The sequence below is a fragment of the Citrus sinensis genome, chromosome 4, assembly GCF_022201045.2.
Source record: "Citrus sinensis cultivar Valencia sweet orange chromosome 4, DVS_A1.0, whole genome shotgun sequence".
In the NCBI taxonomy this organism is placed as follows: domain Eukaryota; kingdom Viridiplantae; phylum Streptophyta; class Magnoliopsida; order Sapindales; family Rutaceae; genus Citrus; species Citrus sinensis.
Genome location: NC_068559.1, coordinates 23,086,049 through 23,222,148, shown reverse-complemented (window position 1 = coordinate 23,222,148; position 136,100 = coordinate 23,086,049). Strand labels below are relative to the sequence as shown.

Genomic DNA, 136,100 nt, shown 5'->3' with positions numbered 1-136,100 from the left:
GAAATGGGCGGCTGAGATTCGAGACCCTTTCAAGAAGGGTCGTATTTGGTTGGGTACGTATGACACTAAAGAAGCTGCAGCGAGAGCTTATGAGATTAAAAGGCTTGAGTTCGAAGCCAGAGCTGCCTCCGAGAAGAGCAACGCCTCTTCTTCAGTAGCAGTCTCGGCTTCTAATTCTCACAACATCAGCAACGACAACATCAACAATGGCAACAACAATCATCCTGTCTCCTCATCGGATGATTCCGATAGTGTCGTGTCTCATAATTCACCGGCTTCAGTTCTGGATCTGGACGCCGCATCCGTTGCGACTTCAAAGGAAAATGACATTAACATTGCCAATGTTAATGTCAACGAGAAGGGTGATTTGTTCGAAGAAGGGTTTGACACTAATTTTGCCGAGCTTGAATTACCCTTCTTTGGTTTCATGGACCAGACATTTGTGGGTGGTAGTTCAATTGAGGAAGAGTTGAACAATTTCTTCAGCGAAGGCATTGACTGTGGGATGCCTGCGGGAGATTTCTGCAGCCTGGATGACCTTAAGGTTACTGGTGTCGATGGTGACGAGCCTAGTGAGCTGCCTGATTGTGATTTTGAGTTTGAGTTTGGAACTTTGGATTTTGGTTCTCTGGAAGAACAAGCTGCTCCCCTCAACATTGCTTGCGTTTAAGTTTTGAGTTTTGCAGCCAGTAGTTAGTATTTAGGTTTATTTAAGAGGTGAGAAAATATCTCAGGGACTGTAAAATTGGTTCTTGAGAAGTGGTTTTTTGAGTGAGTTTTAAATTTGATTAATTTCTCGATGAGAAACCACAGAGAGATGCTGAGGAATGATATCTCAATTTTGTGAGTTTAAAGGTTAGAGGAATCCTCTGGGTTTTCCTGTGCTATTAGAGCCGTCCATTGGGTTCTCTATTTCTTTCATTTGAGTTTCTTCAATGTTCAAGAGAGTTTTGATCATTGCCTTGCATCTCTCATTTTGTGTTTTTAAGTTATTATTATCATTACTAATATTATTGAACTTATTATGAACTTATGTTCCCCTTTATTTGTAACATCTTGCTCTCTCATCTAGTAAATGTTTTAAACATTGTCATTGGGGGTGATTGGGAGTGTGCTTTGCTGTTGTTGCATACAATTCGATGGCACATGAAACTTGTGCAACATTTTTTCTTTTTTGAAGAGAAAAAAGAAAAAGATAGTTGTGCGATAAATTGTAATGTCAATTCATAAGGATCTTGTAGTTGGGGGTAATCAGAACGACGACCAAATGCTTTTGAGATGATTCTGTTTGGCTAAGTACAATCTAGTGAAGTTGCAAGGAAGTTGAAATTTCTTTGGAGCAAATAGAATAAAGAACTATATAACCACAGTAGGAGTGGGGGCCAAAGGTGAATGTCCATTTTCCTTTTAATTCTTCTTTTGCTTTTGTTTCCAGTACAGGCTGAAGAAGAAGAAGATGCTTAGTTAGTTTTAGTAGACGCCTAGCGCAGTGAGTGTCCTTCTTTGATAGGGTAGCTGGACTCCAATTGCATTCGATCTTTCCAAGATCCATGATAGTTAAAAAATACTTAAATGAGGTTGTGACTTTTGCTTCTTGTGTTTGGTGAATGGTGATACTGCTTCACTGTGTGTGGTGGCTCGTGCCATTCTTTGGGACATGGCCACGTGATGTTATTAATTTCAACATCAGGCTAGGAAAAGTCTAAATTGTTTTCCTTATACTGCTTTTTTTTATTTTAAATAAATAAATATCGTGACTAGGACAATTCAGGAGTGAACCGAAACTGGAAGGTTGTATTCTGATTTTTTTTAAAATTAATAATAAATAATAAAGACGCAATTGGTGTAAGCGCTCTAGGGTTGGCAATTTAAGGGCCTGGGCCGGGCTTTGCCAAGCCCAGGACCAGGCCCATACCTTATTTAAAAAATCCAGGCCCTCTTAAAGTCCATCCAAAATGAGCGGGCTTTGGGCGGGCCGGGCTTTGACGGGCCTGGGCCGGGCCTTAACGGGCCTGGGCCGGGCTTTTACGAATTTTCAAAAAAAAATTAATAAAACTATAAATTTTCAAAACATAATTATCCAATACATAATACTACACAATAGACTAAAAACTTAAACATAATTCTCTAATACATGATTAACCAACACAAAATATAAAAATACTAACATCACAAGTACCATACACAACGTACAAATCAAGTAATCAACCACTAATATAAAAAAAAAAAAAAACTAATCCAAAAACTGGTGGGTGGGAGGAATCGCGCGGCTGTGCTGGTGGGTGGGAGACTGGGAGGCGCTGCTGGACACGCGAGAGATGCTGTTGCTGCCTTGCTGGGTGGCTGGACGGTGGCTGATGCTGCTGCTGCTGGAATTTGTTGCTGCTGCTGCTGCTGCTGCTGGAATCTGTTGCTGCTGCTGCTGGACGGTGGGTCGCTGAGGGTTGATGGCGCTGCTGGACACGCGAGAGATGCTGTTGCTGCCTTGCTGGGTGGCTGGACGGTGGCTGATGCTGCTGCTGCTGCTGCTGCTGGAATCTGTTGCTGCTGCTGCTGGACGGTGGGTCGCTGATGGTTGATGGCGCTGCTGGACACGCGAGAGATGCTGTTGCTGCCTTGCTGGGTGGCTGGACGGTGGCTGATGCTGCTGCTGCTGGAATTTGTTGCTGCTGCTGCTGCTGGAATCTGTTGCTGCTGCTGCTGGACGATGGGTCGCTGATGGTTGATGCTGGCTGGACGCGGCTGGAATCTGAAGATGCTCGCTGCTGTTGGCTTCCGGCGGCGAGAACAGTGACTGAGAACTGAGATGTGAGTGAGAAGTGACGGATTTATATTTTAGGGGTTTTGTGTTACAGATTAATATTATAAATTGTTTTGCTAAATTGCTATGTTACACTTACTCACGGTCACGGGAATGAGGGATTTTTAATTGTTTTGTTTTAGTTTTTTGTATTTTAATTTTATGATATATTAATATATTATATAATTTTTAAAATATATATATATTATTTATTATAAAGCCCGGGCTTAAGCCCGGGCTTTTTATTGAGGTCTTTGACTGAGCCCATATACTATGGGCTTTGTTAATCATAAGCCCTTATCCACAATTTTGAGCCGCGGGCCGGGCTTGAAGCCCGCGGGCCTGGGCCGGGCCGATGCGGGCCTGGGCCGGCCCGGGCTTTTCTGCCAACCCTAAAGCGCTCTTACATAGATCGAGTTAAGCTGCTCAAAAATGCCGAAAGCATCACAAGACTCGCATAAAATTTTTACTAAAACAAGAAGAAATTCATAACACTTTTGTTTTTTTTATTTTCTCAACTTTTTTAGATACGGTGTTGGGTTATATTTTAATATTATTTTTTTTTCTGAAAATGGAAAAGAAAAAAAAGGAATAAACGAAAGGAACAAGAGGATCAAGATCAAATGGCTCCAATATTCCGAGCTGATTGTTATTCTTTTTACTTTTATACCGGACAGAATTATATGAAAAAAGGTGAAAGGGACCCCAAAAAGAAAAAGATAAAGAGAACAAGAAAAAAAAAGGATCTTCATTTCCTATGCGTGTATGAATTTAATGTATTTTTATATTAACAGAGCGTCCTGCACGTACAATAATCTGCTTACAATTAGTATTTTACTCGCTGGATTTATCGGTTGAACGGTCTTTTCTGAACAAGCTTTTCTTAAAGTGTTTCTGAGTATGTCTATTACTTTGTTTATTTATTTATTTATTTATTTTAGGGATATTATTATTTTTACACTAAAGTTATTCTGACACATCACGTCAGTATTACGATTTGCTAAACCTATCATTTTACCATCAAACGTTTAATTTGTTAGTATTTTCTCACTATTTCGTTAAAACTCAGTTAATATTTAACGGAAAATACATAAAAAATCAATTTTACCCCTGGAGCATAAAAGACGATTTTAACCTTTGAAAGGAAAGAACAACAACAGATGGTTTAATTATAAAATTACTCCCAAAAGACGACGAGACGATTTTAACTTTTAAAAAAGAAGAACAACAAAAAATAATTTAATTACAAAATTACCCTCAAAAGATGACACTGCTGCGAGAGTGAGAGAGATATAGGTCAGTGACAGTTAGCAAGAGAGGGCGGAGATGGAACAAGAAACGAGAGAGAGGGGGGTTGATTTCAATTTCTATGGCTTCCATGTCCAAATTGCTTGTTTTTTTTACAATTGCAAAACACAACGTTTTGACTTCGCGTGAGATATCCAAAATGCCCTTATGATGTCAGCATAATTTTTATTTAGTTAACATAATTGTGGAAAAATACTAACAGTTTAAACGTTTGGTGGTAAAATTATAATTTTACCAAACCGTGGTACTAACATGATGTGTCAGAATAACTTTGGTGGAAAAATGATAATATTCCTTTATTTTATAATAAGTATATTACCTAACATAATTTTTTTAAAATTTATATTCTGGTGTTTCCATTATCATTTACTACTTCCATTTGTATTCAAAAAACAATAAACAAAAAAAAAATGATAAGGACATATATTTGAAATTTCTCTTTTGGGTATTCACAATTTACACGAACATCATGGTGCGTGACTCTTGCATATTATTTGGATTGTAAGGTTCGTTTCGAATTACTTGTAGGAGATTTAAAAGTAATTTTAAAAAGTTAAAAATTAATTTATTTTTTGATAAAATTTTTAAAACTCAATTTTGATAAAAATTATCCTATCCAATAATAGATTTTGAAAAGTATGGAAGAAGTAATTTTTCAAAATCAAGTTTTGAGAATTTATTATATACCTAATACAATTTCATAAATATCCTCACATTTATTATAAAAATTCAAAATTATCATTATTCAATTAGGAAATAAAATCATTAAATTTAAAGTGATTATTTTCATTATTAATTGTACTTAAGATAACAAAAAAAATTAACTAAATAAACATATTCATTTTAGTTATTAATTATTATATATACAAAATAAAAAAATCATATATACATATTTACAAACACATAGATGAATTTTATTCAATATTATATTTATTTTAGTCATTTGCATTCTTACAACAATTTTACAATAACTAGGAAATAGAACCGCACTTCGTGCGGCTTTAAAAAAAATAGTATTATTTTTTTATTACTTTGCAATTGATGAAACTAATAAAAAATATGAATTATTTTTTTTAAAGATGACGCAGTCTTATAAAACTAATGTTATTTATGAAAGTTAATTATTTTTTTGTTAACATTAAAAATATATATTAATGTATATAGTTAAGTGTACACAACCTTTTCATCAATAAAAATTATGTTCACACTAATCAACTCTCCATTTTTCTTAGTATTAACAGACTCTCACATCTTACAAAGTCTAGCCCTTATTATCCAACTATCTTTATGATTGTTTAACTCATAAAGAAAATAGTACTTCATGAAGCATACAATACTAAAAATTTAAATAAGTCAAAAAATAAAAACACAAAAACATTTCTAAAGAGGATGTTGGTTAAATAATAATAAAAACTCAAACATAACAAATCTTAAATGCTTAATATTTATAGAGCTTGAAGAAGCCAAAATATACTAAATAAAATGTTCCATAATTAAATATAGGATTATAACATTAAAATTAGGTCATAGGGCGTTGGTGAGGGAAGAGGAAGGAACATTCCTTCCTATATTAATTAGTTTATGTATTTTAAACCACTAAAGTTTATTTGTTGGCTTAAAAAAATAAATGAATGTCTTAAAACTTATAATTAATTTATTATTAATGGTTATATATTGTGGAATTTAAATAGAAAGAGGAAGAGACATGTAATCTTTTGTAATCTATTAATTATTTTATATTTTTAATATTTTATAATGTAATTATTTTTTAATCTCAACCAATATATTAAATAATAGAGAATATAAAAAGATGAGAAACAATAATGCCACAAATCTTAACTACTTAATATTTATAGAGTTTGAAGAAGTCAAAAGGTACTAAACAAAAGATTGCATAATTAAATATGAGATTATGGCATTAAAATTAGACCCTAATGGCATTATTGAGGAAAGATGAATGAACATTCCTTCCTATATTAATTAACTAAAATTTAATTGTTGGCATAATAAAATAAATAAATGTTTCAAGATTTATAATTAATTATTATTAATGGTTACATATTATTGAATTTAAATAGAAAGAGGAAGAGACATATAATCTTTTATAATCTAATAATTATTTTTATTTTTAATATTTTATAATGTAATTATTTTTTTAATATCAACCAATTTATTAGATAATAGAGAATACAAGAAGACGAGAAATAGTGATGTCACATCACCTCCTCTAGTCCCAACTTTATATATATATATATAGATTTTTAATATTTTTTAATGTAATTATTTTTTAATCTCAACCAATATATTAGATAATAGAGAATAAAAAAAGATGAGAAATAATGATGCCACAAATCTTAAATATTTAATGTTTATGGAGTTTGAAGAAGCCAAAATGCACTAAACAAAAGATTGAATAATTAAATATGAGATTATGACATTAAAATTAAGCTCTAATGGCATTGTTGAGGGAAGATGAAGGAACCTTCCTTCCTATATTAATTAATTAATGTATTTTAAGCCACTAAAATTTAATTGTTGGCATAATAAAATAAAATAATGTTTCAACACTTATAATTAATTATTATTAATGGTTACATATTGTTGAATTTAAATAGAAAGAGGAAAAGACATGTAATCATTTATAATATAATAATTATTTTCTATTTTAATATTTTGTAATGTAATTATTTTTTAATTTCAACCAATTTATTAGATAATAGAGAATATGAAATGATGAGAAATGGTGATGCCACATCACCTCTTGTAGTCCCAACTTTATATATATAGATAGATATTAACCAAATATAAACGATTGCTTTTAAAGTTTATAGTACTTTTAAAAATAAATTTTACTAAATACTTAATTAATTCTCTTCACAACTAATTATTTTAATGCAATAATTATGTTAAAAGTTACCACATTACCAAAGTAACCCGTAATCTTATGAATGCATTGTGTTAATTTTCTTTTAAAATAAAATAAAGAACAAATCTAAGTAGAAAATGAATCTAACAATTCAAATAAATTTGAATTTGCTTATTTTGTTTATTTTTCTTAAATGGTAGTACAAGTGGTTTGAGTTTGAGTCTTCGCTGAAACAAAACAATCCGACAGGGAATTTTATTTAGATATAGATAATTGTTTATTTATTTAGTTTTTTAAGCATGAATCTCGAGAGGGGACTTCCAATTTAAAGCGACATCGAATAATTAGGTAATAATGGAGAATCTAGGTCAAAGTTTTAATGGACGTATCCAAAACGAACATTTGGGCATAAGATGCTTTGGCCAACTAATGCAAATGAGGTAATTGTGATAGCTGCCTTTAGATTTTATTGGTTTAATTCTTTGTCATCTCATTCGATATTACTAATGCATTAAAAGAATTTTGAGGAAACACCATTTATCCCTTAACTTTTGGTACTTTTGTCACTTTCGTCCCTTATTTTTGAAAAAGTACCTTAAGACTTCTCGACAGTTAGAAAATTAACGTTCAAATATATTTATATAAAGAAAGAACATTATGGATTAGTGAGTTGACTTTAGATTCAATTAGGAATTTCAATGAAACAAATTCCGATACTATATTATTGTAATGGTATTTTGCAACTAAATTATAGATTAAATAAATGTCTTTTTTAAAAAATATATAAATATGATGATATATACGACTTGCAAAGCGTTTCTTGTTGACCACTCCTCTGAAAAATCTGTGTCTTGTTGACTATTTCTTTTAGCTTTCATTTAAAGGAATTTGAAGAAAAACATTGAGTCAACATAACTTTACATAAAACAATTAAATAAACCCTGAATTTTTGATTCATCAACTTTTAATCTCCCCCCCCACACCACCCCCCCCCAAAAAAAATTACCATTCTTTTCTTGTTTGGGCTATTGAGTATTGAAGCAAGGTTACATATGATTTAGAATTGACCTATAAAGTTTTTTTTTTTTTACTTTTAATTGTATACATAAATTAAAATGTCGCAATTTGACAAAAAAAAAATGATTGTTGAGATTTGGTGGATAATTGATTATGATATGGGAGAAGTTTCCATGTAATAAAGATGCCATACGCAGTTGTCACCCAATAAAAAAGAAATAAATGTAGAAAAATTGAATTACACTCATTGCTCTGCAAAGACTTTTTGGTTTTGTTTTCAATCTTAATCGCTCTTTTGTGACATTTTATAATGTCGTCTTCAGAATAAAGTATCAATGATCACTCTTCATTGTTCATAGAGGGGCCCGTAAATTAATCTAGTAAAAATTATATGGCGGCACCCATGACCATCGAATTACACACATATATATAGCTAGTTGCTTATAGAATAAACGATCACACTATAAATCATTAACTTTGTTTGGAAATGGTAACAAATTACAATTGGGAGATACCTTCATGGTGAGTTTTGATTAAGTGGTTTTTTTTTTTGGGTTGTTTTGGGGGGGGGGGGGGGGGGGGCTTGGTGGGTGATTCATGCGAATTGCTTCCATTATAGACACATGCATAGGAAAGTTTTTGGTAAAATTGAAAAAAGTTTAAATGGATAGTGGATTTAGCAATCGCAAAGTTTATTATCCCGGATCGAAAGTAAGCATGAACTTGAAAGAAGGTTCCTCGATTACAAAGGACATTAGTTCAATAATTAACCCATAATGTGATGAGAATCTAGAGTGTTGTTTTAGAATGTGGATGTATCCGAAAATAACATTTTGGCATCAGATGCTCCGCCCACCGTAAAGTATGAATTGTTAAACTTAATTAAATAGGATGATAATTCATAATTGTTAGACGACTATGGTTTTCTTGGTCTAAATATCTTTGTAATTTAGGTCCCTAGTTCGAATAACGTGTTCCATTTAGACCCATACAATAATTTTTATCACTTCATTGTGATGATATGTATGCATGCCTGATGCGGTGGCAGCCTTTCATTAATAAAAACAAAAAGTAGGCCTCATTCCACCTTTTTTTTTTTTTTTGAGACTCTATAAAAAAAAAAAATTGGCTTCAATCCAACGTGACAATTCTATCAAGGTGTATCTCAAGGGTGTAAGTGTTAGGGCATCAACGTAATATGTAGGCTTAGGTTTATTTTAATACTACTAATATATATGATTTGTCCCGAATCAAGTGTTTGCTATCGACCAAATTAAAGACTATTCTATATATCAAATGATTTTGCATACCCATTTTTGTCAATCTAAGATTCACTTGTTGTTTTTGTAATACAAACGGGGATCTTGAAAATGGTCTATCTTGCTTTTATCTCATCTCGTCTTATTTCCCATAATAACGTCTCAGTATGCTCGTGTAGAGCTTGAAGAATAGAAGAAGAGCCTTGGGATACATTTTGGAAAGAATATACTACTATTTTTCTTTCATAGCCAAGGCATATATGCGAGCACGATAAACAAGTGAGCACTACTGGCTTAATTGATTGGATTGTCGCATTGTGTTGTGGGGATGATGCCGTCATGAATTTCTTTTGTAAAAGTGAAAACAAAATTTAAAAAAAAAATTCAAGAAAAAGAATAGTTTTAGAAGACATAATACGTTGTATGACTTGCAATGCACGTCATTGACTAGGTTGAACTTTTTATTTATAAGGAATGTGAATAGTGCAAGAAGAAGCCAACGAAATCACAATCAACCGTCCCACAATTTTGATCAATATCAAATTATTTGGCTTAAAGACTTATTGTTTATAGGTCCTTGACATTATAAACTGTTGTCTCCAGTGGAAATGAAAGCATCCGTGGCCATTCGTTATTGTTTCTAGTCGCTTAAAGATTAGGTTTTAATAGAAAGTTTGGCATCAATGACTTCGACCACTAGGAAGCTATTAGCCAATGGAATAATAATTTTCCTTTGACATTATTGGAATAAGTTGATACGGTTTTGCAAAATCTCGCCACTAACAAATTAGAAAGTGAGTTATTGGAGTCAATAATATACGACAAAGACTTATACCCATCTATTCTACAAGGTCGGTTTTTCTCCCTACACGGTTGCATTGTATGCGATGAATCTTCAAATCAAGTTGTCTTCAAATTTTCTTCGATTTATTTTTTGATAAAGGAAATGGGCATCCCAACTTTTTAATCTATAGAGGTCAGGGGAAATCTTGTCCGCCGGCCATGGGGCAATAATATTGACTTTAATCCATTTTGTTGATTTGTCAAAGATACTTTTAGGTGTTTCTCATTCTAGCTAAAACATTTTATTGATAGCATATTCATATTGTAAAAATGGTACACGTGATTTAGGTATAGATGACTTTGATATGTCTTCAAGGGTGAGATATTTTCTTATAAGTTATGTTCAAACTGGCATTTCAAGTTGCAAAGTTAAAAATTAAGCATAAAGTATGGGGGACAGGTTTAGGGCACTCGAAATCACACATACAAATTTTGATTTTAAAAAATTACTTAAATTTTCATCCGTTAAATCTACTGAATTCAATGGTTAAGATTTTAGAAGTTAAAAAAAAAATATTTTATGTCTCCATCCATTTTGCGATTGAATGAATTTAATTGATTAAAAAATTAAGTCACTTCCTTATTTTTTTTTTTTTTTAAAGTTAAGGAACCCCTTCCCTATATATTTTAAGAATCATGAAAATAAAAAATTAAATAAATAAAAAGAAATATCACAATGTACTTTTTTATGAAATGATGATAATTTACTAATTAATGCTGGTCATTGAATAAGCATGAACTAACTACATCTCAAGAAAAACAATTAATATGTGACTCACCAACTAGTCAACAAGTATTTTGTTAAAGTAAGTGTTTTGATAAACAAGTATTATGTTGTTGAAACTAATGCAGTGAGTTGGTGATGATACAAGGCGTGTAGTTTCATGATTTCATGCAATTGTGTTTTTAAAATGAGTTCACACATAACAAAAGATTTAAGTACTGAATTGTTGAACCTCTCTCTTACGTAAAAAATAAAAAATAAAAAGATTTTATTTATTGTACTATATCATAATACAAGAAGTGTTCATAAAACTTGACTTTTTTGCTACGATCACATAAATTGACAAAAAAAAAAAAAGTGTGGTGCAAGGAAAATTGACACAAATTAAAGACTCTTAAAGAAAAGGTAGAGATGCGAGATTAACAAATTGAGAGAGTGAGTAGCCTCAAGTGTGCCTTGATTTCAGGTTGCCAATTACTTTGCCTGATCAAATATTTCGTTCTCTTAGTGAAATTTAATAAATAAATAAATAAGTAGAATGAATTTATGCTGGTAACTTAATCGTCTTTACAATTATTCATAGAGCAAAGTTTGAATATCAAATTTTCTTAGTACTATCATTAAAAAAAAAAAAAAACTAACACTAAAACTAATTGAACCAACTAACATTAATAAAGGAAATTATGGTTGGAACATATGTAAAATGGTGATTTCATAAATTTTTTTTTTAAAAAAGAAGATAAAATAAAAGAGAAGAAATTATAATTGATATGATTTAATCGGTTTGATGAGGCTACTTTATAGGATGGAGTTGTCATCTATCTGATTTTTTTATTTTGACTTTCCTTATTTGTTGCAATAATGGTGCGGAGCTAATTTCTATTTGAGTAATCATGAAGAAAGTAAAAGAATGATTAAAGGTGGCTAGATTGCTTGCTAATGAAACTTCTTATGCTGTTTGCAGCTCTCCTACGTGGACTCCACTATATACACATATATATATATCCAGTAGATCCGCCATGTGTTATCGTTTGATTGATTGCATTTATAGATGTTGATAGAAATATGGAAGTCATATCATTAGTGTAGCTGGGGCTTTAAGCCACAAGTGTCACACTATGCCATGACAAAAACCCAAATGTGTCACGTAAGCTCAGTCCATTTAGCTATCATATTATTGAAAAACTTTGAAGCCTAAGGCTCTTGTTTGAAGACAAAATATGATGAATTTTCTGGTGGAGTGCTTCAGAGAAATCCCTTGTCTTGGAAGCTCTTAATGCAGTCATCAAACATCTGAGGAACTGATTTGAAACCAACAAAACCCAATTCAAATAATTTACTTGTGTCCATGCTATGTGGACTGTTGTCTCCTTCTTGCTTGCTACACCTAGAATCACAAAATTAAAATCACATTAGAATTGATCCCCACGGAACTGATAGCAAATTAATTTAATTTACCCACTTGCTTTCATAGGGATAGGAGGGATAGGTGGCCTTGAGCATTTCGATTATCGGAGACCAATGAGCCACAGAGCTTGAACATATAAGTCTCCCAGATGCTCTGGTTTCCTCCATAGCCAAAATGTGAGCACCCACCACATCATCTATGTGTACAAAACCCACCGTTGTGTTTGGATATTCACCTCTCAAACCTGGTAACATGACCTGATACTATGTTAATTTATCACTCGACTTTTTTAAAGCTGAAGCTTGAGGGCATGACCGTAAACAACAGTACTATTTAAGCTTTAACGTAGAGTATAGGCAATGAAGATCTAACCTTTAACCATGGCCAGTATCAGGAGAAGTGTACTGGTTGGTTGGGGTGCAAGCAATGGACCAACGACGAAAGATGGGTTCACCACTACCATATCAATGCCGCAATCTTTAGCTATTCGCCATGCCTCTTTCTCAGCTATAGTCTTTGCATACGCATACCATAGCTGTAAGACAAAATGATGTTGATAAAAGTGAATGTGATGCATTCAAAATTAACACATTGCTTGTAGAAGTTTTTACATTGTAGTGTTTGCAGTAGTCAGGATCGCTCCAATGTGACTCATTGAGAGGAGAAACTTGTTGGGCATCATGGCGGTATCTTATTGAAGAGCAGGAAGAGGTGAGCACAACTCTTTTCACACTCTTTGCCTTCTTGCAGGAGCTCAGAACATTCAATGTGCCCTTTATACATGGGTCAATCAATGTCGCCTGCAATGTGAATTATCATTTCTTGTGTTTTAAGCAATGAATGTGACTAAACCCCATTTTGTTACATAATGGGGACAAAGCTCCCCAGGGCATGAGACTAATTAAATGCCTTGAAACTATACTAAATTTGCTGAGCAAGATGCCTGCCTGAATGTTATTATCGTACGGCACAAGAACGGGTGAAGCAGTGTGAAAGACACCATCAACTCCTTGAATGGCCTCATCAAAGCTTCCTTCCATCAACAAATCAGCTTTCATAATCTTTAGTCTCTCCTCGGCTCCATTTAACTCCCATAGGAAACCAACCTTGCTCAGATCCTCTGTTCAAAATTAACCCAATAAACATAAACTAGAATGGTACGAGTACATTCTTTATGTAACTAAAAATAGTGTCAAGCTAGCTACCTGGATCTCGAACAGTCGTTCGTACCATGTGTCCCTTGTCAAGTAATGCCTTCACCAAGTGTGCGGCTATGAAGCCTGTTCCTCCTGTTACACAATACTCTGGCATTTCTCCCGTTGAGGATTCGTTGGCATGGTGTCTTGATTGATTATATAATGTGTGATTTAATGAAAAAAATTGGGTCATCTCTTCTACATTCTACATCTGTTTTCTTATTATCATAACTTTAGGAGGAAGAAACGTAGAGGCAGATGAGTCACTCGATCCATGATGTGAGCTTGCTTTGTTTTGTATGGTAAACATGCTCTTTATAAAGAATCCACAAAAATATATACTTTATTATCAAAATTGCATTACAATCAAAGGTATGAATGGAATAAATTGAAATGAAAATTAAATTGAGATCTCTCCAGTCTCCTCCGGCACCTAAAGAACAATACATATATATACAGGAACAAGTTAAAAGTAATCAGATACCAAGGAGCCAAATACTCATTCCCATTTGGTTCTAATCTGATGACTGTGTTTGAAATCATAAGTTAATACCAAACTCCCATCCATTCTCTTCAATACAAACCTCTCAACCAACACATAGCAACCAAATTTCCTCCAGTCGCCAACACCTCGAAATTCCTCCACTCTCTTGACACTCACTGGCCCTTCATTCTCTCCAATAAACCCAAATCTTTCTTGCTCCCACTTCATTCTCTCTGTAATTTTTGTACTCAGCCCCAAACTTATTTCTTCTCCCACATTGTTAGAAGTTCTAAACCAAATCACCCCATCAACCACATTGATATTATCATGTGGCACAGCCTCCATGTCCCCAGCTAGCGAAACCAATTCGGTTTGAACAGTAACATCCACAACAGCACAATTGTCTTCATTATAACTATTTCCACATGAAAGTATTTGTTCCCATCTTTGCTCGAGTGTCATCTCATAATACATTGACACATTCATTTGCTCTTTCAGGGATATTGAACTTTCTTTGATAAAGAAGAAAGGACAGTACCATTTTCCCACAACGACAGGTCTAGAAGTCTTGGATGATAATGGCAAGCTGTCGAAATCTGGAAGGCGAGCGCGGAGAGCGGCATCAAGACCTGGTGCTTCACCAAGATTGAAATTGCGGGGTGTTTTTATTTCCAGGTTCCATCCTTTTCTGCTCAAGAATTTTGGAGGCAATCCATCTGGTGCTACTGATTTGGCAGAAAAGCCCCGGCGTTTGTAATTGCAGACCTCAATTTGCTGATAAATGTTGTTGGGATCAAAAGGCTGTGGCTTTCTATCGTTAACAAAATAGCAGAAACAGCAGGTGGTCATGTCCTCTTCCGTTGAACTAGTAAATGCTTCCCTGAAAGCCAATTTGAGCACTGGCATAAGCATGCATATCCATACAAATATAATACCTACACATCATGCAATAGTACAAGAGTACATATACAAACTAAATATACATGTTTGTGTGTGCGCGCGTGCATGCGTGTGTAGATAATAAATACATGTTTGATCAATAGATATGGTAATGGCATTAGCGATATCATAAAAAAAGGTCGATTAGTTCGTATTTCATAGTTGCTTCACAACCAAGTTACCCGATTTGCAATATAGAATAAATAAACCTTGTGATACTTGATATAAAGCTTGTAATGTTGAGATGTATTATTGTAACATATAAAGTTATATTTGCGTTAACAAGTAAGTTCTGTACATACCCTTTATGCCTCCCACGCGGTTGTATAGCGTAGTACTGATTGGAAGATAAAGGCTGATCAAGAACAGGGATGAATACAACTCGGGTGTAATGATACTGTGTTTGGCTCTGCTGTCCAGCTCCTGAGTTGGTCGTATAATAAGTTCTCAGGTCCTTGTTTTGAGGGAAAGGCAGCTCCCTTAGCTCATTACTCTTGCACAATCCAAAGCAACATGTAGGCTCAGTCTCTTCATCAAGGATCACCAAAATGCCAGAATTTGGACCCTCCGGCGGTGGCAACGATAGGGCCGAAGGGAACTTTTTGTACAGAGAAAGAGGCCTCGTGACATACATATTTCTTTCTTCAGGTTGCAATTTGGTTTCGTATCATCTCTTGCTTTGACGTACGTATTTATAACGAAGATTATGTTAGATATAATCTGGTTTAATTAATAGCGTAGACAACTTGGGCAAGTCACGTACTTTGTTTGTCGATTAGCAGTCAAATTGTTGATTATTATTAACCATGTGCAGAATTTGAAGACATTTTCAAACTTGACCTGTAACGTTCTTAAGAATTAATCACGTCAAAAATCTTACAGATTTGTATCAGATGGCATCAATTGCTTCAAGGTCAGGATTTGCTATGATTCTTTATTCAAAAAAGTCAATGACGACCTTAGTCAACACGGTAAGGATACCCAAATGTTGAAGAAATTCTTTGCCAAAGTTTGTTTGATTCAATATTATTGTCTGTTTCATGACAAAGCACAATGCGCGGTTTGGCCACTTCGAACAGCTTATTATTTTAACAAGTTGACCTGATTGAAAGTCAATCTGAACACCCCGACATCCGAGTAAAGAAAGAATCAGTACGAGTAAGAATAAAAAATTCTCATTCAAAAATAAGAATTACAAATACTTTGTTTCAACCTCACTGCTTATTCGAATACTCTTCTTATATTGTTCTTAATTTCTTGTCTATTTAATAATGAAGATGGAATTAATGTTTTTTTGATATGACTTATTTAATAGTCATAAGTGCTTACTTAATTTCATAAATTTTTATTAAAATTTTTGTTATTATTTGATTTTTTATTTTTAGTAGAACTTCGAAAGATTAAATAAATTATTCTACCTCTATTAGTAAAAACTCAAATCTTGAGTTTTTAAGAGTAGAGATTGAATTTTTTTTTAAATATTAAAATATCTAAAATACTCTTTATTTATTTAACGATTTTATATCATTTTTTATAACATAATTGTAAAAAAAACTTACCTATTAAACTAATTTTATAATTTTTAATATAAGTTTTCATTGACAACCAAATAATTTTTTTTTTTGAAGTAGAAAGTAATTCTTTCATTGCTTAACAATTAACAAGCTACAAAATTTCAAATTGCTTTATTCTCTTGAAAGAAATTTCAAATTGCTTTATTCTCTTGAAAGACTCAACAACAGAATTAGCTCTAACCATGAAACTAACTGAATCTTTTCTTTTCGCTTCGAATAGTTGTTGTTGTCCAGATTACCCAACACAGAGCTACCATTACTTCCCTATTTGACTTGCATTGCTAAAGAGAGAAATATTAAAGCATACGACATACGAGCAAGGTCATGTTCTAGCCCAACTTGAAGATCTGCTGCCAACTAAGATTTTTTTTCCAAACTTTCCTAGCCATCTTGCAATTCAACAACGCATGAGAAATGATTTCTAAACTATCCCCATAAATCTGACATCTAGGTTCTTGGAGCACTTTTTTCTTCCATAACTTTTCAACAGTTGGTTGAAGTTCTTGGGCAGCTCTCCATAGGAAAATTTTAACCTTTGCTGGTAAGGCAACATTCCAAATAGCTTGCTAAAGTGTTGAACTATGGCCTGAGCAGCTGGAGAATCAGGGAATTTTAGTCTCAAAGCTATTTGATATTCACTTTTCACTGAGTGTCGGCCCCTCCTATCATAATCCCACGTCACCTGATCTTCATTTGCAATTCTAGGCAAAGGAATTTTAATAATTTCATCAGCATCTTCCCTTTTAAAAACCTGATATATCAAATCCATGTTCCATTGATTCTGCGAGTCAATAAGGTCAGCAACTATAGCTTCATCAGGCATTCATATATTAAAGACTGGCTTAAACGTTGTAGGTCTTGGGATCCAATTACTCTTTGTCACCCGAATCTTCTTCCTATTGCTTATTCTCCATTTATAGCCCTGTTGAGTCACTTGCCTATCCCATAAAATGCTTCTCCATATGAAAGAAGGTTTGGAGCCTATCTTTGCATCCAAGAATTCTGTCTATCTGAAATACCTGGCCTTTAAAACTTTTGTCACAAGTGAATCCGGAAATTAAATGATTCTCCATCTTTGTTTTTTCTATAAGGGCTTGGTTGAAACTTGATAAATCTCTAAACCCTAGTCCACTTCTCATGAATTTCATCTTTGCCTGACTCATTCTATCACATCTAGCCCAATGTACATTCCTCTTCTCTTCGTCTTTTGATCCCCACCATAACCTAGCAACAACTTTTTGAATACCATCACACAACCCCAGAGGAAGTCGGAAAAGGCTCATTGCATAGGCTAGATAGCTGGCACTATTGCTTTAATTAGCACTTCTTTTCCCTCACTTGAGAAGAATTTGTGCTTCCAATAAACACAATTTTTTTTTAATAGAAGCTCTACCAACAAAAGTTCTATTTAAAAAATTATACCAAGCATTTGGGGTTTAAATTCATATATGAAAAAAATCTTGTTAAATAAGATAGTGATGTGAAAAAAAAGCACACGATCAAATATATGTGGGATTTTAACTCTCATACGTAATTTTATCATCATCACTTAAACTGCAAGCACTCGAATTTATTAAAATAGACAAACCAATATTATTTTAACATAACAAAATTCTACTTAAATATGAAAAAAAAAATTCTACTTAAATATGAAAAAAAAAACTTTAAATCGAGTTAAAAAAATTGGAGAGAAATTTTTCAAATTAAAAAAAAAAAAGAGAAAAACTTTGAACAGCCTTTTGAGTGACTAAACAATGGAATTGTGACAAAAATTGACGGAACACACAATATATTAACGCTGTTGTCTCGTCGTTAAAGAAAGTTTCGAAACCACGTGTTACGCGCCCAAATCCAAGGTCCCTCAATTTTTGGCCAAATACGGACACGACAGTCGATTCGAATCCACCCGCCTCTCTAATAAGATCAGATATTGTCGACGGATCCTCTAACAAACTCATTATTACTGTATATTCTAATGTGTCTTAAAATGTCGGTCTCGTTTGTCCTTTTCATGCCCATAATTAGTCATTGATTTTCCGGCTTAGAGTCTTGCCCTTTCTACAACAACCGAACTCAGATTCTATAAGACTACTACAACATAACTATCTCCCTCCCTCTTCATCCTATCAAAGTTTATTGGGCTCCCTAAATTATGGTTTTATACAAATTGGGCTGAAGTCAGGGCTGGGCTCGTCAAGGAGTTAGTTGGCACAAATTTACTCCCAACTTGGGACAACCAAGCAGTTCTTTTTATTATTTATTTATTTACTTATTTATTTCTAACCCCAACAAATTTCTTGATTAGATTAATCAATTGGCCATGAAATTAACATACCATTATACACGTATGGCCTAAATTCATTCCTATATTCTATTATTCTATGTATCTGGCAACTTATACAAATTAACACTTGTATAAAAAAATAATTAAACCCTCATCAGGGCAAACGCAACTTGTTGATAAACCATAATTCTCCCCATCAAAAGGGGAAGGGTTCAAGTCTACATACGGATATTTATTTTCTTCATTATAAATAAATAAATGCCAGTAGATTTTACAGTTATTTGGTCTAAAAGTACCAACTCATACTCTTAGTGGTAGACCGTTAATCGTAATATTAATAGATTATAATATAACTTAAGGGAGTGAAAAAAAAAAAAGGACCAACTACGTACGCATATTATTAAATATTCAACTTCAATTTCTAAGGTATGTATACACATTTAGCATCTAGTATATGCCCTCTCTAAAACACTAAACATATGGGTAGATTTTACGATTATTTAGTGTAAAAGTATCTACTTATACTCTTGGTACACCCCAAATCATAAAATCAATAGATTATAATATAATTGAAAAAAAAAAGACCACGTAAGCATCCATGTTAAAAACCATTAATTCAACTTCAATTTCTGAGATGTATTTACTTATTTAACATCTAGTATGTACTCTCTCTGAAAGCATTCACACGACCTGCTAAATAATGCATGCGAAGGTTCATCCAAACCCACTGATTGCAAAAATTTTATATTATTGTTGTTAGTATCATTATTTTGGGATTTTCATCCTTTCAATTCAATTGTCAAACAAGTTTCTTAGGATTCGATAGGAACCCATATCATTTATAAAATCAAGTGGTTCACTTAGTAGCAGAATCGCCCACTTAACAACATCGACAGTGCATGGCAAGTATCGCATGCAACGCTTTCTATATTTTCAATATTTCACAAAATGAACACAACACTCCTTCTTGTAGCGAATTAGGGCTCGTGTCTTCTTAAACCCAGCTATAGCTAGTGCTAAAACTTGCTGTACAGGTAGAAAAGACATCTCCTTTTTATTTATGTTTTATTTTCGGAATAGGAAGAGTGGAAGAAACCACAATCACATGATTTTAAACTTTACACACCTAGAAATAGAAAAAGTACGTAAACATATTAAAAACTAATCCGATATTGAATGTGCAAGTGGAAACAGGGCAAGTTCAGTTGGAACTAATATATTGTAGTAATGAGGCTTGGGGGCAGTCAGCATCGGTGGTTGGAGGCTGGTCGGCTCAACCCCTCAATATTAATTAAAATCGTCATTTAATTTCAAGTAAAGTAAGTGAGCGACGGCATTGTTTCTCTATTAGGAAATTGCAACCTTGTTTGGGATTGCCCCTTTGTTCAATCTTGGAAGAAACATTAATTCGTGCATGATGGATGGATGAATCACTTTTTTCAGATTTGACGAACTTCGGCCACGTGTCCTACTTTCAGTGGGTGGAATTGGAACCATCAGAAACAAATCACAGCAAATTGACATTTTTCAATTTCCTTTTTTTTCAAAAAAATTTGAGATTGTACTTTTTTCATTTCAATAAAAGGAGAAATAGAGAAAGCATACTTGTGTGTAGGGATGGCAATGGGGAGGGGAGGGGAGGGGACCAATCTCTCCGTATTCATTTCCGATATTTTGTGTATGTCCTCGTCCCCTCCTCGTCCCCGTCAGAATTACTTGAGAGAATCTCCATCCCCTCCCTGAATAATAACAGGGGATCCCCGAGGGTCCTCGATCCCCGAATAACTAATACATTTTTTTTTTCGATTTTGAGTTAATCATATTAAAATAAAAAATTCAAATAAAAGTAAAGTTCGAAATATATCTTACATTAACATCTATTACAAAAGTCACATACATTAAATTAGTAAGTAACGCAACATGCAAGGGATACAAACTTCTTTTACAAACTATCGTGAACAAATTAATAGTCTAATACAAAATTGTTACAAATAAAATCGAATTTAAATTCAAAATTAACTTTTTCAATGGTGGCTTGAGCACTTTATAAATGTGGACTATTCCCTTTACAACACAATAGTTAAATCGGAGCAAATCAAAAGCAAATATTAGATTAGATTAGATTAGATATTAAAATTGTGATTCGTTGTGAGTAATTATAACATCTAAATATAAATAAAAAATATATTTAAGTTTAAAATATTTAAATAATATTAAAATTAAAAAAAAAGTTTGGCTATTAGAATCTACTCGGTCTTTTTAATGTCCTAAATAAAAATTTAGAACTTTAATTAGTTAATTAGGCCTAAAAGTTTAATAATATAAATATTTTGATATTTTTTATTTTTACCAATATTTATAATTTTATAATTTAAATTTTATTATTTATTTACTAGTAATTTTAAAAAATTAAAATGGGGAAATGGGTAGGGGATGGGGATTCCACCTCATCCCCGTCCCCTCCCCAAATAAGAAATTGGGTAAAAAAATTTCTTCGTCTCCTCCCCGAATAAGAAATTGGGTATGAAATTATCCTCATACCTTTCCCGAATGGAAAAAATTCCCGAGGATACCCGCCCCCGTGGGTATTTTTACCATCCCTACTTGTGTGTGTATAAGTACAAGTTTTGAGAACAAAAAAAAAAAAAACCCTTCTATTATATATCTCCTGTTTCAAATAACATTTTGTCGCCGATCAATTGGTAACTGGAAGTTGTTAATTTTAATTGAATCTCAATTTTTTTAAAAAAATTTTTATAAAGACACGACTTGATTGCTTTCAGTACGAGTGATGTGGATGGTACGTCGGTTTCGCTTCAATTTCTTTTTCGTTTAAACAGTAAAACGAATTGACTGCTACCTACCTAATGATAACATATATGCATGAAATATTTTTTCTTGTACCATTCGAGGTGGCGGCGGCTTGTGTGGCACGAAGGAATCATGCGAAAAGTAAAAGCAGTTAAAAATAATAATTAGACAAAACTTACGATATAATTTTATTATTTTTATTTTAGTCTTAATGCTAACCATAAAATTTAAATATTTTCAGAATAATTTTTAAAGTAAAATGACTTATATACCCTTAATGATTAAACTAATTTAAAAATGAATTGGGAAGTATAAAGAAAAATTACAAGTAGGGAAAATGCCATGAATACCTCTAGTAATTGTATAAAGTATTCATTTAAATAAATATTAACAAATTTAATATATTTTATTTACTTTTTAATTTAACACACAATCACTGGTTGTGTTGGATAAGCATAGGCTAGGCCATATCATACACTTTTTCTTTTTCTTTTTTTGGTTTACCTCCGTTGTTATTTTTGCTTGCTCACTCGCCTTAAGTTAGTTTAGCAACCTTAATTAATATTTGCCATCAAACAATAGCAAGTATGTGTGATTTGTTATTTTGTTACTAGATGCCTATACATCTCTTTCATATAGTGATTGCTTTTCATGCTCTTTTTTATTATATATTATTCATTTGCAGGCCATTGTGGATGACTTTTCTATGTTTAGGCCAATTATTTATTTGGGCTTTATTTGCATGTTTTAGTATACTACTCCAGTTTATACAACTATTAGGAGTATTATGGCATTTTTCAAACTTGTAATTTTTTCCATAATTTGTAATTCATTATTAAGTTAATTTAATCATTAAGGACATGTAAATCATTTTGCTTAAAAAGATTTCTCAAAGTGTTTATATATTTTTTAGTTTACATCAAGATTAGGGTATAATAGTAAAATAATATATAAAATTAATATTGTTATAACTACAGGGATATTTAAATCTATTTTAAAACATGAGTCCAAATAACATGGGGATAGTCCTCATTTTCCCCCGTTGATTAATTGTTAAGTCATACCCCCCTCTCTCTCTCTCTCTATATATATATGTGTGTGTGTGTGTTCAAGAGACACAATATTAAACACACATATTTAACCATTAGATTATAACTCATTCAAGGGTTGAAATTAAAGCTGACATAGAATATGTTAATTCTAAAAATTAATTAATTAGTATGGGTCCACTGTAATAATAAAATTTTTCTTAGTGCGTTTCCCTATTTGTTATCTCTCTCTTTCTTACTCCGTAGATAGTTCGTGGAGATGTAATTTCCACTTTTATTAATCTTGCAAGATTAAGAAAGGACATTTTGCAGATTAATTGAATTGAGTTTCTTCAAAGTATAGATTATGAGATGAATCAGTACAGAGAAGAAGGAATAAAGCCGTGTCTCCCACTGCGCTTTAGTCTCATTGAAGAGAATGATGATTTAGGATCCAAACTCCCAAAATTGGAAGGGCTGATCCATTTTTGTTATCTCTGGCAAAATCGGTTTTTTAATCTTACATACGTTGTTAATTCATTTTGCAAGTTGATTCAATATTAGAATCATTTGAAATTCATTCAGTGGCAATACAGCATGGTTTTAATTCTTGAAATTTTAGAAAGATTTGTTCAAGATAATAAAAAAAAAAGTTAGATTTAATTAAATTACAGAGGTCTTTCTATTCTCTTAAATTACAGAGGAAAGAGAAAAAAGTGGATGAACACCTTAATTAAAAAATAATAATAAAAGAGTAGGTACATAGTTTATTACCATAGTGGACCCATATTAATTAATAAATTTTTAGAATTAATATATTCCATGTCAGCTTTATTTTCAATCCTTGAATGGGTTATAATCACATGGTTAAAAATGTGTGTTTAAATTTCATTTAAATTGGGTGTAACATAGAGTTTGGTACCTCAACTTTTGTCTTTCCATCTATGTTACCCATGGAGTTTGGTACCCCAATTTTTGTCTTTTTCATCCATGTTAGATTTAACCCAAGAATAGTATAATGGCTTAGATGTGTTTATTGGGTTATTAACATTAAAAGTCACTATTGTTTATGTAAAATGAGAAAGATCAAAAGTTTTAAAATTTTGACATATAAGTCCATAATATTTTAATTAAATGTTTTTACACTATTGAACTAAGTTTCCAATTAAATGAGTAGATGGAATGTACAAATCTCATGCCCATAATATTTACTAACCATAATTGATGATAAATATAAATATGAGAAAAGTTCAAATCTCATGCCCTTGTTTTAAACACAAGAGATTTTACTATTTCAAGTAGATGGAATGTACAAAATATGAAAATGAATTTAATTTCATATTCTTTGTGTTTAATATTTTATTATTTATTTAACATAATATAATTATTTGATTATGTAGTAAAAATTTATTGATTTGCTAATAATAATAAAGTGTTAGTTAATAAATTTGTAAAATCATTTTTGTTTGTTTGAATAAGGACTTTTGTATTTTTAGTTGAGTTTTTGTCTTTAAATAAAAAGAATAAATTTAATTGCACATTTAAATAAATTGACATTTGTTGCTTCACCCCAACATTTTAAATAGTCACAAGCACACATTCATATGGTTAAGATCTTTCATTAACTTAACTGAGAGAAGGATTAAAAAAAAATCTAAACAATTACTCTAATTGAAATACTTTAAATATTTTTTATTAAAAATAAACTAAAAATAAATATTTTCTACTTTTTCTTCTCTCTTGCTAAGATCGCATATGGACAACAGTAGAGGTGCCAATATGGGTTAGTGGATGTGTTTATATCGTGCCATCAAATTTGAGCTAACCCAACCATAACTCATTTGTTAATTATGTGAAGAATTTCAACCCTATTGATGCATTTATTATCGTGTCATAATTGTATTACTTGTTTAACAAAATTTAATTTTCAATTGAAAAATACATTATTTTTAATATGTTTTTATATTTTCTATAAATTTTGGAGTGTTATCTTCTTAAACTAATTGTGAATTTTAAAAATGTAAAAATTCAACACATATCTATCAATTAAAATACAAGTCAATTAATTAAATTAATTAAATAATTAATCATGTTATAAATGGATTATCATATTAGGAATTCTAAAACCGAACCCAATATAGTTATCAATCAAATTCACAACCAGGGGAGCAAGCAAATCTATTGAAGTTGGATATCCAAGTATCAGATCTAAATAGATTGGATAATATCCATCCAAAATATTTTGGATTCTATGAACTTGAATATTATTAATATTTAAGTTTGTGAGACTAAAATTAATATTTAAGTTCTATAAATTAAATGAAAAATCAAAACAACATTGCCAAAATTTATTGCACCGTCAATGACACCAATGACGGCACTATTATCGAAATATAGAAGTGAGTGAACAGAAACACTATTACTATAAACAAATTCAAAATTCTCCGATTTATGTAATGGTGGCAATGTTGTCGGAAAAATGGATGTACTAGTGATGCATGCGCCTTTCAATGCAAACAACCATAGCAAAACCACCATGATTAGGCGGCATTTTAAGGTTCACCACTTCTAACAACCAAATTAGTGGTCCCTAAATTGAAAAAATGGGTGGCAATGTAATGTAACTTATTGTGGTTTTGTAGTGCAGTTATGGTGGGAGTCATTTTCAGAAGGCGAGTGCAACTCTACATATTACCATTTTCTGGAATTAAGACTGTCATTGTGTAGATCGTTCAATTTTAAGTTTAATGGTACCCTTCATGACCATTTTCAATCAATAATGTCATTACTGGTGATGGAGTAGTACCGCTAGCTATTATCTATATTTTTTAATGTAATTTTTATATAATTAATAAAAAATAAGAGTAATAATTTTGTTTTTACTATTTTGTTTCTATGTTGAAAATAATTTTAATTACCTTTTAATATTAATCACTTCAAGAAATTAAATAAAAATAAATAAGAGTTTTTTTTTATGAAAACACATTAATTAGTTTTCCATATTATAAAATGCATAGTAATTTATAATAAAAATTAAATATCCATGTTTACCCATGGGTATCCATATTCATATTAGATAATTACATATTTACACATGAATGAATAATAACTATATCCAACTGTATTTTGCAATCCCTAGTTGACATGTATATAACCAATTAAATAATTGTGTCAAATTGACCACTCAAATATATATTTTTTTGTGTTAAATTCTTGTTGGATTAATGAGTTAGTGCTGGACAACAGTATCATGGCCATGACCAATTTTTTTTTTTTTTTGGTTAATTTGGTAGCGAAATGGATTTTTTTTTTTTTCAATTCTAACAAATTATGCCTTAGCTTCTCTACATACACTGTAATACACAAAGAAAATTTATATATCCAAATTGATAAGTCTGTGATGTCGGAGTATTGTGTTCATGTCAGGGTCTTGGAAAGGATAGCGGCTTCCAGAAGTATCACTACAATTGAAAATTTGTAGTTACAAGACTAATGTGTGGAAATTTAAAAGCCTTTTTAACTTTTTTGTTCTTATAACAAATAACATAACTCCATTATACTTGACATAGAAAAAGACAATAGAAAAAGGGATACCAAACCCATGCGGCAACATAATTTTACCTATAGGGAGACGGACTAAAAAATAAGTAATATATAAATATATAGCATGAGATTTTGTTTTTTGAATTGGATCTAGACAGTATATGCATATGTTATGCTTCACATAATCTGATATCTAAGCCTTTAATTGATTGAAACCGACTATTGTCAAACAAATAACTCGATTGTAAATGCTACTTTTCCATATGCACGTTTATGGGCGACATTGAGACATGCATGTATAGGCAAATGAGAACGCTCCACATTCCACTCAAAATGCTAAATTCGTGCAAGCATTTTAAGAGAGTGACACGTTCACACTAAAATTGAATTGCAATGTTTGTAAAAATTTCTGTAACCTACCCAACTAACTAATCGCTATCTTATCATCTCATAACAGTCAACTGCGACATCATGACCCACACTTCCATTAATCAATCAATTATTAATTTTTTCTTATAATAAATATTTTATAATATTTTAAAATTAAATGTAAGAAAGTATAAGAAAATTTTTTTTATTTATTTATTGTATAATAATTTTTTTATTTATCATCAAGTTTTTTATAATAATTTTTTATTATTTCATAATAATTTTCTTATATATTTATTATAAGAAAATGTTTATAAAATATAAAAAACAAGAAAAAAAATATTTTATTATTAATTTTTTTCATATAAAAACATATATATTTTTTTATTTTTAATACTTATTTTTTATTTTAATTTCCATTCATGTGATTTATTTAATTTTTATTAAATATAAATAAAAGTGTATTCGAAAATGAGGGTAATATTGTAAACGTATGTTGTTAGAAGAGTTATTAGCTATTATAAAAACAATAGGGGATAAATGTATATATTAATTACAGTAGAGGAGAAATGGCAATCTTCCTCTATACACACGCACAAAATTTTGCGTTTCTATCACCGTGAGCTTAGATGATAAAATATTATAAGTGAAAAGAGATTCTTTTCATACTTATTTTAGGGATCTCTTCATTTATAAAGACCAAAAGACTCTTTCCATTATGAGACACGAATAATATGCAATAAGATCATATTTGTTCAAAATTATACTGTTAGATATGAGAGAACCAAATTGGTCATAAGCAAATTGATGTATCATAAACAAAATGAGTCTACCAAAAGTACTCTTAAATTATAACAGTCATCATCCTAATTCGATGTGATCTTTTATGAACAATTTAGAAAAAAAATTAAGCTTTTCAAATAAAATTTAACAAAAAAATCCATTAACTAATTAAACAAAAGTTCTTAAAAAATTACAATATGCAACTTAAAAGGAAATTTTCAATACATTCGTCAATGTTTTCTGAGATTTGTTTAAAGATATAATTTATATCACAAAAATATACGTTTTGAAGTACTATTGCCTCTGTGTGTGTGTGTGTGTGTGTTATAAGTCAAACATGACTAAATTCTTCATCCAACAACAATCAGTCTTGATTTCTCCAAATTAAAACTAATTTGAAAAATGTTGAAGCTGCTGTCTGTTTAATTTGCCCACTCTGAAAATTAAATGCTACATTCAATAGTGGATGGAGCAAATACAGTGCTCTGACTAACATTTAGTCTAGCCGTCTATGCAGTTGAATCCGGAAAATTGAGTAGTCATTATTGCTCATCATGCTAATATTGCAAGTTTAATGGAAGTTTAACAACATAATTGCATAGAGATCTCGAACTAATGAATTGCCTTATTAATTTGGCTTTATTGGTAACGCCTTTCACGTATTCATGAAAGTCTAATGTTTCAGTTTACAGAATTATTTTATGTAAAATGTTAAAAGCAAAATAATTAGTTACAATTATCAGTTTCAGTTTCTCTCTTTTATGAAGTCATTTTCTTTGTCAATACTGTACTGATGGAGGGTCAAAAATCCATTATCTTGATCAGTCAAAAATTAATTCAATAAAGCCTATCAGTTAGTGTTTTTTTGTAAGGCGATTATCCATGGCAATAATTCAATATGGAAAATTCATTGATATATATATATATATATATATAGATAGTAGATCATGCTAATTTAGTATTAATTACACTTACTTTAACGTCATCAATTTCTTCTTCGCGTGCAATGTCCATTCAACTACGACCGAATTTAATTCGGTTGTTTTATAAGCATGCTATGATACTATAATAAGTTACCACTAATAGCAAAAATATATTAAACCCATAATACAATTTTTCGCCTAACTCGATTTTTTGGATCCATCTTTTTGCTAACGTTGGTGATGATCTATGCCCAAAGAGAATGTCCCAAATAGAAAAAAAATTCGTTCAGAAATCTCTCCGGGAGATTCGTAACAACACCATTGATGATTTTATCTATTCACATTTTCAGGCAAGCATGCACTTTGTAAAGGATTAAGTGTTAAGAGTGATCATCATTATTAATGCTTTGCCCAAAGCAAATTAATTACACTTATCTTATCCTTTCCAATTTCCATATAATGAGACTTTAGAGAGCCGATAATTAGGTTTCTGACTGCTTTGAAAAGGACAATGTTAAGCATACGTGTCTTTATTCTGTAGATAGATTCTTGCTTAAAACCTCTTAAAAGTCCATTTTTGGGTAAGAAATTAAACCAATATTTTTCTTTACGAATTAATTAATTGTATGTTTTAAACTGTAGTAGAGTGTAAAGAACGAATAGTACCTAACCTGCTACTCCATTTGGAAACTCGATCGAAACCGAGAAAATTAACTCTATATAAGTCGGCCCCACAATCTTTTTAATCCCATGTTACCGTGCATAGCCAGTTGTTTAGTTTGGTGATCAACAACAATTAATTAATAAACCTTAATTTGTGATACGAATATTTGAGAGGTGTACGTACTACATAGCACTATTGGAAGATGAAGTTGGTGCTGTGTTTCTGGGCATGAAAAGGAGAAAAATAATTTAAAGTTGCCGCAGTAAATAGCTCGCTCCGTGCATTTTATGACAAATTTTTAATGTTATGCTCGGGGAATTAATCATCCATATATATATATATATATATATATATATTGTGAAGTTACGTTGCATTGACTTTTCTCTGCCTTTCTGGTTCATTTATGAAATCCTCTATTTTGTCCGGTTGCAATTGTTCAAGTCAAATACTATAAAGCTCTCTTTGTTTATTTCTTTATTTATTTTGGATGCATCAGGGTAAAGTGTGTGGCATCTCTCCGGTGAAATATTACAGTCGAGTCTGGTCCAGTGATCTCTCCATTAATTTCACGGGAAGATTTTGATTCGCTGCCACTTGCCACGTGGTAAATTAGTACTTGTTGTCATGTGGATTAAGAAAATCCCAAAATACAATTCAGATTTGAACCGTCTCTAAGAAAAATTTAGTCAATAAGTCAGACAAGACAAATGAGAGAAAATGATGAAATATGAGAGAAATTAAGTTCACCAAACAGTGGAGAAAATTATAAACACAAGTATCAAATTTTATTAAAATTTCAGAAATTGTTTGAAGTGTAATAAGAACATGGAACTGATGGAAGATTATGAATTTAAAAGCATAATTTGACTCAGCTGATGTTCCCACTTTCGATGCTATCTAAACTATGTCACGAGTAAAATTTTAAAATACATCAAAAGAACTATATCAACTATACAATAAACAGATAATAATATTATATATATGTTTATTGTGAAAAACCACCGTATAAGTAGTAGTTATATTAAATTCAATTACACATATAAGATATATATTAGTTAATTATATTATTTTCTATGTATTTTAAAATTATTCCAGTCGCTTGTGTAAATTAAGAAGTAAACAATATCTTGTTTTGGAACAATTATTCAATTAATACTCTCAACAGAATATTTCCCAAGTGTTTTAACATAATAATAATAATAATAATAATAATAATAATAATAATATTTTATTGTATCTTCATCATTAGGTCATTGTTATATAGTGTGAAACCAACGATAACAATCACATCATTGGTCAAATTAATAAATTACACACAGAAAAAGAAAAAAACCAGCACAAACATAAAAGCACGGATATTCAAAAAATCCCAACAGGTTGTATTGATTGGTATTGTTACAACTGGAAATAAAAAAAATACAAAAAAAAAAAGAAATGAAAAAAAAGGATAGACGGAGAGTTATGAAAATTAATACTAAGTTAAGTGAGCGTTGAGTGACGTGAAACCCTTCATTAAATCTTCTCATCTGCCACCTTCATTGCCCCGGTCCCGTTTGCCTTTAAATCCCCACCATCCCCCTCTTTTTCCCTCAAATCTCTTCTTCTCTTTCGCAACAGATTTTCTCTCTTGCACGCAATTCAGTTTCACGAACGAAATAAAATCAAGAGCCCAAAAAAAAAAAAAAAAAATGCCTCAAATCTTGCCTGATTTCTCCAACTCGGTGAAGCTCAAGTATGTTAAACTGGGCTACCAATATCTGGTCAATCACATTCTTTATCTCTTGCTCGTACCTATTATGGTTGCAATTCTCATCGAGGTCCTCCGCTTGGGCCCCTATGAAATTCTCAACCTTTGGAAATCTCTTCACTTCGATCTTGTCCAAATCCTATGCTCATCCTTCCTCATCATATTCATAGCCACCGTTTACTTCATGTCCAAGCCAAGGCACGTCTACCTCGTCGACTATGCCTGCTACAAGCCCCCCGTCACGTGCCGCGTCCCCTTCGCCACATTCATGGAGCACTCGAGGCTGATCTTAAAAAACAACCCTAAAAGCGTTGAGTTTCAAATGAGGATACTCGAAAGATCCGGACTCGGTGAAGAGACCTGCTTGCCTCCGGCCATTCATTACATTCCTCCGACTCCAACAATGGAAGCCGCCAGAGGCGAGGCCGAGCTCGTAATCTTCTCCGCCATGGATTCTCTGTTACAAAAGACAGGACTTAAACCTAAAGACATCGATATTCTTATCGTGAATTGCAGCTTGTTCTCGCCGACGCCGTCGCTATCGGCCATGTTGATTAACCAGTACAAGCTGAGGAGTAACATCAAGAGCTTCAATCTTTCGGGTATGGGCTGCAGTGCCGGGCTTATATCCATCGACTTAGCTCGGGATCTTCTACAAGTGCATCCGAATTCAAACGCTGTCGTTGTGAGCACGGAGATCATTACACCGAACTACTACCAAGGGAATGAACGAGCCATGCTCCTTCCGAATTGCCTCTTCCGCATGGGTGGAGCCGCGATCTTGTTATCGAACCGGAGGCGCAACCGTTCCCGAGCCAAGTACCGGCTGGTTCACGTGGTTCGAACCCACAAAGGAGCTGACGACAAGGCTTATCGCTGCGTGTTTGAAGAGGAAGACAAAGAGGGCAAAGTAGGGATTTCGCTGTCTAAAGACCTCATGGCAATAGCTGGGGAAGCTCTCAAATCGAACATCACCACGATTGGTCCCCTGGTCCTTCCTGCTTCGGAGCAGTTGCTGTTTCTCATGACACTCATCGGTCGCAAAATCTTTAACCCGAAGTGGAAACCATACATTCCGGATTTCAAGCAGGCGTTTGAGCACTTCTGTATACATGCGGGTGGAAGAGCGGTGATTGATGAGTTGCAGAAGAACTTGCAGCTGTCAGCAGAGCACGTGGAGGCCTCGAGGATGACACTGCATCGTTTTGGCAATACGTCGTCGTCGTCGCTTTGGTACGAGATGAGCTATATCGAAGAAAAGGGGAGGATGAAGAAGGGAGACAGAGTTTGGCAGATTGCGTTTGGCAGTGGGTTCAAGTGTAACAGTGCGGTCTGGAAGTGTAACAAGACGATTAAAACGACGACGGATAACCCTTGGTCCGATTGCATTGATCGTTACCCAGTTCATATTCCCGAAATTGTCAAGCTCTAGAAAGCCCTTAATTAGCCTCCTCGGTTTCATTTGCTATGGGTTGCTACAGTTATTAGGAATAATCTCTTGCCTCATAATATTTGATCTGGGATTTGCATTTGCTGCTGCTGCTGCTGCTGCTGTGTTGTGAACTTAGGCTCTATTTGTTACTTTGCACATTTTTAATTTTTCTTTGTCAAAATATATGCATCTGCCATATATAGTCCCGTATGCACATTACATGTGTTCAAGTATGTACCATGTAAGGAAAAACAAAAACACATCAAATTGGTGTTTGGAAAAAAAAAAACGTTTAAACAAGCGTTGAAATAAACCTAGACATGGGGGTGATTAACTATTTTATCCCCACGGATTAAATATATGTAATCTGGCTCGAATGTGTTACCATGTATTGGCTGTACAAAGGGGGAAATATTATGATATGATATCATGTGTACGTGATATATCGATTTTTAATTGTCTGATTTTCTTTTATATTTTTTATTATTTGCGTCATTTGGTAAAATGGTAAAACTTTCAGACACTCTAATTATTGGATAGATTGTAGTTCGTAGATCCCATAAGCTTTCGGAATTCGTTTGTCGAGGAAAAGAAACAGGAATATTATTTGCTAATTATAAAATAAAAGAAAAAGAAAGGCAAAATTTTGCACGAATGCTTATCACCATCGTCGTTTATAACTCCAGACAAAAATTTGACTGAATTTAGTATAAATTATGAAGTTACGTCATCTACTGGAAAACCCTTCTCTGTACGTTCACGTATGTGTTTATAAAATATGGGGTTCATTTTCCAATTTTCAGTAAATGCATTCATGGGTTGTCGATTGCATCCATCTATATATACCTAGTGGAAAAGTAAATTAAAAAAAAAAATATATATATATATATATTACACACTTCATTCAGTACATTATAGAGACACAAATGAACACCATGTTAATATTTCTTATAAAATGAGAATTCTTAGTGTCAGTGACAAAATGGAAAAGGTAAAGAAAGCTAAAAGATAGAGAAACAAAAGTTTATGAATAATTGAAATATTATTGTATAAGTCTGAATAACAAATTAGGATTTTATTAAAATAAGTAAATCTAAATTATTATTATTATTATATTAAAAATAAGATTGGCCGAAAGAAAGAAAAAAAAAGACACTTAAATTTGATATCTAAAAAAAGATAAAATTTCTAAAAGAAATTAAAAAAAAAATCTTAAACTAGCTAAATGGGGACTAAAGCAACAGAATTTCCTGTCCAAACCACAAAGAAAATATGAAATAATGTATTACGTTAGATTTGTCTCTTTATAAGTTTTGATTAATATATTATGAGCTCAAAATAAACACCTGTAACTGAAAATATAACTCTAAAAAGTTACTTTATTATCCCATGCACCCATTCTACTCAGTATTTGGCATAACTCATAATTATCCTTTCAAGATAATATCATTTTTTTTTTTCCTACGTTAAACTCCATCATCAATGTAGCGCGTGTTAATATTATACATTTATTTTTACAGTATCCAATCTCCTTGATTTGTGGACTTCAAATGCATGCAGCTAATTGAGGTCGTCACTTCTGTTTTTTTTTTTTTTTTTTTTTTTTTTTAATATTTCAAAGCATTGATGTAATAATGTGTTTGGCCAACAAACCGACTTCGTTTTTTCTGAAAGAAAAGCCTGTTTCTTTCACCTTAATATTGGTTGACGTTTTCATATATTCAAGTGTTAGTATATATCAGAAGTATTTCTATGGGTATTGGGTACAACTATTTTTGGGACCAATCGGCCGTTCGTTGTATAATAAGACGGCATCTACATTATTAAGCCATCTGCATTATTAAATTAGGGTAGGCTAGCTACATGTATGTGAATGCCACAATGGCCATTGGCCAAAACCCCACTTCATTTATTGAGGTGGCAAAATTTAAGTAATAAAAGCACTCAAAATTGGACCGACAGCTTAATTTCAAGCAGCCTTTCTTAACTGATCGCCAATATTCGTATTTTGAGATAAGTAGGAATTAAAAAAATAATAATTTTATATTTTCTTTTTAAAAATAAGCATTTAACTGAATAATAACAATTTTATTAATTTTATTGACCACCTGAATTTAAATTTGAGAGAAAATTAAAAGAAGTTTAAAAATTTTGTTTGGAAGTTTAAAAAATTTGTTTGGACTCCCATCTTAAAAAATTTTAAATAAAATCAGGCCAAAATAAAGTTTTTTTGTAAACCCCGATGTGTTAAATGACAAGTACATTCTTTATATAAAACTTCGTTACGCATCCCACTATGCATTTTTTTGAGGTATTATTTTCTAATCCTGACTAAAGCATATAATCAGGTAATATTCTGTTAGTTCAGCTCTTCATTTCTTATAGGCAGTGTCTTGAAAAGAGATTTCTGGCGAGTTTGATGAAACTTTCAAACTGTTTATGCATATTAATTTAAAGGGTAGGGTACACAAATTAATATTTTAATTGGTTATTGAAGATTAAAATTTTGAGTGTCCAGATAAATAAATTTACTTGAAAACTATTTGGTTAAATTCCTAAGGACGATATTAATTAATTTTAAAGTACATTAAGAGATTACATTAATTTTTAATATTTTTGCCCTTTGGTTTTGGTACCCTTTTTTTAAAAAAAAAAAATTGTCGAAGTAATAATAAAAAAATAAAGAGAACATAATGAGTTTTACCATTTAAAAATTTCAAATTGCATGATAGAGACACATATGTTTGTTGCATCCACACAACTACATTGTACTACATTGTTTTGAAATAAACATTGTAATTTCTTATGGCACTCAATTACTGGTCATATAATAAAGTTTATGTAATTTAAGATCATCAGCTCTTAGTCCCTAAAGTGTCTTTCCCCATATGGGCTACACAAACATAAGAAGATAAAGATAGAGAGAGAGAGAACAAGACAATATCCGATTGACAATTATTAATATTAGATAATTTAATTATCAAGTAACCAAAGTAGTTCGCCACCTTTCTGATGATAAACGACGCCAGAACGACCCCAACTTTAAAAGGGGAAAAAGCTCAGTGAAGCCGGCAAGCAGCATTAACTAACACTCTTTTTAAATTTCTTTCCTGATTATACGCCGCCATTTATACAGAAATGTTGGTCATGGCCGAGATAACTGCCAAACCGTAATTAATTTCTTTTAATTGTACATAAAAAGAAAGTAATTATATATAAAATACAACCAGTTAACGAGTTATTTGTATCTTGATTAATTGTGTGCACGTGTCTAGTTGAACATTCACTGCCGTCGAATGGCAATCGGCAAAGAAACTAATAACTTTCTCACGTCTCGTGACTCAAGTTATTAATTAGAAAAGTTGTTTGAAAAACAAATAATAATTAGAAAAGCAACTGCAAAATTTAAAGAGAAAAACCCTCTAACTCGCAATTCATGCATGTTGACATTTTTATTTATGGATGGACTTGAATTTATTCTTGCATTTCAATCGAAAAGCAGACAACTAGACAAGTTGTATACAAAGTGAGTAGCTATCTAGGAACCCCACAATCTGATGACGTTGTTATCTAATTAGTTGATGTAGGGCAAAAATTAAATGGGGGCTCGTCAGCAGTCAGAATCGCGCAAAGGCTGGAAGGATAAGAGGGCCTATCACCAGTCAAGTTTCGCCAGCTCCGACAATGGGTAGCGTCAAGTTTCAGGTTTTTTTTAAAAAAAAAAATACTGGAATGACAAAATTAATTTTGTCTAATAAGTAATGAAGTATTCACCTTGGAATAGAATTGTGATTTAACTCACTCGACCATTAACGCCACTTCAGTTCCACCCAAACAGAATTAATTTCTCTTTTTCGGATCAACTATTTTTTAAAATTTTATTTTGACTTTAAGAGTCAAGTGGGATTTAGTGGTGGGGAGTGGAAGTGACTAACATTACTTTTCCTCCAAATTCCACAATGCTTTCGTTTTATTGTTGTACTGCAAGCTCACCTTTGACTTTCGGACACCACGAGTGTACAAGATAAAAGCGTCTTGATTAAGTTTGCCCATTAATCAAGACCTGTTCGGATGACCCTCGTTAATTACGGAACTGTCTCTACTTACTTATGAAAAAATAATTGAAGGACTGCAACTAATCTCTAGACTCTCTTCCGCTAGGCCGAAAACCCATTAGTGCATTTTGATCATTTTTGATAAAAATAAAACAGTCTAAAAGAATTGTTTTGGGAAGAAAGATAAAGAGAAGCATTTATTTTTTTTTTCAAAAAATAGGCGTGGGCAATGGACATATGTAAAATCTAAATTAATTCTTTCACTCTTTAACTTTTCACAAATTCAAACTCGCATGAGTGATTAAAGAAAAATGCTTGAAAGTCATTCAACCAAATCTTTAATTACTAGTCAATAAATGAGTTAAAAAGAAAATTAATTCGCCCATTCCAATAGCTAATAATTTTCTTTAATTGGTCAAACGCAACATATATCAATTAAAATTGGTACTGCATTCAGTTTCTTCTGTTTCTTTTACAGGTCACTCCAGCCAACGCTCCATAAAGCATACACTGTAAAATTTAATAGCTTGCAATATTTGGTTCCATGGTCTGCATAAGACCTGAATATTAATTGAGCCTTTTGCTGTTAGCCGTACGCTTGTGCTGAACTTTGATTTATTATGTAATCAAATAAAGTTGTTGTAGAAGCAACATATTTGATGGTGAGTGTTTCAGAGTTTTCCAACTTTTGCCATTTTATATAAAGACAGCCTGACAAAGTGAAACCGACGCATGAATATTGCTGCAGAAACTGCATCTGAATATACAGAATCGGCTCAATTTTTGTGCATGGAGATTAGGGAGGGAGTAATGATCGCTCGTGATTTTTTTTTATATATATTTATTTAGTAGGGGCTTAAAATTGAAATCAAGTCTTCTAGATGGCATTTGTTTCGAATGTTTAAAATCATAATTGTTGATGAATTGACGAGTATGCCACTCAGAATCAAAACTTTTTTTTAATATTTATTTTGCCCAAATTCAATCATAAGTTGAAGAAATTATATAAATAAACTAATAAAACTAAAACTTGAGATGGTCATAAGATATTATTCTAGATTTTTTAACAACAGTTAATGCAATTAACTGTTGAATATCGCTAGCTGATATAAAACTAAAATTTGAGATAGTTATAAAACATTATTCAAAAACTTGCAGTAATTACTTACACTTGTAATAATTTTTAAATTGGTGGGAATAATATCCTTTACCTTAAACATAAACGCAATCTTTTTTAATTAAATTTTACATTGAGATTACGTCTAATGTGGGACTTAATTAGTTGGGGTGGGGAAGTGATGCTATTAAATGTCAAACCTTATCACAGGATGATGAACTAGGCCTTTGTTTATAATATATATGTCCAGTCTAATAAGTAGTCATTAGCCGTCATTATCATCGTCCTAAGATTGCAATTACACGTTGTCGAGTTGCATTTCTTTTGAGTCATTTTATTGTTTTGTTTTAGGGTTCTTAGTCAACTCACTCAATCACTCAACTACCCACGAAACACTCTTTCTTTTCTTCTCTCTCTCTCTCTCCTTTTAATCCTTCTAACTCTCTTAAAATTTCTTTTATAATTTAGAAATTCATATTCTTGTATTAGTACCTACTTTCATTCCACAAGAAATGCTGGTTGATTAACTCCTACTTCTAAGTTCTAACTAAACTCGGCATTAATTTCTCTGTATTTAAACACAGAATATGATCCTCTCCTAATGTGAGCTCTACTGAGTTTTAAAGATTTTCTATCATGTGTGATTTAGTGGTTGGATATGGGTAAAATTCAACTTTTTTTTATTTTTTTATTTATTAACTACCAATCAACAATTGAGTTATTTATTCAAAATATGATCAGATCAGGAATCATGAGAGAATCCTGATCCTTTAGATACAATGCTCTATCAAATAAATCCAGCTGTTATTTTTAGTTTAATTTATGAATATTTCATTTAGTGTTTTTGTTATGCTTCATATATTCAGATCCCAAAGTCTATGACTACACATACGTTGAGGCAACAAGCTATTGCGACTCAAGTCAAGTGCAGTATCTTAAAACACCAACAATTTCACGTGAGAAGGAAATAAACACTCTCTATATAGCTTGTTGCCTAACATGCACTTGAGATCCTCCAATTCCAGGAGAGCCCCATTTTGGAAATTTATACCTGGTATAAATATAATAAAAGCTATAGAGCCCATAAATGGATTCCAAAACTATGTTAAGGGCTTTAACAATCAGGCGAATTTTTTTCATGATCAAAGGTTTTTTATGAACAAAATTCGGGTGGGTAACGGGTGATTACTAAATAAAAAGATAAGTTATATACACTAACACAAGTAGACAAGTGACATTAGATATTTTAAAAACTCAGACCATCTTAATTGTCAACAATCAACAACACTGCACGCCTCTACATAAATAAATAACATAAATAAAAACCTTGTAATTGTCAACAATTAAAAGGTTTGAGCATTGCATTCTATTATTATACAAAAATAAAATTGTTACCTAAATTGACACACAGTATATTTTCGCCAAATTCTAATTATTTTAATTCCAATACATCAAATTCAGAAAACGAAAAATATTGTTTGTTTCATTTGTGAATTTTGAAACCACAAAGTTGAGCCGATCAAAAGCCTAAAAAGCCCAACAATAAGTCGAGCAGACTAAAGGAGTTCTAAAAGATTTGTAGAGAAGTGACAATAGTGCAACTGTAAAAGGCCATGAATGGATTTCTAATCGGGCCCAATTCTTTTCATGATCGAAGGTTTTTAATAAACAAAAGGGCAATTTGTAGAAACCTCCCCTGAGGTTTGATATAATTTCACTTAGATGGCGAGTTTAATTGTATTCTCACTTACCTCCCATGCCGTTAGTACACATACGGTTTGACCGTTAGTTGACTTGTAAAATTACTAAAATATCCAAACCACTTAAACAAAGCCTAAGATTTGGCACCAACAACTTCATATGGGTGCTTTTACCAATGAGTGTGTTTATGGGCAAAAATAGGGTACCATACATTTACCTCATCTTCTCTCCAAATTCAACCTACGTCTTGACTTTTCCGGCAACAATCGACAGTGGCTGGACGGGCTTTTGACAGCAAATTGATCTCCGGCAGCACGTGGCTCTACCTCCACTAATTTTGGCCGTAATATTTCTGCCAAGTTATCGGTAATCTTGGCTATGCTTATATTGCGAACTCCTTTTGTTTCTCATTTTAACAAAATAAAAACTAAAAAAATCACCATGTTCATTTTCATGTTCATGTGTTTTTTTTTTCGGTGAGAAGGTCTATCTCTAGTACGAATGAATCTCTCTCTTGTTTCCCCCATCACCTTTCTCTCTCTGGAAAGGTTTTTTCCTCATTCCATAATTTTTTAAAAAATATGTAAAGACAAGAGCAGTTAAGTAAAATACACACATATATTGTTGTTTTTAATTTATAATATAAAGTAATAAAATATTATTTTCGTATTTCATATATAAATAAATGAATATTATGACACAAAAAACAAAAACGATTTGCTCTCCCCATTTTGGCCGGATTTTCCAGAATAAGTTGCAGCTCTTGGTACTAGGACTCTCCTCCATCTATATATTCTACACACATTACACAATACTTGCTTCCCCCCATTCTCCATTAATCAATTAATTTATATGTTTTTAATTTTTTTTAATTTTACAGGAAAGGAACAAACATTTTCTCAAGCCCATCTGCTCTCTTAATTAATTACTACTGTAAGTACTCAATATTTAGATTAAAAAGTTGGATTCAACCCATCTCCTTATTTCTTTTATATGAATCATTTTTCTTTTTCTTTTTTAACCATATTTATTTTTACCGAAATGAAATGAAATGATGTTGATAGCTAGATGAGTGTAAGATTGATTATAGATGAATATTAGGATTGATTGTTGTGTAAATATAAAAAACGGTTTAATTAAATTGGTAGGTAAAAAATGGCACATGAGGTGTTCGACAAAATGCCTATGACGGTTTGTTTGTCTCATTTTAAGTAGATTAAGTAGAATGGCACATTGATGGGAAGACAAATTTTGTAAGCTCATCATGTAGCATGAAAAATCTGCGAGAAAGGGCTTAAAAAGCCATTTACAGGTTTTAATTCCAATTAACTTGGAAGACAACCATTGGGTTTTAGCCCGGGTAGACTTCCGGCGCAAGCAGATCTCTATCTATAACTTAATAAAGCAGTTTCGTGAGGACAAAACGTATGGTCAGCTATTGAAGCCACTTCTAGTTATCTTTCCCCAATGGCTGGAAGATGTTGGGGTTTACAACATCCGGCCAAACTTACATAGTGCGGAACCCTGGAAACTAGTGAGCGTTGATGATGTGCCTCAACAACCCGGAAGCGACGATTGTGGGGTGTTTATGTTAATGTTTACGATGTACTTAATGTTTAAGCTACAATTTAATTTTGACAGTTGGCATGGACAATATTTTAGGAGGAAGATTGCCATTGACATATTTAACGGTGATATTAATTATAAATGATATATTAATATTTATATTAATTATTGAATCTTGTATCGACCGAACTTCCATTCATATATTTAAGATTGTTATTATGTCTGTTTTGATACCTTGTGTTAATAAGTTGATTGTTGCTTGGTGAGAATCATGAGTTGCCTTCTTTTTGTAATTTCATTGAGATGTTGGTCGGTGAGAATATGTGTTGTGTTATAGGTTAATAGTAGCTTGTGTCAAATATTGGTGGTTTTGTTTTTTGTAGCAAAATTGAATCCCTTGCTGGTGGAGACTGGAATGGTCTGTTGCTGAGAGAAGTAAATTATGTTGGTGTAGTTTTTGATTTTACCTCCAGGCAAACATCTTGTAATTTGGAGAGACAACATTTATCTCCCGGGAGACGAGCAATCGTTGCTCCAACTTTTCGAGAGAAGTATGTTGTAATTTGGGGAGACAACATTTATCTCCCGTGCGACATGTTGTTGTCTCCTCAAATTACAGCATGCTTGGCTCGAAATTACAGAAACAAGCATTCTGTAATTTGGGGAGACAAGCATTGTCACACGGGAGACAACATCTTGACTCCCCAAATTACAGAATGCTTGTTTCTGTAATTTCGAGTCAAGCATTCTGTAATTTGGGGAGACAACAACATGTCCCACGGGAGATAAATGTTGTCTCCCCAAATTACAGGATGTTTGCATGGATGTGGAATAAAAAACTACACCAACATAATTTACTTCTCTCAGCAACAGACTAAAATTGAATCCATCAAGTTGTTTGTCACCCAACCGACAATACAAATAACAAACATTTTAATTTATGCTGAGACCTAAAAAACATTAATATCAGTTAATTGAATTGGAAAATAATACTAACAAGAATGACACCATCACTTAAATAACAGTCACATGTACATTTCCGCAGCTTACAGTTGCTCAAAATCACAATTTGACTGAATTTCATCAGCCTATACATCTAGAAGTCGCCCATATACACAAAAAGAACAAAAATAATAACTACACTAACAATATGCCATGATAGATAGCTAAGTTATACTTTATACATGGCATTGTCACTGTGTTAGTATCACATTTATACAAAATATACAAAAATCTTCTGTACATTCATCTGCAAAGACATCTCTATCGTCATTTGTTGCCATCATCTCAACAAAATCTTCTATTGTCGTCACTTGCTCAATGTGAACCTCATCATTCAAATTAGAGAGAGCAAACTCATTCTCATCTGCTAAGTCAAAGCAGTCCATTTCAACTGGCCTTTCGTCTTTATCATATGTGATTAAGCACATGTTAATAAGTGAAAGTAAAGTAATAATTATGAATAATAATATTAATGACATTGCTAAACAATAATAACAACAGTTACAGTAATAAAGAAAAATGATAATAGTAATACATTTTAATATTTTTCATGTCATATGCATGTCAGATAACAAACAAAAACTGAGTACGTGTGACAAAAAATGTCGCACGGGAGACAACACTTGTTGCCCAAAAATACAGAATGTTTGTATGTGAGATAAGAGCATGCCACCGCACAAAACACAAAAATATTGTTTCACTTGTCGTCCAAAAATCCTATTTGTCATCTAAAAAAACAGAAATCGCGTTCGTGCGACAAAAAAATTGTCGCACGGGAGACATAAAGCTGTCGCCTAAAAACACAGAATGTATTGCGACAAAAGCATATCGTCGCACAACAGACAAAAACAGTATTTTTGTGCGTCAAGACTTGTCCCCCGTGCGACAATTTTGTCACCTAAAAACACAGAAACTCAATACAGGCGACATCAGTTCATCGTACGTGCGACAATATTGTCACCCAAAAATACAGTCTGTATTAGTGCGATAAGGACTTGTCGCATGGGAGACAAACTTGTCACCCAAAAACGCAGAAACTGTGTTTCTGCGACAGGCGCATACAAACACTGCAAATTCATAAACATATCAACTTAAGCAAACTTTGGCGAGAAAAATAAAAATTACAGCTAAGACTACTTCTATTTTACACACCAATTTGCATAACAATAACAAAATTTTGGCTTTATAGCCTTATTACGCTATGTATGGTGTAAATCACAAACATAAAATAACTAATAATTAAATTTTTTCAACTCATGGCCACATATGGCTAAACTCATTCTCCTTTTAATCAAATTTTCCAGCACCGACCCATGAACAAGGCAAATCAAACACAACCAACAACTACTTATAAAACTCCAAAAACAAGAAAATCAAAGGTATTTAAAAATTTTAGACTTTGATAAAGTAACTGACCTCTTACAAACTCCAATAACAGTGGCATCTTCCGGCCGCCGTTGACCGTCATCAGTCGGTGGCCTTCTCCGACCACCTATGTTTTTCTTCTTCATGGGTTATGTATGCTTTTGATGTGTATTTCTTTTTGTTCCAGCAAATGAGAGTAGGTGAGTACAGTGAAAATTGTGAGAGAATGTCATCCATTGATTTTTGGTGCTGGGGAAAGAAAAGAGAAAGAGAAATGCACTCTTTTACACAATTGATATTGTGTCTATCGGTTAATACAATTGTCCAATAGATTTTAAACTATTTTTTATTATTATTTGATTTTTTTATAATTTCACCTTGTCTTTTACATATTTGCCCTCGTCAACTAACGGTTAAACCGTATGTATACTAACGGCAGGGGAAGTAAGTGAGAATACAATCAAACTCGCCATCTAAGTGAAATTATATCAAACCTTGGGAGAGGTTTCTGAAAATTGCCCATAAACAAAATTTAGGTATTGATATTAAAATAGTCCGGCCATAAGACCATCTTAATTCTTAACTATCAGCAACGCACTCTATTTTTTTTTTTTTTTTATCGTATATTTCACACTCCATAAATATAAAACGTAAATAAAACCTTATCCTCAATTTTTTCATCAACAATTAAAAGGTTTGAGCATTGCATTCTATAATTTTGTTCTTGGGCCTCCTTTGAGGTGGGTATAGTCCACGGCCCTTTTTAAGTTCTCAATGATAACAACAGCACCATATAATTTTACGTATCTCTCCTTTAGGTTGCACTATACTAGTTCTACTTAATTAGAAAGAGTATATACGATATTAAAATATTTCAAATACACAAGAACAACAAGAATTTTTTTTGTTCATAAAATTTTGCTAGCTAGGCAATGTTAGATTTTCGGAAAATGAGATGATATTTGCTCAGTTCTTTAGGGGTGGACAATTTTGGATTTGGATTAGATTCCGATGAATTTAATTAAATTTCAAATAATTCAGAAGGGGGAAAAAATCCATCCGATTTCAAGTCCAATCACAATGAGTTTGGATTCGGATAGGTTCAGATGAATTCAGATTTCATATTCTCTTTCGAATTTGGATTACAATTCGGATTCAGATTATGAGAATTCAAAATCTGGTTTAACGCACCACGCTAACAAATCAAGAAAAAAAAATATTATCTGCAACCTTATGGCTCGAACGCAATGCATTAAAGCTATTGTGAGACAAAGCATGACATGCATGCATAATTTTAACTATTTGCCTGCCCTTCAAAAATCAAAACAGCTAGCTTGATGCCAATTCCTTTGCGATTTTCACATGGATTCGGACGAGAGATTAGGTTCAATAATCAGCCGAACAAATCTAATTACGCATACATGAGCGACGAACGTGCCATATTCTATAATAAACTCATTACAATTAATACCGAGATAAGAAGCTACTGAACCGGTGGATCTAGAAATTCAATAAGGGCATGGATCAAACCGCGTTGCCAGCTCTTTTTGAATTTCCCAACGAATCACACTTATTTTAAAGGAGAGGCATATTGACTTTGAGTGACTTTTAATTGAGTCCCATCTTAGATTCAGAATTTTGTTTCCTTCATTTCTTTTGACTGAGCGTGCACACACATTCTCCATATTATATGTAGGGTTCAGAATTGATATGCATATATTATTATTATTATTATTATTATTTTAGAATGATCTTCAACTTCAATTCTTTCTCATTTGGTGAACTGTGCTTTTCTGGCAAATATTTATTTATTACTGCTCTCTCAACGACCCCCATATCATTTTCAGAGGTAGCAACATTTCTAATCTACTCTGCCATATTTGACATTTATTTTACAAGAGGTTACTCGAGTGAGTTGACTGGCCATTAGCTGAGAATTTTTAAAATACATCAAGGTATCATGTCAGTTATACAACAAGTAAATGATGCTACGATCCATTTAGTTAAAAAAACTTGGTGATTATATTAAATTCAACTATACATAACATGCATGTATCAAATAATTATAATATATTAAAGATATTCTAAAATTTCTCCCATGGCTTCGTTCATCTCAATATTGGCACGTCTTATCTTTCATGGCATTATTAATTTTGGTCATAAAATTTTACACTAATGGGTAAGCGTGTAGTCGGTGAAAAGCAATGGGAATTTGGAAGAATTGACAGCGTTATGATATCCACTTTGCATCCATTAGCATGTCCGCATTTCTTCATTCGTTGGATTTTGTAATTATTATACGCGTATCACACTATTTTCAGTCATTCATTTCTCCATTAGGCATTATATATGTCTGCGGATTCCATTAAAAATACTTGAATGCTACTCGATCAGATTGTCATTTTACAAATTAAATGCTAATTACATATTTTTCAATTCAGTTCTACTCATAAAGTATTGAAATCAATCTAATTTACACTATAATGAAAAGAAAATTCCGATTGATCATTGTCATAATCAAACATAGTTGTTCAAATAAATTATGAGTTGAAAATAAAACCCTCGAACAATCCAGTCAAACAAATTAGATAAAAACTGATTAAATTTTCACTGATTCAGCAAGTTTGTTGAATTATATTTTGAACGGTCAGAATGGAAAAAGAGATCGTAAAAGTATTTGGTTAGAAAGAATAAAAGAAACCAACTCTTGGTCTTTTTTGGGTGGCAAATCTTCTCACTTACCTACTACCACCATTCGAAATGTCATTACAAATTTGGTCAAGAAAAATGACGGCTGCGTTAAAATAACAATCAAATAAATACATTGGTATATAGAGATAAAATTTTCAAAAAAAAAAAAAAAACATTGTCGCTTTAAACTGATACAAGAAGGTAAGGTTTCATTAAGAGAAATTAAAAATCAAATTAGTTGACTGGCTGGTCCGCCGGTTTATGATCATGGTTAGCTGAGGTTTTATACACATATTATTATTTATGATTTTTTTTATAATTTAAATTCTTTTGATAAGAATTCATGTTGGTGCAACGCAATTTTTCGGTCAATAAATAAATAAAACCTAATCTATGCACACATGCGATAAGATTTTAAAAAATTGATGAGAGTTTAAATCGAGAGAAGATTTTTATTTATTTATTTTTTGGTTTTGACCACGATTTATCCTGGGGAGGGCCTCAACTGTGGTCTGTGGGAGATGCTTTTAAGTCCGTACCACAATCCAGACTAGAAGTCCCCGCTCGAACCGAGAGGCACAACTTTCCTGCGACTCGAACTAATGAGCAAACCCAATCAAGCCACTTAAGGAGACTCCATTGTCAGTGGAGCTAACACTTTGTTGGTGAAGATTTTTATTTATCATATTACTGCCAACCGTCATCAGTGATAAACCACTAACTATAATAATAGTTTAAATGAATCAACGGTTGGTATTGACGTAAGTTTCGACTTTGAAGCTATTGGCAGCTAAGGTATGTAAGTAGTTAGTGGGGCCCAAACAATCCAAGCAAATTCGGAAGACCCAAGAGCTTTAAAGGGGAAGGTTTAAGAAGCTGCGAAAGAAACTCAATGCTGTCAAGAACCTGAACTTTTTTTCGTCCCTATTCAGAAATTATAATTTGAGCTGCATACACGTAACGAATATTCAAAAGAAAACAAAACCACCCTCTGTCTCCGGCGCCCATAAAGCCTACACTTACCCTGTTTGTTCACTCCTGTTGGTGAGCGTAAATCTAGAGACTTTTCTGAATATGGGCAAGGAAAACACCACGGCGTCGTCTTTGGATGATCTAATTGAGAAAGCCGGCGGCTGTGCTGTCATTGATGGAGGCTTCGCTACCCAGCTTGAGACTCACGGCGCCTCCATTAACGACCCTCTTTGGAGCGCTCTTTATTTGATCAAACAACCCCACCTCGTCAAGCGGGTAACTTTGTCTTTCAAGTTTCATCAATACCCTCTGATCTTTCTTTACGCCTAAAATGTGCTTTTGTTTTTGTTCAGATAAAGACTTGTTTCTCTCATTTTTGCAGGTTCATTTGGAATACCTGGAGGCCGGTGCTGATATTTTGGTCACTTCATCCTACCAGGTTTGCCTTATTCATGTGTCCTGAGTTATTTAATGGAATTGGCTTTTTTAATTTGACAAGCTTTATTTCTGAAAAAAAGTTTTGTTCTGCTTTTACAGGCCACCATTCCAGGCTTTCTTTCCAGGGGATTGTCAATCGAAGAAGCGGAATCGTTACTAGAGAAGAGCGTTACATTGGCTGTTGAAGCCCGAGACAAGTTCTGGGATGCTGTAAAGAAGGTTCCGGGGCATAACTACAACCGAGCATTGGTTGCAGCTTCAATCGGAAGCTACGGAGCTTATCTTGCCGATGGTTCTGAGTATAGGTAGCTGCCTGCTAAGTAGATAACACACAGATGCATAATCAAACATATTTGATAATCCACTCATGCAAATTTTCTACTTTGCTTCCAGTGGAAATTACGGACCTGGGGTAGATCTGGAGAAGCTGAAAGATTTCCACCGGCGCAGATTGCAAGTCCTTGTCGAATCAGGTCCAGATTTGCTTGCTTTTGAAACCATCCCCAATAAACTCGAGGCTCAGGTTTGTTCCTGCAGTATTTTTTGGTTTCTGTGTTATCTGTTTTGGATAACTCAATAATACTGGCTGGAGTCATTGATATTAATGTAATGCTCACAGATCAAATCTATTGAATCCTTTTTATATTACTCATTTCAAATCTTTTATCTGTCCTGGATCAAGAATGTAGGAATAACTTCTCAAATTCTAACTTTATGATCAAACTTCTGTAGAACTCTATTGCTCTGAAAACTTTTCCGTTTCATAACATCATACAAGTTAAACGTCTCAACTTACAGGCATTGGTAGAGCTGCTGGAGGAAGAGAACATCCAAATCCCATCTTGGATCTGCTTCAGTTCCGTAGATGGTGAGAACGCCCCATCAGGAGAGAGCTTTAAGGAATGCCTTGATATAATAAACAAGAGCGGCAAAGTGAATGCAGTGGGCATAAACTGTGCACCTCCCCAGTTCGTTGAAAATCTCATCTGCTATTTCAAGGAGGTAAGTCGTTGTACAAACATCATTATGAGATAAATGACCAATGTATTATCTGCATCTAAATTTAAGTTGTTTTAAGCTGTAAATTTTTTTTTCTGAGTTTCAGCTGACTAAAAAGGCTATCGTTGTTTATCCTAATAGCGGTGAGGTATGGGATGGCCGAGCTAAGAAATGGCTGGTGAGTCTTGAGTTACTATGACTTGTTAATTAATCATCTTTCTCTATCACACGCACATAAATGCACAGACTAAAAAGCAAACAGAGAGGCATGCGTACCTATTATTTATATGCTACTGGTTGGATTGGCAGCCATCGAAGTGCCTTGGTGATGGCAAATTTGAGTCGTTTGCAACAAGATGGCGTGATTCAGGAGCCAAACTCATCGGTGGTTGTTGTCGAACAACACCTTCCACCATTCAAGCCGTTTCAAAGGTTTTGAAAGAAAGATCATGAGGCTTTATCGTCTCACCGAGAAAACTACATCCTCCATCTGCTAACCATAACCATTCGGTTTTAGTGCTCACATTACTTTCTGTAGCTCATATGTTTTTAATTATTAGTTTTGTCTCTTCTGTATTTGGTTCTGTTTCAATTAATTTTCCCTTTCTTAAATGCGGGGCAAGTACATTCATCCCTTCTCTGAGCAGTTAAGGCGGGAGGGGACTGAGTTTATATATTACATTTGTTATCATATATACCGGTTTGAGTTAACCCGAGCAAAGCAGGACTCAATTTCGGCATTGTGATTCGTCTTAATGACAGTTTAAGTTCGTCCAATGCAGCCACCCAGAATTTTGAAATGGCATCCAATCCTGCAATTAGCAAGTTCAAGATGATGTAGTTTCCTTTATTCATCGTTCAATTCTCAAAGCTCGTCGGATAAGTCTTTGAACAAACAAAATGAAGCATTTACCATGTTCACCTTACCAAGCGTTTTAAATCGATTTGATAATGCCTAATGATTCTTCGAAACAATAAACCTTAAAATGAGCTAAGGAATAGCCATAGCTTACATGGTATGGGAACTCCCCGTCTTTTACTTTCCCCAACGAACTATGAATAGGAATGACATTTATTGAACCCCGCCAAAGAGTTTCAGGAACTTGTTCTGATTAGGCTAAACCTTAATAATCACAACTTTTTCTACTGGTGACTATAAATCAAGACAGACGAAGACAGTAATAAGTTCAAATAACTCAGTTTGGAGTTGTAAATCACAACTAATCCTGTTAAATAGTAGTCAAACCCAAATATCTGACTTCTTCCTCTAAAAACCATAACAGCACATCATGTGGAGTAGGAAGTCCTATTTTATCGGGATGGAAGCATTAGAAAGGCGTAAAAGTACCATCATACCGCTCCAACAAATTCTCTACTACAACCACCCTGGATGGACAAAATCACAGCAACAAAGCCACAATCCATCATCCCAACCAAAAAGAGCATAGTTTATGCAAACTATAAGAGATCAGGATGCCATAGACAATTGCTGTCCTGGAAGAAAACCAACTTCAAAGCAGAGATAGACAGAACTATTTCTATTTGGAGTACCTATAATTTTAAGGAGACTCTATACACAACTCAATATGAACCCAACTGCAGCTCAGTTCCACAAGATTTTTCTTTCTTCTTGCAAAGAACATGCCGTTGCCAGACCTCATTTTGTCACAAGCATAAGCTGAAGTTAAAAACAAGCACTCTACTAAAGTTTAGTATCTTCTTCTTCTTCTTCCCTTTTTTTTCTTTCCTTCTTTTTTGTTTGTTTTTCCTCCCTTTCCTTTTTCTTAATCTGAAAAGAGTACAAAATTACAAATGCTTGGTGACAAGAAGCTAAAACCTAGACACGCAAAAACAAATCTGAAATCATCCAAAAGCATCTTCACATGAATTTATCGTCGAGGAGGGCCATGCTTATCATAATGTCCCCAGGCACCACCATAGCCATTGTCAAATGCACCACCAGGATATCTCATGTCAGGGCATCCATTCAACAATCCATAAGCACTGCCACCTATATGATTATAGAAGAAGCTTCAAAATCACTTACTTTCCAGAGGTGCAGTATGCTATAAGAGTCATGGTACCCCCAAGATTATAAAAGTATACTCCATGTAAGAGCACCAAGAAAGAAAGAGATTTTACCAAGACCACATGCTCTCCTCTCTGTATTCAGCAGCTCTGCTCGTAATTTCTCGATTTCTCGAGCCATGGAAATGAGATTGTTCTCCATTGCTTGCTTCTGTTCAATTTGCTCCTCATTTGCTTTCTTTTCAAATTCAAATGCTCTCCTATAGATATTGCTAGATGTAAATTTTATTTTGCAGAAAGGAAAAAGTTTTGTTGTGTGCAGTAGCAATTCTAGGGTGTATATTCTGCTTAATAAATCAAAGCAGAGAAGGAAGTACAACTCTAACTTGATTTAAGAATTTAGCCAAGGAAATATCTAATTTCAAACCTGGCCTCAACAAGCTCACTGCGGATCCCATCAATATCAGCTCTCATAGCAATTAGTTGCTTGTTTTCAGCTTCCAACCGATTAACGTCCTTTGTCAGTCCTTTGATTTGTGTAGTCAACTCTTGTCGTGAGCTATTCAATTTCTGAACTTCAGCTCTCAACTGCACCACCTCTGCCCTCACAGGCTCAGAAGCACGGAGCTCAGCTTCTAGCTTGAGTCCTCTATCAAACAACTCCCTTGTGTGCGCCTCTTTGTCAGCACGAAGTTTGGGTATTATCTGCCCCAGTCTGTGAATCTCATCTTTCGCTGCTGTTAGTTCTCTTTGCAGATGCGTATTATCATCAATAGCATGCCGATTCTCAGAAATAATTCGATGCATCTCTCTACGTTGTATTTCAATCTCCTCTTCCAATGTCATTGGATGGAAATGCATGGGTGCTAGACCTCGGGTCAATACAGGCCGAGGACCATCATGGAAACCTCGAACACTATCAGGATGACGTGAAATATGATTTCTAGCAGCCATTTAATCCTGCAGAAACATGGCCGTTGTCATCCATGGGTGAAACACGATTACTATATGACCCAAATGGGCTAGGTCAGAGAATGAAAAGTAAACATCAACCTAAACGAAAGCTACCAATTTATAATAGTTAATGGAAGATCCCACAATTCTTGACGCATTCAATTATAGCTTTCTTTTTCCCACAGACAGCGTAGATCACAACTCTGATTCAAAACACCAGGTCCAGATCCACCATCCATCAAGACCAATTTAGGCTTAGAAGAATGGTTTATTAGATAACCTCAATTCTGGAGCCTAACCTTTTTCTCTCAAAGGAAACACCAACTGTTACAGACATAATCTTCCAAAAACGTGGCCTGTTAAAATTAACCAACTTGACAGACCAAAAGAAAATCTAATGTTCAATCACCTCATTTAATTTTTTACCCAATGTCGAAAGAATATCTCAATTCATCAATGCGAGAAAAAGTAGCATTGCAACGGATAAACATAAACACTGCCTTTTTAGTCCTCCGTAGCCAGTATAGACACCTACTCAAACAGCTCCAGCACTCTAATTTGTTCTTTCATTAATAAGCACTATAAACAAACAACTATTGGCACTCTGCAGGTTACACCCACACACACACACACACACTAAACATCAGCTAATCATTTGTCACACTAACTTCTCTCTAAGTTAATCACGTTTCTATTCGAACCCCTGAAAGTGAAAAATCAACTTACTGAGTACTCTCTGATTACATTCGGCTTCCTATCCCCACTTATTAATTTTTCATTGAAAGTGCACTGCTATTCTTAGTCAATCCTCAATTCGTCAAAGTAACAGCTGCCACAACATTTCAGATACTAATTTAAGTTCAACTGTTCAAGCATAATTCTTCGCAGACAGAGACGCTTACAAAGGAATGGTAATCAGCCAAGCTTATGAAGTTAATAGTTCACAACAAGAAAACAAATATTGTGCCACCAATATATGATTCTAAGCCCAGTACTCTACAAGTGAAAGAAACCCTAAACTGAGCACAAAACAAAGAAAAAAAAAAACAAGAGCAGTAATATTACGGTATTAATAACATCATTAGACATCTGCAATTATTATTCTTATTATTTTTTTTATAAGCGATATCTGCAGTTATTGGAAAAAAAATCGTGTCCATCCAACCAAAAAAAAAAAAAAAACCTAAAAAGAATCGATTTGCTGAACAACAATAACGATAACTCACAATCACAAAGAAGAGAGTTCATTGAACGAGAGTCGCTGGTCTCCGATAGGAATTGTAATGGACTTGATGCTGTAAAACAGTTAAGCCGAGACTGGGAGCAGGATGCTTGCGTGGGTCCAGTATAATTCTCATGGGCCGGGCTCCTTCTACATAATGTGTTTATTCTCAGCCCATCAGATACATAAGCAAATATATGCGTACTAGACCAAGACCGAGTCATTCAGGGTAAAAAATGTTCGTATTTGGACAATTTTCCTAGGACTATATGAATTTTATTGAAATTATAAAAAGAGTTATGACAATGACCAATATCAACATTATTTATTTTATTACGATATAAAAGAGATGTTTTGAAACATCTACAGCCCAAGTTAGCTCCCTCCAAACTTCTAATGAATTCCAAACACAGCTTGAATCATTACGTGAGATACTCCGTTTACTCAATCGTTTTAATATTTTTTTCTTTTCTTGACGTTGGTATCACAATCAAACTATGACTCATGTTATATGAGATTACTATTGATATTTTCAATTAAACTATTACTTAGAACTATTTTACATTAAATCATATAAAACACTATCTAAATTTTTTACCCCCACTAATATTCTAGAGATGTCTCCTCTATTCACATTTCATAAGCAATAATACTACCTCCACTTAATTAAATGAGAAATTCTAGAATACCTCTGATGTATTACAACCAATTAATGCATGCGTGACATTTGTGGTTGAATTTAATATAACCACCACTTGCATAATAGTTTTTCAAAATAAATACATACATGTCATAACATCATTTGTTTATTGTACGGTTAACATGATACCTCTGATGTATTCTAAAATTTCTCTAATTATACAATAGAATTAAAAAATGAATGAATTGTGAAGGCAACAACTATAAGTCTATAACCACCATGCCAAGGGCCAAGTGATTTTTTTTAATAAAAAAAATTAGAATACTGGGTTAATAGCTTAGCTCAACATTTAAGCGCAAGTTTTACGCAAACTAGGTATCACATTTTGATCTCTAGCTAGTGCACTTTTGTGCATTTATGCAAAAGAAGAGGTGCCCATAAGGAGTTGAGCTAACCAAATGGCTTAGACCCATAGCTTGCTTCATTACAGATTGGTGTTAGAGCTCATAGGCACTTGTAAGTGTTAACCAAAATTGGATGTAGAGTACAATATGATGATGTATCTTATTTGATATTCAGCAAGCATAAATGGGTAAACTTATGGCGGTGGAGGCAAGAATTAATGGGCATGCCCACAAACCTGAGCGATGATGGTGAAATTTCATCTCCACAGTTGATGCATCCCCCAGCTTTTAGGTATAGCCGCTCAATGGCTTTTCGGCATTGCCAATTGTCAAAAGTTGGAAGTTCAAACTACCCTGCAAAAAAGAAAGAAACAAAATTTTATTAATTTCTTGTATTTACCATAATGGAGTTGTCCTTTTAGTAGTGTGTGTGAAATAAAAAGTCAATGTAGATAGCTTTATACCACCTGTATTAAAAACTCGAAATTGACAAAAAGGAGACTTCTTTTTTCTTTTTATGTTTGATGTTCACTTTTCTTCGCCTTCAGAAACAGCCCTAAAGCGACGGGTCCTCTTATTATGCCCATACCAGTTTTGCTGTTTGCTGCAGCTGCTACGTGCGTTCTGGGTTGTATTTCGACGATTCCATAATTGCCCTTCGCATTTATTTCACGGAAAATTACTTGACCTTCTCCTTGATTCTTGAAATCTCTTTCTGTCCAAAGAAATAGAACAGATGCCCTATCAAAAATAAATATATAAATAAAACAATTGCTTATTTATTCAATATCACGTGACTATCCTAATAATTTAAATGTCTAATAAATAAGTTGGTGTATGTAAGTGCCAAAAAATATAATCACTTACACTGCGCCACGTGTGCATTCAAATTCATTAATTTAGATAATGGGTATATTAATTAAAGAAGTAGAGATCACTTTCTAATATTAGAGAGAGAGAAATATTATTTCATTTAAAAAATTTTATTTTAAGAGTTTTTTTATAACTTTTAATAATGATGTTACTTTTCAATTAAAATGTACAATCATATTAGAAAAGAAAATCACCCGCCAAAGAGCCGTTCCCTCATAAATATAAGGGTAGTGGTTTCCTCAAATCTAAGTAAAGAGAGTATTTTCTCTTGTAGTCTCATGTAATATGAGTTGTAATTTGAATAATAGTCTAATATAATTTTCAAAAAGACTAACATTAGCAAAGTCTTTTAGTGCTATAACGATTGGCGTCACAAAATTTTCGTTGCGTTTACAGTTAAACAATTCCTGTTAGAAATTTTTTGAAACATTGCTCCTCTTGCAAGTGAATTATGAAACTGAAATAGCCAATGGAAAAAAAAAAATTAACTGAACTGCCATTGCCAACGGCATGCTCATTTAACCTGCTGATCGCTGAACGGGGGCACTGGGGCGAGCCAGGTGGCCTCTCGGGAGAAAATCATGCAAGACATATACTTACCATAGAGGGGTGACAACAAACTTACGGCAGCTTTTTAATAGGACCTCGCAATTTTTTTAACACAGTGCGTTATTAATATTGAATTTACTGATATCGTTTTGTGAATGAGCCTGCGTAGGCATGGAAGGTACACAAGCGCAACGAAACGCCCAACAGTTTTTTGCAAAAAGAAAATAATTAAATAATTTGTAGTTAAAAAATATGTGAACAGAACGACAACCGTGTCAGTCGATATTTAGAGCTGTTCATTTATAAATTTAGTTATGTTTGTTGTCATTGTGGAATTATTAGTAGTGCACTAATTTTAATGGCGTTTTATGACTTCAACTAAGCCTAGGCTATAGTAGATAACTAAAAAGGATGGTAATTCATTTTAATTAGTCTTACCTACTAAATTATTTAAATTGGATACTATTTGAACTCATTACATTTTTCTTTATATTTATTTAAAAAAATACATTTATTGTTAAAAATTTTAAATTTTAAATTATCATTCACTAATCACTTTTTCTCTCTAATTAAAAATTATATTTTATCACAATCTATGATAATATGAGCGTAATTTATTTTCATAATCTATAAAATTGATCAATTGAAACCATATTGTGAAGTTTGAGCTGAAATTTTATAGAGAAGATATTTAATTAAAAAGTTTAAACTACTGAAAAGTTAGTGATCGCTCTCATACAAAAGTGAAGTGTCTACGAATCTCCCATTGTAAGTACTTTTTTTTTTTGGTAAGATATGATTTTTCTAATTGTAAAAATACTTTTTAAATATAGAAAAATCTCTCCATATATTTACTTTGTGCTATTTGATTGCAATTTGAGTAGAATCTTGAAAATTAAAAATGATATTTAATCTTTACGAGATGTTGCTCAGATTTGAGATTTTTAAAATAGAAGTTGTAGATTTTTTTTAAAGAGTTAAATTATTTAAAATGCCTTTATTTTATTTCACAATTTTATTTTATTCATTTAATGATAGTAACAAAACTTTAAAAGGCTTGTACATAAAATACTTTTACAAATTCAAGTAAAAATTATCGTTTACAACCACAAAATTATTTAAAATTCTATTCATGAAAGTTCCTATGCCAGAAAGAGCCTGAATCTCATCGGAGCAAACAATGGGTCCGGTCATTCAGCTTACGTGAAGGGCGAATATGTAATTAACTAGCAGAAGTACAAGATAAGAAATTCAGAGATGTGGGGTATTTAGGTAAAAAGAAAAGATTGAAAAGTGGAAAGTAACGTATCGAGTGGGTATACGAATTGCCGCTGGCACTTGGGCCAAAGGCCCAGCGGGCTCGTCGATCGATGTCCAACATAATCTCTTAGTTTCTCTCTCTTCATTTAAACGCTGAGAATTTGAGCGCTCCCAGGACCGAACAGGGCATCTGGTCCTCCGCCTCTCGGAAAATTAAAAAAGAAAAAGAAAAAAGGCATCTGGTCCTCCTCGCCGATTCGTTTTGTATTATTACTTATTAGCTCTCAAATCGCAATTCCTCGGCAGTCAATGAAATAGTTAGATCGATAATCGATTATTGATAAAATTATGTTTGAAAGGAAAAGGGAAAAAAAGTAAAAGTAAAAATAAAATAAGATCTGAAAAAGCATGATGTACACAAATCATATTCATATCTAATCATGTGTCCATCAAAGCTCAAAAAAGTGACCAATCCGTCAATCAATAGAAATACGATGGGCAAAGAGATGTAATTATGGTTCTTTTTTTTTTTTAAAAAAAAAAAAGAGTTAATAAATTATTGGAAAAGTATTTGATAAAAACCATACATAATTTCTTTTTTACTTTCTACCAACAAAAGTTTTTTATTACACCAGACAAAAGTTTTTTATTACAACAAAAGTTCTCAACATATTTTGTTTTACAATCTTTGCATAATACTTTTGTTATTTTCAAAATTTTGATAATTGAATTTTTTTTTCATTTACTCTAAGATAATTTAATTTTTTCTCCGTCCATATGAGTAGAATTCAAATATTAAGTTCTTTATTTTTAATTTTTTATTATTTTAATCAAGTAACACTCACCATCGACTAAATTATTATGATCACATTAAAAATTGAAATATATGAAGACATAAATCCATTTTGAATTTTTTTCTTTATTTTTTCATAAAACTTTAGGGGTCCTATCATGAACGATCTTGACTCTTGTATAATATCAAGTTGGATTTTAATCTTAACAAGAAAATTTCCATCAAGAATAAAGAAAAAAATAAAGATGCATTACATGCAAATGAAAAATACAATTTCAAACAAAATCAAAGTGGGTAAAGTGGGTAAATGGTAGACTCAGGGGGCATTTATCAATTGACATTAAAAAAAAGAAAATACGAAATAACAATTCAAATTTTGATTTAGATAATTTAAGTTCCATATTTATTTTGTTAAATTGTATTTTTTTAAATAAATAATAGTCACAAATCAAAGTGATATAATCGAATAAAAAGGAAGAAAAAGTTCCATATTTAGTTTGTTAAATTGTGTTCATATTTTTTTAATAAAAATAGTCAGAAAATCAAAGTGATATAATCAAATCAACCCATGTGAATTCCCACTCCCCTCCTTCCCTCGTTTGCGTTGAGACAAGACCAGTAGACTTTAGTAGCACTGTGCCACTGACAATACATATCTCCTTGTAAATCTATGTAAGTTCACATTTTATCATACAGAGAGAGAGAGAGAGAGAGAGAGAAGTTGCCTCGATTACTGCCACACACACTCTCCCCAGAATCACACAGCCTTTGAGCGGGTAGCTATAGCCATAGCATACAGCACAGCAGCTACACAACCCAATAAAAATCACACGCATTTTAGGAATTTATCCTTGCACTTCAAGCTAACACAACACCACGCCCTTTCTATATATATATACATCCACTTCTCTTCGGACTTCACAAACCCAACAACTTCGTTCTTGTCTTGCTTTTTGTTTTATCTTCTCTTTAGAAGCCAAGGAGAAATGGGTGTTCTTGGGTTTTGTTTTGATCCAAATGCTGTGGTTCTTTGTGGCAAGAGAAAGTTTAAGAGCTTGTTCTGGAGGGTCAGAGCTGAAGTGAAGAGGCAAACGAAGCGCAGATCCAAGCAGAAGAAGTTCAGCTTCCAGTATGATCCCCTCAGTTATGCTCTCAATTTTGACAATGGCAACTTTGGATTCTTCTGCTGAATTATCACCGGCCGCCACCACGCTTTCACAAACTAAGAAAAGGAAGCTTCGGCTTGCATGCATGCCCATAACAATATGATGTATTAATTAGAAGTAGAATTAATCTGTTTAATTATCCTATATAGATGTTAACTAGTTTGCTTTCAAATCCCTTCTCCCCTCTTCTTGCTCTGGTATAAACTTATTAGAAAAGATCATGTATCAGTATCATATATGTATTTAGAAACCAATCTGTATCTGCAAGCGCACTATCTTTGCAAGTTATACACCCGACGACCCAAAGCTCTTTGCTTACATATATTCCGATTACAATGAGCTGATTACAGTCTTTGACCAGCCAGCATCTCTTGTTATGTTAAATTAACAAATCCTGAAATTTGAACGTGATATGTCCTCACGAGTACTGTAAACTATAAATGAATTCTGTTGTGTTGCGCTTTCTGCTGCAAGCTTTCTGGATCAGTGCTCTATGGTGAAATGTCATTTTGCTGCTTTATATTTCTGAACCGTAATGTCACTGTGGACACGTTGGTCCAGTGTAATTAATTAATTCAAGAGTAACTGACGTGCATTTCTTTCCCTTCAAATGCCCCCAAAACGCCTATTTTGTTGAGTATTGAGTGCCTTATTATTATTTTTTTTGGCCTTACTTTTGTCCAGTAATTGTAGCCAAAAAGGAGTGGATCATTTGATCAATTGTCAACGTCTTTCCTCTCTCATGCACCATTGCACATTAAATTTCTGCTGACCCACATGCAAGTCCCATTGCTATCTTCAGAATTTTGTTTTTCTCCAATTCTGCCGATCAGGCTTGTGTTGTGTTTAGTCTCTGTTGTATAGCGTAAAGTACAGCTTCATCATCCATTAGTCAATATTTTTTACCTTCCTTTTCTCGGTTTGTATTCTTCTTGAATTTCAAACGAAAATTTATGTGACTTCATTCTTGGACAAATAGCAGTTAATTTACTGTTTTAATCAAATTCTAATAACAATATCCAATTTAATCTTTGTAGAGCTGTTGTGTTGGTGGGGGGTTAGGGGGTTGTGGGAGGAGATAATAGTTAAAGAAAGAACCCTCTTGTTTTATGTTTCATGCATACGGGTAATCTCACAACTAAAGGAGACTATTGAAATTCGCTTTTGAATGAATAATATTGTAGTTAACGAAGTTGTATCCTAATTGATATGGATCAATATAAGAAAGGCTATTTATTAGGCTATGCTATTTAATTCTCTTGTGATTTTATGTCACTACAAGAAATATTATCTTTTACAACCATTCAAAAGTGCTGCGAAAACACAATTACAACAGTTATAAAAATGTCCTAATGAATGATGCAGTAAATAACATCAAACTTTTGTAACCTTTTTCAACTGCAGTAAGAAACGCTGCATAAAATAATAATAACGACATTATTAAAATGTTGTTTTCTAGGCCATTTGCTATAAGAGTAAATTGCTGCAAAAATTAGTGAATAAATATGGAATTCTGCTGCCATTAAAATTGATAATAGTTCAATCAATTGAAAATAATCTCCATAAAATCATTTGAACTTGACATTCATACAACAAAAATTTAGTTGAAAATTATTAAATCTCTACACTAAATATAATACTCAAAGTGTAAACTGAAACTTTTGCCCAGGTTAATTTTTTTTCCCCTGACTTGTAAGATTCAAGCATATGTATGAAGAAAATTAGAAACTATAAGCCTACTCCAACAAGATATAGTTTTTTTGCCAAGCTATTGTGCTTCCAATTGCATCGCTAAGAACATGAAACTCAGATGTAGCACGATATAAGGGAGTATCTTCAACCAGTGCAATTGTCACCCAAACTTTCCAGCAATCTGGTCCAAGATATATATGATGTACTTTGGCAAGTGGATCGCTTGATGCAATTGTTCATTCTCCTACAACGTTTCCTGTTCCCATCCAATCTAGTAATCTACAACGAGCATTTTCAATATTTGTGAAAGTGCTTCCACATGTTTTAGCTTTCTATAATAACAAATAAAAAATTTGATTAGAGGCAAACAAATAATACGAATAAATTCAAACGGTTTTTCCAAGCTTAAAATTCTAATCTTTTTTTTTTCATAAAGAGAATGGTTCTTTATCAGAAACTACTTAAAAATCTATTCATTTTAGTGTTAAACAGAGTTTTAAGGATCAACAATAAATTATAGATAGCATTTATAAAACTCATAAAAATTACCACTTACTTTCGCATGTGAAGTGTCTTCAGAACATTTTCTCTTGTGGCTTGTCTCATTGTGATCCTGAAAATATCATAAAGAAAGAACAATTCATGTAAGCAAAATACTTGGTTTATGTATTGTATAATTTAAAGCTAACAGTAAAATATTAACTTACTAGTTGAATGTCTCGAGAATTTTTCATCATGCTATTTGTGTCAATTCGATCCTAAAAATATATGAAAAAACTACTATTAATCAAGCATTGCTTCTAACTATATTGAACATAAATTTTCTTAATCATATTTATTACTGATTGTTTGCTAGTGTTCTTAATGAATGCAGTCTTGAGTTCCTCGAATAGTTTTTTGAGATCTTTTATTTCCATTTTAATTTGTGCAGTATGAGACTTGCTAAGTGCTTCTAAATTCATCAACGTTGGTGTAACTCTAGATCCAGCTCCTCATATACGTCCATTACGTTATTTTCCTAGCACATGGGTCAGAACATCATTGTGAATTGTTGAGGCATCTTCACTTTCTTGTGTCCTCTAATATTCATTAATTTTTTTTTCTAAATCTATGGAGAATTTTGATTGTTAATAGAAAAAAATAAGAATAGAGAACTAAAAATTCAAAAATGAATTTATCACCGGTTTTTCAGCAACATCCTTATTAATTGCAGTCCCGTCTTTCTTAGTATGTGCACAAATCCACACATCAACTCTAGTTATTGATGAGTTTGATCTCTCTTGCATCTAAAATATGTAGTGGTGAACATTTGATTACTCATCTAATTTTTTGTCTAATAATAAATAAACTTAATGATATGTATTTTTCTAACCATTTCATGTCTTAAATGAGCCATCCCTTTTCGACTTGTCCTGTAGATGTTAGTTTGTTTTGATCTATTTTTTTAAACCTCTTACTCTTCAACTATAGTAAGAAGATATGTTAGATTAATGAAACTATTCTTGTACATTAATAGGATACTTGTACATTAATAGGATACTTATACATTAATTGGGAAAAGAAACTTACTTTAAACTCAGCAGAAATTCTCTCTTTAATAAACCTTTGCCATTGTTGCTCAGATTTTATTAGGAGTGGGCAAAATCGGATTCGGATCAATCCGATTGGATTTCGGATTGTTCGAATTAATGAAAAAGTCATCCGAGTGTAATTCGAATAAAAATCCGATCCGAATAAAAATTTCAGATCGGATTCGGATTAGATTTTTATTCGGATTCGGTTCGAATCGATAACATCATATTGAAATCGGATTTGGATAAGTTTAAACAAATCAGAAGAATCTGGAGCACCCGCAAGTTGCAACACAAATTTGAAATCACACAAATAAAAGAAAAACCCAGCAAACCAGCAAATGGAGAAAAGAAAGACAGGAAATTGAAAGTGTTTTCATTTTAACATCAATTATTTTGTTGATGTCTTTGGTAACAATTGCATCCCAAAATCAAGAAACCTAAATCAAGCAGTCAACCTTACAATCACAAAAAAACAAGGAGAATTATCTACAGGGAAAAACAAAATCAGAAGCAATTCAAAAGACCCAAAAATCTACAAGCTTTTCAAAGTCAAGGAACGTATCCTCATAAGTTATAACCTCTGCACCTTACAAGTTTTGATAGATCTGACTCCATTAGAAACCCTTGCAATAAGCAAATAAATGCAGCGGCTGGGTTTAAGACTCTTGCATGAGGCTTCGGCTGGTAGCGTGGCAACGATGCAGTTCACGGGCTCAACGGTTGTCGGCTGGGATGCCGTCGGCGTGCAGCTGGGGCATCGATGACAACTGCCGATTTTTTTTCCCAAAGTGATTGGTTGTGTTCGTGGGTAATGTGGCTGTCGGTTGTGTTCGTGGGTGATGCGTCGATTCTTTTCTCTTTTGATTTGGGAATTTAAGGGATTTAGGGCTGTTTTTTAATTTTTATTTCTTATTTATGTTTAAGTTATATATTCTTTTTAATTTTAAGTACAATCCGATCGGATCCGATCTTATCCGAATCAAATCCGATCGGATTGCAAAGTTTCTATCCGATCGGATTGAGAGGTCAATCCGAATTCGATTCGAACATATTCGGATCAGTTCGGATCGGTCGGATTGACTCGAATCCGATCCGATGCCCACCCCTAGATTTTATGTTCCTTGGTTTCAAGCCTTTCAATGCCTTGAGCTTTCTTGTTACATCATTGCTTTTAACCAATGCTCTAATTTTACGTGTTAAAACTGATTTGTAATTCCTCCAGCTCCTACACATTGCACTCATTATATATCTTCTATAACTTCCATCAACATTAAATTGTTGCTGCATTTAAAGGGAAAAATAACATTAATAAATAAATTTGATGAGATAAATAATATTTACCACAAAAGTAGGATGCTACATTAACACAAGTCCAAATTCTTTCTCTTAAGTCTGATTCCATTCTATGCCAACCATCCAAGGTCAACGGTACCATTTGTCGCACTAAACAACCAATAAAAAAAGATAACCTATTTGAATTTCTACCAACAAGTTGTCCATATTCATTAAAAATGATCTCAATACGTTTTCCTATATGTATCATTTACATGATCAGAGACTATACATCCTATATGTATATGATACTTAAGTATTTTCATTGTGTATATGCATATTTGGATTTTCTCCATGAAAAATCCAAGTATCATATGCAGGATTCATTCATGTTATAACTAATTGCTCATAAACTATATCAACATGCTGATAACAAAGGTTTAGACATTTTTCCCAAGGACATATGGTATAATCAACATTCCTTGCACTTTCTTTAGCCTTGTTGACAAATGTTTTAGCCCCATTTCTATACTCCTTAAAAAATCTAAAAACAAATATCATATTTTATCCCAAGAAATTAACTAATAGATTTAATTAAATTTAGTAAAATTAACTAACAAATATCATATTTTATCCCAAGAAAATTAACTAACATATTTAGTTAAATTTAGAAAAAGGTTATGGAAAAACCTTGAAAGAGACAACCACGATTTATCCATGAAGAGCCTTTTTTCGATAATGTCTAGTTAATCTGCATTTGACAATTATAAAAATAATAAGAGCTATGCTATAAAGAATAATAAAAAAATTATGTAAAACTGGCTCTCATTATGACTTTAAATGCATTTTCATGACTTTTCTATTAGACTATTACCTCAGTATGACTTCTTGAAGCATCAATAGCAACAACATGTCCCTTAAAAGGTAAAAGTATGAGATGGACCAATTACTCCGACGAAAGAAATTTTAAATTAGAATTTCGACGAAAGAAATTTTAAATTAGAATTTCGACGAAAGAAATTTTAAATTAGAATTTCGACGAAAGAAATTTTAAATTAGAATTTCAAGTCAAGTATAAGAATTAATCAACAATAACAATTGAAGAGTCAGATCAAAAGTTTCTAATCTCAACATAGTTGATTTAATCAAAGATCTCAAAAATAAAAAAGAACATAGTAATTTAACAAAATTAAACAATTAATGAACTAGAACTATCTCGTTAAAATCAAATAAATTGAAATATGAAGATAGAGATTAAGAAATTACCAGAGTAGGAAGCTGCATACAATTTTTGCTTCGGTAAAATCAAAGCCCAAGCTGAAATAAATTGAAATCTTAAGAAATTGAGGAAAAAAATCTTAAAAGATTAAGAAATTAACATACGCAACTAAGATAATGAGAAAAGACTTACAAGAAATTTCAAATAATAATGAAGTGAATTTTAGTATCGTGTGTTTTCACGAAGTTGAGAAACGAATTAAACTGAATCGAAAATGAGACTAAGGATTGTGGTGAGTGCTAGTTCTGGATTTCAGTGAGCTCTGTTGGGCATTGGTTCTAAATTTTGTTTGATTTTTAAAAAAATGATAATAATAAGCTTTTGGCGTGGGTTTTGTAATAAGAAAAATATATAAAATGGACTAATTGAGGGTGCATGGAGTTTAGTGCAGGCCGGCTAGTAATAAATAACTTCTTTTGTTTCAACTTTATTTAATTTTTTAAATGCGTTTCTAACTTTAACGCCACAGTCAATCAAAACTTAAGATTTTTTCACAATTTTTTTAAATAAAACCTGTCTATATTACATGTCACAACATTTTTTCAAAGAACATTCTATATGTGATGTCGTAAATAATAAGAACTCTTGTAGTGTGTGTTTTATTTGTGTAACATTTGCTTTTGGATGCTATGATATAACTTTAGAGTTTTTGAAGTAACACATTGTGGTTGTTGTAGTCTCTGTTGATATACTCTTAACCAAACATAATTTCTTAAAATTTATTCACATTAAAAAAAAAAAGAAGAAAAAACAAAGAGTAGCCACGTTAAACCCTAACATCCATGTCTTGGGCAATTTGTTACATAAAACTTCGGACAAATAGAATCCATTACTTATGAAACCCATAAGTTGTGACAGAACTCAGATGCCCTCCCTAGATCTGCAAAGACCCGTTAAACTGTTGTGTTTTTATTTTTTAATTTTTAAAATGAAAGAACCGTTCAACTAAGTTTTTTTTTTTTTTTTTTTAATTTTATGAGAAAAGTAAAGCTTTCCAATAGAAGTCTTCGGCCGAAGGGCCAAATGTCAAAGAGAAGTCTTCGGACACATTTTTCTTCGTTTTATTTCACGTGAAAAGTAACTTACTTTATGCAATGAACTTCTATTACATGTTTTAATTGTTGAGCCTCCTTTTCATTTTTGTCCTTGCCTCACAATTTTAAGTAGTTTGATGTTACTAAGTCTTGGAGTAATTATTCGACCAATTTTTTTTTTCTTTTAGAAACTAATTTGTATATATGATGATGATTATAGAAAAAAATGTATGCATCATCTCCTAAATCAACTATTTATTTAAGCAAATAGCGGACTTGAATATCTACTTATACATATGAAAAATAACATGATAACCAATTTTTATTATTATTTTATTTTTTTTTCTCTCGAGAAACTTATCAATAGCTGCTTTTAATATTATTGTTAGGTTAGAGAAAAACTAGTCCATATATGGCGAAGAAGACTAATTTTTTCCTGGCATTTCTTAAAATAGAGTTTAAATAATGCACAAAATTCCTTTTAGAAAATTGTTTAGCAAATTATTTGAAAAGCTCATTATAAAACTTTGGGTGGCGGTTGCATTTTTTTAGAAATTAAAACCACAAAATGTTCACAACATGGTTAGGTCTTAGGTGGACGATGCTTATTCCCCGTTTTGTGTTTGAAATGTAAGTATTAGTTAAGTGAGCGGAATCCAAAGATTAAAACTAAAGTGTCCTTCCATTGCTCGCTCAAAACGCTACCGTTATTGCTCTCTCTCTTAACCACGCCTGTGAACACGCGCATCAACTGCTGGCTTTTTCTCTCTAAAACCCTATGTGCAGTACTGTACTTCGATAACGATCCGCCATTCACAACGGGTACGGGTTTTCGCACGCTCTCTCTCTAATGCGTCACCTTTTCAGTTCAAGGTTTCTTTTTTATTTATTTATTTTTTTGCTCCCTTAGAAAACTTTAGTGAATCCAAATTGGCTGATTTAGAGGGTTTATTAATGCGTTTTATGATATGATCATGGGCCATTTTAGTGAAGTAATGGCTGAATTTTTTTGTTTAGAGAGTTGGGTAATTAGAACTGACATCCACCTACTAGGATTGGAGTGAATTTTTGGGGAAAAATAGAATGCTTTTGCTAAATGATGAGAATGTGATTGTTCAATTTGTGCTTGGAATGATTGATTGTTAGCCAATTGTTTTATGTGACCATAGTTTACATGATTGAGTTTGTATGTCTAGAATTAGGCCAAAAAAAAAGAAAAAAAGAAAAATTGGTGCTTGGCATTTCTGTGAGCTCTTGTATTGGGGAAAACAGATTGGAGTATTACTTATTTATTTTGCTCTTGTAATTAGCCGTCTTAAATTTTTAGCTGGGTGGGGTATCAAAATACCTGAGCTATTGTTATTTTCTTCAACGTTTTTGAGTTTTAGGTTATAATGTTCAGTAGCATTGGAATTATAGGTTTAAGTGGTATGCATTTTGCATGTCCACGAAATGGTAATAAAAGAGAGCACTCATGAGCGTGGACAAGGTTTGGCCTTAAGGTTTATCCTCTAGTTTGAGGTGTCCTTATGGGTGTGTACATCCAGTACGGTTATGCAGCTGATTGCCCCCTCGGGCTGAGTGATAACACAGTGCATGCTAATGTATCACTCATCATTTTTTCTGGTTGTGGCACCTGATTTTACCATCCTACGGCTAATTTTCAATTAAGAAAAAGTGTAGATAAATAAACACAGCTCTAATTGCATAACAATAATTTGAAACCTAAGACAAGAACTCAATTTCATAAAAGGCAGACTGAATTGAGTTCCAAGCAGACCCCACATAACAATTAATTCACAGTTCTTGTTTACTTTTTTTATAGGCAAGCTTTTACTTGAGCCACTACATCGAGGTAGGCTTTTGATTCAATTCTCAATGTGACCTGTTTAACTCTCAGAGTTTAACTTGAACTGCTTGAATATATGTAGATTTCTTTGACATTTTAAATTGACGTTCTTACCATGGTTCATTATACCAATTGCTATCTATAGAAAAGTTTAAGCTTGCGACTTCCTTGGTTTGTCTTCCTTAGCTTCTTTTGTGCTTCCCAAATAAATTTTATGGTTTGTACAAAGACTTTCAAAATGAATTTCTGAAGCATGGTTGATTTTACCATCATTGTTTTTGTTTATTTGTAGTTGCATTAATCCTTGTACATATCTCTTATTGTTTAATATATAATCTTTTGTTTCTGAGAAAAAACAAAAGCTTTTCATGTCAGACCTTTCTCCTGTATTATTTTTCTTTTCCTATGTCCTTTTAAACTGTTGATTAATATTCTGTTTTGAAGGATTTAGAGAAGTTCCTTTGAGATCCATTTTTGAACATGTGCATCATCTTTGTAATTACATCAATTCAACTTAGTCATGTTACTCTTCTTTAAATGGATTTGCAGCTTAATTTTAAGACATTGTGTAGACAAGGTGAGTTAACATGTGCTAGTGTCTGATGATTTGATTGAACTAGAGTTTACCTGGTTAAATAGCTGCTTTCAGTATTAATAATGTTTGTCAGTTGCATGTTTGCTCATCTTTTAGGAGTTCTTTTACAAAATTGGTTGAAGAAACAGAAAGCCGATATTTAACTTCCATGGCTGCAATCAGTCCAATAGATATCAGTTCATCTGATAGTGATTTGGACATAGGAGAATCAGATACGTCAGAGACTAGACAATCTGGCAATGTCAGGATTCTTCCACCATGGGCAACTAAGGCCGCCGTAAACGCGAGAACAGGTCAGACTGGTGTTTGCAAATTGAAAACTTCCTCAGGTTTTAATTAAACGAGAAATGTATTTTGAATGGCGTTCCATTAAACAAATTTGCAGGTTATGGTGGGCAGTCTCAAAAGGTTCCTTCTTTTGAAAGGTCATATGCTTCCAATGGCAGCTCTTCGAATGCAAATAGTTATTCACAGGAAAAACTGCAGATGCTTCCTGGTTTTAGTGATGACCACCAAATGTCTAATGGTCAAGCAGATGATTCTCATTATTTATCTGGGAACAAGAATGTGGGTCAGCTGCAGACTGTTAATCCTCGAATTGCAAATGTTGCTTCTGCAGATTATGAGAAAATTTCATCTCAACAGGCTTTGAAGAGGACACTCCCTGCGTTTCCTCAGCCGCATTCACTAAATACAAAATCAAAAAGTTCAGTAGAGAATATGAACAGCAGTCAGATTCGTGATACTTTTGGAAATGCTTACCACTTAGCTGGGCCAAGTACAGTCAACAGCAAGGGCTATATCAGAGACTATTATGTGAAGAAAAATGATGATGATATTATGATGTATGAGGGGAACAGAATCTTGCCTTCATCTTTGATGCATGGAAAGTCAGTTTCCATGACACAATTTGGTGGTCCAAGTGACCTAGCCTATCGTTCAGGTTCTGCTGATGAAAGGGCAGTTGGAGGTGATGAAAGATTGATTTATCAAGCGGCATTGGAGGTATTTGGGACCCTTTTTTTAATGCAAAAATGAGTTGAATAGGCAGTTGTTTTGTTTATTTTTCATTTTTTTTTGGCGGAATTGTTGGTATATATTTTATCTTTGACGTCAATATATATGTAGCTTTGAGATATAGTAAACAGATGACTAGAAATAGTTGGGTACAAGAATATTTGGTTCATAATAATTTGCAGATCCTGTTGCGTGCAAATGGCTGTATGTTAGTCCAGACAAATTATTTGGCCAGCAATTTTTCTCCACAAGAACAGCTTATAGATGTCCTGGGATATGTGCACAGTATTTTATCCTTGAATAGCTTATTTTGGGAGAGTATAGACTTTTGTTCTTCCCCCCTTAAGGAATAGGATCATAAGTTAGGGACTTACTAGGATTTTTTGAACAGTAGGTAGATTTAAAGTTCAGAAATAAGGTCTCAAAATGAGACCTAATTGACCATAACTGCAACCAATCCTTCTTTCTACAGTTTTGTTCTATTTTTGGTACTTCTTTTATATTCTCCCATGTATCTGGGTTGTGCCCCCTTGCATTCACCAAATATTCATTGATTTATCTTGTTTTGGTTTTATTACTATAGTTGGCTGCCTATTTCCTTTTTAACAGTTTAGCTTCTTTTGTATCACATCTTCTTGGTCCTTTTTTGTCTTCTCACCATCTTTTTCTACATTATTTATGGCCTTACTCTTCTTCTAGAGATTCCTCCTATTGACAACTGTAGTCCTTGGTTCTTGTTGCTCTTGAAATATAGTCAAGTTTCTAGTCTTTATTATTTGTTTTGTTACTCCATTTCAAGGTTTCCATTTTTGTTAACTTATTTTCTTGATGTATTGCTTGTGCCCTAATGCCTTGCACAATGAAGTATGATCTTTTTGAAGGACTAAGTGTTACTGGATGAGTGTCTGCTTTAAAGTTATTAAGACAAGTACTAGGTAAGATCCCAATTTGAAAAATTGTCAATAGTTGCCTATTGTCTTTTTGGATATTGGGGATAAGTTTTAATGTAGTTAGGCAGTTCTTTTTCCTTTTCTCTTTTTTATTTTACATTAAAATTGGAGGATGACTCAATTTTGAAACGTTTGGTTATCCCAATCTATTTTCTTTGCATTATTCAAGGTTCCAAGTTGGTGCAAGGAAAGTTGAAGTATTGGTGAGGGACATTTTACATTCTGTTTTATTGTCCCGCCCATTCTATTCATTGGTTATAAAATTCTCCATTGAAAACTTCAAACAAGTTCCGAAGAAAAGATTTTCAAGAGTAGATACCCCAGCCTTCTAGTTTCCTATTTCTTTTCTATCTTGTTTTTTCTCATCAATATTGAAATGATTGACTGACTCCAAAAAGTTCGAAAATTCTTGAATTCTTTCTCTCATATTCCTTTTAAATCAAAATTCCAATTCCAATTCCAACTCAGAGTGGGGGAAAGCCTTACTAAGAAGAAATTTACTACCATTTATATCCTCCCAAATATGAATATCCTTCCCTTTACCACCCACTTCAAGATCTCTATGGTTAAGGAAGTACTCTTTAAAGATGGCTTTTCAATTCCTACTCTGCATCCCCTAACTCCTTGGAATCCTACCCATTTGAATGAAAGCTACAAACAAAAAAATGTATGACAATAACCACTTTTCTAATGGAAATCATCGCCAAAGAAGTGAAAATCTTGTGGGTTGCTTTGGCTTCTTGTGGTTCTACTTACTGAGAATATCTTTGCTTTCTTTAAAGGAAAGTTTATGGAAATATACTTTGATTGGTTGTGAGCTATTTTTTGTTTTGAGAGTCTTGCTGTTTACAGGAGACATAGTTACAAAGAACTTTAGTTGAGTTTTGTATGGTTTCTGTCTTTGAGTTGATTGTGGAGATCGCATCCACGTATGTAACTATTTTTTATAAGTATGCATCTGTTCATTTTCCTGAAAATAGTAAACAATGTTAAAAGAAGAAGATAAAGCATTGGACCTTCTTTATTTTCCATTTCTCTGTCATGTGGATTTAGTCCTCCTTCTCCAAATGCCTTGCAAGAGATATTAAGGCATGCAGATTATGCTTTTTCATAATTCTAAATCAGTTCCATTATAATGGATGGGGTTCTAGGTGTTGTCTTCAGGATGCTGATTGGAAGATGCCCTGATTTTGTTTTGGGTATAAAAAGCAATTAAATATAAGCATCTTTTTGATAATTAGCTGCTGAGAAATTAATTTATTTTTGAAGCAATAAAAAGTTTAAATAAGGTGCACTTTGTTTCTTGCAGGATCTAAATCAACCAAAAGTGGAAGCTACTCTACCTGATGGCCTCTTGTCTGTCAATCTCTTAAAACATCAGGTCTAGTCTTATCTTTAATTTAGATAATTCTGTTTTTTGATTTCCATCCATCACTTAGTTTATCTACATTATTTAAGTTTTCAGAAGATTGCATTGGCATGGATGCTTCAGAAGGAAACTAGAAGTTTACATTGTTTAGGTGGAATTTTAGCTGATGACCAGGTTGTCTTTTCTAAACTTTGTTGACTTTTATATGTCTTCTTAAGGATACTAGCTTGATAGGATCAAATTTCTGACTGACTGATTATTTTGCAGGGCCTTGGTAAAACCATCTCAATTATTGCCCTTATACAAATGCAGAGGTCACTGCAATCAAAATCAAAAACAGAAGTCTTAGGCAATCAGAAAACTGAAGCTTTAAATTTGGATGATGATGATGATAATGGCAATGCTGGTCTGGATAAGGTTAAGGAGACTGGAGAATCTGATGACATCAAACCGGTCCCAGAAGTAAGTACTTCTACTCGTTCATTCAGCCGGCGGAGGCCAGCCGCTGGTACATTGGTTGTTTGTCCTGCTAGTGTTCTCCGACAGTGGGCCAGGGAGCTGGAAGACAAAGTTCCAGATAAGGCTGCACTTTCTGTCCTTATCTACCATGGAGGTAGTAGGACAAAGGATCCTGTCGAACTAGCTAAGTATGATGTGGTTCTGACAACATATTCTATTGTAACTAATGAAGTTCCAAAGCAACCTTCAGTTGATGAAGAAGAGGCTGATGAAAAAAATGGGGAAACTTATGGACTATCTTCTGAATTTTCAGTGAATAAGAAGAGGAAAAAGATATCTAATGTTAGCAAGAGGGGAAAGAAGGGTAAAAAAGGAAATGTCAATTCCTCAATTGATTATGGATGTGGTCCACTTGCCAAAGTAGGTTGGTTTCGGGTGGTGCTAGATGAAGCTCAAACAATAAAGAATCACCGAACTCAAGTGGCTAGAGCCTGCTGTAGCCTTCGAGCCAAAAGAAGGTGGTGCTTATCTGGAACACCAATACAAAATTCAATCGATGATCTGTACAGTTACTTCAGGTTTCTAAAGTATGACCCCTATGCTGTATACAAATCATTCTACAGTACTATAAAGATCCCAATATCAAGAAATTCACTTCATGGTTACAAGAAACTTCAAGCTGTACTGAGGGCTATAATGCTGCGTCGTACAAAAGGTAACTGGTCTTCCCTTTTTTTTTGGTTGTGTGGTATTATATATTTGGAAGGGCAGAGTTTGGAATATTGCTTTTGTTCATGGCATGATGTTCAATGTGTGATGTGTCTCTAATTCTGATTCATGGTTTTGTGAAGATTTCTATGTGTTTCTTTCTGTTGGTTTCCTTTTAAGAATTCATGTCATTTTAGGTATCTTGTCAGTCTACAAAATGACTGCAGCTGCTATTGATTTTGGATTAGGATGTCTTCACATAATGAAGAACTATTGTAGCTGACATAAACTGGAAGATAATCTCATTAATTACTTATAGACTGGCATAGTTGATGCTTTTACTTGCATCTTCTTTTGCTTGTTTCTGGCATTAAGAAAAAGAACACTGTTAAGACTATTTTCATGCAAGAGTATAATGTTTAGATGGTCTCATTGTAGTTCTGCTGCATTGCGAATATATTTTGCGGAAAGAACACTGTTAAGTATACATCTATTTAAATATGTAGAAATATTGGATAACACGTTCATTTAAAAAAAAAAAAAAACTGCATTAAGCACCTTGCATCCCATATTGAATGAATATGAAACAATGGATTGTCTGCTCTTGTATTGCTTTTGGCTAGAGGTATCACTTCAGTTTTTGCACTACTTTCATCATGTCATGGCTGAAATTGTATTTTTGGCTACGTGGGGAGGTGTGACGTGTAGCTAGAATGCTTACCAGATTGCTTGTTATGGACTCTTTGGGGAATTGTAGAACTTGTTCCTTTTAAAGATTTTCCAGAGTCAATTTTATACCGATACCAATTTTTTGGTTCTTTCCAAATATAAACCCTATAAAAAAATGTGTGAACCTGCTTTGGTGGTAAGTCCCAACTATAATACCAAGTGGGTAGTAGCTACAAAGGATGAATGATTATGTAATGGTGATAGTCACCATGTGATACAATCCTTTCAGTGGTATTGTTTTAGTTAATTCAAAGGTGTGTATTTTTCACTCCAAAATCTTTGGTTTTCCAATTCATCAGTCATGTAACCTTTATTCTGGCCTTGCATGCTCTCTTAGGGAACTTTGGCATCTTGTTTAGGAATGAATTGTGATAGTCTTCATGGATGGCATTTCTGATTTATAAGACGGTTAAAGATAACTGCAATGTTTTTATTTGACGTTGCTTCAGCTGGAGTAATTTATTTTATTTTATTTTCCTAGTGATCTAGTGCATTTACAAATATAGTATACTTTCTGTTACAGATAATCTAAGTGAAGTGTGTCATACTTTTGTCTGGGTTTTCTTTTCACTTCTTATGAATTTTATTTCTGCTTTCATTTACCTGTGATCAGCAAAATGAAATTTAATTATTGATGTATCTAAATTTGAATCATCATGAGGGATGTTGGTACATTGCTATCAGAACCATATGTTTCTTTGTTGTTGTTCCATTGATTGTGCCATAATGAATTTGAACTTCTGTTTCCTTTTTGTTTGTTTGATGCTAATCTTCGTTAGTTGTTATGTCCAGGAACATTCATTGATGGCCAGCCTATAATTAATTTGCCTCCAAAAACTATCAGCTTGACAAAGGTGGATTTCTCAAAAGAGGAGTGGGCCTTCTATAAGAAGCTTGAATCCGATTCTCTTAAGAAATTTAAGGTGGTTTCTACTTCACATCATTATTCAAGTTGAGGAAATATATAAATCAACTGGTTTGACTTTTCTGACTTGCAAACAGATACCTTGCCTTTATTTACTATAAAGCCTAGGCTCTCTTTTCTGACATGCAAAGAGAGCCTAGGCTTTATACATCCCAGGAGTGGCTTAAGATAGAATGGAGGGAGGATCTTTCCATAGTAGTTTTAAGGATTTTTCCTTTGAAGATCAAATTCAATTTGTTGGTTTCTTTGCTGATTTCTCATATATCTAAGCCAATTTTCTTTCAGGCTTTTGCTGACGCTGGCACAGTGAACCAGAACTATGCAAATATTCTCTTGATGCTTCTACGCCTCCGTCAGGCTTGTGATCACCCTCTTCTCGTAAAAGAATATGATTTTGACTCTGTTGGAAAAATTTCTGGTGAAATGGCAAAGAGACTCCCTAGAGACATGCTAATTGATCTGTTGAGTCGCTTGGAAACTTCCTCTGCCATTTGCTGTGTATGCAGTGTGAGTTTTTACTTTAAACGTAATACTTCTATTCTTTTTCTTTCTGGAATTTTTTGACAGAATTCATTCTCTTTCTTATTAAAAAAAATGATCTCATTATTGTGTATTTTTTATGGCTTATGCTTGATTTGAGGTTTTGATGAATAATAGTAACAGATGATATATTGGATGTTTGTCTACTATGGTCTCTGTGGAGTTTTAGAACATCATCTGTTAATATTTGATTCTCTTGAATCTGAGTTTGGCTAGGTATTTTAGGAATTCTAGTCTTGTTAGAGAAACTGCTCATACTAGTTTCCATCTCCTCAAGACCAGTTTCGATCTGTCATTGTGGTAATGGCAGTCCGTTACCAAAAAGTATTTTTAAAAAATTAAAAAGTGAAAATCCATGTAATGATGGGGCTTGGTTGCATTCTTTTGCTATTCTTGGTACAGTGTTTATAGGAAAGTCCAAAAAGCTAGTCACAAAGTCCCAATCATTAAATGCTTAGTCAATCTGGGGTGAAGTAGTATTCTTAACTTATGGAAGTGGTTTCATTGTGTTGTATTGGAAATCATTTTTTTTTTTTTAAAAAAGAGTAATGCTAGAGATCCCAACAATTAAGTTCCAACTTGAGTCCTAATTGATGCGGCATTCATCTAATGGTTGGTAGGATATTAATTTTATCAGTTATGAAATTCACCATCCAATAGGTGAATGACACGTAAACGTTGGGACTCAACCGTTGGAATCTCAACCATTATTGTTTTAAAAATAACTATGAAGTTCGATAACATAGATATGGCTGTTCGTTATTGTTTGGTGTCGACAATTGTCCTCGCTGCTAAATGGTTATTGTATGAAAGTTATAATTGTTGTTGTCTCTACCATTAAATAAATTTAAATTTGTTATTTTGCTTTCTTGGTGGACAGTTGATTCACTCCTTGTAATGATTTTTCATCTTTAGTACAATTTACAGTTTCTTATAAACAAGAGAAAAAAAAAAGGAAAAAAATTCCATCTCTGGAGGTGATGGAATTGCGCAGCTATGAGCAGTGTGGTTTTATTAGCATGGATGTGAGAAAAGGAAGTGATAGGATACATTGATTGTACTCACTTATTCATGAACTGTTAGGGGGAAAAAACTGCAATGATGACCGGTCATATCTTTGTGTGAGAATTTTCTAGTGCAGAACATTTGATGTACTTATTCTCTTCAAATATGAATCAGCATCTCTTTGCGTAAAGAATTGCTAAAAGACAAAAGGATTCAATTTCCAATGCTTGATTTTGCAATTGTTATGTAAATAGTCGGTCAAATTTTTGTCTTCTGACAATTCTTTTATGAAAGAGTTGTTGGCCCACATTTTCTTAAATAGATGTCTGATGGGAGTAGTCCATATATACACAAGTAGCTGGACTGGAAAGATGTATCATACAAGAAATGGAGAAAGGAGTTGAAAAAGTGGACTAAATGTTCAGAAAAGTAACAGAAGCCCCATTCGCCGTAGAATTTTATCTGCCTTGCATTAATTAGCCCATAAAGTGCTCCTGAGTAGTGGATTAACAGATGATTAGCTGTCTCTTTACCTTTCTAGCATATAATGCACCAAGATGGAAAAGAGTCATATTCAGATGCTTTGTCTTAATGGTATCTGCTGTATTCATTTTTTCTCCTTGGGCGAAAGCTTCTCTGGAAGTTACGGGGCTATTTTGCTAAATTCCTCAGAGAGAGTTGTCTCATTCCCCTACATATTCTCTGCCTATCTGACAAGCAAAAGCTTGGATTTGTCTTTGGCCATCTGTATCATTTTATACTCTTTAAATTAACATGGGGCATTTTGTTTTGATGTTCTGTTTTATGTTTGATTCATATTGGCCGTATAAATATTGCCTAAGAAATTGCTAGACATATTTACCATGTAGCTGGATGTTTTGGAGAATTGGGTGCCAGTATGTCCCAAAATTTCTGTGCTTGATACTTGGTGATTACCTTTGTTTTCGGCCCTATTTACTACTCAGATCCATATTTGATTGTTTTATAGGATCCACCTGAGGACTCTGTTGTTACCATGTGTGGCCATGTTTTTTGCTACCAGTGTGCATCAGAGTATATTACAGGAGATGACAATATGTGCCCTGCACCTAGATGTAAAGAACAACTAGGTGCTGATGTTGTTTTCTCAAAAACTACTCTTAAAAATTGCGTTTCTGATGATGGTGGAGGTAGTCCCACAGATTCTCCATTTGCTGACAAATCAGGGATTCTCGACAATGAGTATCTTTCATCAAAGATCAGAACCGTTCTTGATATTCTTCATACACAATGTGAATTAAACACTAAATGCTCGATTGTAGAGATTCATGATCCCGCAGGAAGCGATGGTTCATCTGCAGTACATTCAAAGTCACCAATTGAAGGACCGATAAAATCAATTGTCTTCTCGCAGTGGACTAGAATGTTGGATTTGGTTGAGAATTCACTGAATCAACATTGTATACAATACAGGAGGCTTGATGGCACAATGTCTCTAGCTGCCCGAGATAGGGCTGTTAAGGATTTCAACGCTGATCGCGAGGTTTGTTCTCTATAACTTTAATAAGACTGGAATACAATTTTATTTTGGATGTAGTACCATCGGAACAAAAGTTGATGTCATTGGTCACAAAAAAGATTCTATCTGTTCTTAACACTAATAATCTGAGCTGTAATATGATCATCTAACTTGTTGAAGTTATAGCAGATCACTGTGATGCTGATGTCACTAAAAGCAGGAAACCTTGGTTTGAATATGGTTGCTGCAAGCCATGTTATTCTTTTGGATCTTTGGTGGAATCCAACTACAGAAGATCAAGCTGTTGATCGAGCACACAGAATTGGACAGACACGTCCTGTTACTGTTACTCGGCTCACTATTAGAGATACTGTAGAAGATAGAATATTAAAACTCCAGGTATTGTTGCTAAGTTTTTACTGGCTTTATATTTAAACATCTGCTTAGTTTATCTGATGTATCTTTAATGATTAGCATGCCTGGAAGTTGAGAAGTTAGAACTCTGACTATAGTAATTGGTTTATCAAGAAGGTATCGATTTTCAAACACAACATATTTTTTTTCTGGAATGTGTGGACTGAGGTATGTTCTCCTCAATTTCTGGACTTAAGGCAAATCCCAAGGTATTTGGTCCAGCACTTCCGGCTTAGTAGGGTATACAAACTTAGTTTTGGGAACTAAAATGTTAAATGAAAGGAGTTTTTTGAAGCTGTAAAAGTGTAATAGAGATATGCCAACTGGTTATAGTTGTGAAAGATATTAAATTAGGAAGCATTTGTTCCAACTAATAGGAAATTAGCAAGAAAATAACCCAATAATATGCATATTGAATTTATGATCGAGGGAAGGAAAGCAAAACAGGAGAAGAGGAAAGGAAGAAACAAGTTTTTTTCACAAGGTTGAGGCAGGAATGGAGCAAAAGTGCACTTCTGATGTGCCATGGGCCTTTGGCCCTCAAAGCACTTTTCTAGCATAAATCTGCATTATTCCTTGACTATGTTCAAAATTGAATTGCCTTCAAGTGAGTCTTGGGAAGATTTATAATCTTTGGTCTTTTTCTGATAGGAATTTTTGGTGGTTTCTTAATTATTAACTTCGGTGGGATTGGTTTCTTGATAAATCTGTAAATTCTTGCTTATTAATGATACTGTGCAATAGAGGCTTACTTCTGTTGTTTCCTTCGATGTCCAAATATAACTTGAATCGTGAGCTCCCAGACCAGGTCCTCTTTTGTATCACTTCGAGGGGCCTCGCGGCGCCTGAGGGGAGGTGCGTGGAGAGGCCCGCCCCAAAAAAGTGCCTGCAGGGCAGGGGGCCAGAGGCCCAAAGGGCGCCGAGGCCGGTGTGCTATAGCCTTTGGCCTGTGGGGGTGGGGAGGGGGGGTGTGACCCCCCCGGGTCTCAGAAAGGCCTACAACTTTTCGAGGGGCCTCACGGCGCCTGAGGCCGCGTTAGATGATTAATTTGGACTATATATATAAACATTGAGTAAATGTTTGATGATGTTCAACTTAAAATGATAATGTCCCTACAGTGTTAGATGATTAATTTGGATTTTGGATGTTGAAGTAGGCATGGCAATCTTAGTGTATTGGTTTCAGATTATTATTGATAGCTTTCTTGATGTTAGATTTTATTCCCATTTTGATGTAAATCATCATTGTTCTAGTAATATGTGCATGACTGCATGGGTGTTATAACGTCATTATTAACAGAGAACATATATTCTTATAGAATTGTCACCTGAATGGCATATTGAGATTCTTATTCAAATTTGGTCAACAATTTAAACTAGCTCAAAAGTCGTTAGAAATTTGTAAAATTAAAAATAGAAGACTCTATACTGACATAATTGATGCATTGCAAGTGAAACAAATGTTAGTTAATGATGTCCTATCTCTCTAGTTTCACCTAATCACCTTGTTGCCTCCTCTTTGCTTGCTTTGTACGCTGGTTGTGGGACTTTAATATGGATAGTATTCCTTGAAATTTAGCCTTGTTTGTGTATCAAAATAATTTCCCCTTTTAGTTCATTGTTTCCCTTTGTGGTTATGGCATGTGCAAACACCAGGTGAGTCTTGAGGTGGTTATGGTGTATGAATTGTACACAACCTTTAACCCTGAAGTTCTATTTTGTGGATGTGGACCAACTATTTTACACAAGTTTTTTGTGCTTGCTAACTTGCAATGAATTAGTTTACCAGTTCGTACTTTTTGCTGAAATTTTGGCCAGTTTAGGTTTGCATTCTTTAGCCATTATATATTTGGGATCAGCCTCTAGCTGAAATTAATTCGCTTTTGCCATTGGAATATTGGAAGTTGCTAAACTACCAATTTTCTCGACTCTTTTTGAGGCTTTGGTTTGCATGTGCTTTCTTAGTCTCTTTCTAGTTACCTTGAGGGTTTAGACTCATTATGCCCTACCTTGACTTGTTGTTCCTCTTTTATTTCATATTCAAAAAAATTTCCTCATTTAAAAAGGGGAAGAAAGGTTGTTCGTCATTGGTGATGAAAGATAAAGTTTGTGCACTCAGACATGCTAAAATTCTCTCATACTTTTTTGGATTTTGTTAAGTTGAAATAATAAAGGCAATAGAGGTTAAGGTGCAAATAGAGATTGTTAAATGGAAAGATGAAAATTGCTTATCCTCTGATGCATTGTCTTTATTAATATCCTTGTCTTGCAGGATGATAAAAGAAAAATGGTAGCATCTGCTTTTGGGGAAGATCAAGGGGGAGGCACAGCATCTCGTCTAACTGTGGAAGATCTTAGATATCTATTTATGGTCTAGAAGACTGTCTACCCATTAACTTGTATTTGTCCAGCCTTCTTTATTTAATAGATCATAGTTTGCTAGGAAGTTTTGAGAGCCAAATATGAGTTTTGCTCAGCTACATTGACCCAAGGAAATCTGTAGCTGCTCTTGTAGCTCCTGCATATGCTGTGGCTCATTTAGGACTTGATGGGTGTTGATATATTTTTTGGATGGTAACTTTTGTCAGGTTTGAAGCCCCCACAAAGGCATTTTTTGTTCCCATCAAGCATAGGATAGCAATCCAAAGCCGCCTGTAAATATTCCTAATTATTTCTAGTATATATCATATATTTAGTTTAATCGTTGGCTTTTTTGTTTATTAATATATGCTTAACATGGGCTGGTCGAGGCTCGGAAGTTTGACAGGAAAAGATAGCTTGTACATGGACCTGATCATGGCTGCTGAGACACAATGCCCAAGGTACATTTCTTTTTACCACCTCTTAAGTTTGTGTAGTGTAGTCACAATCTCATCTGATGACTAGGAATAGATTTCACCTTTGGTTTGTCGGCCCCATTAGAAAAGCAACCCAAAAATCAGACTTTGACAGGCTAACTTGCAGCAAACTCCAGTACCCTTTGCTTTTACAGTGACTGAACATATTTTTGTGCTTTCAGTGGAAACAAGATATTCCTTGAGCGAACAAAGTAGTTATAACCAGGAATTACTATCAATCATCATTATTTAACTTTTCCTTTTCCTTTTTTCCTTATTTTGGCCTTTGTTGTCATCTGGATAAATTCAACATGTCTTTGTGGAGCAGAAAAACAAAAATGTATGAAATTTTCAATTCAAGTTTTTATACTCTAACAGGTAAATCTATAATATTTGTTTCAACTTAATTGTATCATCTGTTTGTTTGTTTGTTTGTTTATTATTATTTTTTGCATTGGGGTTGGGGGGTGGGGGGTGTGTGGGGGTCTATTTATTTTTAAATAGGGCTTATATGTAAACCCAATCCCTTCGCCAGTGTGAGCCGAACTTGTTGAACCAATCAGTAATTACATTTGTACTTAAAAAGTAGACATCATAAAACTGCAACAAGATTTTTTTCTTTGAAAAAAAAGAAAAAGAAAAAGAAAAAGTATGCGCAACCTTTCCAACAAGGCGACAGAATGGGCGCTCTATCGTCTATTGATGACATTTAAATAGTAGAATGAGGGCATGTTAATTTACTATGTTTTGGTGTAGATTAGTGTTACAAAGACAAGAGTCACACGGAGAGATGATTACATTACTTATTTTGCATGTTGCGCCGGGCCTAGTAAGGAAGGCCAATTTTTTCCAAGAATTTTACAGCATTGTACAATCAGTGTGTTATATTATTTAGTTGATTGTTACTAGTGATATTAAGATGTACGGATCGTGTATTTGTACTTGTATATACTGATATACGTCTATTTTGGATAATTGGTCCCCAGCTGTTTTACAGGCTAATTCACGGCGAAGATCTCTATTATTGTCCTTCGTGTAATGAGAAAGCATGTTTAAAAAATAACCATTGAAGATGAGAGTTCTCCTGAAACAATTTCCTATCATCTTTTAGAAAAAAAAAGGAAATGCCTGTAAAAATGTCTTTAAGCCTGTTGATCCGATTTGATCCGCATCTTTGATTCTCTTTTAATCTCGATTAATGCTTTAACCTGTTTGAGACATTTACCGACAGGACAGCGCGCTTTGACAAGATTTTATTTTATTTTAGGTTTCCTTTTTTTTGGGCTCGGGGGAAATCATAAATGGGGGTGAAAAGTAAAAATTGCAAGGATATTCAAAAGGATACTGGAGTTTCCGACTGACCAAAGCTTACATTTGCTTTTGTTGATTCGATTCCTTTCACCAACTTCACCAAAACAAATATTGAACTTTTGTGGGCCTCTAAAGTGCTTTTAAAACAGAGCCCTGAGAGGATTAATTGCGTTTGTGATAGTTGTTTTCCAACTTCTATACTATGTCAAATGGAAATGGGAACGGGGTACTAGATTGTTTTGTTTCTTCACAACCTCTGTTCTATTATTTGAAAAGAAGGCAAAGGTAATGATCTCGTCACTCAAAAAGTCTTTCAAAATGGGGAAAAAGCAGATGCCTTTGTAAAAGTCATTGCTTGAATGCTCTCCAACTTAGGCTACACCAAAGTTCGACCAAAACGACTGGTGATGGCTACACATGTCCACCAATACCATGGTGGTGGCTCCCTTGCCCTCATGATTTACGCACACTATGCTCTTGTGAGAGAGAGAGAGAGAGAGAGAGAGAAGAGAATTTCTTCACGTTGATGATTTAGAAGGAAAAAATAAATAAATAAGGGGGGTGATTTTCCACCGGCCATTGGAGACTGAATTATTAACTACTTGATGTGAATCTACTAAATTTAGAGTAAAAGGACTCTCTTGGATCCTCTAGGTCACATAAAGGCTTGCTCTTATGCCCAAGTAAATTGCCTTTTTTGTGATTCTTTTGACTCTCTCAGATTTTTGCCTTGGGAATTTTTGACTCTTATATAAAATACCCTACCTAATACCTATCTTTGAACTTTGCTGCCTGCCTCTCTGCATAAGCTTTATAGAATCACACAATCACAAATGTAGTCTTTCACGCAAACTTCTTCATTAGTAAAGAAAGCATTACTTTATTAACTGGGATAACATGCCCACATGATAATAAAATATTAATACAATAATGGTTCACAAATATTTATATGTAATATAAGATATACTATTCATATAAAATATATATTACCTGAAGACTAGCAAAATTCACTGCTGACTTTACAGCATATGCTTAGCAAACATTGGGGCCAAATCCCACAAACCCATTTGCTCCATCAAATGAAATTTGAATCCCCTCTTGTTGAATGTTCCCTATTATGGAAAGTCCCGAAGGGGATGGAGCAAATGCAAAACAGAATGTGCCTGCATCATCCACCGGAATAAGAAAGTTACTTGCTGGAAGAGTGAGCACTGGCCCGCCCGAGAAGTAAAATGATACGGTTGGAACCCGCACCGATACAAACCCGGAGAGGTTGTAACATGTGTCAAATATGGATACTCCGGAGGCCCGCGGGAGGTTCCCGGCTTGCGCAACAAAAGCATCGCGGAACGCCTCGTAAGCCGGTGTTGGCAGCCTAGTCACGGCAGTTCCCGTGTCCATAACCACCCCGTCATCACCCATTTGGGTTAGCCGGAAAAGGTCTTCGGATATGGGTATCCGCATACCTCCGACTCCAAGACCCGAGAGCCCGACGTAATAGAAACTCGGGGCACGTGGGTTACGGACCAAGGGGACCCAAGCAGCACCCACCGGTAATGCTTCACGCCCGAATACCAGCGACCCGGAAGATCCGGTGCCCCGACTCACTAAACAGTAACTAAATGCGCCACCAGTTTGGCCCCCCAATTGACCCACTAGTGACATGGATCCACCTCCAAGTCCCAGCAAGCCAGCGGCTCCGACAAACATGCCTTGGTTCTTATGCCCACATCCAATAGCCACATTCTTGACCACCGTCCGGCCTATTGTAAGCGTCTCAAGCGCAAGGGTGCCCTTTGTATACGACCCATCACCGTACGACACCTCGTAACGGCACCGCCCCGCGTGGCATCCGGCGTTCTCTAGGCGATCACAGACGGCGGAGCTGCAAGAAACTCCAGAAAACGACGCCGAATCAGCGGGGTCGAAGACGGGGTCGGATTGTTTATAGCATTGGCTACAAGGCTGACACTGGACCCACACGATATCTGAACCCGAGTCAATAACCATGTACTGGCTTCTTGGCGGGGAACCAACTCCAATCCTGACAAAGTACTCACCGCTGCCTTGGTCCATGCCCGAAACGACGTCGGTTCCGAAATCTTGCACCTCGTGTTTTGCAGCGTCGGCACCCCCTCCGGACAGGCGGCGTACGAGGGTAGCAACCCTTTTAACGTCCCTTTGCATGCGTGCATGGAAACTGTGTTGGTGTCGATGATAATGCATGTTGTTGGTGGTGTTCGATGAGGATGACATTTTATCTCTATGTACAAGTTCCAGCTTCCATCTTGCTTCATCGCTTGATGTGTTACTGCTACTGATATTATTATGCCTTTCAAAGAGTTCATTGTATTGGGACATCTTTGCATGATCGGTTCTGGAACCTTTGATTGATTCATTGACGTTCAAGATTTGGAAATGAGTGTCAGAGGCGGCGGAGGTTGAGGTGGTGATGATGCTGCAAAGAAGATGTAGCAGCAACACTTGTTTGAGCAAAAATGTCGTTTGTGAAAATGCCATGGATAGTGTTGTGTTGTGTGAACTGCTTTGGGTTTTAGGGTTTGAGCTTTGAGGGGGTGCGGGGGGGATTTATTTGGTTTGAGATTTTGGGGTGTGTGGAGGGAAACAAAGTTGTGGGGTTTGTAATAATTGAGCAAATGGGTTCTGTTTATTTTTCTTGTAGTTTTCTATTTGGACTCTTTTAAGAGTTTTGTTTTGTTTGAGTGGGGGGTGGTAATTCAGCTTTGTCTTTTTTTTTTTTTTTTTTTTACTTTTTAAGAGTGGTGATATGTTGACCAAAGAGCGTATTAATTTATTAAAGTTTATTTTATACAATAGGAAAGAAATAATTGTAGGAAGAAAAAACAAGAAAAATCTTAGAGTATTCCGGTTCGGTGGTTATTGACTCTTTATTTCTTTATTATGTACTTCTTTCTTTTTTTTTTTTTACTATCATTGTAAATTACCACCTTGAAATAATTTTATCCAGTAAATACCCTTAGAATTACAATAGTTATGAGAATTAGCTCCTTAAACATGTTAATAAGGAGAAATATTAATGGATATGTATAGAATATATATATCAAAAGCTACTCAATCTTTTTTCTTTTTAATTTTTTTTTCACAGACTACTAATTAAACCACTAAATTAAAGCCTATGTCGTACATGAAATGGTTATAAATGAATTGTGATGTGGAATATTTTCTCTGCTGCTTTTGCCTGAGAGAATTGGAAGTTTTATTGTGGGTTTAATTGGTGGGCATTTAATCAATATTATTATTATTATTATACCTTTTAAAAAAAAAAATGATTAGACGGCTTGAGCCAATTTCGTGTGCCCGCAGTTTCCTACGTAAAGACAAAGACTCTCACTCTTCCTCTTTCTTCTGTCTATAAGTGTCTAATTGGCTCCTTGTGTTTAGTGGCTTCAAAAGAGGGAGAGAATGCAGTATAATGACAACAAAGTACTATATATAATAAGAATGAATTCAGTTTATAGAACAGTTTTTATTTATTTATTTAAAAAATGGGACATTGAAAAGCATATTATATAAAGAAAGAAAGAACGTTTATAATATTTCTATGAGATGTTAACTAAAGTAATCTTCTTTTCCCTCATCTTTTTCTTTTAAATACAAAACCAATGACACCAACTTTTTACTACAGAGTAGACTATTAATCTTCAACAGAGTTCATAGCCTTTTTTATAAAGTGAATTCATACCCATTTTTATATCAAATCAAGGATACGTGAGAGTTTATATGCATGTCAATAATTCAAATCTAGGTTTTAAGGTTTAATCAACTCATTACCGTTGCTAATTGTTGTATATATTTTTAAGATCAAGCTGAAATTTTAGGTCAAGACTTTAATGGAGGTCTATCAATTAATGGAGATCAATCAACTTTTTATTGACACGATTGTCAGCACTCGCCAATCAAAAGATCTTCACCCTTCACAGTTCAAAATATAGTTGACAATAGTGATATTGGTATTAATTAACATGGAAATTTGTTACACAAATTCATTAAAGAATTGGATGATATATTAATTGTTTCTCATCAAAGAAATACTTAATTGTAAGGATTGAATTCATGGTAAAATTTTTGTAAACTGCATAATCTGACTACACAAACATACGTATATGATTCCCAACTAGTTAATGTTGCAGCCACAAGAGTTCAAATATTTTAGCCTCTTAGTGCATAGTTGGATTCATTAGGAATGGAAATCTAATCACCAACAAAAGATAATATATTTTATCATATTCATAGTTTTATAATCACTCTAGTTTCTTTGTAAGCAACTAATTTTTTTTTTGATAGAATTTATATTTGTTCACCATACCATTAGTAGCTCATTCCTCCATTATTTTTCAAAAGCTTGCTACTACAAAAAGGTAGGTATAATAATTCTTTATCTGTAGCCTCTCTTCTCTTCCCATTCTATTTTTCTTTCTATCCAACTATATATTTTCAATTTTCTCTCTTCATTGTTGGATCTTTAATAAGTAACGAACTCAAAATTCAGCAAATTATAACATTAATAATGTGAATATATTTGAGTGGTAGCGGTAGCCAAATGAACCATGCATGTTATATATCAATCCGCATGACCTGAGACCTTTCCCTGATGATGATCTGGGCAATGTACAGGTTTATGGGTCACGCGTGATGTGAAGAAAGTTGGCTAGACAGCAACATTGCATGTTTCAGTTATACATAATTATTGCACAACATGGGTCTCTTGTATATTTTGCTTTTTTATGCCAATCATTCTATTTTTTTTCTTATTTTTCTAATAGTGGATCACCAATATCGCAAGCATTCGCTAAGTCAAGATCTCTGCATTTCACCAATATGAGGGGACTTGATGGGTCAAGTGTTTCAAAAATGGGGTCAAGAGTTTCAAAAATGGTCCAAAAATCAGGTAAGGGTTTAGGCTCACTAGGGTTAATGTATATATGCTTTCATTTTTAATTAATGTGGGCAAGAAAAAATCAATTATTCCAGGGTTTTTATGTTTTCTCCGCAGATATAATCACCCATGCATAAACATCAATTATGTAAATCACAGTATGGAAAGTTAGGTTTCTTTTATTGTTGTTAAATGAAAATTAAAGCAAAAAAAAAATCATAACCCCTTTTTCACTAAAATAATAATTAACAATAAAATAAGAACCAAAGTAATAACATCACAAACCCTTTTCCTTGGTGAGTGGAAGGTTAGTTTAAAAGTAAATCTTGCTTGTAATCTCATGATTTAACACTTATATGGCTGCTGAGCTCTTTTTTTTGGCAGGCGTCTAATACAATAAGTTCAACTTATTATTCAAATATGTAATCGAAGCTTCATTAGCCTTTAGAGGAAATCTAGCATCGCAACAAATAAAATCTTCACATAGCATGCAAAAACTCAATTGGCTACCGCCCATCTGAATTTCATCACTTTAATGTAAAGATCCTACTTTTTTTTCCTCATATTTTTAACCTTTATTAAAAAAAAAGAGGGTTGATTTTTCAAAATTAGAATCTCTCGATTGTGTAACCCAAGTGTTACGTTGAGATTGGTAGAAAAACAATAAATGTCCTCAAGTCACACCAAAGGGTCTTAGAAAATAATTTAAATCTGAATAAAAAAATGTTCATACATGTAACATACAAATAATTTACTTAAAAGCAACTCAAATAAAGAATTAGTCGCATATCTCCACTTACCCATTTCTTGTCGCCAACATATGTTTTTATCGACAATGAACTGGCTTAATGGTGAGAATAAACAAAGAAAAATATCTGTGGTATGGAAAAAGGATTAAGACACCAAGGGGATATTCAATTGGTAATGCACGAAAATACGACAAGACCAACCAAAAATATGATATGATAGAAAAATACGAAAGCAAATTAAAGTGAGTGGGAATGTCACAAAGACATTAGAGTATTGGAGTTGGGAGTACATAGGATGTGCACACACTCCTAATAATTGAGCCATTATTACCACCTAAAAGTTACTCTTATTTTTTATTATACCCACTATTATTTTTTTAATTATGATCTCTCTCTCTCTCTCTCCCTTTTTTCTTTCTTCTCTCTGTCTATTATGCTTAATACATGCACATGCAAATAGAAGAACTCAGAAGCTAGACATGTTTATGCATCCTCCATGAAGTTTATGAGAAAATGAACATGCATGATCTGTAATTTCTAGCAATATTACAATTATTAATATAATTATTGAATTTAGAATAATTGGAATTTGAATTTGAATTGATATTGCCATTAATTGGAGGAAAGAAACACACAGTAAAGAATAAAAATAAAATTTCTCTCATTCAAATGATATAAAGCTACTTATTTATGTGTGATTTTGAGAGACAAGAAAAGAAACTAAATACAAATTATAGTTCAATCCAAAATTGAGGATATATTCATCTTCCACATATATTATTTACATGTATATAATGGTAATGATTCTTGTCATACATGCGTATCATAATGGTCTTAATTATTATCATATGTTTGTGCATGTGATACATGATTGACTTGATCTTGCCCTATGTGCCTTCCGATTTTAACTCTTGCTATATTGACAGTGAAATGATCTTGGTGTGGTTCCTATTCGACATTGATAAGTTACAAAACTTTCATGAATTAAAAATTAATAACGAACTATAGTGCAATCTAAAGGGACATCCATCAAATCCAAATGTGAGCATGCATGTATGTTAATAAGTTGTTTACAGTTGATGCTCGATAGTTTGCTTCTAACATTAAGGAGATCGATTGATCATTCTCGACTAGATAATGCTGGTATGCTGTCTTGATTAATTATTGAGGAGAACATGACAGACTTTAGTGGAGATAAAACCTTTCCTGAATCTTAAAGAATTTCCCTCACTTCAAGTATGTTTATCAATTTTTTTCTTAATTTAAACTTTTTATATATGTCAGGGGTTTTCAAATATTATAAAAATAATAAAGGGTAAATAACATATATTGATTTCAGTACCAAAAAACCAGCTATCTCCCAAATCTGGAAGGGGATAAAAATGAGACGAAGTTTTAGCTGCATTATTATTTATTAATCTTCATTCTAATTTCTAAATGTATCACAACTTCTAGAAACGAAAGAATATAATATAGGAGGCAGGCGCGGCTCTTTAATTCACCCTTTGAAGATTTGTGAAGGTGAGACAACATAACACATATAATTAACCTCCATATTGGCTACTTATTTCTAGAATCGCAATTATTTTTAGTAGTAGAACTGTTAATTATTTGCAATAAAAAAAAATTGTGTACCAAAAGTCTAATATAATCGTCTTTAAATAATTTGCTACCTTAATCTGTTCTGCATTCCAACTGTCGTATCATTCGCATGCACGTGATTCACAAATTTAAAGTCAAAATCAGAGAAGATTACCAGTGCCCTCGCGATTACCAACCAAACTCTCTTTCTCATGCCATTATTTACTCTTTAGTGTTTCCCCACCATATAAAGTTTTTTCAAAGAAGCGTTGAGTATGTATGACTCAGGATTAATCATAGCTTTTAACATATTGTGAAGCAAAACATATATCGTTCTCCATATGCCATGCATTTTAAATATATATATATATATATATGGAATTTCCTTTTTAATTGCTTATGTCATTGCCATATGCTCATATTATTGGATGAACATATATCTTTTGAAAACGCAGAACATCTACCTATAACGGAGAGTACAAAGTGAAAAGTTAAGTAACTAGAGAAGGTGATGGAGCCAATTTATCGGAAGATCGATCCAAAAAAAATTTCTTTAATTTCTTGACATGCGTTTTTGTATATATAATCATTAGAAAAATGGTAAATAGTTTGAATTATCAGCTATTTCTAGTGGTTATTGGATCTTCCTTATCTGACACACAGAAATTATTTACAGGGACTCTACATTATTATTATTATTATTACTATTACTACTGTATAATTAATGGATGATGAGGTGATCGCATTACGTGGTTGATCGCATTATATATATATATATATACACACCCACCAGTGAAGCTTAATTATTGCTGCAGTGGTCCTAGGCCTAGCTATACTGGTGGTTTAGTGATATCAGATACCATCTTGCCCCATAACGTTAAGTAAATTTGTGTTAGGGTTGATTGATTGATGAATATAATCCAGCCCAATTTCAGAACAAGAATAGTCGAATTGGATTGTCTTTTTCAGTCATTATAAAGCGACAGCTAATTTTTAAGACAAACCAAAGCTGCCATTATTTTCTCGAACATGCTGAATTGTTTAATAACTTGCGCAGTAATATAGTTTTTTTTTTCTGTCTTAAGAGAAAGAAAAAAAAACAGACACACACACACACAAAGACAGAAGATAGAGGAAGGAACCACGAAGCCTCTCCTCGGCCTTCGCATGTCGAAAGTCGACACAGCAAGGTCAAGGTTCAGTTGTAAGTTCTAAGTTGGTGACGCTAGTGGGGATCTTGAATAATTGAACTTTTGCATATGCACGAACTTTCGTTATCCTTCAGAATTCTACCTAATCTTTTGTCCATTTTTTAGATTATTTTAATTAAAGATTAAAAAAAAATACATGTAACAAGGCGCCTTAAAGTTTTTTTTTCTTTTTCTATATAATTTTAATTTTTGAAATTACCATTAGTAACAAGAGGGCATCATCCTAGTCTTGCAAAAACTACAACATCCATATAGAAACCGTCAAACCATCGATGACATGACAGAGAGGACATAAAGCAAATAATCAAGTATAAGCCCAATAATAATAATAATAATAATAATGTGCTAAACTTTAAAAGATAATATTTTGTCGAAGGTAGTCTAATTGGTTTGACTCTTGCAGTGAAAGTAAAGAGATTTCAAGAATGTTAGACTGATTGGCATCGGTATATCTAAAATCCTTTGCAAATTGAAATGTATCAAATATAGAGTTACAATCTAAAAATACAGATAAAAGAATGATCTCAAATTTCATTGATCCAACGCAGTTCAATTTTCAGTGGGAAGTCAAGGGTTTGCATTTTAGACATCTATTTTAATGAATCGCATGGAGTTTGGGCCATCGAGATTCAAGTCTGTTAATGACTGAGTACGTTAATGCTAAGGTTGTAATCATTTTCCCTGAGAAGCTCATGCTCTGTTCTGAAGAGCACAAGTGTGGTGCTTATCAGAAATAGATTTCATTAATGTTTCAATTGTTCTTGATGATAATCATGCAAATTAGCAATGGTTTTTTGTCCAATTGAAAAAAATTGCTTTGGCGGGGAATGAAGGCTGGAGACGATCACATGCATCTGTCCACTATTTATGCTTAGGCCTTAGGCCTTAGGCCCTGAAACTGTTTAAAGTTTTTTCCAATTTGTTATCCCGCTATTTAAGTGATCGCTTGTACTGCGTGGACCACAATGATCACTTGGCCTGCAAAATAGCAAATAGCAAGTAATAGATTTTTATGTTGATGAAGAAGTGCCTATGTTTTCCAGGCTTGTGCTTGTGAATTATCATACTGCACCAAGTTCTGAAACTTTTCTGACTTTTGTAACTATAACAGAAATTGGGTTCCTATACAAAAACTTCTTAAAAGTAATTAGAAAGAAGCAGCTGCAGATAGAAAAAAGTAATAAGAGAAAATCTAACCTAATATGTAAATGATGAGAAATACTTTCCAAAAGCTACCGTTGTTCTTCCAATATAGAAATGGGAATCCACTACTTAGCCCAACTATGTTAAGAGATTTCGCTGTCAGCGTTTGAGAGATATTTGGCAGTATGAGATTATATTAGAGCATACTTTCATTTGTCAAGTTGTCTTCTCCTATGTCAAGCTTATTTCCTGTGACTGAAACTAGGCTCCTCATGCAAATCGCAGCATTGAAATGTCCATGTTCCTTTCAAACCACAGTCATCCATGGCCCATATCTTGAAGAACTTTTGATTCCAAAGGTCATTAAGATAAAAATATGCAAGAGACTCATTTAAATGCATAAGCTTCTGATAACCTCTTCTAGCATCAAAGGAAGAATTTGGCGACCGTGTCTTTCTGAAAACATCATCACTCATGCCAACGAAATGATGGAAGAAAACAAATCCGAGTTGCAAAAAAAGGTATACATTATAGAGTTCTCTCCAGGAATCTGTACTCAAGGTGGATTCTTCGATGCTGATAGTAGCAAATTTGCATTTGGAAGTATCGAAAACTCCAAGGCATGGGAGGGGTTTGCAACCATTGGATTTGGGATCATAACCAAAGCAAAGAGTAATAGGCCACGGCCTCTCCATATCTGAACTTTGCAAATTATGGAAACGAGTTTCAGGGAGCTCAGAGAACTCCCTGAGAGCTGGCTTAGCTAATGTGACGGCACGGGATTAGAAAGTAAGACATATAATGCCATGGCAATTACCAAAGAAGTGAGAAAACCCATCGTTAAAACGGGGACCCTCAATAATCTTCCCAACAGCAGAAACATGGTCATCAACAGATGATGATCCTCTGTTGTTGTCAAAAGAGAGGAAGGACAAGATATTATTATCATCCCCAGCAATAGTAGTTGATAGGATGTTGCTCTTGAGAAGAACACAATTGCACTTCCTTTTATTCATCGGTTGCGTTTCATTACGAACTTGGGGTTTGCAATTAGAGAATACCTTTTTTTATTTTTTATTAAACCATTGTTATCCGAACATTACATTGGACTCTGAGACTAATCTAGACTCGAGCCGGGTAAGATTACTAGAACGATAAAACTCTCACAATAAGTATTCAACCCAACTGCATTCCCAAAACTCGAACCGAAAATCTTGGTTAAACTTGATTTTTTGTACACATTTGGATCGAATAAATGAGTCAACAAGCATCCATGCAAGAATCTTATCCCTAAACTTAGCCATTAATACCTGCTCCTGCTCTTTCTTCTTTAGTACACACCTGCTTTAACAATGAGTATACTTTTCAGTATAAATTCTTGCCAAAATATAGGCTGTTTGTTGGAGAATTAATTATGAAAATCCACGTAAACAACGGCATAAAGCGAGCTCTGTGCATGACATTTCGCCTTTAAAAAAAAGAAAAAAGAAAAAAATGCTTCACATGCTTGTAAATGTCAACGCATATGAATTAAACAATAATTTAAACCAAACCCTTATTTTATTTATATCTATTACTTGAGTGAAAATCCAAAGCTTTATTCGATCAAAAGAAAGGACTGAATAATTTTAATTTCCTCATAAATTTCAAGCATAACCTTGATCAAGTAAATTACAATAAGTTTAACACTACCGCCAATAGTCCGTACCCCCCCACCTTTCGAAAGAAACATCACTAATTTCTGCTTTAAGAACTCGTGAAGTTTGTTCTCCACGCATAGACAGTTTGCAACAAATTTTATAGCTTCCTTTAATGATCTGCACTACTAGTGACATTGCCATATGCGTAAACAATAATATTAATTGGCTATGAAAATAACATGTTTTTGAACATAACAGATCACGAGTCGGTAACAGAGCTTTAGTAGAAAGCTCTTTAACCAATAATTAGAGTTAGGAAATGGAATGAATATATTAGTCAATGATATTGGTTATCGGACCTTCCAGGTCCATCATCGAAGAAGAAATATATATGAAGCTGTATTACAGAAACAATGATATGGCAAAAGGGCATCAGAGTTGATTGATCAATGATTGTAAGCCTAGCTCCGAACAAAATTTGTCAAATTTGATTGTCCTCACTAGGGTCTTAGTTTCAAAGAACCTGCATGGGATGGAATATTATATCTAATAAATATTTAAGTGGACAGATGCCAAACTAAGTTTCCCGTTATTTTCTTGATCTAACTAACTAGCATGGTAAGATCGTTTTATTTTTGTCTGTAGGAAAAACAAAAACAGAAGAAAGTAAGGGCACCACAAACTTTGCTTTTATGGAAAAACTTTTTGATAATGATTAATGCATCAAACATTGATAAGTACATAATATAAGAAAATACAAATAGAAGATTTGACAAGACGTGAAAGAAAAAAATAGGTCATATATTATAAAAACCGGGTAAATGTCCACGGGTAGATTGAAATCATGGCTGTGTACAATGATGTTACAACATTGAAACAAATCTGAACTACTCATACAGAAGTTGAAATTAGTGTCTTTGAACCCGATCACAATGAACCAATTTTTCACTCTAAAAGAAACTTCTAACATTTTCATCCTACAGCTAGCACCTATAATATATGAAAAGATACAACCTCACCCAGCACTTGATACTTCCTTTCGTAAGTACATTCACATAAAACATTCCCAAAATGGTTCGCCTACATTTACATTTATAATTCGCTGAAAATGTTTCACCTTTTCGAGGTTTTGCCAAGTAAACATAGCGAGATCCACCACCTCCACAAGGTCAACTAAGGCAGTCCATTAGGGCACAAACAGCTGCCCGTAATTGTGGGCAAGAAAGTTTGAATGTTCAGCCATGCAAGACTCACGAAGCTTTCAGTGTAAGAAACCCAAACAGAATACAAGGAGCAGAATGCTTACAAGGATCACCGCATCACTGACTCTTTTACAAAGGATCTACCCCCTGAACTGCAACAACAAAGATCGCAGCATTGATCAGCAACAGGAAATTGTGCCATATCCACTTTGACCATCAAGAATTGAGCATGAGGATTGACAAATATATGCTATGACTTACGCATATTCAAGGTGAATATTCATGAATCGAGCATTTTCTTTGCTCTGTGACAGTACTACAGAGCCTTCAATGAGCTGATCCTGCTCCACCTCTATTGGGTCATAAAAGTAGATCATTGTCTGCAAAGAAGTAAACCAATCACACAACGAACTTCATGTAAAACATTCCACAAGTTTTCAACACCAAGCAAACTGGTAGTAAAAAAGAGCAAAGAAAATGACCAGACTTCTTTTTGGCAATAACTTAATACCAATATCATTGTCCAAGATTTCTTAAATTATCAAATTACAATCAACTAGTGTTGTCACCAATCCACTGCACACTGAGTTGGTCATCTATGCCTTTAGGTGACATAGGCAAAATAATTTTCCAAGCTGCTTAAACTGAAGAGATTATTTTAAGGGAAATGTTACTATTGCTGGTACATCAGACGATCATGGCATTAACCGATCTATCGGCTAATGATGTCTAAGGATTTTAAAATCTACATTTAATTATGCACTCTGAATCATCATTTAGGTCATTCAACAACCGTGCACATCATTCATCAAACACCATTTGGCTTGAGAAAGGTGCAGTGAGATCATTCATTTCACTTGCCACATAACTAAGGGTAGTATCAATGGTGTAAGCAACCGTGTTATACATTCACCAAAATCGTGAACCACAAGATTGTCAACAATCTCTAAAGGACACTGGGAGCTTTCTCATATCCAATTCCTATGTATGTGGCACCTACTTTGCAAGTGCACTTTATTTTTTCTATGTTACTGTCACAGTTCTATTGACTAATAACAGGTTTCAAGGAGCTGACCACGTAAACAAGACATGAAAATTCTTGCTGGAACGTGAAACTATTCAATACCTGTTGCCAATGTGTTGGAGGGTCCTCAGGTGCAGTAGACAACACAAGTGCTTCATTAGGATTTGCACGCTTTTTCTTCTGGCAACCATCCATTGGATGATTGTTAGATGAACCAACGACTACAGGTGGTATGTGGTTATTGGCAGGAGATATTGCAGGGGTGCTGAATTCAACATCAAACCAAAAAGCAAACCCATGCAGTGGTGCTGGAAGAAAGTAAAAATTTTAGAAATGTAAAGTGAATAACAAAAAAAAAAAAAAAGATTTGAAACAAAAGCAAGCCTAGAGAGTTTAGTTTAGAATAGAGAATAGAGACAAAAGTAAGCCATAAACTACCAAATGGTCTAATGGATTCTTTTGTAGTTTATACTACTTACAACTAGCAGAAACTTCCTTTAACTAATACCACTTCATATCTTATCCTAGGACTAACAATTGACCGAACCACTATTTGAAGCCGAAGCCCTTGGCATTCACTACATGCACCAAGTTCAAGTTTATTGGATACTAGAACTATCTTACTGAATTTAATTTTTTTTTTCCAATGAAAAAAACTTCATTACTGTACATAAACGTGAGATTATGGATCAGTATCCACTTGGTATGATATCTGACGGGCATTTCAGATATTAACATAAATTTTGATTCAATGGTTGGATTGACAAAATATAAATACTATGAAGAGGTAAAAGTGGTGTATATGATGTATAAGTGAAAGAGAGTACCGCGCATCATTGACTTGAATTTAAACGTTGTTGCAATAGATTCTAGCTCATGAATTTGAATGGTATAGCAGTCTACATGCTTAACCTGTAAATGGCAATTGTTATAAATTTGTCCATAGCAAGTGCAGACAAAATACAAAGTTTTAATACCATATGCTTAATCAGAGTTGTACGACACATAAAGCAAGTTAAGCATCATTTAAAGCAGACAGCCTTAGAGGCACAACCTCAAGGAATTGATTCAGGTCAAAGCACACAAGACCACATCACCAAACTTAAAGTTCCCTTTACTTCACTAAGCTCTTGACAATCACATACGAAATTCTAGAAGAGCCATGACTCCGCTAAAATTGTCACAGTCAAAATGATACAGATGACCCTTCATACTGTCTCAAAACCTGAAGGGAATTATACAAAGTAAAAGTCAATAGTTTGTACAACAGCTCTTGTCCCAGCCTAACAAAGAACATTATGCTACCATGGATATTAGGGCACATCTAATTTGTGTCCAAAAATTTGAAGCCTTAATTATACAGTAGGTTATCTAACAATACTCTTCTCCTTGTGGGGGCCATCAAATTTAGGGACATCACAGTCCAGTTATAGGCCATAAATGTTTCTATGGTATACAATTAGAACTTAATATCTAATAATGTTTCTAACCACAGGGAAGAAAAAATCATCTTAGATGACCCACATAAGCCCCGAGAATAGCTCATCTTTTCTTCTTATAGACAAGTTTAGACATTAATATTAGTTGCTTGGCCAAGTGGTGATCAAGTAACTTTATTTGGCTGGCCACCTGAATCTTTAGGAGAGGTAGGGGGCCAAAAAATGGATTTGGGCTTTGCCCACCCACTTTAGAATAAAATGAAACTATATATTTAAGACGAGAGGACTCACCACATGTGGCCATGTCAAAACGTTTTCGCCCGTTATTGTTTCCACAGATGGTTCCTCAAATGCACACTGTTTGGCTAGTGGCATCATTGCAGACACTGCAACCAATAATATGACATTTGCTAGATCACAAGTAACTACAAAGATAATATTGATTGAAAAAGGAAATTTTAAAAGACAAACACTCTTAAGAATGGGACAATATTCAAATATTCACATAGTTGAAACCAGAACTAAGCCAAAGGAAAAAAAAAAAAAAACATACAAATAAGTGTGACAAGTGATCAATATAATTAACATTTTGTTCCAAGAGCGCATCTACTGACGAAAATTGAATGTAAAATTTACATGTTAGTACTCACTATCAATTCCATAAACATTACGCCAGAAATCAATGCTTTCGCTGTATCTGTCAGGGTGTGTAACTGGTGCCATGTACAACTGCAGGCAGCAAAGAACAAGAATCAGCAATATACGATCCACTCTACAGTCAAATAAAATGGAGCCCCAACCAAATAACGTTGTCACAAGACTGGAGAAAAAGAGGAAATAAAAATCATTAGAGCAAAATACTATCAGACCCTCCCTATAAGCTTAAGCTTATGGGTTATAGATTTGAGTTATTACTTACAAAAAACAACAATTATTAATGCAGAACAAACTAATTTTGGCTTGAGAGGGAAAACAATGAAGTAAATTGGAAGTATAACCATGGTAATGACTCTCCCAAACCGGGATTAAAATTGATTACAAGGCAGAGTAAGAAAGAACACATGCCGTTGCATATGAAGGAAGAATAAGACCTCCACGTTTTAGCCAACGATCTCTGGCAGTAATGACACTTCCCAGCATACTCTACAATATTTAACCACAAAAAAGAGGCATCCACTGTTAGAGTTGGAAACTACAATGTTATGCCTGGATCTTGATGTGTTCCAGTTATAGTTCCATGCTTACAAACAGCACTTCAATATGTAATCAAATATGCAATATTTTAATAATCACCTCATACAAAAGCATATAGCCCATCCACTCAGATATTATAACATCAACCTCCTCATCAATTTCAACATCCTGCAGAAATCAAAATACTAAGATCTAAAACATGCCTGTTATCCAGAGATAGCAAAACTGAATGAAATAAGAAAGTTTGAGGTTTCTTAAGAAAAAAAACAAAACTTAAGCGAATTTCAAAATTAATCTATCACTTAAACCTAGATATAGAAGCTCGAAGGCAACTCTTTACAGGAGATTCAACATATTAGCCAGTCTACAGAAGCTCACCTCTACTCGTCCATGTAGAACGATGACCTTGTCAGTTAAGTTATTTGCCTTCACGACTTCATTTGCCTATTCACAACAATAAAAAAGGTCATTTCAAACCCCACTTGGATTCAAACTCCCACAGAGAATGCATTCTTACAAGAAGTGACACATATCAATAATGTGGATTCCGTAGAGACATAACTAGCACATAGCATAAATCCAAGGAAAGTATTCGAAGAAATGTTAATTAATCAAGACTGAAAGGATGAAGAAGAAGAGGGAATTTGAGAAGGGGAAATATAGAGAGAACCAGAATATCCACATAGGCTAGATGGTCTAATCCTACTTAAATGAGCAGAAACTTTATTCTGTGAACCAGCAATGAGAAAGGGCCAAAGTCTCAAATGATTCATTAGGGAAGTACCAAAAGTGTTAGGGAAAAAAAAAATTTAGCAATATTGGTCAAGAAACAACCAGGTCATGTAAAGAACTCACTCTTAACACAAAATTAACTAGAGCAAATCATAAGCAATTAAGCCATCCCTGTAATGCCCTGGTAAAAAGTGAGTGTGAACCAAAATTTCCAAAACATATGTAGAAAACACTGACAAGTAATCTTTTATGAAGAAGGGGAATCGTTCTTGGGGAAGTAAGAAAAAAGAATCAGTCTGATTAAGATAACTTGATTAATTATAACTGAAAGATTCCTTGGTTTGCCTTGCTGGAAGAATGCTCAAATAAATAAAGTTGTATGGTGATGATGAAGGATTTTAGAACACTAATCCCAAAGGGAATTATTAGATAATTTGAGCACAAATAACCCGGACATTTGATAACAAAATGAAATTAGTTTGATCCCATTCTTTGGCACACAAGATAAAGCTGATATTATCATTCCTCCAAACCAATATTTTAAATAATAAAACTAATCTACATTAGCTCTTTTTTTAAAAGAAACCATTAACTTCTTTTTTTACTATAATTCCTGGAATAATCTATCAAGAAATAGTTCACAAAATGCTACCAAGGTTCCATAGCCAACAAGCGCACAGAATATTTACACACTTCTCATGACTACATTGTTTAAATTAGATAGCTGAAACAAAATGCAGCATGTATGCCAAAAAAAAAAGCATTACAGGAACAAAGTACCTGCACTGCAATATCACTTGCATCCACTGCATACACCTGGCAACACAACAACAAGACCATACACATTAAAAAACCTATTAAGTATAATCTAAACTATAACAAAAACAAGATTAAATGGTGAGAGGATTCAATTGAATCCATTGAACAGTAAAAGATATTTGGGTATATTGTTATACCCAAATTGTTACCCCAAATTTCTGCTGCAAAGGAAAGAATTAATTTTTAATCTACAATTAAGCAACTAAACTATATATTGTTTGAAAGAGTAATATAACATTTTCCAATACCTCGAATAGTGTTTAACGGAATAAAAGTTATATCACAAGTTCAAAAAAAAGCATGTTGAATGCAGCAAGTTAATTGATCAATTATAAAAGATTTACACTATATGAACTAGCATATACTTTGAAGTGCAGTCCTCATATGTATTTAAAGAGAATGGCATGGAAACTATGTGCACCATAAACTTGTGTTCTTTGGACAAACATCGTATAGGCCCGTCTGTAACTGCGGTGTTTCAGCTGAATTTTCAAAATGCATCAGCAGAAGTGTTTGATAAACACTTTCAGCTTTGTTTCTAATTTAATCTGATTTTACTCCATGGCTGATTCACATTAATAATTTTGGAAAGCACAATTACTTTTTACTTGACAGTTGTGTTTCAGCTTTGTTTCTAATTTAATCTGATTTTACTCCACGGCTGATTCACATTAATAATTTTGGAAAGCACAATTACTTTTTACTTGACAGTTGTGTTTACTGTTCACCTACCCACTTTTAACTTAGTAGTTAGTGATTTTATTCCACTTTTAGTTAGCAGTTAGTGATTTCATTTCACAGCGACTGTAGATTAAAAGCTACAGTACATCAATTCCATTAGGGCCCTACAATTATTTTCAACTGACAAGAGCATGGACTAGCAAAATGATTGGCTTCAAAGCTAAAACAATTTTTTTTAAATATCTATGTGCATTTTAAAGAATATATACCCGTTTTGCACCAGCCTGAGCACAAAATATAGAAAGAATGCCTGTGCCACAGCCAACATCCACTACAACCTGCACGGATGATCACATCAATTAGTAGGGAGGTGCACAACATAGTTTGCTGAAACAGTTGCTCAAATATGTGCAAAATACAAGTATCAAGTGAAATGTAGACAATAAAGCTCTGATTCTGCATTTAAAAAAAAAAAAAAAGACAATAAACTATCTCAATATAAGCTTTTTTATGAGGAAAATAACTGAAACCACGGTAACAACAATATTACTTTGCCTTCAATAAAACTCTGATTCTGCATAATTGCAGCCCTATAAGTTTCTGTCCTCACACGATCCTGTACAAGTCAGAGAAAAGTTAGGTGCTTCCAAGGCAGTGAATCAAACTTACAAAAACTAAAAGAGAGTAAATGTTAAGACAATTTCCGAAACTCAAATTTTGTAATAATCCACTGAATTCAAGAAAAAAGATATAATTATTAACAAAAATTTCCCAAAAATGAAACAAATTTGTCTAAAAGAGCCTTGGTTCGGCTGAGAGTATAAACAATTCATTATATAAGCCCTTTTCTGTTGGATAACTTGATTATATGAATGAAAGAAACAATGTCTAATTTAACTGAGTAAGGGAATTAAAAATCCTTGCGTCACCAGTTCAAAAGGGGCATAATGTGCCTTCAAAGAAACCATTGTCTCATAATTTCACTTAGTTATCGACATAATATGCAAATGCTCACTTTAGTATTAAAAAGTACACTTCAAATTTCACGAATTATTTCATGAATGAAAATGAAAAATTGACACAACAACTAACGACAAGAGAATAAGAAAGAAGGGACCTTGATCATTTCTTCGTGGATACCAACGTGAGCGTAGGAGTGGAAGTAGGCGACGTCGAAGTCCGTACAAGGTGTTGCTGGTTTGCGATCGTTCTGCTGTTGCTGTTGTTGCTGCTGCTGATGCTCGGAAGCCCTAAGCGAGTCACGTGACCTGCGACCTCCTCTTCTAGCTCGGTCTTTGTGACTCGTTAATCCTCCACCCATGCGCTCGCGCTCTTGCTGATGCGGCTGGTGGTGGTGATGGTGTCCGTTGCTGTATCCTATGCTCGAGTACATTGTATTACTTTTGCTAATTTGTACTGTTTTTTCGGGTGCTGGTAGTAGTGGTAGTGGCGGAACCTAGACGGGGAACTTAAAGGACTGAATAACGAAGACGGAGGATGGTCAGAGAAAGATAGTTCAAACGATGTCGTTTGAGGGATTTGTTTTGAGAGTTTTCAATTAGAGGTAACTAAACGATGCCGTTTGTTGGCATGATAGAACTTATATAATCTTGCCACTTGCTAATGATATGCTGTCAAATAGCGGTTATTTGTTTATTTATTTGCTTTCAACCATACAGTGCAAAGCTATTCAGTTACGGTATCTACAGGATTTGCGAACATTGATGATCACTAAAATGTTTTTCTAGGATCCGGTTGGGATTATTTTCGTGAGGTTTAAAAGTGGTTTTGAAAGATAAAAGTTAAAAATTAATTTAATGTTTGGTAAATTTTTAAAATAATTATTTTTAATAAAATTATTTTATCGTATAGTAAATTTTAAAAATGATGGAAGTAGTATTTTAAAATCTAATTTAAAAAATTAATTTTATATTTAATAAAATTGTGTATACATACATACATACATACATACACACACACATATATATATAGATATACATACTACAAAAATCTGAAATTATTGTTATTAATTTCATATACTATGATAAATTAAAAAAATGATAAAAGCAACATTTTAAAATCTAATTCAAAAAAATCAATTTTATACTTAATACAATTATATATATATATATATATATTCTCATATATTACAAAAATATGAAATTATCATTATTAATTAAGAAATAAAATCATTAACTTTAAAAAGATTATTTTTTTATTTTTTTATTTATTATTATTATCACCACTACCACCACCAACTATATTGAGATGAAAATCAAAATTATTAATATAAATTATTTAACATTATAACTAATTCAATTATATATATTTTTTACAGCAGTTTAATAATAGTATTTACTAAATATATATGACTACTTTTAGAATTTACAGTAATTTTAAAAATAAATTTTATCCAATATTTAATTGATTCTCTTCAACTTTATAACTAATTATTTCTATAGCACAATTAACATAGATTACTTTAAAAGCTATAACATCACCAAACTAGCCCTTAATACTAGTTGAATGCTTGATTTTTCTTGAGCTTTTTAGCATTAATTAAAAGAATTCTAGCTAAACTTAGGTCCAATAATACCCATAAATTAACAAACAGATTGAGAAGCCATGAAAAAAAATCTCTGAGGCTGAGCAATCTCATGGATGATGGATTGAAAACTTGATTTTTGGAGCCAATTAAATTTATGAGTAGGCTTTTGATACCCCTCAAAATTCTTTATAAAATCTTTCATTCTAATTGAAAATTATCTATTACAAATTAATTTATTTTTTAAAAAAAGGAATTGATTAAATACTTAAACAATTATTCTTTTAATATTTTTTTACACATTTCATAATTTACATTTATATTTTAGCTTTAATTAGATTTTTTTTAGAAAATTAGAAGAATTTAGAGTTATGAAAATATAAATTATGTAATAAGAAGAAAAAAATTAAGATAAATTTAATATTTTTATGCAGTTTGAATTTTTTTTACATATAATATTATGAGAAGATGATTAATTTTAACATATGAATTTATAATTCATCAATTAAACTAAGGTATTTTAACAAATGAATTAAAAGTGTTGTTATAATAATTTTATTTAAAATACATTTCGTAGGTTGGCAAAATTTTAGGGATGACAAAAATCCCCACGGGGACGAGTACCCTCAGGGATTTTCCCCATTCGATGAGAGTATGAAGATAATTTCATACCTAATTTCTTATTTGGGGAAGGGATGGATAATTTTTTTTACCCAATTTCTTATTCGAGGAGAGGACGAGGATGAGGTGGAATCCTCATCCCCTACCTATTTCTCCATTTTTATTTTTAATTGTATTTTTATTTTTTAAAATTACTAGTAAATAAATTATAAAATTATAAATATTGGTAAAAATAACAAATATCAAAATATTTATATTATTAAACTTTTAGGCATAATTAACTAATTAAAGTCCTAAATTTTTATTTAGGACATTAAAAAAACCGGGTAAATTCTATTAGCCCAAAAATTTTGTTTTAATTTTAGTATTCATTAAATGTTTTAAACTTAAATCTATTTTTATTTTATTTTTAGATGTTATAATTGCCCACAGCGAATCACAATTTTAATATCTAATCTAATATTTGCTCTTGATTTGCTCCGACTTAACTATTGTGCTGTAAAGGGAATAGTCCACATTTTATAAAGTGCCCACGCCACCATTGAAAAAGTTAATTTTGAATATAAATTCGATTTTATTTGTAACAATTTTGTATTAAACTATTAATTTATTCACGATAGTTTGTAAAAGAAGTTTGTATAATTTACATGCTGTGTTACTTACTAATTTAATGTATGTGACTTTTGTAATAGATATTAATGCAAGATATATTTCAAACTTTACTTTTATTTGAATTTTTTATTTTAATATAATTAACTCAAAATCGAAAACAAAAAATGTATTAATTATTCGGGGATCGAGGATCCTCAGGAATCCTCGGGAATCTCCTGTTATTATTCGGGGAGGGGATGAAGATTCTCTCAAGTAATTCTGACAGAGACAGGGAGAAAACGAGACATACACAAAATATCGGAGATGGGTATAGAGAGATTGATCCCCTCCCCTCCCCTCCCTATTGCCATCCCTACAAAATTTGTTGTTACTGGGGTTTACCAATGGCTTGGGCCGAGTTATTTTGACAGGAGTGGACCCAATGGCAAAGTCTTCTACTCATGCCGGATGCCTTCGAGGCTTGGTAGTCAGATTCATTATCAATCTCAGAAGTAGGTCCGTTACTTGCCTCACAGGCCATTGACATTCTCAAACTACTACTACAGTTGGGAATCACATGAGCCAACAGTTAATTGCAGCATAGCACAAAGTCTTGCCACTATCCACATTATGCTTCAATGGATTTCACTGAAAATGCCTATTATTAATTAATCCATGATTTGTTAAATATAATCCCCAACGGCCAACCAAAAATCTAGTATTATTATTATTATTATTAACAAAATTTGTAAACAAATAAAGCTCTTTTTTTTTTCTTTGAATTTTTTACAATCTACATACAATCTTCATGTATAGACGGCATGCGATTTTTGATAATTTAAATTTATACATTTATTTGTATTATATCTCGATTTTTAATGAGCATAGTTTGAAAATCTACAATAATCAAAGATGCGGTTTCTATCTCTTCACTTAAGGAAGTATGTTTACACCCATTAATATTTGAGAAGTGTATTTATTAAAAGAATGTGAATTTATTTAAGTTCTCGTAATAAAACTAATGAGAATTCTAATTGTGCCCTCAATAAATCTATCATTAGGCTAAAACCATCAATGAATAAATTATGTCATCAATCAGTATCTTGTTATAATAGAATATAAAATAAATGGAATCGATTTATTTTGAATATAACTAGTATACGTGTGTTTCGGATTGATGACATTGACACGCACTTAACCATTATAAATAAAAATATTCATCAATGGATCTGTTAGTCTTTTAAATTTAAAACTATTGGTTATTTGTCTACTAAATCAAAATATCAAACCACATATTAATTACAAATAAATTAATTTTCTACTCGTTAATCATTATCAAAACACCATAACATTATCTTAATTTGTATCGTCATACAATCTCTGTGGATGTTTACTTTCACAAATAAAACTAAGATATTAATATTTACCAATTAAGAGTAATGGGAGCGGAAAAAAAAGTTTGAGATCAAATTTTTTTAAGAAAGAAAAAATAAAAAGAAAAAAAGAAAAGAAAACGAGGGTGTGGTCCCACGAAAGGAGTTCACATAAAACCCTCTCAGAAAACAAGCTTGAGATCAAATTTTTTTAAGAAAGAAAAAAGAAAAAAAAAAGAAAAGAAAACGAGGGTGTGGTCCCACAAAAGGAGTTCACATAAAACCCTCTCAAAAACCCCCGTAAGGAGCCCCAAACCCTCTTTTTCCATTTACTTTCGCCCGCTTCTTTACTTGAGTGAAGGCAAACGCAGCAGCAGCAATGGCGGGCCTTGTACCTCCCGGTACAACAGTGAAACCTGACGCATCGACGGCCAAGCCTAAGGAAGAAGAGAAAGTTGATTACATGAACTTGCCTTGCCCGATTCCCTATGAGGAAATCCATCGCGAAGCTTTAAGTTTGTACCTTTATCATCCTTATTCTTATTTTACTCGCCACTATAACAATAGTACAGAGCTTTATGTTATTTTTTTTTCCTGTTTTGTTTGTCTCTTGTCTTTGATTTTGTTTCTGAGGGTTTTACTTGTTTTTGTGGGTTTAATTGATATGGATATGTACGTTAATATGCCTGTTATAATAAATTCTTTTGTTTTTTGAGCTGATAAAATTGATATTTGACAGGATTTTGTTTGGGTACAAAATCTAATTTTGAAACTTTATTATTTGTTTGCTTATGGTTAAATGTGAATTTTTTTTTTTAATTTCACTAGTTTTTGGTTGTACATTTGAGTGTAGATTAACAGAGGAATAATTTCTTCTTCTTTTTGGTGCGTGTATGTTTGTGTGTTATTTATTTTTTTCATTTTTTTATTTTTTGGGGTCTAAAACGAAAGGGGGGTTTCCTGTATTTTTGTTGAAGATCTTGTACTGAAAGTAGCATTGGGAGAAAGTTTAATTAAAGGAAGTATTTGGGTGGTTGTTTTATGATATTGTAGTTTGTACAACGACTGTAACCTAGATCTTTGTCAGTGTCTTTGAAGCCGGAACTTTTTGAGGGATTGCGCTTTGATTTTACCAAAGGACTTAATCAGAAATTCTCACTCAGTCATAGGTAAATTGATCATCATTTTTATTCATTTTTTCGTTCGTTAAATGTGTGCGTGTGTCTACACACACAAACACATTTGCGTACTTACCTTTGTCTATATTATTTATTGGTTTTGATGACTAAAACTTATCAACAATGCATCAGTGTGATCATGGGACCAACAGAAATTCCTTCACAATCCACAGAAACCATTAAAATCCCTACTGCTCACTATGAGTTCGGTGCTAACTATATTGACCCAAAGGTAAGTGGTTGTTACCATACTTATATTAAAATAAAATTATTTGATTGTAATAGTACTGATGGTTTTCCCACAGTTGATGCTCATTGGGAGGGTATTGACCGATGGCAGACTAAATGCTAGAGTGAAGTGTGATCTGTCCGACAATCTTTCTTTGAAAGCTAATGCTCAGGTAAAATCCTATTAATGCCATTTCTTTTCCTTCTGATTTTGTGCCCCTCTTTGGTTTTCGCAGAAACTATGCTTTTCATAGGCATAACATTAACTTTGTTTTTGCTCTTTCAGCTTACAAATGAGCCTCATATGTCACATGGCATGATCAACTTTGATTATAAGGTCAACCATTCTTACTGATCATTGTGCTTGTGCTTATCTTGTTTGTCTACAAGCATGATAAACAATATACTAAATGCATTGAGCATCTTTTTATTTCATTCTTACCGAGGTGACCATGTAAGGTTCTTTTTTTTTTGGGGTTCCTCTTTCCTGGAGTAAGCTGGGTCTCATTTCTTGCTGCGCGGAGCTTGAAGTCAACAGGATTGTCCTGTCATGTATGAAGTTTTTGGAGAAAACCTCAATGTATTAGGACAAATGATCCTTTTATGTATATTGTGTTGCAAATCACCTTGTGTTTACTACAAAGAACTACTGCATGCAAATTGCATTATCTTCAAACTTATCAACAACTGTGGGCTAGGTTATTTGTGGAAAAAACTCTTTTAAGATTCACATTTTATGAACCACAATTTTGCTTTTACAATTGTGAATTATTCAGCTCCTGGTTTGACTTACCCACTCCCCCCCCCCAAAAAAAAAAACACAAAATGCAGGGTAAGGACTACAGGACTCAGTTTCAGTTCGGAAATGGTGCCCTATTTGGAGCCAGTTACATCCAGGTATGTGTCTGATCAAGCAATGCAATACTGTTACGTTTTGCATGGATAACATACATATTTACATGAAGAAACAGGATCTTATTGACATGCCTATGACTAATGATGTCTATAGTATTTTATTGGTTGGGAGACTGTAGAGCTCTGGACACTAGTTTTGCTTACATTTTCTTTTATTTTGTGGACAAAATCAGCATTGGAAATCTGGAGTTATTCAATACAGCTAGGACATAGTACACCATGTAGACACAGCTGAAAACTTTCTAGAAGAATTTTAACTTTAGTTTTTACATAATTTTGCTTTGCTGCTCACAGTGTACAAATATATGATTGTTAGTTCGAAAATTGCACTACTGTTCTTGATACAACTGTATCTATTTCTGAGGATTTTTTTATATTGGTTTGTTATTGTGCATTGATCTCAATAGTTTTTCTTAACTGCTTGTTAGGGTATAATTACATACTAAAAAATCACTGTACACATTTTTTATATTAATTTTAACTCTTTGCATAATTTTCCAGAATGTGTCTCCACATTTGTCTTTGGGTGGTGAAGTATTTTGGGCTGGTCAGCATCGAAAGTCGGGTATTGGTTATGCTGCTCGATATGAAAACGATAAGATGGTAATGTACTTTATTTGTGTTCTTCACATGATGTTTGCCGTCATATGGTCTATTACCCCTGCCTGTGTAACATCTTGTAGGCAATAGCAGTGACGGATTTACCTCTGACACTATAAAGCTTTCTCCATTTCTTATAAAGCAACAATAATGACAATTAATTAAATAAAAATAGCATATAGGGATTCATATTGGTAGTAAGGTTAACATGTAGTCTGTGGAAGTACCACCCAATGTTATGTAGTACACTTGCAATGAATGTTTGCTTCAATATTTTAAGAGCTACTGAGGTAATTGTATTTTCTCTATCCCTCTCCCCCACACTGTTGTACAGATGCTTGAATTGTTTTGGAATCTTATTGAGATTTTTTAGCCTCAGGCAATTTCTTTTAAGTCAAGATTGTGATCTCAATTTAGCAGAGCAAGAGTACTTTATTCTTCCAGGCACCTTGTCCGGTGAAACCTAAATATTTTTGACCCCTAAAAATTGCTTTTTTTTAACCTTTCAAATCACCTTTCTTTTTTGGTTGATATCCAAAATTCTATTGATCTTTCTAGTTCATCAGATTCCTTAACAGGGGATGACTGCCAAACTATACAACCTGGGTAGTTAGGGAACTTGTGGAATACAAATTTCCCAGGTAAATGGCCTTATAGAGTTTTGAACCTTTGACCTGTTGTTTGAATCTGAGGGCCTTTTACCACTCAAACACCAACATACACCATAGGGCTGCCATCCAAACCGCTTTTTTGGATTGCGGAACTTTTGGCATGGTAGCAAGGGTTGGTGGGATGTGTGTTTTTTTTTTCCTGGCTCTTTTCAGATAAAAATGCATTGGGGCTTTTATTCGCTTGACATTTAGAGGCTTTTATTCTTATTGAATATCGGAGTTTATGTGATAATTCTTGTTCTTTTATTTAAGAAGAGCAGTCAATCTCAGTTTGCTTTAAACTTGCTTGACCAGATTATATTTTCTTCTACCTGCAGGTTGCCACAGGGCAAGTTGCTAGTACTGGAATGGTTGCTCTGAGCTATGTGCAGAAGTTATCAGAGAAGGTGAGAAGGCTGAGATTTTTTTTTTTTTTTAATTCTTATCTCTTTCAAATGAGTGCCATTTGTTATCTGGGCATATTTCTTATACCATTTTTTTTTATCAAGGTTTCTCTAGCAACAGATCTCATGTACAACTACATGTCAAGAGATGTCACATCTAGTGTTGGTTATGATTACATCCTTAGACAGGTATATTTGCAGATATATTCTACTGTTTCTGAGCTTTGAATATTGGCTCGCGCATTTGTCTGTATGACATTTATTTTGCGTTCATTGAATGCAATTTCTATTTTTAGGAAAAGATTTACAAAATATGGATTACTTTTTACTTTGTAATAGATCTTTTGTTATTAAAAAATCTGCTAAGTTCTAATCTATTGTATAACAAAGCTCTTCTTTTTGTCTATTTCTGGTAGGATATGTTTTAAGCTGTTATAAAACAAATAATTAGTAAATTTTAATTCAATACGACTGAGCCAATGAAAGTAAGGGTTATACTATGAGAACCATAATTTTGACATAATAAAATAAAGAAAATAGAGATGGGGTTGGTTGCCACGAGTACTTGAAAACTGTTCTTGCACCATGCTTTTTCCCTGAAATCGAAAAAGGTTCTATCTGTTTTGTGTATAGAAACTTCACCTCATTAATCATGACATAATGTTCCTTGGATTTGAATATTGAGTTTGTTTTATATCGTAATTGTTATAGAAGGCATGCAATATGTAGTGATTCACTCTATATCGAGTCAGTATGACGCCAACATCTTTTCTGGACATGGTAGACCTTTGTTCTTTATAGAGTAACTTCATTTAGTACATTATGCCCATGTCGCAGACCAAATATCACCTGGGTCATCGGTTGCAACCTTTAATCTTAATGAATGTATACAATCATTGTCTGTTTGTGGTCATCACATACAGCAACTACACTTCAGTATTAAAATTAAACACATACATTACTGGTGTTGTGGTTGTTTCAGTGTCGTCTGAGAGGGAAGATTGATTCCAATGGCTGTGCTGCCGCTTACCTGGAGGAGCGGTTAAATATGGGCCTTAATTTTATTCTTTCTGCTGAGGTGAGGATCCCATCCTTATCCATGTCTAATCTTTGCAGGAGAGCTTAATCAGCAATATTTTAACTAACAGTTATTGGAGTTTATGTTTCTTGCAGATAGATCACAGGAAGAAGGATTACAAGTTCGGCTTTGGTTTGACAGTGGGCTAAAAAAAACTGATGAATTAGGAGTTCAGTGGTGTACTATTTTATTTAATTTACGTGAGCCCATTGTTGTTAGCGAATAGCAACGAAGCAGATCTCTGTTTCAACCTTGCTTGCCTTCTGTTTGAAAATCATAAAATTCATTTTATACTGACTGCTTTTGGCTTTGAGTAAAACATTAATCGCGGGGTGGCATTAGATGCTGCAACAATTTTAGAGCCTCATTTATTGCTGTACTGTTTGAAGCTATTATTATTATTTTTTACCCCATTTTCTTTTAATCTTATTTAAGAGCTGTAGAATTTTTAATTCAATGGAAGTAGAGAGATTTACCATAATGAGCTTTCTCTCTAATGAGGCCTTTAATTCTGTCAATTTTTATTATTAGTGGCGGTAGTTGTTTGTTCATGGTTAGACATTTCTTCAATGGAGATCTGCGGGGCTTATTATAATATATAACTAATTTATGTTGCGATTCCTTATTCCAATATGTGCTCTCATTTCTTCACATTTTCATTTTTTGTCTCAAGATAAATCTACCCAGCTTCACCACACGATACAATACACAACCGGTCAAGCCTAGTAGACCAAATTTGAAAAATAACGTGTTGATAAATTTTTTTTTAAAGTGCAAGGATATTTCAGTAATTGAACGCCAATTGCATGATAATTTGAATCATGCTGTCCTTCCAACGAGTATGACAAAAGAAATAAAGAATACAGAGGAGGCAAGGCACCGAGATAGAGCGAAAGGAAGGGAGAAAAATGGAGAAAAATAACAGTAAGAGCGATCAAAGTAATGAAGTGGAAAAACTACTGGAAGCAGCACATGATGAGATGCTCTTGAAACTCTCCGTGGATTCCCACATAGCAAGCATCTCTTCCAATTACCTCGACGCCGATCTCGACCGTCGATTTCAAGCCCTCAGATCCCGACCCTCCGTCCCTCGTCAATCTAAGTCTCAATCAGCAACACCATCTCAATCTCAAACTCATCGTAATGTTAGCGTTGACGACGAATTGAAGAGTTCTCTCGGAGACGACCTCTCTGCGAGATTAGCGGCTCTTAAAGCTTCTTCTTCTTCGTCCTCTGCTAATGATGATAAGAAATATGATGGAGTGGCTGTTGGTCCCAAAATACCGGATGGTGATGTTGATGATGGAGAGGATGAAGTTGAGAAGATAATTCGCTGGGCTAAGGATGCCGCTCGTCTCGATCCTTCGCCTCCGTCCGATGATGATGATGATAAAGATTCTGATCGTGACACTGATTCCGATTCCGATGATGATGAAGAACAACCTCAACGTAATAAGGGCCGCCGTAAACAGTAATAATGTTCTTTATTTTAATATATTTTTAATTGTTCTATCGTGCTTTGCTTAGTAATTGCTTCTTTTTAAAAAATAAAATAAAATAAGATAAAACAAAACTCCTTGTAATGATTCATTACTAGGATTCAATTATAATAAAAAAATAAAAAAAGATAAACTAAACTATTTTCTTTAATACTATCAAATATTATTAATAGTTGAACAAAGTATGTATGAAATTGTCATCATTGTTAGTTATACATGGTTACTAGATAGAGGTTTTATAAGCAAATAAACGTATGTGTATTATCAATGCAGTAGTTAAAAAGATTTAGAAAAATATCAGTAGATAGAGAATCATTTGTTGTATTAGACTGAAATTGAGGCTTAAAGATGGCAGATGATGATAAATTACATCCAAAGGCAAAGCAATAAAAATAAAAAGATTATTAATAAATTACAATACTAATATGCTTACAACAATGAGTACCAAACACTTAGTACCACAGGGATCCTTTTGTAAAATACGTTAGATTTTTGTGAATTTTAAAATTTAAGGTTTTTATTCTAGTTTTATTAATTTTGATCAACTTGAGTATTTTTCCTTCCATATCTTCTATATTTATTCCTAAAATTTTTGAATGTATTAATTATAATTTTATAAAGCTCTAAATAATTATCATGTTCATAAAAATTTATATATTCTAAATTTGATCCTACATTTATAATTATTTGTCTATTTTAAGACATAGACTAAATTTTTTCCTTCAACATATTTAATTATTTATGTTATCTACTGGTTATCTTCCTAACTAAAATACATAGCATCTAGGCTTTCAATAGAAATTGTAATTCAGCATCTTGGATTAAAAGGTTCATATGATTATTATTATTATTATCCAGTATGGACAATTTTGAGTTATGTTATTAACTCGACACCTGCCTTAGATTATTTCCAAACTAATTAATATGGATTCCATTAATGCTATTATATTTTCTTCTTTGAATGAATCAAATATTTCTTGGTCATTATTAAGGTTTATCCTTTTCATCTCTTTGTACAAGCGTTTGCTTGTAATTAATAGTTTTAATAATAGAAACTATATAAATAACTTGATATTCTTGACTAGAATCTAAATTATTAATTGTAACTAAAAACTTGTTAAGTGATCTCTCCATTTTTATGAGTTTAAGTTACTTTTATCACTTACTCTCTTATAAAACCCTAGAAAACAAAGTCCAGTATGCTTTTGTTTGTTGATAAAATATAAGAAGATAGTTCAAGATTATTAATCATTGTACTATCCTCGGTATTTTGGAATAAATTCACTAATTGTCTTCAACCGTAGATTAGTTCACGGTCAGCACTGCCGTAACTCCATATATCATGTTAGATTACTCCAGTGACTATTCCACACGGCCTAATGCAACATACAACAGACTGGTCTAATAGGAAATGCCTAAGTGAATTTCTTATAATTGTCTTTGAAAGAATGCTTAGTAACAAGAAATCTTCTTCATTTAACACAATTGTTAGCACGTAAGATTCTTGGTTAATCTCTAAGAATATATAAGATATATGAAGTTGATAATTTCACTAAAAAATTATTTCATAACTAGAATTTTTATGAAGGAAAATTATAGAATGCAAATGGCGGGTGAAGGATTAGACATATGATGTCCTCTACTTCTTACATGATTCTATTTATAAGCTTGAAGAGATAAGATTATCTCTTTTTACATGACACTTATTACATTTTCCTTGTCGATGGTGGATTCCTTTGAGATAAGTTGACCCTTGCCATTTTTATTATTGAAGACAGCTCTTCTCTTCTTTTTCTGTTGGTCAACATCTTTTACATGGTTCTGATAAGTTTTATTCTTTTAGAATCTTTTCCTTTAAATTATTGATGCTTTCAGCTAGCATCTTTTATCTTTTCAGTGACTTTTTTGCCATATGCCTGTTATGAGCCCTTCATCTAACAACATGTCTTTCCCGCTAGATTTTCCTTTTGATTATTTGTAAAAGTAGCCGTATGATGACTGATACTTTAACACCTTACATATCTCATGGTGTGCTAGCAAATTGAATTATACAAGATTGTCATATATTGCTTTTTTTCCTTTTTCAATATTATCTGTTTAGTATGTTTTCCTTTCTGGTCATAGAAAAAATTATATATTCTTTTATGGTCTTTTGAAGTTGCACTTTTTCTTTACTTATCCTCTCAAGTGAATTCATAGACGACTGTCATCTCAACGACACTTTTGCTACTGCGAGCTTTAAGTTCGGATCATTCGGGATCATACTCTTTGTAGACCTAATCTAGATCAATAGTTGGATTTACTTTCTTACTGTTAATGTCAACTTAAATCGTATGATGTGTTTGATACCACTTATTATCACAGTATTCAAGGCAATAGTGAGAATCTTGATAAAAATAATTTCTTGCGCCTTAGATATCTTTTTGAGGTCATTGGTAGCCTTTTTAATTTTTTTCTAGGAGCTCTTCTAATTCCATGCAATCAACATTGACATAAACAAAGTTAAGAAAACCATATTCAAACATGATTTTTTATCAATTTTAGATCGGCTCCTAGAACAAAGTTAATCATTGAGTATTACCTTGAATGCTTTGGTACTATAGCTTGGGTGGGATGAATCCTATATGATATTTTACCCATTCTTTTATAATCGTAAGCGTAGTTGTTTCCTAATGAGATTTTAACCATTAGAATAGACTGTCTGCTTCTGTCATATTGAGGCTTTGAACTTACTGAAGAGTTTTGAGAACCTTTTTTCTTTATATATTGTTCTTTAAGATCATTAATTGTGAGAAATTTCTCTGGATGTGTGATCTTTGAGTTCTATGAAGAAATCTGGGTAATCTGCCCTTCAATTTGATCCTTGAAATGGACCTTTTTTTGGTATAATGCTAATATATTGCTTTGAAGTCTGGACTTCTGGATGATTTTGTAAACTTTTGTCTGAATAAAGTTTGCTCAATTTTTCATGGGCATCATCTATTATGGCAAGCCCATTATAAATCACTTAATTGTCCTGGAAAAGTAATTCTTGACCTTTAGATCACATCATTATACCTTTTAATATTTTGGAAATACTGCTCTTAATTATATTCTCAGCTAAGGAAATCTGCAATACTATTATTAGATCTTTTAATATACTCAATTTCAAAATCATATTCAGCAAAGAACTGTTGCCATCTAATTAACCTTTTATATCGAGATAAATTAGGCAATTTATTAAATATAACTCTTTTGACTTGAGTGTTCTCAGATCTCATCTTAAATTTTTTTGGTAAGAAAAAGAAAAATAAATTTAGCTATTCCGTTTTTAATAGCTAACAAGTCCTTTTTCATTACTATGATAATTCTTTTCTGCAGGTATAAATGTTCCATTGGTATATCTATAAATCTTTTCTTGATTTGTTTTTAGTACAACACCCTAGTGATTATTAGAATCATCAATTTCAATAATTAAATTATTACTAGTGGTAGGGAATCCCAATCTTTGGTAGATTTCTGTATTTTTCTTTTAACCTCTTTACCACCTTGGTATGAAGATCTTCCCAAGATTTTGTATTCTTCTTTTTCAATAATCTTTCTAAGGGTTGTCTTTCTTTAACTAAATTTTCTATGAAACTTCAGCATTATGAAGACATCCTAAAATTCTTTAAATCTGTTCTTTAGATTCTAACTTATCTGGAAATAAATATTTTTTTTTCATAAATATGAGGTTGGATCTCAATCTCCGTTTCATCTATTATCAACCCTAAAAAATCTATCCTAGGTTTCATTATCTTAGCTTTCTTTTTTATAAAATAACATTTCACGTTTCTTGCATTTCTCTGCAAAGAAGCAAGATGATTAATATGATCAACTTCATTATCTGAAGATATTAGAATATCATATATATATAAACAATGCAGATTCATGAAATTCTTTGAAAATTTTGTCCATCCTTTAAAAAATTTTGTGGTGCATTCTTTAATCCAAAATGTATCACAATCCATTCATATTGTCCTTGAGGTGTATTAAAAGCAATGAATGGTATACTTTCTTCTTTAAGTTTGATTTGCCAAAATCCCAATTTGCAATCAAACTACCTAAATATCTTTTTATTGATTATAGAAGTAATTAATTTATTTATAGGAGGTAAAAAAATACCCATCAAATTTGGTATATTTATTCAATTCTTTATAGTTAATGACCATACAGGCTTTTCCTCGTTTAATCTTTACATGATTCCTAACCATAAAGGTTGGGCTATATGTGGGCTTTTAGATTCTTGAATAATCCTGAGATATAATAATTCTTTGATTTGTTAATCAAATTCTTGTCTATCATTTTGCACATATCTCATAGGCTTGACTTTTATAATAACATTTGGATCTTTTAATTCAATTTTAGCAGACATTTTATCAATTTCCCATAATTGAATTAGGTTTTCTCTAACGTTTTTATTAGGTGTTTATAAGATTTCTTTGTAATTAGAGGTGATTTGATTGATTTTTATATTGAAATCACCACGCTGGCTGCTTCGAAAATGTAATTTTCGAGTTGTTCACCTAACAGGGTTATAAATCCTTGGTGTTGTAATGGAATGATTACATGGTGTTTTAACAATAATTGTTTCGTTAGTCATTAAATAAATGAATTGACAAAGAAAATCAACTCCTAAATTTATATATGCACCCATATGATCATAGGAACATAATATAGGTGTACTTAGAATATAATCCTCTATTTGTATTAAAGTTTTAATTCTACATTCTCCTAAGGTGATTTGTTCACCATTTATATCTTTTCTTGTTAAGGGCTTATTATCTTTCCAATAAGATTTTGGATAAATCTTGAAATTAGCTAAACTAACTCATGAACCAGTATCAATTAAAGCATGGAACCATTCTGGCCTATGCCTATAATATAGTATAATCAATTTTAGATATATTATAAAAAGATTAGACATATCTTGATATGGTTTGTTTAATCTCTTCAATTATTATGCTTATTTTTCTTTCTCCTATATAGTAAGAAAAGAAATTTTTAAGAAAGTTCATGCCTAATAATATAGGACTTATTTCTATTTCATAATTAGGTTCTATGAAAAAAGGAAAAATAAATTATATCCCTCTAATCATTAGTGGTAACTCACAATATTAACTTAGCAAAAGAGGGTTTTCAAAGCTCTTCAATAAGCTCAAAGCTCTTCAATAAGCTCAAAGCCTCAATATGACAAAATGAGACAATTTATTCTAATGATTAAAATCCCTTTAGGAAGCGATTACGTTTATGATTATAAAAGAAATGGTAAAATAGCCTATGAGATTCGTCTTAACTAGGTTGTAATACTAGATAATTCAGGGTTGTACCTAAGGATTAGCCTTGTTTTAGGAGCTGATCTAAAAATGATAAAAAAAACATGTTTGAATATAGTTTTTTTAGCCTTGTTTATGTCAATAATGATTGTAGAGAATTAGAAGAACACTTAGAAAAATTAAAAAGGCTTTCAATGATCTTAAAAGGATAATAAGTGGTAATAATAAGGCTAAGACAAAAGAAATGATTTTTAGTAAGATCCTCACTACTTGCCCTGAATACTGTGATAATAAGTGGAATCCAGCGCAACACATGATTCAAGTTGGTATTAACAGTAAGAAAATAAGTCTCACAATTGATCTAAATCAAATAATTATGAAGGACACTCAAGAGGATAAGTAAGGAAAAAGTTTGGCTCAACGAGGCCACCAAAGAACATATAATCTTTTCTATGAGCAAAAAGAAAAGCATACTAGCCAAGCAGATAATATTGAAAAAGGAAAAAAATAATATATGAAAATCTTATGAAGTTTAGCTTGCCATCACACCATGAGATATGCAAGTTGTTAAAGCATTAGTTATCATGTGGCTATTGTTATGAAAGATTAAAAGGGGAATCTAGCGGGGAGGACATGTCACTAGATGAGGAGCTCATAATAAGCATATGACAGAAATGTCATTGAAAAGATAAATGATGCTAGCCGAAAGCATCAATAATTCAAAGGAAAAGATTTTAAAAGGATAAAGTTTATCAGAGCTCATAATAGGTATAGAAAAAGAAGAGAAGAACTATCCTCAATAATAAAAGAGGAAGGGGTCACCTTATCTCCAGAGAATCCATGATCGATGTGGAGGATATAACATATGTCATGTAAAAAGAGATAACCTAATCTCTTTAAGTTTATAAATATAATCATATAAAAAGAAGAGGGCATCATATGTTTAATCCTTCACTCACATCTGTATTCTATAATATCCCTTTGTAAAAATTCATGTTATGCAATTAATAAAACTCTTTTTGAGTGATATTATAATCTTCATATATTTTATATTTTCTTAGAGATTAACCAAGAATCTTACATGCCAACACTTGTGCTAAATGAAGAAGATTTCTTATTACTAAGCACTATTCTAGAGACGATTGTAAGAAATTTATTTAGACATATCCTATTATGCTAGTCTATTGTATGTTGTGTTAGGCCGTGCAGAATAGTCGTTAGAGTAATCTTGCATGATGTGTGGAGTTATGGCGGTGCGGACTGTGGACCAATCTATAGTTGAAGACAATTAGTGAATTTATTCCATAATATTGAGAGATAGTGTAGTGATTAATAATCTTGAACTATCTTCTTATATTTTAACAACAAACAAAAGTATATTGGGCCTTGTTTGTTTTCTAGGATTTTATGAGATAGGAAGTGATAAAAGTAACTTAAATTCATAAAAGTTGAGAGATTACTTAACAAGTTTTCATATGTAAATGATAATTTAGATTCTGGTAAAGAATATTAAGTTATTTATAAAATTTCTATTGTTAAAATTATATTAGTTACATGCAAACGCTTGTATGAAGAGAGATGAAAATGATAATCCTTAATAATTATCGAGAAATATTTGATTCATTCAAACAAGAAAATAGGATAGCATTAATGGAAGTCATATTCAATAGTTTGGAAATAATTCAAGACAGGTGTAGAGTTAATATCGGGACTCAAAATCGTCCATAATGGATAATAACAATAATCATATGAACGTTTTGATCTAGAATGCTGAATGAAAGCCTAGATGAGATGTACCTTAGCTGGGAAGATAGCTTATAGATATGTTAGAGGAAAAATTTTGGTCTATGTCTTATGAGTGACAAATAATTATAAATACATGATCTAATTTAGAATATATAGATCTTTATGGACATGATAATCATTTAGAACTTTATAAAATTATAGTTAATACATTAAAAAGCTTTAAAAATAGATGTAGAAGAGATGGAACGAGAAATACTTTAGCAGATCAAAATTAATAAAACTAGAATGAAAATCTTGAATTTTAAAGTCACAAATCTAGTGTATTTTGGAAAAAGATCCCTATGGCACTAAGTGTATACTCATTGTAAGCATATCAGTATTGTTTGGGGGGGGGGGGTAATTATGCTAGAGTATAGTAAAGAATACATAGATAGTACAAACACTGATACCCTAGGAAATAGAATCAAGTTTGGACGAAATAGAATAAACGAGCTGTGTGCTAAAATAAGAGATAAAAGACTTATGAAAATACAATATCGAGGATTGTATTTAGAAGATTAACCAATATTTAGATGTTCAGATAAAACCTATAAACATGAGGAGAAATTCAAAAAGAATGAATTCTTTAAAACCAATGAGAAATATTACAAGAAAAATAAATTTAAGAAGAAAATCTTCAAAAGGAATAAATTTAAAGGAAAATCTAAAACCAACACACCCCAAAAATGTAAATGTTGATTATATAATGAAGAAGAGCATTATGCAAATAAATGTCCTAAGAAAAAAAAGTAAATATCAAAATGTTTGAGAATTTCAATGATTTAGAGTTAATCACTAATAATGAAGATGTTAGTGATAATGATAGCATATACTACCTTTCTGAGGAGACTTTAAATAGCTCAGATTGAGAGTGTATATAGAAGAATTAGATAATAGAGATTTATATTAGAATGAAGAATTAAAAGAACAAGGTTCTCTTAATAGAGAATTAAGTTTTTATTAAAAAAAACCTTAAGATTAGTAAAAAGGGGATTTGAAACATCTGACCCCAATCAATATATTAGCACAAGGAATTGCTAACATGATTAAAAGAAAAAAAAATATAACGTATTTCAGTGCCACTGTAAGGGAAGAACATATCAAAATTAGGCATGTTAGAGGAAATACAAATATACTTTTTGTTGATACCGAAAAACGACCTCAACATCTGAATTTGTTTCTTTAGGGGAATTACAGCACGAATCCAAGCTCAAACGCCAATATGACCGCAATTTTCCGTACCTGTCAACCAGAAAACACGGTTAGGATACGCCGGTGGGTTTCCGGCGCAGACCCTCCGATGCTTAAGTCAGAAATTGTGTATAAAGAGATAAAAATGAGAGGGAAGAATTGTGAATGGGTTCAAAAGAAAGGAATTTTCCGATCAAAGAACTCAAAATCTGGTAAGCTCTGTTAAGGCTCTTAGATAGGTCACTTCTAGAGTTTTTTTGGTTGATTTTTGCTAACCTCCACCTCAGTTGCCATTTTCAGCTTAAATAGGCCCCTGGTCATGGGTGGTTACCACCTTTAACTTCTGCCCACTTTCTTCAGCAGTTGCACGTGGTCATCGGTTGGAGATAGTTTAAATAGATCGTGGCACACAACTTTCCTAGAAATTAGGCCACGTTATCTTAACTTCTATGTCAAGCTAATTCTCTGGTCGGGCAAATAAATTTCGAGGTCGGACCGGTGAATTTCCTGGTCGCTCATATAGGTCTAAGGTTGTATTCTTAAATCAGGTTATTCACATAAATCTCAGGTCGTACTTGTGAACCAGGTCGCCAACATAGGCTCCAGGTTGTACTTACGTGGTCAGCTCGACAACAACAATGAGTTCTAAGTAAATTAGGGTCGACTATACTTCTGAAGTTTTTTAGAAAAATCCAACCCGAACACTTTTATTATTAAAACCAGGTATAGAAAATAAAATTGTAAGATAAGATCTAGTGATAGACCCAAGATTGGATATATTCATATTGGAGGAATCCAAATTATAATAAAAGCTCATCTTTTTTAGAAGGAATAGATAGTCTAGTAAATTTAACTGTACTGGATAATATAATAAAAGATCGAAAACATGCACTCCTTGGAATAATATAAGGAAACCTTAGTTATGAAAAATTAATATTTAAGATATACACTAAATATTCTATAAGCTTTAGAGACCGGAATATAAATAAGACATTAACCTTACGTCATTATTTTAAATACTTTGATATAATGCTTGATGGATCTTATCCACATATCATAACATATGCCATAGGATATGCATTAACAAATTCGGCTAACAGTGAAATGTTTGCTGATAAAGATTTTATTGAAATTGATAAACTATATAATAAAGTTGGAAAGATACAATCTCTTGAGATTTTAAGAGAGATTGATTTACCGAAAAAATGAGAAATGGATTTAAGTAGTCAACCATGAGGGTGTAAAGGATCAATTTTTAATATTTATAAATTTGTTACAATTTTGTTTTATTAAAATGCACAGTTTTATGCAAAGTGTTGTACAATCGTTTGTAAGAATGTCTTTTTCTAATAAATTAATAGCTCTCATACTATTCGGTAATTTTGTTCAAGGATCTGAGAAAACTGCAGGGGAAAAGAAATATCATTTTTGCATATAAATATTCATTTGCAAAATGGTCTCAATTTAACTATCATCGTCAGATACCAATTTGATATTTCTAACCATATTCTTTCATTTGAATGTTGGACATGATTGAGGCATTTTTATAAAATTTCTTGGCTACTTTCATCTCATATACTGTGTGTTCTATTATGTAGAGTTAACAGGCACTCGCCATGGATGGCATTTTCAATGGCCACAATCCACAATAAAAGGTTGTAATTAACAAAGAATTTGAATCTATGACAGTTTCCTCAGCACCTTGTACTTATGGTTAGAACTTGGAAAGAATTTGGTTACTCAGAATGCAGACATTTTTATAAACCAAGATGTCCCCAATCTAAAACCGGCAATTCTTTTTCAAGTCGTTACCTTTCTGACATCAAGCATAAATGTAAATGTTCACTGCATTAATTATAAAAAGAAAAATTGAAGCATCAAACGAAGGTTTGATTTGATGCCTCCAGGCCCGATCCCCAGGCGAGTTAATGTAGGATTTTCTCCATATGTGAATTATAGGGTTCGATTTTCGAATTTGGGTGAATCTCATAAAATATCATTAAGAAACAAACGACAACAACAGCAATCAAGTCATCAATTGCATATGTCTACACCAATCAAAAAGCAACCTTGCTGATTGTAACGGACAAGCTTCTAAACAATAAAAATCAGTCTGATGTTACATGGTACAAATGTGTATCGAGAAAACCAAGAATATGGAAACTGTAAGCAATTTTAACAAATGTTCCCCCAAAGGTTGATATCCTAACTGTTATCCTATTAACTCCTTGCACAATCTCAAGTCCAAAATCTGCAATAAAGATCCATAAAAAATGCTGAAATGGTCTTCATGCAAAATACGCGTACACTTTAGATATAACGGCCACTCACCATGAATGGCAATTTCAATTGCCACAATCCACAATAAATGATGTAAAAGGCTTCCATAATTACTTAAGTATTACATTCTCACCAACAAAGAATTTGAAGCGACTGTAGTTTCCTTAGTATCCTGCAATTATGGTGAAAATGCATTTGATAATTCGGAAAGCAGATGGTTATGAACAAAGATGCCAAAACTCAAAGCAAATAGAATGTTTCCTCTTACGTGGACTGAAATTAGCGGAACTCGTCATGGTATATGTAGTCATCATCGTCTTCATCAGTGAAAATAGCACTGTAAAATACATACGGGTTCTCAATCATTTCTAACAAGGTTAGACGGCCATCTTTATCTGTGTCTGCCTGCAGAGACATTTGAACAATGTTCAATACCAATGCTTCTTGACTTACTACCAAAGCAAACTAGACCTTATTTTCAGAACAAGCTTTGCAATAATCGTTCTATTTCCAGGCACAAGGAGGCGAGTTCATATTGTCAACTTACGGTACAATATAAACAAATTTCCCTTTCTACAGTAGAAAGCAATTTTGAGGCGTCCCTTATATAGAATATTCTGGATCTGATGCCAAAGGCCAAAAGTTTTAACAGTAACAATACAGTAGTTAATCACAATTTGAGCTGCATGATGCATCGTACCACAACAGACACTTATTTTTTTCATTTTTCTTTTATTTTCTTTTCTTCTCTCCACCCAAAAAATCCTTTGGTGTATCCTTTCTAAGTACACCAATGTCTAAACCAGGGACTACAGCAAGACACTACAATCTTGGTAGTCAATAAACTTGAGGGATATTGACATCCCAAGGAGGACAGAAGGATTTGAACCCCTCACCTCTTGGTGGAATCTAAGGGTCTTCACCACTCAGTCCGACCCTCAAAGAGTTATTGAAGTAATTTAATTCCAATCAAGTTCACAAAAAGTTTCAGCTATCAACTTGATAAAGTATGTCATCTAAAATTTCTACAAAGAATGCCACACTTCTGGAACAAGTATTGAAGGAAGAAGGATACACGTCAGAATCTCATAGCAAGTCATACCCGTACACTAGAAGTTTCTTAAACAGAGAAATCCTGGTTGCCCTCAAAGCATGCAAGAAACAAAGATTATAAAGGAAACCTTTATTTTCAAGGCCAGTATTTTCATTAAACAATGTTGTCCACAGCCAGTGTGTTGCGAGTGTGTGAAATACATGGCTTGTTATACCGCATATTTAAGCCATGTAATCGTCAATCTCTTAGTATATCAAGCTATGTAGCATGATCATTCCTTTTCCATGCCACAGAACTAGATGACACTTGAACTGTGTAATTTCACAGGGCAGAGTAAAATCCTTTCAAGAGGCAACTTTTACTCATCAAACAAAACAAATCAAGATGAAAATATAACATAACATATTAAAAAGCAACTTAAGCCTTAGTCATCCCAAGTCCTAGGTCTAAACTCTACAATCTCAATCACATGTGATTCATATGGTAGCCAGCATACAAGCCATGCACCCATTCCCATACAATCTTCATCAGAAGCTCCAAGAGGATTGAGGACCATAAACAAACATCTTGGGAGAAAGCTCTGGTTATGAAGATTTTGCTTCAAGCAAACTTTTTAATTTGAATTTGAACAAACTTTATGATCCCATTTCAATCCACATTCCACATAGCACTGGGATCTAACTTTAAGAGATGATAACAACAACAATTGCAAGAAGGTGAAGCTTCTCGTAAGATGAGGACAGCCCTCTTCATTACTTTATATATGCCATCAATCACACTAAGCAACGTCTACCAGATTTCCTAATGTAAACAAATATATTAACCGAATTCAATTCCTTTCTTTAGTTATACAGAGTGATGGGTGCCTCAAGAAAGACCTAAAATGTCCTTCAATTATCCACAAAAGGAGTTAAAATTGTGGTTATATTACGTAAACAAAACAAGTCTATGCAACAGTAATAAGCCAGTCTTCATTCCTGATAATTGCTTAATATCAATATTCACAATAACTACAGAAAGAAGCACATCCATATATGAATAGTTCAGATTAGCAATACAAAGTCAAAACCGCACACAACTTGAAATATCAAAGAAAAATCTTATACTCTCAATCTGTATACCTGTGATATGATGTAATCCGCTTGTTGTTTTGCATAGTAACGCTCTGACGGATGGAGTTTTCCAATTATAGGAAGTAGTTCAACATCTGATAAATATCTGCAAAGTGAAAAGACAAATGAAGTTAGTTTGAACATATAACAAAGTAACTTCATCAATATAACAGAGTAATAATGTATCTTTTGTTTTTAATGAGTACCCGTCACCGTCTTTGTCAAGCTGACCAAACAATTGTCTGGCAGGGGCATCCATTGTGTCATCAGATGGATGTGAAGAATTATGACCTTCATCATCATAGTTCCTTACCAAGTCAAAGAGCCCATGGAAAAATTCCTTAAAATTCACTTTCCCATCTCTATCTGAGTCTCGTTCCCTATAGAAAAAAAGAAAAAAAAAAGAAGCCAAAATGCATCAAACTAATGACGTTATGACCTAACAAGATTTAACATTATAGAAAGGAACGCATGAGGGGCACATCAAACAAGATAGCGATAAAATAAATAATAATTAATAACAACATTGCAATTCCAATTGGGATGAAGTGATTTGTTGAACAAATCTACTAGCACTAGGAAATATGTATCCATAGCTAGAGATTATTTAGGCCTTTATTTCAAAATGGTATCATGAAAGTGAAGCAAGAAATCTGGTTCAAATTTTCCTGATACCCAAGACCATGATACATGTCACTCATCATGAAGCAGAGTGAAGATAATAAATCTTGTTGCACAAATATGAACAGACTACAGAAAAGAGGATTTTGAGAAATCTATGTCACCTTACTTCTTCCTTGGATAACCATAGAATAAGCTTTGGATTCTTGGTGTCAGCTGGATGCAGAAAACTACAACATCATAAATCACATAAACAATTATCTTCCATTAGAAGAATAGCAACAAGAAAGCTTTTTTCCCCCCTTTTCCCCTGAGGGAAAAACTTATCATTATATATGAGACTGCTACTATAGTGGAAGCCTCACTCATTGAACTCGGTTAGATTCAAAAGACCATCTCCATCTGCATCTGATGCATTAAAGTGCTCCTCCTTCCACCAGCCCATATCATAGCCAAAGGAGTTATTATCTAGTAAATTAAAAATAATGGGAAAAAAATCATTAGTAATCAGACAGTCTGACATGAAATTTGGGTTAATGCCCCAATAATTAACACAAGATAAAGGTCATCAATGAAGCATACTGGTGATAAAGGCTCCATGCTAGATGGCCCAAAATTTTGGAAGAAGATTAGTATAGCTCAAAACCTTAAGAGAACGTATCAACATTCAAAGAAGAATTTTACATCACCAATTGAATTGCATGAATTTGGGTCTAGGGTAACATCAGCTGTTATTAAGCTATAATTATGTGATAGGTATAAAGGATTTATTGATGAATATGTGACAAGTTCTACACCAATATATATATATGTATGCGCTTGCTCAGTGTGAACAGATAGAAAATTCAGACAGAAATTTACACAGAATGCCTGTGCATTGAAAAAAACTCGAACAATTCATACCAACAAGAATAAGATTTCCTGAACATCAACAACTAAACTATAGAACAAGAGTACATGTAGGTAAAGAAACTAAGAAGAGAATTAAATAGAAGTGATAGAGAGATGAAGGGATGGTTATTTCTGTTTTCAGTCACAATGGAATTCATGATGATGAAAAAATCCTAAAGGTGGAGTTGGTTCATTAACAGGGCATAATACTAAGATGAACTATATTAATGTACTCTTTTAAGGAGCCCATACTTCATTTTCATTTAATTTTTAAAAAGGCAGCATAAATAAGAGAACAACAATTTTGAAATGAGGCACTAACACCCATCACAAACTGCATACATTCAATTGAAGTACAAGATAAACCAGATACAACAGGTATCCACATATGATGATAAGTCCGCCACTATTTCCATGGAATGATATTAGCAATAGTAGAGGAAAGGAAATCTAAAAACAGGTGCAACAGAAATGGCACATTCCATCACTCACTAAACACATAGACACCATATCAAAGCCCTAATTCAGTGTACACATGGAACTCAAAACCAGATAAGCAGCAGAGAACATATAAGAAAATAACTGAAATGCATTAATGCACAAACATCGGTGAAAACCCCGTCATAAATTTCACAATCCTAGTAAGCCATAAAATATAATAATCTTCAAAAGAAAAAGAAAAAAAAAAGGAAAAAAAGGGATATCTACCAGAATTACGAACCCAAGTGGGAGGCTCGTACTCAGCAAATGACACAAATCCATCTTTATTTTTATCATGAGTCTCCATCTCCCTCTGAGTCCTATGCATCACATCCCTCTCTGCCTGCTGCATGTTCCAATCAGTCAACTCATCCTCATTAATATATCCATCGGCTGGATTCACATCAATCTTTGGAAACAGCAACACCAACCTACAATATCCATTTGTAGCAAAACAAGATGAATAATTAAATCGCATTGAGTAAGTAGTATGAGCTTATGCTTACAGTTCAAATATTGAAAGCTAAAGCTTTTACTCGATGATGTCATGAAAATGTAAGTACCTATCAGTGACATTAAACTTCTCCTCATCGTTCAAATAATCTTCGGCATTCATAAAATCCTCCCACTCAGGCTGGGCCTCCTCGCCGGGGGCAGCATCGTGATTGTGACTCAACTCGTGATGGGCGTGCTCAATGTACTGCTTCTCCCACTGCCGGTCCTCGCGGCGGCGCTCAATGTCGGCCACGAGCGGGTCAAAGGGGACCGGCTCGTGATGGGTGGGCCTGAAGTTGAAGGAAGAGCGGACTTTCAGTCTGCGGTGGCGGCGGTTGCTATGGGGTTTATTAGGAGATTTTGAAAGAAGCAGGAGTAGGAGCAGGGCTATTGTTACATAAATAAATAATGAAACTTTACCCATCTGAAAAATTCAGAGATCTGGGGAGCGGCTTGCAGAGAAAGATGAACGCTGTATTACTCGGCTTTGGCTTTGGCTTTGCTTGTTTTAATATTTAAATTTTTAACAAAATAAAAAAAAAAAAAAAAAGTGGGACAAAGAGTTGACAACTGGGAGTGACGAAAAGTGACGGTGTCCTTCAAGTTAGCAGTAGTAACCAGCAGATCTCTTCGGTTCGGTTCGGTTCTGTTCTGTTCTGTTAGATGCGTGAGACGGAGAGTGCGTGTGGTTGACTCTGTCATCCGAGTGCATGAACCTGGACCGTTGGATAACATCGATCAAAGTCCAACCTGGGCTGAGATTCAAATTCTTCAGTAATTTTATAATGAGGGAGTCTTTTAAATAATAGATAAGTGAATATATATATATATATATATAAGTAATTTTATTTTATAATGTCTTAAAATTGACATTTTCTATTTTTTAATTTTTTCTTTCTTTCAAATTCCCCACTTAATTCCAAAAATAACCCTAGACATTGATGAACTCATTCCCTAAACTATATGAGAACCCCAATACGACAAATCAACAATGGTGTTTACTCTTCCTTAAGAACGATCTCTTGTTGCCAAAACGATCAAATCCCGTTAATAAGATTTTTTGTCGCTCACTTACTCACTCTTCCTACCCTCGATTTCTACGAGTCCCTTACATTATTAGTTGATTAATTTATTGAATTATGTGTGTGTGTGTGTGTGTGTGATCTCCAAACCCGACAACAACGTTTGCATTGAATTGGTTTTGTCTTAGAAATAGCAGTAGAAGGCTCTAAGCATCTTACAACATCATAATGTTTTGGACTCTTTTGGTAATCAAATTTCATGTGAAATTCCATTATAAATCTCAAGAATGTTGGCAGCTTGAGCTTTATGCGTTACTCTTTTAGAATGAAAATCCAGAAATGTGGGGGACGTGTAAATAGTTTGTAATAGAAGCCAATGCGTGCGTTTCACAAGAGAATTCTGCATTTTATACTTTTGTCTTTTTATGTAATTTTATTTGAGGTTAAATAGCAAATGCGGTAGTGGCAGTGCGGTTTTGAGAGAGTTATTGGGGCTGCGAATGGCTCAACTCATTCTGACAATCGGACCACGTCATAATTTACAAAGTCCATCCATTTACATGTCACGCCATAGCCCATTACGATTGGCCTGTTCCGTCACACTGTTCACTGGTCACCGCTGCTTGTTAGGAAAATTTCAATTCAAGTATTTTTGTGAATTAACCATATTTTTATGTTGTTTCCATAAACCTCGATTTGTTCTTGCAATTTTTTTTTCAGCAATCCAAAATTTTTTATTGTTGTCTTTTCTTTTTTAGTATAGTTTTTGAAAGTTAAATAAATTATTTTGTCTATACTAATAAAAATTTAAATTGACTCTTAGAAATAGAGATTGTAATTTTTTTAAATGTTAAAATATCTTAAATATTCTATTTTCATTTCGTAATTTTATTTCATTTTTTTTCATAATATAACTTTAAAAAACTTTCATATTAAAGTAATTTTATAATTGTATTTTAATCAAAGTAGGCTATATAATTTTTTTGAATGGAGATTTCCTCTAAACTTTTGAAAGACACCACCCCACACACCCCCACCCCCCCCCCCCCCCCCCCCCGCCCAGCGAAAGGATTACAGATCCACCAAGAAAACTAAATTTTGTTCACAAGGGGAGGACCCTAACAATCCTTCACAAATGACCTTTAAGGACAAGCTTATGGAGGACCGTCCTCTAGTTGAAGAAGACCTACCTAGTAGAAAGAAAGATTTAGATTTTGATTAACGGCGATACTGTTATTAAGAATGAAGGATCCGTGCTGTGAATTTACTTTTCCCAGAAAATGCGTGCTCAGTTTATTAAACCATGGCAGAATACTGTTGTGGTGAAATTACTTGGACGTCCAATGGGCTATAAGTTTCTATGCAATAGACTCGAATCTCTTTGGACCATAACGAAAGGATTCAAGGTGATTGATTTGGAGAATGGATTTTTCTTAGATCGTTTTAGGTCGGAAGATGATGTTGATTGTGCTTTAACACAAGGACCTTGGACAGTCCTAGGCCACTATTTTATTATTCAGCAATGGACCCTATATTTAGATAGCACAAGTGAAAAAATTGATTCGATGGTAGCATGGATAAGACTTCCTAGCATGCCCCTCCATTATTACAAAAAAAAAAAAAGTATTCAGAATGGTGGGCCAATTGGTGGGAAAAGTTATTCATATTTACTATAATATGGAGTTGGCATATCGAGGGAAATTTACGAGAATAGTTGTGGAAACTGCTCTGGATAAACCTCTACGTTCTTAATTTTTACTTGAAGGTAGGATCTAAAAAGTTGAATGTGAAAGCCTTCCTACCATTTGTTTCAATTGTGGAAAATATGGTCACTTCAGCACTGTGTGCCCTAAAAATCGAGATAGTGAGGAACCTCAAGATTAGAATGAGGAAAGAAACATGAACAGTGAGGTGGAGCCACCCCGACCGGTAAAGGAGCATATTGGGTACCCAAAATTTAGCTTCTAGATGGTGGTAGCTAAGAAATGCAACTATCGGAATCGTAGGGAGGATACTAAATATAAGGATCCCAATCTTCCGCCAAGTAGAAACATTAGCACTAGCTCAAGATTTGGTCCTTTTTTCGGATTCTAAGGATGCGGATGAGGATCACCAAATTGATGGAGAGGATATCAACCCAAATTAAGATGTTGGCCCGAAGGCACATCTCTAAAATAAAGTCAACCCTAGAAACAATCCCAAAAATAAAAATAGAGCCAAAATCCCAAAAGATACCGTATTGCCATGTAGCCCCTCGACAAATAAAAAACAATCCCACTTTGACCAATAATAAGCATGCCTCAACAAGCTCACGTATCATAATCACACCCCATGTAAACTTTCAAGCCTCCACTAAACCCATGCAAAAACCCAACTTACGTACTCTCACAAATACTAAAATTAAAGACTTTGTTCCTATGAAACTCAAAACCATACTAACTAGTCTCAACCTAAAGAGCTATACTTTTGTTATCATTGCTCCCCGTAATATTGAGGCGTCTTCGATAAGCATTATGAGGACTGTGAATTCTAATCCTCATCTTGCCGTAACTGTGGAGGGGACGAGACTATCTGGTAAACCCCCTGATAATGAGGATATGAAGATGGAAAATATGGGTGAAGACTCTAAAGACAGGGATTATGAAGAGGGAGATGAAGAAATGTTCGACTCTTCTGACTTTATGGTTTCTCTTGAAGAGAATGATGTGATGGATCTTGAACAACATGTTGATGATCCCGATGTGTAAGGGGCTTCCGTCTTATTTTTTATTCTTTTTATTATGTTTAACTCCTTTATGTTTTGGAATTGTCAAGGAGTGACTTTGAAAGAATTCCTCCAAACCTTCAGAACACTTGTTTTCACTTATAAAATGTGTCTAATTGCTTGGTTCGAATAAAAAATCAGTGGTTGTAAGGCTGATTGGTTTATTGTTAGAAGTGGGTTTTATAAATCGCATCTGGTTGAAGCTATTGGTTTCTCATGGGAGATTTGGCTCTTTAGGAATAACAATTTTATAATAGAAATTAATCTGAATCACAAGCAGTTTATCTATATGAAGATTAAGGAAGATGGTGGCTCTTTTTCATGAGTGGCCGTAATTTATGCTAGTTCAATTTACTCGGTCTAACGACACTTTTGGGAGGATTTGGATAGTCTTGCAAACACTATCCAAGGACCATGGGTTATAAGAGGTGATTTTAATACCATTAAATATTCCTTAATTTGAAAAACAAAAAAAAGGTGTGTCGTCTCTAACTATATGAATTTGTAATTTTTTTTAAGGCTGAATTTATAAGCAACAGTTGTATGATCTTAATTACAAATATCTATCTTTCACCGGGTCTCGGGGTAATCTTTATAAATGTTTAGACAAGGTGTTGTGTAATGAGGAATGATTTGGTCTTTACCCAAACGCTCTAGTCTTTACATTTACCGACAATTCATTCTGATCACAGACCCTTACTTGTTCCAAATGGGAAAAGTTTTAGTGGCCAAGTGGGCTTGAAATCGTTTAGATTCTTAGCTTCTTGGCTCATGAATTCCTCCTTCTAGAACTTTGTTGCTGCAAATTGGGGCACGAGCAATGATTATGTGCAAGTTGCTCGTGAGGGAGTGGAATTCTAATGTCTTTGGGAACATTTTAATAGGAAATGGAATTTTTTGTCAAGGATTGGTGGCGTTCAAAAAGCCGTTGAAACTCATTGCTCTGAATCTCTTCAACGACTTAAGGTGTCCTTGAAGCGCGAATTAGAGGAAGTCTTAACCCAGGAAAAGATTTTGTGGTTCCAAAAATCTAAAAAAGACTGGATTCAATGGGGGGACCGCAGTACTTCTTTTTTTCACCAAAAAACTATCCAGTGAAGGAGGAATAATAAAATTGTTATGATTAAAGATGAGGAGGGTAAAAGGCTTTATGATACGAAGGAGCTTAAAACTCATGCAATCATTTTTTTCAAGCAACTTTATTCTAGAGTTAGATTGCACCATCATCAAGGTTCCACTTATAGTGCATAACGAACCCTCGATGATAATGCTTTGAGAGCTATTGCAAGAGATGTTAAAAAGGCTGAAATTCATGATATCGTTTTTAGTATGAAGCCTTTAAATGGCCCAAGGGTCAATTGTCTACATGTAATTTTTTTCCATAGCCACTGGCACATTGTAGGTCTCTCTCTTTGCAAAGTTGTTGAAGATGTTTTCTATGGCAGCATTATTCCATCTAAACTAAATAGAGCCTTTATTGTACTCATTCCAAAGACTAGTAATCCTACTACCTTTAAAATGTTTCAGCCAATTAGTCTTTGTACGAGTTGCTTATAAAACCATTACAAAGCTTATTGCTAATAGATTGAAAGAAATCCTCCTTAATATTATTGGTTTCACTCAGACTAGTTTTATTCATAGGAGATGGAGAATTCACTTAATGCAAAAAAAAAAAAAAGTTGGACAAATCGCGATCAAAGTCGACTTGGAGAAGGCTTATGATTTTTTGAAGTGGGATTTCATTTTTGACACTTTAGTAAGAGTTGCTTGCCTCTTGAGTTTATCCAAGTTATTATAGAGTGCTTTATATCAGCTTTGATACAACTTTTATAGAATAGGGAGCTCACGGAAAGCTTTACTCCTTCGAGAGGCATAAGACAAGGTGATCATATTTCCCCTTATATTTTTGTCTTATGCATTGAAAGACTTAGTCATGGTATTTGCAAAGTGGTGTAGGAAGGAAAGTGGAAGCCTGTCAAGCTCACCCATAATGGCATCATAATCACACATTTATTTTTTGCCGATGACTTACTTTTCCTGGCAGAAGCTAGCTGTGATCAAGCTCTAATTATTAATGGAGTCCTTGATAATTTATGTGCAGCTTTGGGTGAAAAGGTTAGTAAAGGTAAAACTCAAGTTTTTTTTTTCTCTCTAAATGTTTCCACTACCATGGCCCATGCGATTGGCAATTCCATTGGTTTTTCTAAAACTGATAATTTGGGAAAGTATCTTGGAACGCCACTTCTTCACTCTCGGGTCAATAAGAAGACTTATTATTTAATCCTTGAACATGTTGAGCAACGCTTATCGGGTTGGAGCGCAAAACACCTCTCTTTTGCTGGGAGGGTGACTCTTGCGAAATCTGTAATTTAAGCTCTTCCCATCTTTTTGATGCAAACTATTAAAATCCCTACCAGCATACATAAAAAAAATTGACTTAGTTTGTCGAAGCTTTATTTGGGGTGGCACGGCTGAAAATAAAAAGGTCCATTTTAATAACCAGAACACGTTATGCAAATCAAAAGCTTGTAGAGGGCTTATTTTCAAGAATCTTAGCCATATGAATAATGCTTTATTAATGAAGATTAGTTGGAGTATGGTCTCTTCTCCAAACAATTTCTAGATTCAAGTTATCTTAACTAAGTATAGTGTTGATTTACATAACATTCCTATTGAGTTGCCTATTAAATATGGCTTTTATTTATAGAAAGTATTGGGAGATGTTTGGAAGGATGTTTTAAGTGGGATTCGTTGGTCATTGAGCAATGGTAGAACAACTAAACTTTGGCTTCATATTTGACTTGATGATTCCCGTAACCTGGCAAGCTATTCTACTTTAATTGTCCATTCCTCATGAAATGGTGAACATGTTGGTGGCTGAACATGTGGACTCTTAAAGAACATGATTGTAGTATATGTTTGCTCCCTTTATCTCTAATCACATGATCCTTAAAATTGCTGCCACCATGCCTCTAAGGATTAATGGCGATGCTGATCAAATATATTAGAGTTTGTCAAGATCGGGTACTTTCACGGTGAAATCTGCCTATATACATATGACTCCAATCATACCTAGTGAAAACACTCGCATTTAGGATACCATTTGGAAGTGGAAGTGTCCCCAAAAGATTTGTACCTTTATGTGGTATTTTGTCCACAATAGACTAAAAACCCATTGGGAACTTTATAAAAGACACATTATTGACGAAATGAATTACTTGAGATGTGAACACAATGTAGAGGATGCTTTGCATGCTTTACATGATTGCTTATTTGCAAAAAACGTATGGGTGGCTTTGGTTCCTCAAAGATTTCAACATGATTTTTTCTCCCTGCATTTATGTGATCGACTTATGTAAAGCATGCAAAATTCTTAGCACATTGATCACCATTTGGATTGGTTGTGTATTTTAGAGTGGCGACTTGGAAATTATGGTGTTGGAGGAATAAATTTATTCATGGTACCATCTCTAGTAGCAAGGCTAATATGGTATAAAATACTCTCATCTAGTGTGAAGAAATTCGAAGGGTTAACTCAACACTACTCCGCAAAGGTCTGGATAAAATTAAGACTTGGCTCCTATGGCAATCTCCTTCTTGGCCATGGTTTAAGCTTAATACGGATGGGGCTTTGAAGAGATTGGGGATTGCCAGCGCTAGAGGTCTCATTCGTGATTATCGTGGTTCCTTTTGTAGAGGCTTCAACATTAACCTTGGTCATTGCTCTATCTTGGAAGCAGAATTATGAAGGATGTTTCATGGCCTTAAAATGGCTTGGGAGAGAGGATTTTGAATGCTATAGATTGAAGTGGACAATCTTTATATGATTCAACTCTTGAGCCACACTACTCATACTACAAATGCTTACTCTTCTCTACTATGAGGTATTAAAGATTTTCTAAACAAGGATTGGTAGATTATCTTGAGACATAGCTACCGCGAGTTTAATTTTGTAGCTGGTTATCTTGCTAATCTTACCGTAACGATGCCTTTAAACTTACATTATTCCTAGACCCCGCCTGTGGGGCTTTATCTTTGGTTGTACCATGATTATATAGGGATTGGGGGGCCCTCATTTGATTATGCCTTAGCGTTTTGCTAGGCTCCCTATTTTCTATTAAAAAAAGTAATTTTATAATTTTTAATAAAACATCTTATTAACAGCTAAACAACTAAATTTTTTAAAATAAAAACTCAACTTGTAAAAATTTTATTAATAAAAGTTCGACTTAAATAAGCTATGTTTAAAAGAGCTACTAAATGGAACCTTATTCTCTAAAAGTTACACTCAAAAATTAACCAAACAATACTAAAATTTTAAAAAGATCTTATAAAATTAAATAAGCAGTTATGGTTATCAAATGAGCCATACCAAACATGCAATTAGAATTCCTCAATTTAAGTTTTCTAAATGTGATCTTAAAATAGGTGTTTGAAAACAAAAAGAAAAAAAAGAGGCTCGAATTTCAGTTTGAAATTTAAAACATTATTTTTACTTTTAATATTAATTTAAAAATTAATATTGACAAAAAAATTATTATTATTTTTTTAAATTGGTTACAATATAGAGATTTTGGTTAATCACAAATTTAAATATCTATTTATAGTACAATTTAGAGGCTTATCAAAACTTATTTAAAATTGTTTCCACTATTTACGAGCACCCACCGCTTTTATATAAGAAAAAATTATTTGAATCCTTACATAAACTCAAAAATTAGGCATAAACTCACCACTATGACCATTAGTCGCCCTCACTGCGTTCTTTTTTTGTTAAGTGGACGATCGCATTTGAATCAACGTTCATCTATCATTGGATTTGGATTTATGGATGGGTGAAAAGTTAAGTAAAAGAATTTTAATTTAAGAAATCCTTTTATGAATTATATTAGAGTGAGATTATTTGAACTCATTAATTTTCTTTCAACACCTATTTTTGTAATTAAAATAATTATAAAATGAGAACTTATTATTTTAATTCTATAATTCTCAAAAATTATAAAACCACTCTTGATTAACTACTTTCTTTCTCTACTATGATAATGGTCAAAGTCTAAACTAGATTATTTTTCTTTCAAATTTTCTTTTTGTTCTTTCCTGTTAAATTAATTTTATCTTTGTCTTACCTTTTACTATACCATTATCATTCTTGTCTATTATTATCATTCAAAATTTGACAAAATTATTTTTTTAATAGATTCAACATGATACAAAAAACTTGTATTTTTGTTTTTATGTGATAAATATTGTCCCTTTCATTTTGTTTCAGATTATAATAGAGCTAAATTTATTAATTTTGTGAATAATTTTGTTTGTTAAATACAATATTTACTTTATCTATTATAATAAATTTATAAATCTTTTATAAGAGAGAGACGAACGGAGAGATAATAAGATAAAAAACTAATTGCTCAAATTATATTTTCATAATAAAAATTTTAATTTAAAAAAATATAATAAAAATTTTAATAAGTTTAAATAGCTATTATATTTGTCACGAAAGAGTTGCGGTAAAATCAACTAATGAAAACAAATCATGACAGGGGTGGGGACAGGATAAGCCGGAACATAATTAAAACCGCGGGCCTCATTTAACCGACCCACTTGTGAACCCCCCCCATTTTGCTTACGTGGTATCTAATCATTGGCATACTTTTTAATTTGTACTGTTCTGCGCAACGTATTTAGACTTTTTCGCATTATCGGGAATGGCGGAAAAAGAAAAAAAAAATAATAATAATCCCCACTGATTCTGGGCTTCAGGCCCACGGGAGTATTACGTTAGAATACCATTTCGGATTCTAATTTATTTTCATTTAATAAAAAAAATCAGTTGCGGATATAATTTTTTATGTCTTTTGATTGGACGAGTAAGATATCGGTATAAAATATAAGGGTTCTTTTAAGTTGTATTAATTATAATTTATAAATATTTTTTTCAGTACAAAATGAGGAGCAAAATTGTAAGATCAGGTAGATCAGTAAATAATTTTTGTTTAATTGTAAATTTTTTGTTTAATTATAAGTTAAATTAATTGTAACTTAGGATGACCCAAAATACAATGGTCCGCACCTACACATTAAATTTGTTTGACTATTGAATATTTAGGATTTTTTAAACTAAAATTAACAGACAAATCAAATAAATATCAAAGTGAAAAAAAAAACCCTACAATATAAATATTAGCGGCCTAAGTTTCAACATTTAAAGAATATGAAAAGACAAAAATCGATTTTAAATA

The 136,100-nt window shown here is 33.4% G+C and overlaps 12 protein-coding genes across 27 annotated transcripts in view; 6 read left to right on the top strand and 6 right to left on the bottom strand.

The window, feature by feature from the left end:
• The window catches only part of LOC102611695 (ethylene-responsive transcription factor ERF119), a 2,457-nt gene extending 1,428 nt beyond the window's left edge, over window positions 1-1,029 (top strand). For both annotated transcript variants that reach the window (XM_052439972.1, XM_006484399.4), the window contains one exon: window positions 1-1,029. This exon is cut by the window's left edge and continues 565 nt beyond it. In XM_052439972.1, coding sequence (XP_052295932.1) covers window positions 1-670 — 670 coding nt within the window. In that variant the 3' untranslated portion in view covers window positions 671-1,029.
• A 10,790-nt stretch (window positions 1,030-11,819) lies between these two features.
• LOC102612284 (tetraketide alpha-pyrone reductase 2-like) lies at window positions 11,820-13,614 on the bottom strand. Its single transcript, XM_052439181.1, has 6 exons — window positions 13,431-13,614; window positions 13,173-13,345; window positions 12,837-13,025; window positions 12,598-12,760; window positions 12,280-12,469; window positions 11,820-12,204 (listed from the first exon to the last, which is right to left on the bottom strand). The coding sequence occupies exons 1-6, from the start codon at window positions 13,612-13,614 to the stop codon at window positions 12,063-12,065; spliced, it is 1,041 nt and encodes a 346-aa protein (XP_052295141.1). The 3' UTR covers window positions 11,820-12,062.
• A 121-nt stretch (window positions 13,615-13,735) lies between these two features.
• Window positions 13,736-15,537, bottom strand: LOC102612994 (uncharacterized). Its single transcript, XM_006484403.4, has 2 exons — window positions 15,147-15,537; window positions 13,736-14,785 (listed from the first exon to the last, which is right to left on the bottom strand). Exons 1-2 carry the CDS (start codon window positions 15,476-15,478, stop codon window positions 13,921-13,923), a joined length of 1,197 nt encoding a protein of 398 aa, XP_006484466.1. The 5' UTR covers window positions 15,479-15,537; the 3' UTR covers window positions 13,736-13,920.
• Window positions 15,538-30,296: 14,759 nt separating this feature from the next.
• On the top strand, window positions 30,297-32,458 carry LOC102613293 (3-ketoacyl-CoA synthase 6). The gene has a single exon (XM_052440124.1). It carries the CDS (start codon window positions 30,512-30,514, stop codon window positions 32,000-32,002), a length of 1,491 nt encoding a protein of 496 aa, XP_052296084.1. The 5' UTR covers window positions 30,297-30,511; the 3' UTR covers window positions 32,003-32,458.
• Window positions 32,459-46,273: 13,815 nt separating this feature from the next.
• Window positions 46,274-48,601, top strand: LOC102614076 (homocysteine S-methyltransferase 1). Its single transcript, XM_006484407.4, has 7 exons — window positions 46,274-46,747; window positions 46,854-46,910; window positions 47,009-47,214; window positions 47,303-47,432; window positions 47,708-47,911; window positions 48,015-48,086; window positions 48,218-48,601. Exons 1-7 carry the CDS (start codon window positions 46,574-46,576, stop codon window positions 48,359-48,361), a joined length of 987 nt encoding a protein of 328 aa, XP_006484470.1. The 5' UTR covers window positions 46,274-46,573; the 3' UTR covers window positions 48,362-48,601.
• A 361-nt stretch (window positions 48,602-48,962) lies between these two features.
• Window positions 48,963-52,277, bottom strand: LOC102613580 (protein FLX-like 3). 3 transcript variants are annotated; one of them, XM_052440001.1, is made up of 5 exons: window positions 52,117-52,277; window positions 50,364-50,896; window positions 50,051-50,196; window positions 49,792-49,919; window positions 48,963-49,697 (listed from the first exon to the last, which is right to left on the bottom strand). In XM_052440001.1, exons 2-4 carry the CDS (start codon window positions 50,888-50,890, stop codon window positions 49,798-49,800), a joined length of 795 nt encoding a protein of 264 aa, XP_052295961.1. In that variant the 5' UTR covers window positions 50,891-50,896; window positions 52,117-52,277; the 3' UTR covers window positions 48,963-49,697; window positions 49,792-49,797. The 3 variants fall into 3 exon arrangements, with proteins under 3 accessions (XP_052295961.1, XP_015387556.1, XP_006484468.1); XM_015532070.3 differs by adding an exon at window positions 51,617-51,719 and having other exon boundaries at window positions 48,963-49,919; window positions 52,117-52,137; XM_006484405.4 differs by having other exon boundaries at window positions 48,963-49,919.
• Window positions 52,278-65,090: 12,813 nt separating this feature from the next.
• On the top strand, window positions 65,091-79,409 carry LOC102614358 (helicase-like transcription factor CHR28). Of its 8 annotated transcripts, none has more exons than XM_025100831.2 (12): window positions 65,093-65,470; window positions 66,474-66,503; window positions 67,189-67,385; window positions 67,478-68,097; window positions 70,369-70,440; window positions 70,525-70,602; window positions 70,696-71,602; window positions 73,117-73,247; window positions 73,535-73,756; window positions 75,783-76,316; window positions 76,479-76,691; window positions 78,979-79,409. In XM_025100831.2, exons 3-12 carry the CDS (start codon window positions 67,241-67,243, stop codon window positions 79,081-79,083), a joined length of 3,027 nt encoding a protein of 1,008 aa, XP_024956599.1. In that variant the 5' UTR covers window positions 65,093-65,470; window positions 66,474-66,503; window positions 67,189-67,240; the 3' UTR covers window positions 79,084-79,409. The 8 variants fall into 8 exon arrangements, with proteins under 8 accessions (XP_024956596.1, XP_024956600.1, XP_024956599.1 ...); XM_025100834.2 differs by having other exon boundaries at window positions 65,396-65,521; window positions 67,166-67,385; XM_025100828.2 differs by lacking the exon at window positions 66,474-66,503 and having other exon boundaries at window positions 65,091-65,521.
• A 2,298-nt stretch (window positions 79,410-81,707) lies between these two features.
• On the bottom strand, window positions 81,708-83,625 carry LOC102615828 (protein ASPARTIC PROTEASE IN GUARD CELL 2). The gene has a single exon (XM_006484415.4). It carries the CDS (start codon window positions 83,372-83,374, stop codon window positions 81,887-81,889), a length of 1,488 nt encoding a protein of 495 aa, XP_006484478.1. The 5' UTR covers window positions 83,375-83,625; the 3' UTR covers window positions 81,708-81,886.
• Window positions 83,626-92,876: 9,251 nt separating this feature from the next.
• On the bottom strand, window positions 92,877-100,727 carry LOC102616120 (probable protein arginine N-methyltransferase 6). Its single transcript, XM_006484416.4, has 13 exons — window positions 100,305-100,727; window positions 99,738-99,803; window positions 99,457-99,525; window positions 98,468-98,503; window positions 97,334-97,399; window positions 97,055-97,123; window positions 96,827-96,904; window positions 96,412-96,490; window positions 96,053-96,147; window positions 95,150-95,234; window positions 94,425-94,630; window positions 93,560-93,678; window positions 92,877-93,450 (listed from the first exon to the last, which is right to left on the bottom strand). Exons 1-13 carry the CDS (start codon window positions 100,578-100,580, stop codon window positions 93,408-93,410), a joined length of 1,287 nt encoding a protein of 428 aa, XP_006484479.1. The 5' UTR covers window positions 100,581-100,727; the 3' UTR covers window positions 92,877-93,407.
• Window positions 100,728-104,557: 3,830 nt separating this feature from the next.
• On the top strand, window positions 104,558-109,851 carry LOC102616410 (mitochondrial import receptor subunit TOM40-1). The gene is made up of 11 exons (XM_006484417.4): window positions 104,558-104,832; window positions 105,405-105,486; window positions 105,628-105,727; window positions 105,801-105,896; window positions 106,010-106,060; window positions 106,555-106,620; window positions 107,140-107,241; window positions 108,227-108,295; window positions 108,398-108,481; window positions 109,275-109,370; window positions 109,466-109,851. The coding sequence occupies exons 1-11, from the start codon at window positions 104,697-104,699 to the stop codon at window positions 109,517-109,519; spliced, it is 936 nt and encodes a 311-aa protein (XP_006484480.1). The 5' UTR covers window positions 104,558-104,696; the 3' UTR covers window positions 109,520-109,851.
• Window positions 109,852-110,198: 347 nt separating this feature from the next.
• Window positions 110,199-120,885, top strand: LOC107177723 (uncharacterized). Of its 4 annotated transcripts, none has more exons than XR_008054001.1 (3): window positions 110,200-110,841; window positions 119,135-119,351; window positions 119,440-120,506. XR_008054001.1 is itself a non-coding variant. In XM_025100486.2 (2 exons), exons 1-2 carry the CDS (start codon window positions 110,279-110,281, stop codon window positions 120,799-120,801), a joined length of 627 nt encoding a protein of 208 aa, XP_024956254.1. In that variant the 5' UTR covers window positions 110,199-110,278; the 3' UTR covers window positions 120,802-120,885. The 4 variants fall into 4 exon arrangements, 2 of the variants coding, with proteins under 2 accessions (XP_024956254.1, XP_052295162.1); XR_001508679.3 differs by having other exon boundaries at window positions 119,427-120,506; XM_025100486.2 differs by lacking the exons at window positions 119,135-119,351; window positions 119,440-120,506 and adding an exon at window positions 120,738-120,885 and having other exon boundaries at window positions 110,199-110,841.
• A 328-nt stretch (window positions 120,886-121,213) lies between these two features.
• LOC102617216 (uncharacterized) lies at window positions 121,214-126,610 on the bottom strand. Of its 3 annotated transcripts, none has more exons than XR_003066239.2 (9): window positions 126,141-126,610; window positions 125,806-126,008; window positions 124,572-124,674; window positions 124,371-124,436; window positions 123,792-123,965; window positions 123,595-123,691; window positions 121,688-121,824; window positions 121,553-121,591; window positions 121,214-121,390 (listed from the first exon to the last, which is right to left on the bottom strand). XR_003066239.2 is itself a non-coding variant. In XM_006484420.4 (8 exons), exons 1-7 carry the CDS (start codon window positions 126,494-126,496, stop codon window positions 121,699-121,701), a joined length of 1,125 nt encoding a protein of 374 aa, XP_006484483.1. In that variant the 5' UTR covers window positions 126,497-126,609; the 3' UTR covers window positions 121,214-121,591; window positions 121,688-121,698. The 3 variants fall into 3 exon arrangements, 1 of the variants encoding a protein (XP_006484483.1); XR_371221.4 differs by having other exon boundaries at window positions 121,471-121,591; window positions 126,141-126,609; XM_006484420.4 differs by having other exon boundaries at window positions 121,214-121,591; window positions 126,141-126,609.
• Between the last annotated feature and the right edge of the window lie 9,490 nt (window positions 126,611-136,100).

Coding starts and splice junctions, on each gene's coding strand:
- LOC102612284 (XM_052439181.1), bottom strand. CDS start 13,614: ATGACCCAATTTTTTTCATTAAATCACACATTATATAATCAATCAAGA. Junction 12,470..12,597: donor GATACTGGCCATGGTTAAAG/GTTAGATCTTCA, acceptor TCATGTTACCAG/GTTTGAGAGGTGAATATCCA. Junction 12,205..12,279: donor TCCTATCCCTATGAAAGCAA/GTGGGTAAATTA, acceptor TTGTGATTCTAG/GTGTAGCAAGCAAGAAGGAG.
- LOC102612994 (XM_006484403.4), bottom strand. CDS start 15,478: ATGTATGTCACGAGGCCTCTTTCTCTGTACAAAAAGTTCCCTTCGGCC. Junction 14,786..15,146: donor CCGCGTGGGAGGCATAAAGG/GTATGTACAGAA, acceptor ATTGGCTTTCAG/GGAAGCATTTACTAGTTCAA.
- LOC102613293 (XM_052440124.1), top strand. CDS start 30,512: ATGCCTCAAATCTTGCCTGATTTCTCCAACTCGGTGAAGCTCAAGTAT.
- LOC102614076 (XM_006484407.4), top strand. CDS start 46,574: ATGGGCAAGGAAAACACCACGGCGTCGTCTTTGGATGATCTAATTGAG. Junction 47,433..47,707: donor CCAATAAACTCGAGGCTCAG/GTTTGTTCCTGC, acceptor CTCAACTTACAG/GCATTGGTAGAGCTGCTGGA. Junction 47,912..48,014: donor TCATCTGCTATTTCAAGGAG/GTAAGTCGTTGT, acceptor TCTGAGTTTCAG/CTGACTAAAAAGGCTATCGT.
- LOC102613580 (XM_006484405.4), bottom strand. CDS start 50,890: ATGGCTGCTAGAAATCATATTTCACGTCATCCTGATAGTGTTCGAGGT. Junction 50,197..50,363: donor AGTGAGCTTGTTGAGGCCAG/GTTTGAAATTAG, acceptor CAATATCTATAG/GAGAGCATTTGAATTTGAAA. Junction 49,920..50,050: donor GAGGAGAGCATGTGGTCTTG/GTAAAATCTCTT, acceptor ATAATCATATAG/GTGGCAGTGCTTATGGATTG.
- LOC102614358 (XM_025100828.2), top strand. CDS start 65,499: ATGCGTCACCTTTTCAGTTCAAG. Junction 65,522..67,188: donor CGTCACCTTTTCAGTTCAAG/GTTTCTTTTTTA, acceptor CTCATCTTTTAG/GAGTTCTTTTACAAAATTGG. Junction 76,317..76,478: donor ATTTCAACGCTGATCGCGAG/GTTTGTTCTCTA, acceptor TTGAAGTTATAG/CAGATCACTGTGATGCTGAT.
- LOC102615828 (XM_006484415.4), bottom strand. CDS start 83,374: ATGGCATTTTCACAAACGACATTTTTGCTCAAACAAGTGTTGCTGCTA.
- LOC102616120 (XM_006484416.4), bottom strand. CDS start 100,580: ATGTACTCGAGCATAGGATACAGCAACGGACACCATCACCACCACCAG. Junction 96,491..96,826: donor TTCTTCCTTCATATGCAACG/GCATGTGTTCTT, acceptor TGCTGCCTGCAG/TTGTACATGGCACCAGTTAC. Junction 93,451..93,559: donor AATATTCACCTTGAATATGC/GTAAGTCATAGC, acceptor TTGTTGTTGCAG/TTCAGGGGGTAGATCCTTTG.
- LOC102616410 (XM_006484417.4), top strand. CDS start 104,697: ATGGCGGGCCTTGTACCTCCCGGTACAACAGTGAAACCTGACGCATCG. Junction 105,897..106,009: donor CTTTGAAAGCTAATGCTCAG/GTAAAATCCTAT, acceptor TTGCTCTTTCAG/CTTACAAATGAGCCTCATAT. Junction 106,621..107,139: donor TTGGAGCCAGTTACATCCAG/GTATGTGTCTGA, acceptor ATAATTTTCCAG/AATGTGTCTCCACATTTGTC.
- LOC107177723 (XM_025100486.2), top strand. CDS start 110,279: ATGGAGAAAAATAACAGTAAGAGCGATCAAAGTAATGAAGTGGAAAAA. Junction 110,842..120,737: donor AATAAGGGCCGCCGTAAACA/GTAATAATGTTC, acceptor TCTATTATGTAG/AGTTAACAGGCACTCGCCAT.
- LOC102617216 (XM_006484420.4), bottom strand. CDS start 126,496: ATGGGTAAAGTTTCATTATTTATTTATGTAACAATAGCCCTGCTCCTA. Junction 126,009..126,140: donor AAGTTTAATGTCACTGATAG/GTACTTACATTT, acceptor TGGATATTGTAG/GTTGGTGTTGCTGTTTCCAA. Junction 124,675..125,805: donor CACTTGGGTTCGTAATTCTG/GTAGATATCCCT, acceptor TTAATTTACTAG/ATAATAACTCCTTTGGCTAT.